Source organism: Danio rerio, chromosome 15, assembly GCF_052040795.2.
Source record: "Danio rerio strain M-AB ecotype USA chromosome 15, GRCz13ab, whole genome shotgun sequence".
Lineage (NCBI taxonomy): Eukaryota > Metazoa > Chordata > Actinopteri > Cypriniformes > Danionidae > Danio > Danio rerio.
In genome coordinates this window covers 17,767,272-17,892,500 of record NC_141035.1, presented here as the reverse complement: position 1 = coordinate 17,892,500, position 125,229 = coordinate 17,767,272, and the positions used below count along the sequence as shown (strand labels likewise).

Genomic DNA, 125,229 nt, shown 5'->3' with positions numbered 1-125,229 from the left:
TGTTATCAGTTTCAAGTCAGCGAAAAGCTTTGTTCGTCCCTGGGTGGGCTCGAACCACCAACCTTTCGGTTAACAGCCGAACGCGCTAACCGATTGCGCCATTTCCATCTCCGTGACAATATTCCGCTAAGTCCTGATGTCACCTCCTACCGCTGGACAGAACGTGGGCCAGGATCTATGCCCGGTGCACGTGTTATCAGATTCAACACAGGTCCCCAGGTGGGCTCGAACCACCAACCCTTAGATTAAGAGTCTCATCCACTATGCTAAAACCTGATGTCATCTTGTAATGCTGGACAGAATGTTCTATGCCTAATTCTTAATTAAAGTTAATAATGTGCATTTTAAAAGGCTAAAGTTAATGAACAAATGATGAAGTACAGCATTTAAACTGGACATATATTAAGATGTGAAACCGTTGAAATGCTGAAAGTTGCCACATGCCTGAAACTCACTATATACTAGATTATATGCTACATTTTGATTTAAAGACATTAATTTACATGGTTTGTTTAACTATGGCTAAAATAATTTAACAATTTATGAAGGACAGCATTTAAACTGCCAGAACTGTTTTTGTGAACCAGTTGCTAAAACAAAAATGTTTGTTTTTTATATTGTTTTGTAATAACTTTATGGAAAAAACAGCCATTGACTTTTTTCAGTTTTGTAAAAGGAACATGCTCAGTACTGTGGCTTCAGTACTTTGTGGTCAGAGGGCTGCTGCAAATATGGTAGTACCACAAAAACATGTGCAATATTGGCGCGAAGAGTAAACAATAAGGGAACACCAATGGTATTTCTCAGTTCTGCTTTTTTTTGTCTTCTGTTTCAGAAACATTCCCGCTTTTATGAATAGCGATTAAAGAAAAGAACTTACCAAATGTGTCAACCTCAATGCTGACTCTTTTAGGCTCGGTAAACGCTGGATGCTCTACCACACAGGTAACTGTGCTCTCATTATTCATAATCAGGGGGAAGTGAAGTACGCTGACAGAACTGTTTGTGCCATTGGGATGAATTGCATTAGTGGTGTTCGTGGAGAAGATGTCATCTCTTGGAAGGGCACCAGCGATCTCCCATCTAATCACAGCCTCTGGCTTGGCACTGAAGGCTGAACAAGTGACAGCGTGGTAGACGGTCCTGTTCACAACTTCCTCCTTCACGGTTATGTCAATTTCAGGCCGAGCTTAGAAAAAACATACAATAAAGGTAAGTTTTGTATTACTGTATCACTTAAAAATTTAATCTGAGACTATTTTCTCACTGTTCATGTCATTTTACATCTGTTCAGGTTTTTTGTTGTTTTTGTTTTTTTTGTTGTTACATTAGAAGCAGGGCTTGACATTAACTTTTTTGATCACCAGCCACTGTGGCTATTAGTTTTCCCATGTTACCACTCACAATTTTCACTAGTCATAATTTCATTTTTGGGAAAATACATTTTATATGCCTAAATTTGACTGTCATGATAAAAAATACTTGATTTAAATTATGTGGTATGTCCACATGCCTCCTCATTTCACTTCATTGTGTGTTTTGACCTTGCTCAATGCGGATGAGCAAATGTGTTGGAGTTTCATATTATCACATTGCAATTAGTTTTATTTCACATGACTTTTTAGGGCTCAACACTAAGGATTTACTAATTTTCTCTCTAGTTACACCAAGTTACAACTCTCTAGTAATTTTTTCCTTGCCAAAAAGTTTAAATAATATGTATAGCAATCAACCCTAACATTAGTTTCAGACACAACCGCAATGTATTTTACTGGTGAATATGTCTTGTAAAAACACTTTACAAACACATTTTATGTATATTTTTTCATTAATTTAAACGGAAACCTATCTATCTAACTGAAACCATAGATAATCAAAAATGAGCGTCTGTGTCTGCACAGCGATCAAGTCTCTCATCGGAGAATGTGGATATTATGGTGTTTTTGAAGAAGATCTTTTACTAGTCTACACTGCAGTCATTTATTTAATTTTAGTTTACTTAGTTAAGATGGCTGCACTAAAGAGAATAATTTTTTTTCTGACTAGTCTATATTGGAGGTATTTATTTAATTTTAGTTGTTTACTCAGTTATCCTGACTGTACTAAAAATGTGATGACAAAGTTAATAAAGAAAAAGTAAAGATGTTCTTTTTATTAAGTGAATTGTCTCTTAGCATTGCTGTTAACATGTCATCAACCCTAACCCCACAGCAAACAGAAACCGAACCGTACCGAACCGAACCGTGGCTCCAAAACCGTGAACCGAACCGAACCGTGCCTTTGGTGTATCGTTACACCCCTAATATATATATATATATATACATATATATATATATATATATATATATATATATATATATATATATATATATATATATATATATACACTTTGTATTCAACAAAAAATTCTTAAAAATCTATTTACATTTTTTTTTAATTATTCTCATCTATCTAAAACACACTGGCCTGTCCTGGCAGAAGGTCCAAGAACAGCAGTTAACTACATAACTACTTACAATGTTATTGTAAAGGATGGTAATTAAACCATATTACAGTTTTTCACAATGGCCATGACAGTTTCTTCAACACATTTAACAAAGTTTCCTAAACTCTTAACAACATCCATCTTTGTGGCCTATACAATTAACACATTTCTTGCTGCTTTGACACAAAATACATCCAGTTAATACCAATTCAAAATGCTTAAAATTATTTTACAAACAAACACAACCAAAACCAAAACAATCTAATCCTACAATCAAATTTTCTAATGCTTTCACACAGTGTGTCAGAACAGATAACATCATGATCTAAACAGAACTTACATAGGCCAAAGTCAAAGTGAACAGCTGACCATATTGTGAATTAAAACAGAAATATATTACCTGTATTGTTTTCCATTGCTAATTGCAATTTATATATATATATATATATATATATATATATATATATATATATATATATATATATATATATATATATATATATATATATATATATATATATATACACACACACACACACACACACACACACAAACATACATACATATACATACATACATATATATATATGGGTTATTCTCACGAAACCAGTAAAACAACGTGGCACTTAAGATTTTAAATATAAAACTTAGTAATTTGTTAACAAAAAAACATTATAATAAAGACAACGCTGTTCTCTACGAAGCACAATGTGGAATTTCAACATAATTTATTTATTTTTAATCATTTTACTGCATTTTCTACTGAAATTCTCATTACGAAACGTGTCCATGCATGTTTGAATGTGTGTTATGTTGTAATTTAAACAAATTAGCATAAAATTTTTTGAATAAGAACAAATGAGTTGTTTTAATAGATTATCTTACATGACAAAACAAATAGTTTACAGAATATTCATGTATAATGACAATTAGAAAAAAATGAAAAATTAGGTGTCCGTGACAGATGTTCTCATCCTCCGCAACCATTTTAAAGTGCTGTTTAAACACACATAAAGAGTTTAAATAAAGTTTAATTTGGTATAAAGAAGCACATGGGGCAGTTGTTTTAATATGACTGCCAGGAAAGAAAATCTTTTATATTTCTCCAGTTTAATGTAAAATTTTCTTCTGTCAAAATGGTTACACGACTTTTTGATTATCATTACCGAATCAGGTAGTTTTCTATATTAACATAATACAATTATATGCACTGAGAATTTTTTTTAAATCATCATAGCTTCCCTATTATTTGCAAAACATATTGAGGCACCTCATTCTCCGCAATTTTTTTTCTCATATACCGCAACTATTTAGGGACAGTTGCGGTAGAGAGAACAGGTGTTTTGGGAATGAGAATTTAAGTAAAATTGCATACTAAATTCAAATAACTCTTTTAAATTTAATGTTAATTTTAAATTTAATGTTAATTTTAAATGTACTAACTGTTTATATTTTGTTTTGATTTGTTTCATTTTAAACAGTCAGCAATGAAAAAAATAAAATCTTTAGCAAAAGCCAGGTTGGAAAAAATTGTACAGCAACCCAGAACTACTTGAGGAGTATAGAAGGAAAGAAAGAGAGAGGTTAGATTTGGAGATGGCATAGCAGGTGTAATTACTAAAAGAAACACTCTACAGTGTTAGGAAATCTAATCATTTAAGTTAATAATTTAGTTTTGATCTGCACACACGCAGTGTACAAATGCGCATACATGCACACAAACAGACACACACAGAGGGGCCCTATTATTCACCTGGCGAAATGTGGGGAAAGGCATGACGCAATTGTTGTTTGCTAGTTTCAGCTTGGTGCAGGAGTCGTTTTGAGGTTTTGTGCCACGCTGTTTAAATAGCAAATGCATTTGCGCTCTTATGTGCGCCCTTAGGCGTTCTGCTCTAAAAAGCGCGTTCTGAAGAGCATTGCTGGCGCGGTGCTATTTTGAGAAACTATAATAGATTTTTCAATAGACCAGAACAAAGTAAAATGTAAAAAATTACAAAACATTATTTTCTAGCCTACATAAATATAAAAAAACTACTTTCATGCCTTCTTCATCTCGGGAGGCTTTTTCAGTTCATTCATAATAATTTTCTTTTGTATAATGTTATCATTAGCAGTATTAATTATTATCTACATATTTATATTTGTTTTATTAAAAACAAGCTTAGATTTGCCCACCTGTCAGGTTTTAGACCATATGGGGCACATCATGTGTATTAGGATATAACTTGGGTTTTTGACCACACTTCATTATTATTGTTCATTTATTCGTTTGCTGGAAATTAGAACTGAATTTAGAAATAGTTTTGAAAAGAATCTTTGCGCTTAACAAACAAAATTAATTATTTACAGGCTAATTGACGTCATATAAAAGGTTTCCCTATTAGATCATGCATTACGACGCAAATCGGATTTTTCCATCCTTAAATTAGCAAAAGTGGATTCTGACACGCCCTGAATGCGTCTGCGCCCTGCGCTTTGCATTTTGTGCATGGATCGTCAAAATAGAGCCCAGAGTGAGAAAGAGAAAATAACCAAATATGTCAATTATGAACAATTTTAAAATATTTTGTTTGCAAAAATCCTAAATCACCATGATTTTGGAAAAAGATGCTAAGTGGGAAAAACAAACACACTGCATCATACAAAATGTTAAGCTTTTGTGTAGTCTCTTTATTGCCATATGTAGTTTTTACGGTAATCAAAATACAAAACTTTACACCTCAAATCACTTTGTCAAACAACAAATATCGAAACCTTGTCAGAAAGAAGTATTTTAGCTTCTCTAGAAAGGAATTCCCAAGCAGCATTGTAGAGATAGTAATACTAGAACCTAGTGTTTGCACCGTGTCATTGCATGAAAAGAGGGTGCTAATCTTCTTTTTGAATTTGTTTTCAAATGGCAGTCTTCCATTTACCTGGAAATACCAAGTGTATCTGTCTGTGGACTGCAAGACAGGCGTAACATTAAGGTGCGTGACTTGTAGTAAGTTAGAGAGGCGCAATTTGCAGTAATGGAGATCCCATTGAACTATGTGAGATGTCACAACGAGATTTTGTTGGCAAGATGGTGGAAATACTTACAAGAGATCATTTTCACCAAATGGTAGGTATAGGCGTTAATCACTGTGATGGTTGGGTTTAGTTATGGAGTAGGTGTAGATGTTAATAACTGATGAGTTCATCGCCATCATGCCGACAACATAGAGTGACATGTGGGTCTCCATGACTTTAAATTCTGCCTCTACTACGAGTTATGACCCCTTCATGTTATGCCCCTGTCTTGCAGTCCGCCGACAGACCCTACTCGGAAATACAGCGCTAATTTAAACTTAATTAAAAATAAAAATTACAAAAATTCCATTGTTTTCAATAGGGGAAATGTATGTTAATTACTACATAAATATACATTTTTACCACAATCCCCCCAAACAAAATGCAAAATAATAAAAATATTACAGTGTTTCCTCTAGGTTTTTTTCCAGCTGTGGCGGCAGGCCTTTTACACAAATCTATCAACAACCTGTGGCGTTATTTCAATGACAAATGTCATAAGCGCAGCATTAGAAGTCAAGATCGCATTTATGTAATAGCCTACAGCATGGGGATCTCTTTGCTTGCATGCCGATTTCCTCTGCTCGTGCACATCCCCTTCTTCTTGCACACCCCCTCAACTATAAGCCGCTTCAAGAGCATGCAGATCTTCTTGTGCACTCTCAAATAAATGCTGCTGAAGTGCGATTTAGTGCGTTTATGTCTCCAGCATTTATTAGATTTTTTAGGAATATTTATGAATGTCTCTAATAGACCTACATAGCGATATTAATGTGTCCTGAAGTAAAGTGAAACAGCTATACGTCGTGTTTGCTGGCCTCACGCATCATGCACCTGTCATTCAGACAGTCAGCACATAACCTTAAGGGTAAATGAATGACGCACAGCACTACTACGGTTACAAAAAAGTTTGCACTGTTATAATTCACTTACCTTTTAGTATGTTTTTGTGCGAGTATCACCCGCTATTAAAACAATAAAATGTTTTGAATGAGAAGCTGTAATGTAGCTGTGGCGGGATGAATTTTGGCGTGGCGTCCCGCCATGGAAGAATGAATGTAGCGGACATCATTTTAGCTAAATATAATAAGCTAAAAAAAACTGTGGGTACTTTAGTTGTTCATCTCTTTTTAACTGGCTAAGCTCACAAATTTGATTCCCAAACAAGGGACACCAGAGGGTTAAAGCTGTACTAGAGACCACACTATCTAGTGAGGATGATGATTTATTTCAGCTCATCCAAGCAAGTGGACATTTTTCTTTGAAATTAAAGTTATGTTTTAAAGCACTAATATTCTACAATAAATGTTTAACAAAATCTAATTATATACTTAAAATCAATGTTGAAATGATTAACCTAAATTCTGCAACCTATTTCTCATTACCGCAACCAATGTTCCTTAAGTGATATTTTATTAATATTTTGTAATCGTTTGCTTTTCAATGCATGTGCATAATCTACAAATTATGTCCTTTCAGGTTAGCCACATTATTTTGAAAACACATCAGGTTTTATCAAAATAAATAAAAAAAAAGTGTTGTAAAAAATGTACGGTGTTTCGGTAATGAGAAAAAACAATAAAAATAAAAAACCCTGTTAATTTAAAAATAAATGTTATTGCAGAATCTCAAGTAACTCCACATCACTGTTAATAATCCCTTTTTAAAAAAATGTCTAAATGAATTTGCTTTTTTGTAAGAATCAATTTAGTAGACTGTTGCGGTAATGAGATTTTTTATTACTTGTTTAGGAAATTATGCTCAAAAAGGTACTACATGATGTGTATATATTTTTAAATTAATGTTGACAAATGCTCCAGACTTTGTTTCAATTATCTGCAAAACCAAAATTTAATTTAAACATTTTTTAAAAATTCATGTTTGAAAATTTTTAAACTACGTATTCGTGAGAATCACCCATATATATATATATATATATATATATATATATATATATATATATATATATATATATATATATATATATATATATATAGATAGATATATATCTCACAACTGATTCCCATCTAGAAACCACACTGATGATCATGTGATCGGAAAAACATACGTTCTAAAAGAGGACACTGAAAGGAACAGTGAGCGAATCAAAGAACTCTGTCACCAATACATCCAGATGAGGTTATGCAATACAGTCATTACTGTCTGTACTATACACAGTGTGTTTTGCAGTAAACTACTCTATAAACCTGGAGTTCATTAGCACAAACAGTAGATATACAGTACAGCATTTGCATACACTGTGTTTAATTACTTTCAGAGAGTCATGAAGTTGGAGGCCAATCAAGTACCACATGGAATTATCTATGTTGACGAGGCTGGGGATGTCGCTATAGAAGAAACATAATAGGCTAAACGGCCACAGTTACCGTGCCGGGCCACAGAAGTCAAATGCAGAAGAACGGGCAGAACTTAGTTTTTTTTTTTATTATTATAATTGCGGTGCTTTTCTTTTTGTATATCTTTCAGTGTTATCCTTTGCAAACAAAGTCTGTACTGTAGTCTGTATTTTTTTTTTTACATAAACTACATTTTATGATGCAAAATCAAATATAAGGGTAGACCTGAAACATAAAATAATGCAGTTTCTGTCATTTTAGCTGATGATAGTATTTTATTGTCAGTATGTTATGATTGACTAAACGTTTCTGATGGAAGAGAGCATGTTTTAGTGTTTTAATTCATTATTTCATTTTGAAACATGTTTGCTGTGTTTTGTTAGACATGGTGTATTGTGTTAGTATAATATTGTATTTTGAAAAGTAGTTTAGAGGTTTAGTCTACAATGTGTGATTTTGAGCATTAAATGTATTGAAAAACTGTCATGGCCATTGTAAAAAACTGTAATAAAAATAACTAAGCAAAAGATGTGTAAAACATACTGTGTGTGATAGTGAAAGGATAACTGCACACATACAATTAAGGCTAGGCCCATGAATAAATCTGTTCAAAGAATGATTAAAGAGAAAGCGGAAGAGAAAATCTTAAGCTCTTGAAAGCAGCAGGACTGGGGGTGCACAAGCACAGTTTTTTCCAGTCTATTTCAAAGAGGAACCAGTTGCGTTTTCAGGCATAGTTGTTTTGCACAAGGAAACGAGACAAGGGAGCTTTGAAGCACTCATGCACTTCACATCATCTGTGCGAGTGACACAAAGCCCTCATCAGTGCGTCAGGATCGCCTGTGTCTGATTGTGTGCCTGATCATCCTCTCATTTGGTATTCACCAGCTTAATTTTGCTTGCGCAAACAATCAGTCGTGCTCCTTCTTGATTCTAAGCTCACATTTGCACGCATGTTGACAAAGCCAGCGCTGGCAATTTATAAACGATTTTCAACCAGCCAAAGTGGCTAGTGGATGTGGCTGTCTAACCTGCCAGAGCGGAAATTTACCCGCATTAGGCAGGTGTTAATGTCAAGCCCGGATTAAAAGTCATTTTGAAAGGAACAGTACAACTTCCTGAAATGCATCACATCTAAATTCACTGAAAATCTGACCAAATAGCAAAAAAATTATAATAATAATTAATCATGGAACAATGTTAATAAAACAGATTGTAAACTTCCTGAAATAAAGTAGCTGAAAATCTGACAAAAATCGCAAAAAAAAAGTCGATCATAGAACATTGTTATTAAAACTGATTGTGAACTTCCTGAAATGTGTCACGTCTAAATTTACTCAAAATCAGCCAAAAATCACAAAAAAAATAAATAAAATTGATCATGGAACAATGTTAATAAAACATATTATAAACTTTCTAAAATGAGTCATATCTTAATTCGCTGAAAATCTGACAAAAAAATAAATAAACTTAAAATAGCAAAAAATCAATCATGCAACAATGTTATTAAAACAGATTGTAAACTTCCTGAAATACATCACATCCAAATTTGCTAAATATCTAACAAAAATCACACATGGAAGAATGTTAATAAAACAGATTGTAAACTTTTTGAAACATGTCACATCTATATTGATAAAAAAAAAAAAAATTCGGCTAAAGTTTATTTATTTTTGCTGCAAATTGCATATGTTTTTTCTTTTGTCCTGTTTTCTTCTGTTCTTTTCTGTTATCCCATAGGCTCCTATTTTAATGTGGCCTAGGCTATGATTGGCTGCTGGTGGTGGAGAGCTATAAAACAGAAGTTCAGGCAGAGTTCAGGGAGCTCATTTTTGGTGCGACAGTTGCTCGGAGTGGAGAGCTCCTGGATTTCCCTACCCCACTGGCCAACGACCAAACTTTGTTCTTGTCAAATTTTGTTGTATGCTTTTAGAGAGTTTGAGCTTGTAGGGGTGACCTGCCTATTAGGTGGATTACTTTTGATTATATTTAATAATTGCTAAAAAAATCGATCATGGAACAATGTTAATAAAACTGACATAACATAATATTTACCTTAGGAATGCTATTTAGCGTCAAAAATATGGCATTGCATGAAGGAAAATAATATAGAGAGGAACATTTAATATAAATGTACATTAGCGCTGCACAATGTCATTTTAGCATCGATATCGCAATGTGCAATAATCACACCACAGGATTGTGATTAAACAAAAAACTAAGTTCAAAACTAATTGAACCCTAAAAAGTGAAATATTTTTTAGGGTCTGCGAGTATGATTTCAAGAGAATTGGCCATTAGAAATTATAAAGGAAATTGTAAACAAAGAATTAATAAATATTAATTGTATTTAATTATTTCTATATTTAAGACTATAGTAGTCAACATTTGAGGCTAATCAAAAATGTAAATTTTCCAATTTCATGTATGTATATATATTCAGTCTCTATTCATACTCACCAATAACACTGAGAGTCATTGCTCCCTTGGTTTCATCTTCTTCAGAGTTAAAAACACAGGTGTATTCTCCTTCTTGATCAAGACTTGCCACGTCTATCCTCACAGTGAGGTTAGTAGCTGATGTTGGAATGTCGAAGTTTTCTCGTTTAAAACCTTTCATGTAGTTGTAGCCTGCCATTTTCTTTGCTTTCATTGTTGAATCCAGACGGTTCCAGGAGGAGAACAGGATTTGACTTTGTCCGGTGTATAAACAATGCAGGTAGACCTCCTCTCCCAATATCCCTATAACCGTTTGTTTGAGAACCAAGTCTCTGGGCTCCTCATCTATAAAAACAAAATAATGTATATTACACAAATATTTAAAGAGTGCCATCTGATATTTTCTCTCAACCTATGTTTATATTTAGTAATTTCATGTTAAAGGCAATTACAGTTTTTTTTTACAATTGTTTTGCCACAAATTTGAGAACTCTGGGTTCAATTTTCTATACTCTAGCCACCAAATTCACAACCTTTGCCAAAATTCTAAATTTTTCCAAAACTCTTAACTCTTTCTTTTTTTTTTTCAAATGCTTGGATACAAGCATTTACACACAAGTCAAAGGTTCTTTGTTCATTGAACTAAGATCACCTTTTCAATAAAACAAAATTAAACATCAAATTAATCCCATTTCAAAATGCTTCTTAAACATTACATTTGAAATAAGTTGAGTATTCATTTACTTAACATGATGTTATTATCAACTGATACAAGCACTCAAAATGACAACTGTTGCATTGCTCTTGATGCATGGAAACTGATGTACAATAAAACATGTTTAGATGAAAAAAGTGTCATGATAGATCAAATGACATCAGTTACCACAGATGATGACCCAACTGGACTGTTATCTATAGATTTCATCTTTGTTCATCCTTATTCCACATTTACGGTTTCCTTGTTCCATGTACCACTATTATCTATTTAGTCATATATTTTACCCCTACAAATACATTTCCTATAATTTATTTAAATATAATTTAGGTGTCCATATGGCTGTATATAAACACACACACACACACACACACACACACACGCACGCACGCACGCACGCACGCACGCACACACACACACACACACACACACACACACACACACACACGTGGTTGAAAATTTTTTTGCACTATTTTGACAAATTATAGACTATTATGACATTTTATATACAGTATGTGGAATCCAGTTGTAATTTGCATATGTTGCCATATATCATGTCATATATCAGCTTTCTATATGGGTACGTGCAGTGAGAAAAAGATTACAGTAAACCTACATTATGATGGAATAAGTTAAACTAGTTTGGTGGATCCACTGTTTGTACTGTTCCCTTTACACTTATGTATAAACCATAATGTAACCTGTAACAACAATACTTAATGATTGTTAAAGAATGTTTATTGAAACGATGTGCATCTTGTGTGCTGGTGATATAAAGTTGTGTTCCAGTAGTACCTGTATGATAAAAAAATATGTGAACCAATAATCTAGCAAATGCAAGAGTTCCTTAAGGAAATGAACGCAGCATGCAGAGTTTTGAATACAGGAGAGCCCGTGTTAAAAGTAGTGTATTATTTGCAGTGTAAAGTGTGTATAGCAGTGTAAATTTATTGTCCTCTCAAAATAACTACATATACAGCCAATAATAGCTGAACCCCTGGCAACAAAAGTGAGTACACCCCTAAGTGAAAATTTCAAAATTGAGCACAATTAGTCATTTTTCTTCCTGTGTCATGTAATTCATAAGTGTTACACTTTCTCGGGTATCCACAGATAGCAGGTAAGTTAAATTTGTTATAAAAGCTTTTCCACTCTCTCAACCAGGCCACTGAAAGTTGCATGTCAAAAAACATGTCACCTCAAGGCAAACAACTCTTAGAAGACCTGAAAAACAAATTGTTGCCTTACATAAAGACGGCCTAGGCTATGAGAAGATAGGCAACACTCTGAAACTGTGCTGCAGCTCCGTGGCCCAGACCATTCAGCGCTTTAAGAGGACAGGTTCTTCTCAGAAGAGGCCTCGCTATGGCCGGTCAAAGAAGCGGAGTGCACGTTCTCAGCGTCACATCCAAAGATTGTCTTTGAAAAACAGACGGATGAATACTTCCAGCATTGCTGCAGAGATTGAAGATATGGGAGGTCAACCTGTCAGTGCTCAGACCATATGCCACACACTGCATCAAATTAGTTTGCATGGTTGTGGTCATAGAAGGAAACCTCTTCTAAAGACGATGCAAGAAAGCTTGCAAACAATTTGCTGCAGACATGCAAACTAAGGACCAGGATTACTGGAACCATGTCCTGTGGTCTAAGACCAAGATAAACCCATTTGGTTCAGATGGTTTCATGTGTGTGTGGAAGCAACCAGGTGGGGATTACAAAGAGTGTCTTGCCTACCATTAAACATGGTGGTGGGAGTGTCATGTTCTGGGGCTGCATGAGTGCTGCTGGCATTGGGGAGCTACATTTCATTGAGGGAAACATGAATTCTAACATGTACTTTGACATACTGAAGCAGTTCTCTCAGGAAACTGGACTGCAGAGCAGTGTTCCAGTATGATAATGACCCCAAACACACCTCCAGGATGACCACTGACTTGCTAAAGAGGCTGAGGGTAAAGGTGATGGACTGGCCAAGCATGTATCCAGACATAAACCCCATAGAACACCTCTGGGGCAACCTGAAAAGGAAGGTGGAGGAGCACAAGGTGTCAAATGTCCACCACCTCCACAATGTTGTGATGGAGGAGTGGAAGAGAATTTCAGTGGCAACTTGTGAAGCTCTGGTCAACTCCATGCCCAAAAGAGTACTCACTTTTGTTGCCAGGGGTTCAGCTATTATTGGCTGTATTTGTAGTTATTTTGAGAGGACAATAAATTTACACTGCTATGCACACTTTACACTGACTACTTTTCATTCTGTCAAATAATCATTTCTGCAGTGTTGTCCTATGAAAAGTTATAAATAAAAATTTGCAGAAGTAGGATGGGTGTACTCACTTTTGTGACATACTGTGTGTGTGTGCGTATATATATATATATATTCTTCTTTGGCTCTCGGCGAAGGCGGTCGCTCTTTTTCCCTCTCCGTCCCATATCTCTCCTTGCTAGCACGTCTTGTCTCGTCTTATTCTATCTCTGAGGCTCTCCTTGTCCTGCTTTCCAAACGAAAAAGGAATTATGGATTTGATCAACTGGTCTCTGAATGCAATTGACACCATCTTCTCAACGAGATCGCTGGGCTCCGGGGAACCCAGCTGTCCTGCGGGGACGCTCGCAGCTGGATATGTGATGGACGGGTGGGAGAAGTGGAGAGTCCTCTGTCTAGCTGCTCTGTCTCTGGAGGATATTGAAGATATCTACCTATTCGGAACTTTGATAACAGGGTTTCTGCTGATGGGCTTATGCGGGGCCCTGGGATATCGGAAACTGATAAAAGCGGTCAGCGCAGCTCAAAACCCCACTAGGCTGGCCGGCTTGATTGAAACACTGATGGGTAGGGTCGCGAATCAGACTATGGTCCTTGACCGCAAACTGGAAACCATCGAGGTGAAGCTAGCGGCTCTGCAACAAATTTTGGCCAGATCGGGAGACGAGTGATGGACATTAAATATCTGTGAAATTGGCAGATATTGACCTAAAGTGGAAGTATCTTACTGTCTTTTTTTCGGCTCTCCTCTTACTCCTGCCAGACGGCCTCGGCTGGAAGTAAACAACTCCCTGGGATAAGCAAGATAAGCAGACGCTCTGAAATTCCTGCCCCTGTCAAGGACACCTGCGGGACTCTGGACTATGCAGGCTCACACACACACAAACATATCTACAGATAAACATTCACCACCGATCCCCATCCAAACGCCTTCGTGTGCTTTTACCCACGTGGGGCGTGGGCGGGGCTGTGACATGCGCCGGAAATGGCTGCTGGGCCAGTTGGCTGCCCGCACTCAACGGATTGTTTTCCATTACCCCTGTTCCCATCCCCTCTGTCTATGTTGTGTCTTGCCGGTGTGCTTATGCTAAGATAGGGCTGTTTTTCTCCCTTTTCTCACTTTGTCCTAATCAAGGGCAAGCTGAGGGGGTGTTTTTTAGCCTAACTGTCCAAATGTATCTTTCTTCGTTTCTAAATGCTACCTCCTAAGATCTGTCTCCCCTGAAAAGTTGTTTGTGATGTTTTGTGTATGGTCTGGGGGGTCCAATTTTCGCTATACGAAAGTGTAGTGACAAATAAAGGCTTGATTGATTGATTGATTGATATATATATATATATATACATATACATATATATATATATATATATATATATATATATATATATATACATATACATACATATATATATATATATATATATATATATATATATATATATATATATATATATATACATACATATATATATATATATATATATATATATATATATATATATATATATATATATATATATATATATATATAAAGGGTGTAACCATACGCGTATTCATATTGAATCGTTCAGTACGAAACTTTTGGTTCGGTTCGCATTGCAAACCGAACGATTCAATTTAGACTAACATCTAAAAAGATAAAAGCGTATAAGTACAAAATATAATGTTTTCGGTGCAACATCGCTCAATATGGCATCCCAAATGACGTGGCATAGGTCGGTGTCAACCTAGCTGCTCGTGCTGGCTCCGCCCCCGTTACCCTGGCAACCCTGGACCCCTGACACAAAAGAGCCAACCAACACTACTCCAGGCACGCACTACACTAGCTCCCAAAATGGCTAGTAACATTAATGCAATCCCAGACATCCTTTGGGAGACAAGACAAGCGTCTGGAGACTCCTGGATGCCCGCAAATGAATGATAATCTTCTTCTGGAACCCCCCCATCTTCAGATACGTCATGCACCATCACCGCTAGCAAGAGAGTGTTGAAAAAAAAAAACATCTGAGAGATCTTAATCAGTTGTGAAAATGTCGGGTTTTAAGAAAATGTTAAATGTAAGAGCCACGTTACATTATTCCTTCATAAGCTTATGTCAGTCAGATAATTCATGCTTTTAGTTCCATTGAAATGACAGGTTAAAGTCAAATCAAGCAGATCTGTGATGTCTAAGGAAAAGGTGGACACTCATCTTTCTGAAAAAAAACAAAAAACTTAAAACTGATTGAAACCGAGTTCCATATAAAAACTAAATTGTTCTTTTATTTTTATTTGTTTAACTGCTACAATATTATATTCATTTTTTCATAAGCAGCTTTTTGGTTTTAAGTATAAAGAAGGATTTGTTTTATTTGCTGCTAAGCAGAAACCCCGGAAGTATAGCTCTATCACTGTTTAAAGTAAAAGAAAAAAACAAGATCATACTTTTATGATGTTAGTTTAAATACATTTAAAAAATTAAAATCAGAGAAATCCTCTGGCTTTTTTTCTTTTTTTGCGGTATTGAAAACGTACTGAAACGTGACACCACTGTATCGTATCGAACCGAACCGTGATTTTTGTGAACAGGTCGAAAAAAGCTGACATTTTATAAAACAGTCGTAAATTGCTTGTTATGGTATATTATCACTAAATATTACATTCAATCTTTTTGTAAACTTGTTTGTTTTTCAGTCAGGCCAGAGTTCTGTTTGAAACTGACTGCTCATAGCATACCTGCCAACACTTCTGTTTTTCCCGGGAGTCTCCTATATTTCAGACCCATCTCCCATTTTGTCATTTCTCCTGGGATTTCACCCCCTTCCCCCAGTCCTCATGTGTTTATTACATATAACACCCCTGGAACGCTGAAGTAGGTGAGTAGAACAGACCAGGCACAGCATACTGGACACAGATACATCCTCCAACTGGACACAGATACATTCCCCCCCAACCCCATCTCCCAGATTTTCAGAGACCAATGTTGGCAGGTATAGTTCATAGGCCTGATCGTACAGTAATATGCCAGTAGGCCTCGTTGATTTGAACTTTTAAATCATAAAGAACAGTTCATCTGCAAAAATTTTAATATTTTACTCACCCTAATAACATTTTAAACCTGAATTACCTTATTTCTTTTACAAGGTAAAATTAGATATTTTAAAGAATGTCCTGGCTGCCCTTTTCCATATTATAAAAGATTGGGCCGGTCAAGCTCCAAAATAACCAAAGCACCTTTAAATGTCAGACATTTATGTGATAAACTGTAAGTCATACTGTAAGAGGTGGGTAAAATTTATGTCATATTGTCTTCATAGGGCATTTCTTTTTTGCATCCTGTACCCACTCATTGTTATGGAAAACAGCAATCAGAACATAATACAAAGATTTGATTGAAATGACAAGAAGTTAACAAGTGAAGACATTATTTTATGGGGACCATTCAAAACTTATCAATGTTAAAACAAATCTAAAACTGCCTTAAAATGCTTTGTATACATTTAGTACATCTTAAAAATGTTGATTGAATCTGCACAAAGCAACAAAAGTGACATCACACACAGGCTGCACAGAGTCTGTGGTGGAAATTGAGTTGCTTCGCACGAGAGGAAGCAGATGTTTTGGGTTTTCAATCATGTGACAAGACTTTCCTACACAGGCCTTCTACACACATGTTGCGTGCTGCTGTAAACCACACACATACCACAGTACCTGATTCATAGTCATTTAACTGATTACATGCAAAAACAACTCCATGTTTAAAAATCACAGCTGCTGAAAGCGTCATCGCTGCACTGATTGGGTACGCTTTCGAAACAAGACTGGTACACACATCACAAAAACATATCTATAAATAAGTAACAATTCATGTATGCAAATATATGTAAATGAATTGCATATACAATAAATTACCTTAACATATATATCATATATTGATACATAACCATTATAATATAATACACACACACACACACACAAATATATATATATATATATATATATATATATATATATATATATATATATATATATATATATATATATGTGTGTGTGTGTGTGTGTGTGTGTGTGTGTGTGTGTGTGTGCGTGTGTGTGTGTGTGTGTGTGTGTGTGTGCATGCAAACATATATGTAAATAAATAACAAAGAATAATACATCTTAATAATAATAATTTGCATTTCTACTGTATTTCTATATTTTTCTTTCTAAGGGTTAAAATGTCTTTTACAAAATCGTTTCTAGGGATCAATATTTTTCAGTACTAACAAACAAATACAGAAATAAAGAATTTATAATTTCCATGTCTCAGCATTTCATTGGTTTCAGAATAAAAAGGATACGTGGTTTAATGTTTCTCTACAAAAAAGGATGTCTGCTCAAACGAAAGTGGAAATGCCTACAGCTGAATTTGTGAAGAATGTTCATTGTATGCAGCTTTTCTCAATAAGCAATATGATAACCTTCACAAACTCAAAACTGTTTCACAATAACAACTACAGCTATTCAAAAAACTGTCCTTCCCTCCCCCAGTATAAGCATTTTGACACTACCCCAAAAATAATGCACAGCTTGTGTCACCCATGTGCTTATAATTTACATTACTCCTCCAGAATGTGTCTGTTTACACACCAAGCTAACCAGAAAACATGAAAGCCATTAAAAAAGGGCAGAAAACACAAATCAGCATCATCTGACACAAGCTGCTCAAATTAAGCCCAAGCTGATTAAACCTGAGATGAACCTACCTTGCATTTTCATGCTGAGAGCAAGATTTGAAGCCATTCCTAAAATAAAAAATATTGGCAGACCCATGCTGAAGTCATTAAAGGAGGCAAGTGGAGCAAAAAACTACTTGAATGTATCTGCCAGTGTGTGTGTGTGTGTGTGGTTGAAGCTGTTAGACTGTGGGTCATACTCAGCTGCTCTGTGTGTGTGTGTGTGTGTGTGTGTGTGTGTACTTTGTGTTCCTTAACCCAAACCCCAAAATAGTCAAGCTTTGAATAACCCACAAGCATCTTGCCTCGACCATGTTTAAATCATTACTTAAAAATTAATCTCACACCCATTTATTATGGTCACAGATGATATCCTTTCCTCTGTTCGTTTAGCTGTGGCAATGTGTGTTTTAAATGATCAAATGTAAATATTGCAAATGTTTAAATCAAAGTTTTAGCATCATACATTGCACTGGTCATACATTTTAAAGACGCATCTTTTTGGACAAGCTTTTAATTAACTGTATGGTGAGTTGGTTTTACATTTGGTGTTATTTTTAGGCTTCTTGGATTTTAACCTGTTTTAATATATGTTTTCTTTTACAGCAAATCACTTTGTGACTATTGATCTGTATAAGGTGCTATACAAATACATTTTTACTTGACTTTACTTACACTGTAGTGGTTTACAAGTGTTTAAAATTATTACATTTAAATAGATTTGCCAAATGCAAAAAACGTTAGAACCAAAGTTTAAAAATAATACAATGTATTGGTCACATTAACATCAATAAAATGTTATTAAACTAGATTAAAAGTAACAGTTTGATTAAATGAAAAACCAACAGCACTTTCAGCTCCATCACTAAAACCAACCTCCCACATCTGTCAGCTTGACAGTTACCATACTTAGTCATACTATGAAAAAACTGCTAGATTAAAAAGGAAAGTTCACTCTAAAATTACAGTCGTTTTATCATTTACTCTCCCTCATGTGGTTTTAAATCAGAGTCTGTTGAACACAAAATATATTTTTAAAAGGAAATGTTGGTTGATGGCACCTACTGACTTCCATAGTAAAGAAAAAATGAAGTCAATAAGAACCATTAACTAGCATTCTTCAAAATATCCTATTTCGTGTTCAACAGAAGAAAGAAAGGAAGAGTAAATGGTGACATTTCATTTCGGGGTTAACTATGCCTTTAAGTAGTTCAGTTGGATTCACATGCTAATTCTCATTGTAAACTAGCAACCAAAACATTTTAGCCTCGTCACTACATCTAACTGCTACATCTAAACTGAAATTTGCTTACAACTGTCAGTTTGTCGGTTATCATATTTAGTCATAAAGAAACGGTACAGAATGGAGGTCACCGTGTAGGAAGCTACGCTAAACTGTCGACTCATCATCATGCTGAGGTTTCAACGACTACTCATTCACGAAACAATGAGAAAGAAGTTTCAGTCCACGCTTGAGGTTTCTCAGTTTCCTACTTTAAATAATGCTAGCACTTCAAAGCGTTTGCCGTTTCTTTAGTGGAGATCTTTAAACCATGCACTTGTTATGAGTGTGAACAAACTGTCTCAGACGGGCACAGACTTGATGCGTGTTCACTGATAGACAAACATGTTCACACGTTTACACCACAGAATGACAGTTATCAAGGTAAACAGGAAGACTATGAGGCGAATAGCAACCTCAGTGCTCCGTTAAACTCCTTTAAAGGCAGTCTGTTAAACACATTCGCTTTGTGGTGTTCTTGTATATTAGTTGATGGCTAAATAACAATTGAAATGTCATTTTGGCTGATTATTGTGCCAATATTACACACCAATTTTGAGAGATAATTGCAATTGTCAGAATCAAAGTGAATTTAATTTACTGTAATAAGCTTTTGAGGATAAATTGTTCATCAATACAGAAACTGTTTGCACGTCTTGTTTTGTAATAGAGTTGGGTGATGAAATAAAAAAAAGCTTGCAAACCCCGCACATGAAAACAAAACTACAGTAAATCAAATGTGTAGTAAATACTTTAGTGTTTTTTCAAATTTATTATTCATTAATTTTCTTTTCAGCTTAGTCCCTTTATTAATCTGGGGTCGCCACAGCAGAATGAACTGCCAACTTTATTATAGTAAAGTGTATTAAAATGTAGTTTACTGAAGTGAACTGAATTAGTTTTTACTACACTAAAAGGGTAATTGTATTATAATATACGCTATATTGGTAGAAAACTATTTTAATTCATGCAATTACTATTTTACTATGATTCAAAAACACTACAGTACACTCACTGACCACTTTATTAGGTACACCAGTCCAACTGCTCGTTTACGCAAATTTCTAGTCAGCCGATCACATGGCAGCAGCTCAATGCGTTTAGGCATGGACGAGACGATCTGCTTTATTTGACTTTGAATGTAGAATGGTTACCGGTCTGAGTATTTCAGAAACTGCTGACCTACTGGGATTTTCACGCTCAACCATCTCTAGGGAAATTTTACAGAGAATGGTCTGAAAAAGAGAAAATATCGAGTAAGCGGCAGTTCTTTGGGTGCAAATGCCTTGTGGCCAGACCTTCTTCGAGCTCTGAATGCACAACATGTTGAACCTGAGGCAGATGGGCTACAGCAACAGAAGACCACACCGGGTGCCACTCCTGTCAGCTAAGAACAGGAAACTGAGGCTACAATTCGTACAGGCTCAACAAAATAGGACAATAGAAGATTGGAAAAATATTGTCTGGTCTGATGAGTCTCGATTTCTGCTGTAACATTTAGATGGTAGGGTCAGAATTTGTCCATCCAGTGTACCCATCTTCTGATGGCTACTTCGAGCAGGATATTGCACCATGTCAAAGCGTGAATCATCTCAGACTTTTTTTTTTTATTGAACATCACAGTGTACTTAAATGGCCTTCACAGTCACCAGAACTCAATCCAATAGAGTAGGGATTCTCAACCGGTGGGCCGTGGCCCAATAGTGGGCCTAAGTGATCCTGCAGGTTGGCTGCGAGATAGCTAAAAATTTAACTCTTAATATTAAAGGTGTCTCGAGATCTCGCGAGATTAAATTGCGACGAGATATCTCGTCAAAATAAAAAGTTAATTAAACTATTAATTACCATCCTGTAGGACTTCTAGCCGCATTTTGCGACAGGACAGTCCACGTAGCTGTTTGACACTATACTCTCTGCACCTACACATATCTCTAAGCGCGCAAACATACTGACTTGCATGACACTCAACACACCCACCTTCATCATGACCAAACACATTTTTGCTGTACAGAAAAGCAGACGTTTTCTTTTAAGGGTTCAAGTGACCAAACAAGAACTAAAAACGCTTTTATATTGTCATGTGGCACAAGTATTTAAGCATATATTTAAGCATGTTCACGAGAGAGAAAGAGCGCAACATCCACTATGTAACCAATATCATTTGTGCATCATACATCACATGCACAAATCAAGCCATGGACATTACGTTAAGATGCCTACTTGATTAAAATGGCCTAGATATATGATAGATGTCCATATATAGACATATGGTCAAATGAGAGCTTTTCTGTCATAAACTATAGGAAAACAACTTGTCAAAAAGAAAATTAAAAAATGAAACCCTGCTAACAGAATAAATACAGGAATGGAGAATAGAGCACTTTTTTAAATATAAGCTGTCAAGTCAGCGCCCGCCTTTTTTCCCTGGTCATTGCGCTTTTTTGCCGTGTGCAAAGTCAATGCAGACAAACAGATACCAGGCACCTTTAAATGATGATAAATGTAAGCAGGTAATCTAAAAAATTGGATACTGTCACAAAACCCGAAACAACCATCAAAATCTCTAATTTAAATACTGTGAAATTCTGTAGGGCAGTGGTTCTCAAACTGTGGTACGTGTACCACTAGTGGTACGAAAGCTTTCCTTCTAGTGCTACGCGGAGGAATCAAATAAGTCATTTGCACATGCTATATATATATTTCAAAATTTATCAAAAATGATTTTTATATAAATATGATGACATATAGCGTATATTATTGAGGTCCAGGCAACATTCAGGTGTTGATGAATAGACTACTATATGTTAGTACTTTACATTTAAGTACAGCAATTTTCTTTTTACTTTTTAAAAACCGTAACCTACCATTTTTACTTTTAAAAGCACATTTTAATTACAATGTTCATGTTTTTAGTTTGTTTGCTGGTTTGTTTACATACAAGCACAATACAGTCCTAACGTTCAGACTATTTATATTGTTTAAAGTGTCTGACATTAATAAATATTCTTAATAATAGTAATTAATCTGTCATGTTTTTGAACTGCAAAGCTGTAGCTTAAACTTGTCTACTGTGCTACTGTATTTCAATACTGCTCATTATTTTTCAGAGGTGGTACTTGTTGAAAAAAAGTTTAAGAACCACTGCTTTAGAACATTGAAAGTAATTGTACTGGGTGATTTATCAATAAATGTATAATGCAAATGATCAGTTAATAATCACATGAAAAAAAGACCATGTAAAGTTTTGGAGGTTATAATTGCACCTATGTTGCCTTTTGCATAATACAAGTATATTAACAGCATTAACACATATTTGCTAGAATATCCACAATACACTGAACAAACAAACAAAGCAAACGCTGAAATAATGGGATGTGTATGAGAGCTGCTGTTTGAAGAGGATGAAATGGATATAGCCAAATGCAGAAAATAGTTTTGTATAAATGCATCAAAATGGTCTAGTTACAGGACAAAGTCCATACTATACTTTACTTGTATTTGAGAACTTTTACCAGTTTCTTTTAACACAGGAGTGACTGAATTAAAGGGATTTGTGACTGACTCCTGAAATACTTTGTATTTGCCATATTAAAACTCTATAATGGAGTCAATACGGTCCAAACTGTTATCAAACTTGTCATCTTCAATGACATCCTCCACTGCGAAGATGCTCTCTGAATATTTTTTATAATTTTCAAATGATTGGTTGAGACACATTTTTTCTTGGATCACAAATTGTCATTTAAATCGCATCAAATACACTACCTCTGAGTCCAAAGAGAGTTCTGTGCATGTGAAGACTCAAATCGCCAGTCAGAGGGGATGTAACTGGCCGTTACTAATAAGAAATCAGTTTTGTTGATGCAAGACAGATTCATATAAGGCTATCAATCGGCTTACCGCTGTAGTGACATTATGAAGAATTGATGGTTATGAAAGGGGAAATCCTGAACTTTACATAGAAACCAAACCTGTTTCAGGACATTTTACAGTTGGAAAATAAAAAAATCTCTTTATGCAGTATGAACTTTATTTAACACACTAATGAATTTTGGCATAATATAAAAATCTATAATTTTTAATATACCCTTTTGACTTGCAACTGGTTTTATGGTCCAGGGTTACATATTACAACATTGCTCTATATTTTGATCTGGGGCTCCAACATGAGTATATTACTTATTTATTATGTCATCAAATGGTTCTTGTAAATATGCTTGACAAGATTTTTCTGAAATACACACTGTTGTTACACTTGATGACATTTTAGTGAGTCTTTGGTAAATCATTGTAAAAACTAGGGGTGTAACGATTTATCGTTGTACGATTTATTGCGATGCAAAAATGTCACAATATGCATCATGGCATTACGACAATTTTATTACGATATGATGTCCGTTTTCTCTTATTAGTTGAGCTGTTTGCACGTGAGCTACGTTCCACCTGCTGTCGCACGTGAGTTCAGATTGCAGCAGCAGTAATGTTAGCAGACCAAGATGAGTGGAGTTGAAATAGAGGATGGCCCATCCTCTCAAAATCAGACGTCTGGCAACATTTCGGTTGTACAGTCATTGCTTTAGACTAGTCCGCTTTTTGACACGCATACTGGGTCAAACATAGCCTAAGTTTTAAAGTCTTAACAGTGATTTACATACTTTGCACAGCGACATGGATACCTCCTAATGGTGTTGAAAGAGTCACATACTGTATTTATAAGGTACAATTCACCCTAAAATATCATTCTGTCTTCATATAATGATGTATTGGCGGCCGCAAAATTACACATGACGTGAGCTGACCGTGAGCTGTTACTACAGAGGGCGGACTATGATAGACGCGTCTGCTTCAGTGAACAGAACCTGCAGGTTGTGACTAACAGGTAATAAAGTAGTAAACAACATTCAGTTTGTGGAACAGAGTGATCGTTCAGGAGCCGCGTGGGAAGTATGAACAGCAGTGGAAATGAAACCGAAAGCGTGCAGATTATTTAAATAATCATATTGCATTTTAGAGTTATGATTGCGACGAGCATGAACTCTTTTGAGTACAGAGGTACACAAAAATGCACGTCAACATGATATACTTGATAGCGCCGACATCAGCAATGCCGAAGAAATAGTAAACCTGCCTAAACTGCTGAAAAGAGCCACGACTGTCCTGTGTAATGAAAAGACGGCCACCCTGTCACTCGTCATGCCCAACATGAAGACAGCCATCCATAAAAACCTCTCAGACAGATACACATTAGTTCAGGATTATTTTATAGAACTGCTGATTACCTGGAAATGCAGATTGCACACACAAAAAACGCAAGTGACCAAGCAAAGCCTTAAGCTCTTACTGTTAAATTCAATTGAATTTAATTTCAATAATATTTTATAAGAAGTTTTTAAATTGTTTTATTTTCCAGAGACAGTCCTGTTTAATTTATTTTCTTAAAGAAGGTTCAGTTTAACAAGCTGAAACAAAAGAAATACATAAAAAATAGTTTACTTGGTAATTGAATTTTTAAAAAAATAAAATTTGCATTTCAGTTTAATTTTCAATTTTTATTCCAAATATCGTGATAAATATCGAACATTATATCGTGAACATTATATTGTGATACACATTATATCGTGAGCTGAGTGTATTGTTACACCCCTAGTAAAAACTAACAATTTTTACTCCAGAAAACAAAAATATTGCACATTACACTTTCTAAAACATTAAATATAATGTATAAAACAAACAAAACAATACTGTTACTGCACTTAAATAGTTGTATACTAGCCATAGTTTAAATTTAACCAAGTTATTAAGCCTTAATCAGTCCTCTCATATTCTAAGCAATAATACATATTTTTAAAAGTGTTTATAAAAATAACTACTATTAATATAAATTAATTTATTTTTATGTCAACAGTAAACCAAGTAAAAACTGAGAAATTAATGACATTTCAAGAGTTCACACTTAGATATTGCTTGACAACTGTTAGCAGGTTTGGCATGCTGTCCCGGGAGAGAACACTGAGCTCGGAGATAGTTGAGACCAGGGCTCCCGCCAGGTCCATAGAGCATGTGAGGGGAGTACGAGATCAGGTGGTTCTCGAGAGCTCCCCTTTTTGTAAAAGAGGAAAGGAGGAGAAAGGGGGTGGATGGGGGGTTTCTTCGGTAAACGAAGATAAGGGAGTAATATCTAGCTAGGCTACTTATAGTAAGTTAGGATAGATCTGATTGGCTAACTAATGAGTGTAGATAGGTGGCCAGCTGCAGTCAATTATATCAAGTGCTCCTCTCGAAATTAGTTTAAAAACTTAACTTTAAGAATTCACACTTAGATATTGCTTGACAACTGTTAGCAGGTTTGGCATGCTGTCCCGGGAGAGAACCCTGAGGTCGGAGAAAGTCAAGCCCAGGACTTCCACCAGGTCCATAGAGCATGTGAGGGGAGTACTTGATAAGGTGGTTCTCGAGAGCTCCCACAATGCATGACGCTCGGGACAGTAGCCGTGTATTCGAAGAAACTCCCCAAAAGGCTTGAAATGCTATATCCGGCTGCTGGATATATTTATTTGAAAAGGAAATGTAAAGGGGCTCCTTTTGGAGCAAAGGGTGAAACAAGTTCCTGCGGGAACCCGAGCAGAGTTAACGTGGGCTGTGAATACTCCCAAGGGAGTAGAGACTCGGGGAGACCCCTGCGGGGGTCAGAGCCATGGGGTGGACGGGAATCCTGCTGGAGTCACTATAAGGGAAGAGGAAGGAAGGACTCCGGCTGAAAAGGGGGGTGAAGGGGGGCAGGGGGGGGCGGGGACTCCGAAGGAGTAATTTGCTCAAGGAACACTCCTTGCGAAGATAGAGCTGGGAGGCGGCAGCACTATATATAATTATATATTTATATGAAACATATAGATATATAAATATATAATGGGTTAACCTAGGGCCTTGGAGGGGCGTTTTTATTGACTCTTGCGAGAGTCGAAGCTCTTGGCACTCCTGCGGGAGAGAGAGCCGTATGTGCTATCTCCAGCTGGAGTGGGGAAAAGGAAGGGTTGGTGAAGCCCCAACTGGAGGGTGTATGGCAGTTGGGCGATGACCCCTGCGGGGGTCCGATGCTCGGGATTAACTCCGCTGGAGTTAGAGCTTGAAGGTGACAGCACTATATATAAGTATATTTATATGCGTGGGTATATATATATATATATATATATATATATATATATATATATTAAGGGTGGAGCCGAACCCGAATACGGTATTCGGAAAGGCACAAATAGCGTGTTTTTACGAATACTTGATTCGAACAAATACTTGAAAAATTATTTGTATTTGGGAGCAAGAAAAACACTATATCAAAAAGCAGCATTTCCTCATGAGACCACAGTGCATGCCCGCGTGAGTGAGTGAGTGAGTGAGAGAGAGAGAGAGAGAGAGAGAGAGAGAGAGAGAGAGAGAGAGTGAGAGAGACGATCAGTGCAAAACGCGCCAAAGCCCGAAACTGAAAGCCGAGACGTGACTTTTAAGGGGTTGTTTCATATGGATTTATTAATCATTCTTACTGTTCAGTGATCGCAAACTGCCGTAGTTCATTAAAGACGCAAACCTCTCACTGCACGTCAGCTGCGCGCCTTCAGCAGACCTCCTCATTCCTGCAGCACGAGAGCTTTATGATTGTTTATGAGCGCCAGAAGTGGTGGATCTGTCCGGTAAAATATCTGACTGCGTGTCACCGCATCCCTAAGGACTGTTTGGCTAAATATTTGACTGCATGTCACTGCATAACAAACGACTGAAAGGATATAACTAGAGAACTCTCCACTGTGCTACTGGGTGAGAGCGTATGGCAAGCCGTTTTAGCATTTAAACCTTGTTCAGACTATCCATAAATATATTTAGAGATATCTCTAATTATATTTTGACTTGTCATAATTATAATTTGACTAGTCAGATTGGAAATATCTGCAAATATATTATGACTGACTAGTCGTATTCCTCCATTGACTTCCATTGAAAAATATTTGCAGATATCTCTAAATAAGTTGACTAGTCACAATTGTAATTAGAGATATCTCTAAATGAATTTTGACTAGTCAAAAATCCAATTCAAGATATCTACAACTGTAATTAGACTTTTAGTAAATTAATTAGAGATATCTTCAAATATATTTGTAAATATCTCTAAATATGATGAATTAAAGATATCTCTAAATGTATTATGACTAGTAAAAACTCAGAGATATCAATTACAATTGTTACTAGTCAAAATTCATCTGATTTCGTACTAGTACAATTGTAATTGCAGATATGTCTAATTGTCATTCTGAGTAGTGGAATTATAATTATGAATAGTCAAAATATAATTAGAGATATCTCTAATATATTTATGGAGTCAGAACAAAGATTTAAATGCTAAAAAGGCTTGCCATAGAGAGCGCTTCTCACTGAACAGAGCAGCAGCGATGATATGATGATATAACCCGATATGGTGTGAGCGCGGGCCGTCAAGGGAGACGGGATGGGGGAAAAGCGTGCTTTGGCCCGGTTCGAGGCAACTGTACCTAGTGTGAGTACGGCCTCAGTCAGTAGTTGGAGGGCGGGGCGGAGATAAAAGGTGTCTGGCACAAGCTTCTCCACAGCAACAGACAGAAGGCTCGGCTGAGCGAAAAAAATACTTCACTGCATCACTATTTTTGTTAAATAGATTTTTGTACCTTAATTGGGTTCCAAAGGCAGTTTATAAACTTGTAGCGGAGTTGAAGCGGAGTTTGATCGGGATATTCTATTACGCTGCATTATTGACGTCTGCAACCGGGTGCTCTGTTTACGCAATGTTAGCTCTGTTAGTAATTTAGACAATAGACTGTTGACAGAGTAACGTTAACGTTCGTTTATAAAGGTTAAAACGATGCTTTTACAGTTGTGTCGAATAGTATCCACTTATGGGAGTTATATGGTACGTCTAAATAACTGTCTTTTGCAGACAGCAAGATATATGCTATAGGCTAGTTAACCTTAACATAGCTTCCCCTTACTTTTTATTAACTTGAAACTCCTCAAATACATTTGGGCACCCAGAAAAAGAGTGAGAGTGCTGCTGAGCCATTTCTTGGTCCTCCACCAGTCAAAAGAAAAAAAAAACCTTCAGGTTCTGTGTGGAAGCATTTTACAGTCAGTGGTGCTGCAGATAAAACAAAGTGATACTGTAAAATGTGTGCAAAAGTGAAATCAGCAGAGGCAGAGATATTAAACATCTGTCAACATCTTCTATCCATAATCATTCATTCATTTCTTTTCGGCTAAATCCCTTTATCAATCTGGGGTTGCCACAGTGGAATGAACCACCAATTTATCCAGCATATGTTTTACGCAGTGGCTGCCCTTCCAGCTGCTACCCAGCACTGGGAAACATCCATACACTCTCTTTCACACACATATAATAGGGACAATTTAGCTTACCCAATTCACCTGTATTGCATGTGTTTGGACTGTGGTGGAAACCGGAGCACCCGAAGGAAACCCACGCCAACATTGGGAGAACCCAGTCGGGGCTCGAAGCAGCAACCTTCTTGCTGTCAGGCGACAGTGCTACTCACTGTGACACCGCGCAACCTTCTATGTAATGTATTATCACATGCACTAAAAGCATCCTCTCCTGATACTGTCTGTGAACACCCCACAATCATCAATCCCCTCAATCAGCACAGCTATGTTCTGCTAAATCCTCCACAAACACCAAACCATCAACACAGCCACATTCTGCCCCAGCAAGTCAGTTTCAAACATAAAACAAACAAACAAACAAATAAACAAACTTTGAGTCTTTTTTGTGGCTGGCAGATGACAATAGCAGGCCTGTATCATTTAGTATTATATAGAATACTTTTGTTCTGCCAGATCTCCCAGGCAGGGTTTTATATAGATTTATTTAGTTAATATTAGTTTTTGGAATTCTGTCCATTGGAAAGAAGTTCTTTCAGAAGCAGAACAGTTTTTTGAAGTATTATTTGTTTTTATTCTGTCTATTCAGTGTCCTTCAACATGAACAGTGGTGGTGGGGTTCATAATATTCACAATGGTATTTTATTAGTTGTTGGTTTAACCATTGATGAGATAATGGCTTCTATGTTATTTTCATTTCAATGACATTTCTTATCACATGTTCAAAAACAACAGCCAATATTGCATATCTATAATTTATATAATGGGTATAATTAAACAATACTTTCACTATAACATAAATTAGAAGTGTAATAGAAAAAAATATATATTTTTGCGCCATTTTGAATTTTACTCGAATACAAATACTTTTCACCCCTCAACAAATACAAATACCGGCTGCTCCGCACATCCCTAATATATATATATATATATATATATATATATATATATATATATATCACTTAAAAAATAAAAGATAAGTGAGAGAAATAAACAAAAAATAAACAAATATAAGCTAGGGCCGGGGAGGTTTGGTGACGTGACTCGTGTCACAGCTCGGGGTTGGGTGAGCTTTTTGGCTGGCTCCGGTAGGAGTCGGGAGAGATGAGGGGGAGGTGAAGACTCCTACTGGAGGGTGACGGGCGATATAGGTGCTCTGGGGGTGTTCCTGCAGGAACAGAGCATCAGGGTGACAGCACTATATATAAATGAATATTTAAATGGGTACATATAGATATAAATTTATATAAATAAAATCAAACAGAGAGAAAAATAAATAGTGCTATACTACTTGTCATTATGGAAATGACATAATATAAAAAGCTAAGGCCAGGGCAGTGAGATGATTCCTGTGGGAATCGAAGCTCGGGGTAACGCCCCTGCGGCAACAATTTGGGGTGACAGGGGGGCCTGGGCAGGGAAAAAACTCCTGCTGGAGTTAGGTGAGTGAAAAGGGGGAGAAGGCTGAGTACAAATCAGCTGGCAGGAAGAAAAGAAGTTAGATGGCTGGGTCATGCCCGTGCCCTTGAGAGACTGGGTAATTCCTCTGCCCTCTGGAAGCTGGTATAGCTGGGTCGTGTTCTTTCCTTGGACTAAGCACGTGCCTTTGACCACTGGGATTACTGTGTCTGCTGGTGAGGGTCCTCTGGGCTTCCCTGAGATGGCTGTGGCTGAGTCGGATGTAGGATTTGAAGGCGTCAGAAGACCACCTTCCTAGTGTTTGTATGTGTTGTTGTGATAGCCCTTTGTGTGCTGCTGTAGTGGCGGCTCCAATTCTAAATGATTGACTGGAGTATGATTCTGGTGGGAAGCCTGAATTGATTAGGACATCTTTTTAGGTGTTTTTGGAACCAAAAACGTGTCACTGGGTGGTGCGTGTCGTCTATGAAAAGGGGGGCTAGGGGACTTGCGCTTAGTGATTTCCTGTAGTGTATGTAAACTAGGAGTGTGTGGAATGGGCTTTTGGGGGAGGGAATATTGAATATGTAGATGCAATGTCCCTTTCTGGATTGATCTGTTTTACTTTGCTTAATGAGGAAAGACATTGTTTCCTCATCAATCAAGGTCAGATCTGCTATAGTAGGGTGGATCAAAATTAGATGTAACTGTAAATTCAGAACATCTTAGAAATCCAAAAAAGGCGAGAATAAACATTGCATCTAGGGTGTGATTTGTATGGAATGAAAAATAGCCTTTCCTGAGTGTGGAAATACATTTAGCGAGTATGTTGTGTGTGATGGGTAACCTTGTGTCTGGGAGGGGGGGTCTTCTGAATGCCTTTAATAAGAAGGTTAGTTTGTGAGTTAGTAATGGATTCAGAAATGAAGCCGTACATGAGTTTGTAAAAAAACTGAATAACACTTAAATAGCTCTTAATAGAGTTTGCCTGGACATGTTTGTGAGAATAAAGGTAAGTGATAAGTGATGTAATTGTAATTAGAGAGAAATTGGGGAATGTAGTGTTGTATAGGGAATGGAAGTGTTTGAATGTTTTCCATGCAGTGAGATAAGCTTGTATGGTTCTTGGAGCCACAGCCTGCAGAATGAGAGATATGGATGTTTGGTGCAGATCATGCATAGGATGATTTATTGGACTATCATCTCTGAATAAGGAGGGATGGGCGTCGGATGCTGCTCTGCCTCCGGCGCTAGTTTTCTGAATCTCTGATAGGATAAAATTCTTGACGGCTTTGGAGATCTGAGGTGGTTCCAGGACTGGAGCATTATGCGAAATGGGAAGGGGTGTGGCTGTGGCTAGGGTGAATGGGGCTCGTGCGGAAGAAGTGTTAGTACAGAAGGTATTTTGTTGGGGAGGGTTAGTAATGGAAGTGGGTGCTTGGTGGAGGGATGTAGAGGGGAAATTAGTAGGCAGAGGGAGAGCGTTAGGGCTTGTAGGAAGGGAAGGAGTAGGAATACATTGAGTTGAAGAATGAGTGAGATTAGAAGAGAGAGAGAAATGAGGAGGGTTGAGATTCGGGGGAATTGCTGGAATAGTCGGACTGGAGTTTTCGCTGGAGTGTGGGGCTGGAGGCCAAGGGAGGGGGTGGGAAGTCCTGGAGTGGCATAATTGTCTGGTGGATTCACTGTATATTGGTTGGTAGAGGGTGCGGTCTGTCCTGTAGCTTGAGGTTGCTTTTTATTAGTTTTCTTGGTTGCTTTCTTGGGTGGTCCGGGGGGGTTTCTTGTGTGCTGTGTTAAGGAAGGTTGAGGATAAGGGGTGTGGCAGGAGCGAGTTGGTCTACTGTCTTGAGGAGGCGGAGTTGGTGACAGGATGGCTTCATACAGTTTCAGAAGTTCGGATTTATTGCAGCGGCTGGGGATGGAAATTCTGGCGTTTGTGAGTGACTGGCGGTGTTCTGAAACAGTCATTTTATTGGAAGTGTTGAATAAGGATCTTGCTGAAGCATAGGAGGAAGCTGGAGACGGTAAGTTGCAGTTTGGAGATGGGGATTGCGTGCTGCGATGGGTCCTTGTGACTGTGGAGCGGATGGGTCTTCGGCCTCTGATGGGAGCCTCTGTGTTTATTTGAGCTTGTTGCTGTGTTTGGGCTGGTGTTTCCGGGAGAGCGGGTGTGTTGATTCCTTCCATGTTGCTTTATGGTTGTGATGTTGAATTGGTCTGTTGGGTTTGTGGATTCTTTCTGTTGTTGTCGTTGTAGTTGTTGTTGTACTTGTTGTCGTCGTTGTTGTTGTAATGTGGTCGGTGGTTTGGATTGTAAGGAGAGGGGTTTGTCCTTGTTCTTCGGAAAACGAAGATAAGGGAGTAATATCTAGCTAGGCTACTTATATTAAGTTAGGATAGATCTGATTGGCTAACTAATGAGTGTAGATAGGCGGCCAGCTGCAGTCAATTATATCACATGCTCCTCTCGAAATTAGTTTAAAAACTTCACTTAAACGTGGTGAAAGGGGCTAATGGGACACAATGGAATTGGTTACCATAGAAACCAAAATCCACAGAATGCCCGCTTCTATTTGCGAGTTCTATATGTGACATCATACTGAATGTTACTGCAACTCTTGTTGGTTTGTTCATTCTGTCGCTCTGACAATTCGAATATGGGTCAGCTCAGTTCATGTTGTAAACCATCAAGAAATGATTGTGGCAGTGTGGACAATTATTATCATTGTACACCACCACAATCTTCCACAAACAAAGTGGAAAACAATTTACATCTAGAGAGAGATGTGGATAGTCAAAAAGGAAGAGGAAAGGAGCATTCATCTAAAAAGAAAAGAAAATTTTGGAGGGGGACCTTTTCCCATCTAAGAGGTGGCAAAAAATACAACAAGGCCTCGCCTGACTACAGTTCTGAGGTCTCTCCTGCTGCCTGTTTGGCTCCTGACAACATTGCTGCCCTGTCTCTTACAGCTGCCTGTTTGAGTCCTGACAGCAGTACGGAGGTCTCTCCTGCTGCCTGTTTTACTCCCAACTGCTCTACGGAGGTCTTTTCTGGTGTTGCTGTTACGGCTCCTGACTGGAGTACTGAGGTCTTCATGGCTGCTACCTGTTTGGCTCATGACAGGAATATAGAGGTCTCTCCAGGTGCTGCCTGTTTGAGTCCCGACTGTTGTACTGAGGACTTTCCTGCTGTTTGTCTGAGTCTCAACTGCTGTACTGAGGACTCTCCTGATGTGTGTCTGAGTCTCGACTGCTGTACTGAAGACTCTCCTGTTGTGTGTCTTAGTCTCGACTTCTGTACTGAAGACTCTCCTGCTGCTGACAGTTTGAGTCCCGACTGCTGTACTGAGGATTCTCCTGCTGCTGCCAGTTTGAGTCCCGACTGCTGTACTGAGGACTCTCTTGATTCTGAAGTTTGAGTCCCGACAGTTGTACTGAGGACTTTTCTGCTGCGTGTCTGAGTCTCCACTGCTGTACTGAGGATTCTCCTGCTGCTGACAGTTTGAGTTCCGACTGCGGTACTGAGGACTCTCTTGATTCTGCCAGTTTGAGTCCCGACAGCTGTACTGAGGACTCTCTTGATTCTGCAAGTTTAAGTCCCGACAGCTGTACTGAGGACTCTCCCGCTGTTGCCTTTTTGGCTCCTGACTGGATTACAGAGGTCTCTCCTTCTGCCTGTTTTAGTCCTGACAGCTTGGCTGACAGGTGTCGTTGGGGCTGTGTTTCTTGATTTCAGGAAGGCCTTTGATACTGTAAATTAGAGCTGGGCGATATGGCAAAAAAATTATCACGATAATCTTTTTTCATATCAGTTGATATCGATATTTATCACATTAAACGTAAAATCTTTATATCTATCAATTTGATTTGATTTTCAGCCTACCAATCGCTTTGTGCAGCTAATTTAACACATTTACTGATATGTTTAGCTGTCTGACAATATAAATAATAAACAAAAGAACAATCTTAATTCAGCATTTACTGTTCAAGTTTTCAACAACCAAAGACATTACCAACAAGTTATTGGACATTATTGTACCAGAAAAAAAAAAATAAACCCGGTTTGGTACAAAGTAAAAGGTGAGTTAAAGGTCACAGCATTTTCAGTTTTGGATGAACTCTCCTTTAATGGTGAGTATGGTGAGTATTGTGTATTTTAGGGTGAAATACGATTTAATATATTTTATTTAGGGATGCTAATGATTATTTGATCTATTGTTTGTCAATAACCCTTTAATCAATAGACTTTATCGATGAATGATTAAGCATGTAAAGGTTTAGTTATGCTTTACGCTGTGAGACGCGTCCACGCATTGCATTATCAAGTGTGTGCAGTTTACCTTACTTATGCTGTCACCCTCTTGACATCGCATATTGCGGGTCGCATAAACTCTGTAATGCGCAGATCACAGTAATATCCACAGATGTTTTAACCAAATTTGTCTGACAGACTAGCATGAATAGGCCTATGCAGACTCTCATTTTACAAATCATCACAACGAAAACAGGCGGGAGCCTCTCTACACAACGACCTTCTGAACTCTCATTTGAGTTTATTCTTCCGAGGTAACCCAAGAAATCTATCAGTGCTGCGAAAAGACTATCCAGCTCATGCTGGTCAGACTGCGCTTAGTTAATGAATTAAAATGAAACAGTGAAAATAGTTTGATGGACTGTTTTGGCGCTAAAGCATATTACCTATAGCGGACTTGCTTTAAAGCGCTTCACCTCAGATGTTGTTTAGTTCTTGATGTTTATGCTGTAGATAACTGACTAACAAAATATATATATAAAATTAAGTTACACATATATATATATATATATATATATATATATATATATATATATATATATATATATATATATATATTTTTTTTTTTTTAGATCGTGCCTGCCTTAAACAACTGCAGGTGGATGATGCTTCGCTCCAGGGGGAAAAAAGGATTTAATGATCCACTGTTGTTGTCAATGTCTGTCATATATTTGATCCATTTTTAATATGTCATTATTTTAAAGATTATGTCTTGAGCATCTGATTTCTCCTTATGTCCTTCAAATATACAAAGGCTGGTTGTTTTACCGTCGGTGAGGGACAATAGTGGTATTACAGATGTCAAAGAAAATATCATAATATTAAAGAGGAAACATAAGCTTGTCAACAAAAGATCATATTAATGTCGTAACAAATACCCTTAAACAATGCAGCCCGTAGTTTACAGCAAGCATCAAGTGTTCATTGAGTTGTGTTTGAGACTGTGTTGTCTGTCATATCTTTCGTCTGTCTTTGAGTTTTTTTTTTTCTCGTAAGGCACGGTTTCGAAAATTATGAGACTGCTAGGTAGTAGGCTTGGGCGGTATCCAAATTTTTATACTGTCAAACCTCCTCCCTATTTTACCCCGGTATTCGGTATTACCGTGCGTTATAAAAAAATTATGACTGTGGCTCAGACAGCGTCACCAAACTGTTGGCTTGAGCCTAAACCATTCAGAAACTGAATACCTTATATGCGACCTTAGGCTCGCGGTCACCTGTTTACGGTCACGTACAGCACCGCTCTCTCTCTCTCTCACTCACACACACACTCACACTCACACTCACACACACACACACATACACACACACACACACACACACACACACACACCTCCTGCGATTTATTCAGAAATTTACTCCTAAACTGTAAGAAATCTGGCCGGCTCACGCAGTACAGCAGCGGGAATGCAGAGAGCTGTAATTGGGCCATAAAAATTATACCCGATGGGGCCAGAGACAGACAGGTACATTTTGATTGACAGCTTTTTAAAGCTTGAACCTGTTTACAGCCCGACATTATACAAATGTGCTCATGCACACAGCTCTATTGCATTTTAATGCCAGTCATTTATATGTTTTAACATAATTTATTCGTAACAAACTTAGACTATATGCCACTTGGAAGTTCATCATTTGTTTCACCTTTGCAGGGATTTGGTATTTTTCGGGTCCTGCCGGGTTCGGGCAAAGATCTTCTGCTCTAATATAGACCTCTAGTATATATTTTTTGTCGGATTGCAAAAAACGAAGTAGCTCCAGACTACTGAAGTCTAGTGACGTTTCTTGTCAGCTATGTCTATGACTCTGACGTTTTTTACCTTATTTTTTTTCTTACTCCTTCAAGTGCAACTAACACTGTATGACTGTAAACTTGTATACTGTGTGCGACATCCGGAAGGGCAGGCTGCAAAATGCCTGCGCAGCGTTACGCAATAGTGTGTAAATATTATCGAGCAATTATCAAACTGTCATTATCATTTTATTAAAAAATTATTTATTGTGACAATTATCGATATCGAATTATCGCCCAGCCCTATATAAGGAACACCCTTGCTCTATTTTTTGATGAAAAGCTCATTGGGCTCAACACAAGATCAATATTTTCCACATTATCGCTGCAATAGGAATTATTGCTTGTACCTTTTGCGTGGCACGGCGCCGTGCATTTCGGAGTTCTGGGCGTGGGTTTCTGTCGGGGTGCACGCTGCGAAGCTTCGGGTCAGCGACTCGGCATAGCTTGAGTTTCTGTCGGGGTGCTCTTCTACGATTGGGGACACTTCATGTTTCTGCCGCGTCACTGAGTGTGTCTGGTGTGCCGTGTCACGGCGCATTCGGTGCCTCAGTCAAAGTTAATTCAGTGTGTGTGGTTATTAGTCTCTGAGAGACTGTACAAAGGCACAAATGATTTAGTACTTTCTGCTTGGTCTGTGTCCGACTTATACATGTACTGCTGAATGCTCATCCTAGCTTAGCTTAGCTTCTCTTTCTCTGTCTGTCAGCGTGTCTGTTGCAAACACAGAGCGTGGGAGCTCTTGGCTCCGCCCCCTTGTTACGTTGGGCGGGAAGCCGAAACTGTGAAGCAACACGCCCCAAAAATAGCAAACTGTGTAAACGCCCCCAACATGACACTTTTTAACCATTAAAATAAAAACATCTAAACTGCGAGTTGAACTGAACCTAAACTTGCACACTCAGAAGAACCATTATAATAATGTTAAATCATAAAAAAGGGGTAAACTATGTGTCCTTTAAAAAGAATAATAGCATACCTGTCTGGTCGCACACAGCGTGTTAATATACAGAATTAAAAATCTGCCCCTTTTGCAAATGCTGAATATTTAACAATTAAAATAATACAAAAATCTTACAATTATGACATCCACATAGTAAAAAAACATAGAAAATAATAATAAAAAAATCAAAGAGTATAGGCTACAATAATATTTGCAATAGAAAGAGTTGTTTGAGTATATTCATAGTTCTGGTTGCTTTTCATCTTGAATGTCCTTTAAGGGTTCTATCAAACTATTATATTTGTGTATGTAATTACCCAATCAAATTAAAAGTTTAACATAAAATAGTTCTTATATATTTTATATAGTCTATTTATATCGACTAAGGTTGAGAACCCCTGCAATAGAGCACCTTTGGGATGTGGTGAAACAGGAGATTTGGATCATGGATGTGCAGGCAACAAATCTGCAGCAACTGCGTGATGCTATCCTGTCAATATGGACCAAAATCTCTGAGGAATAATTCCAGTACCTTATTGCTTCTGTGCCACGAAGGACTAAGACAGTTCTGAAGGCAAATAAGGGACCCGGTACTAGTACTAAGGTGTACCTAAAAAAGTGGCCGGTGTATATACTATATAACTGTATATACTATAAATTACTATAGTAATATGTCATCTCGGACATTAAAAAACACAAACATTATGAATGATATTTTAAATGAAGTAGGACTTTATTTACAGTAGTCTTGCTGTGCAGTAATATTTTCTGTACGTAAAGAATTAGACCATTGTAATTTATATAAATATATTGTGACAGTTCTGGTGAGGCCCATTCAATCAAACTTTAATCAAAATCATATTGATAAAGTATTTTTTACCTAAATTTGTTATGCACACTGGGATTTACATTATGATACTGATCACTGAATCACAGTTCCTATAATAGCTACTCATCTATATTTATGTATTAATGTATGCGTTTGTGTCCAAAAACACTTTAATCTTCTCATCGTTTCTCATCGTTTACAGTGTCTGAAGCAGTAGGTTTAATAATCTGATCTCCCTAATAATCTGGGGCCTCATGCATCAACGCTGCTTACACACAAAAACTTTGCGTACACCAGGTTTCACGCTCTTGTTTGGGTTTACTAATGATGAAATGAACGTGAGAATGTGCGTTGGTCCACGCCAACTTCATGTCTGGTGTATGTGCATTTCTTGTATGTTTGTTTTATTTCCATTGGCGACTCCTAGAGGCAATTGTGTTAAATTGCACACTACAAAGTATCTTTGAGCAGTGCAATGACAACTGTATGGCACGGGATCATCCGCATGTCTAGCAGGTATACAAGGTTTCCATACCATACAGTTGACCAGCCAAACATTAAAGCGCAACTTGCAGCGATCGCCGGTTTTCCTAATGTAATCAGAGCGATTGACTGTACGCACATTGCTATAAAGGCGCCATCTAAAGACGAATTTGCACACGTGAATCAGAAACATTTATATTCAATAAATGTTCAAATATTATGTGATGCTCAAATGCGCTTAACAAAATACACACACTTATTAATGATTCCTACTTGTGTTCCTCGTGATGAAGAGTAGGCAAAATCTGATATGTAGTGGGGGAAAAAGAAGAATCAGTTTATCAGACACTGGATTCGAACCAGGTTCATGAATGAGTGTCAAAACATATTGCCATGCGCGTTACGAAATACACCACATGCACTGCTGATGTCCATCCTTTTTGGCTTTGTTGTCTATGTCGATCAAACGGGCGGAAATCAACGAATTAGCTTATTCCAACGACAAACTTGCAAATAACACCATTTTTCAGCGGTCTACCTCCGATAGGAGCACCTCCAATTCAAATTCTGTTCAAAGTTTTTTTGGCTTGCTTTTGCCATTGCTTTTTTGTTTGGTTTTGCCAAAACAAAGAAAATATGCGTGGGATTTGGCGTACGCAGTGTTTCATACATCTGAATATTTTACTGTGTACGCACATTTACAGCTTTGTACATATACAATGATTTAGTATGATTTCAATGCAAGTCTTCGTACATGAAACCCCCGGTCTTTCTGAGATTCTACTCTGATCTGATTGATCAGATAACCCAGTCGACCACTTCCACCACTCAATACCATATCTAAATTTAGTACTACAGTAATGATGGTGGTGGTTAAATCATATCAATTCAAGTGTGAGTCCTCATCCTCATCCGGCCCAGTTGCAGGTCAATCAGAGGTCACGTTAACCAAATATTTTCCGTCATTGATAGATTTTTTTCAGCAGTGATGGAAAAATCTGAAGGTGATCCGTCATTTTGACGGATTATGCTGACTGTGATCTATTGTAATTTGTAGCTAACTGTAATTCCCACTCTTGTCCAGCTGATGGCAATTGTCCTTGTTTTGACTGCTCTGTCACCGCTGCGTAGTTGCAAAAATATCATAGCAGCTTAGTGTGAGAAGTTTCTTTAAACAGCCAAATAGTTGTGATATTAATAACAAAGGTGAAAAAAGAGGAAGTGATGCAGTGGACGATTAAAGAACAAACAAACAAAAAAAAATTCTTAGTCGCCGAGAGCTGTTGCAGGGTATCTGCACATTTTTTAACATGAAATTTAATACCTTTTAAGACCTTTTTAAGTCCTCTAAAATGAAAATTTAAGACTTTCAGATTACTTGGTTGACTTGGTTTACTTGTTATCTCTAACGCTATCGGCTACTCTGCCTTTCCGGAAGTTAGCCGGGATTGGACGCAGGTTAAAAGATCACGCCGTTAAATAATCTTTCTAGGAAATATTGTCTTCAGAAGAGTTTATTTGCTTTTTAGATCTTTCCATACAATGCATACTTTATGTGCAGTGCAGCTTTGTATATTATTATAATTGTTAACATTGTTTGTAATATAGATCCTACGGTGGCCGGGAAGTGCAAAACAACATTACAAAGTTTCAAACACTTTAACAAAGCTCGAGACAAATTTACATTTTGAAAAACATTTTTACCAATCATCAGACACAATTACATAGGAAAAACAATTTTACCAAGGACGAAACAAATATCATCAGACACAATTACATAGGAAAAACAATTTTACAAAGAACGAAACAAATTTACATTTTAGAAAACAAATTAACAAGACGCAAAACACTTTTACAAATACCAAAACAAATTTACAATTTGGAAAGGGAATGTACCACACCCTGGAAGTGACGTATAATGTACCACACACCGGTAGTGACGCGGGGGAAAGTTGTTGTTGCTGGTGAGCACTGTAAATTCGCGCTGTGGAGTACATGGCGTAAACAAAGTTTATGGTGACCAAACATGAACTGCGGTCGAGGGTTGTTTTGCCCGTTTTGTGGCAAACACATGAGCAGCTTAACACGGTTTTACTTTGCGTGTGGTCGGTGTTTAGAGCTTATAAAGGACGTGGACCAGACGGAAACGCCAGACCTTGCGCCAGACATGCTGCATCAATGTGTTCAATATTTTAACGAGATCCACTCGTACGCTGTAATCATGAACATGATGTCAAGTCTACACGGTGTAAACCTCTGCTTGAGGACTCTTAACAGTAAACTGAAGGAAGCCTGTGTTATGGTTTAACTGGTGTCTGTGTTAACTGAGGCTCTTTTCAAATGTGCATGCCCATACCGATTAAAGATTCTTATTCACTTGGTGTCAGTGTATCATTGTTGATTTAATATTTGTGTGGCAGAACAGCATAAACCAAAATTAATCTAAAGAAATTATTATAATTGACATGTCATCAACGGGATTTGAACCCAAGTCAATAGGTTCTGCACAAACATCAACCGACTCATCCACCTGAGCTACTCCAGTATACTGGCTGAGATCGGTTTTGGTATCTTTAACAGTCAACATGTGCCGTGCTTTAATTGTTTCCATGTACTTGCATTTACATGTTTTTATGCACTCTCACGCTGATATTTTCTCAGGATAGCTCTAATTTATTTTATCGCAGTTAGTCAAACCATGATTTTTATAGTTGTAGACTTGTGGAAACCTGTCTACAAAGTCACACACGAGCTGGATATTATTGATATTTTCCAGTGTGTGTGTTACATTCCGGGTCACTACCAGTGTGTGGTACGCTCTACGTCACTTCCAGGGTGTGGTACATTCCCTTTCCGTAGGGAATCTGTAATTGTAAATTTGTTTCGGGATTTGTAAAAGTGTTTTGCTTCTTGTTAATTTGTTTTCTAAAATGTAAATTTGTTTCGTCCTTTGTAAAATTGTTTTTCCTATGTAATTGTGTCTAATGATAAGTAAAAATGTTTTTCAAAATGTAAATTTGTCTCGAGCTTTGTAAAAGTGTTTCAAACTTTGTAATGTTGTTTTTCACTTCCCGGCCACCGTATAGATCAGTGGAAAATATATATATCTATATATTATATATATTTTTCAATCTCATTTTTAGTTAATGATTGAATAACCTGCATATAAAGACTTCAATCAAAAATCATTAGCCCAATCAAACATAAAAAATACAGTGACAGACATTCAGATGGGTGTTTATCGCCACCTATTGAGCAACAATTTAATTTCTATAATATTTTTCTATATGGCTTTACTCACTGCATGTATCCATTACATTATTCCACTTCAGAGGCATACAAATACCACTTTCTATACAACATGCCCACATCTTAAAGGTCACATATGCAGTTGAAATCAAAATTATTAGCCCACTTTTTTCTTGTTTTATTTTGGCAAGAATAAAAGCAGTTTTTAATTTTTTTAAAACCCATTTTAAGGTCCATATTATTACCCTCTTTAAGCTATTTTTATTTTTTAGAAAGTCTACAGAACAAACCATCGTTATACAATAACTTGCCCAATTACCCTAACCTGCCTAGTTAACCTAGTGAAGCCTTAAAATGTCACTTTAAGCTGTATAGAAGTGTCTTGAAGAATATCTAGTCAAATATTATTCACTGTCATCATGACAAAGATAAAATAAATCAGTTATTAGAAATGAGTTAATAAAACTATAATGTTTGTGTTGAAAAAAAATCTTCTCTCCGTTAAATAAAAATTAGGATAAAAATAAATAGGGGGGTAATAATTCAGGCGAGCTAATAATTCTGACTTTAACTGTATAGTGGAATAACAGACTAATGGCAATATATTTACTATAAACCTTTGTACTTTATGCACTGCATGCATTTATAGCCTATTTTGTATACTATTGTCCATCCAATTTATTCTGACTTGTTCTTCATATAAAATGAGTCAAGGACAATGAGTCTAAGAAAAAAAAAGATTTTTATAAATTAACACGTTTGGCTTGAGTTCATTAAACATTTAAAGTCTGAATTATTCGTCCTGAATTATTAGCCCTAGTATATTTTCCCCAATTTCTGTTTAATGGAGAGATCTTTTGCCACATGTTATAACTCTCTCTTTTTCTCCCAAGTAATAAAGTTTGTTACAAGAATATATCTCATTATTATGTGACTTGGTCATGATGGTAAGCATAGGCATTATTATGAGATTAGTTATTAAAAGAAATATCTCATTATTGAAAGTAAGTCGTCACCTATTATTACTGAGAAAGTAAGTCTATTAGTTTCACACTGTGACATTATGATAAGTAATCCTATATATTTTTATTTAACGGGGAAACTAGCTTTCCTGCGTCCAATCCCGGCTAACTTCCGAAAAGGTAGAGTAGCCAATAGCGTTAGAGATAACAAGTAAACCAAGTCCCGCCCTAGGACTGACAAAAATCCAAAATGTTTCGCGCGAGCAGAGAGAAGAACCAGCGAGCGAGCGGAGAGAACTGATCGCGCGTTCGCGCTGTAGGCATGACCTCGCTCGCGAGAGTGTACATCGTGCGCACAGATGATGATGTGCGCACGCGGGACTTGTTTTCTCGCGCTTTATCAGTTGAGTGCACGCGTGAAGATCCCCTGTGTACTCGCGAGCTGTAGTTTTCTCGCGTGTAGACCTGTAATCTGCTCACGGTTCACTTCTCCTCGCACGCAAACATCACCGCTGCGCTCGATTTATATTGGCATTGATTTGCCGCCATAAGACGAGCCAGACATGAAATTTAAGATCCCACATGAAATTTAAGACCTCCTTATGGAAAATTACAGAATTCAAGACATTTTCAGACCTTAAAAATTGAAAATTTTATTTAAGACATTTTAAGACTTTAAGGACCCGCGGGGACCCTGTGTTGTTACGTGCCAACCAAGAGGCAACAAGGAGGTCAGGTGGTTTGGATTGTGTTGTGAGCACCATGCACTACCGAATGCAGAGGGGTAAAGCCGCGCCCCTGGTGCAGAAGGACCGCGTGCTGCAGTGTTTTTTCCCCGGTGAAACGAGTGCTTGCAAGACCGGGAAATCCCACATTCAGGAAATCCAGCAAACTTCTGATCACTTGCTTCGGAGAAATGTTTCCTAACTACAAAACGCTGGCTGAAGTGGCGCTACCCAGATAGCAGGTAGTAATTGGCCCAAGCTCGGCTGCTCATCAGCACCTCTGGCTTCGACTCGGCATTGGCGAGTGTTATCCGGGCTGAGTATGGCCCACAGCTCGCTCCAGCACATGCGTTTCTAATGCGGCTGTAAAGCACTGCCCCGATTCCTGTTAACCATATCTGGCCCAAGTCTGTCTGTAGAGTCCAGGCCGCTTCTGGCAAGGACACTCCATGTGGCAACAGAACACGGCTTCAGCCTCCAGAACAAATTTAAAACTGTCACAAGAAGTCGACTTTCCGAGACAAAGACACAGAATTTAATGACAACTGCCTCTGCATCAGTTCCTCTTGATCATTTTGATAACGCAGCACAGGCAAGCACCCAGTTCAGGTCGACGCAGGAGGATGAAATGAGTTAAGGCAGATAGGAGTTTTTGTTCATTTGTCAAATTAATAAATGAATAATTTTGCCTATATACTCGTCGTGCAAGTTCATTATTAAAATATGAATGAAAAAAGCGATTAGAAAATATGATAAAATCATAAAAGTCTTCATGCCATATGTAGTCGAAGGTTTGCTGAAGGTGGCAGCTCACATGCAGCCATGGGTTTGCATCTTTATTAAACTATGACGGTTCGTGTTCACTGAAAAGTAATATCAAGTAACAATTCCTCAAAAGTGACGTAGCGCAGTGGCGTAGTGGACGGGTAGCGGAATGCGTCCCAGCAGTGGTCCACCCCAACTCCACCCCCCAACCAACCCCCGCTAGTGCTAACCACTAAGCCACAATGCCACCCTGAGTCAAATTATTTTGTTGTCTCCACCCCAGTCCATGACAAAAAAAAAATGTATACAAACAGCAGTTAATGCTTCAAATAAGATTGAAGTGCCTTAGACGACATGTCAACAACACAAACCAAACTCTTTCATGCCTACAACAGCTAGTGTTTGAGTAGACCATGTTCAAAAGGCTAATAGAGACCATGGACTGCCGTTAATCAAATGTGTATTCTATGTATCTACACTACCTGACAAAAAACTTGTCGTCGATCCCAGTTGTAAGAGCAACAAATAATATTTTGTCTTCTTAATTATTTGGTCTTCTTTGAATTCTTTGATCATCAGGTGATCATTTGGAAATGTGTCAGAAGATAGATTTTTCCAACAGCCTGAAGTATCAAGACATTTGTGCTGCCCATTACATTACAAACCACAGGAGAGAGCAAGTTCTTCAGCAGGACAGCGCTCCTTCTTATGCTTCAGCCTCCACATCAAAGTTCCTGAGAGCAAAGAAGGATAAGGTGCTAGCCAGGATTGGCTAGCCCAGTCACCAGACATGAACATTATTGAGCATGTTAGGGGTAAGATGAAGGAGAAGGCATTAAAGATGAATCCAAAGAATCTTGATGAACTCTGGGAGTCCTGCAAGACTATGAATAAGTTACTTGAGTCATTGCACGCATAGATGCAGTCCTCTAAGCTCATAGGAGTCATACACAATATTAATTAATTTTCCGCTGCAATATTACTTTATTATTTTTGTTAAGCGATAAGACAGGACTAAGCAAGGTCAGACCTTACTGTCCTAATTAAATAATTAAAAATCAAGGCATGATCATATTTTATTTTGGTAAAATAAAAGTAAATTAGAGGCATCTGCCTTTCATACAGTACAAGCCATAGGGGTGTCAAAATTAACTGCTTCTTCAGTGCATCGCCATGCAGACGCGGACGATTCAATATTGGTTCAGCAATAATCATAACCGGTTATTGTGTACTGACGTCATTTATCTCAAATGCGCTACGGCGAGGGAGAAGAGCGCGAGTATTTACAACTCTCCAACTACTTAAAACTCAGAAACTGCACAATTTCACTGCATGCGTGTTTGCTGGCATGACTTTTCCTCTCCTTTCTGGATACAGACACGAGCATGTGCCTGCAGATTTTTCTCTACGTGTCTATCATGGATCAGCTGTGATCACCGCTGCTGCCTGCCGCTTATCAGTGTTATTCATCTGTGAAGAGCGCAGTGCGCAAGAGCCAATTGCAGCCTTTTTTGTTGCTGGTGTGACCAATCAAAGGAGTGTAAGAGAACTAGACAATCAGAAAGCGAGCAGGATATTTATATTTGTTTATATTAATTGCTATAAATGATCGTGTTTATATATCTGACTGTCTGTATTAAATGACAAAATTATATTACAAATAGTATATAAATATATTTATACATTTTAGTACAAGAATTACTGCTGTGAAGAAAATGTAAAACTGTGTATGGAAAGCACCGTCAATGCACCGAGATATCGAACTGAACCGATGGCATGATCATCGTAACCGAACCCAACCATGAGACCAGTGTAGGTTCACAGCTCTAATAAGCCACTTCTGATACCAAGTCATCAACTAGAAGTCATGTTATTGGTTGTTGTAAATTGGATAGGCAACAAGACATTTTCAGGTAGCGTACACAGCCTTGTGCAAGAAATATGTAATTACTGACAAGACGGCTATTTTCAGGGAGTTTAGAATCACTTCTGTCTTTGAGACATCAACTCTATTTATTGTGCGCTTTGACCATTGACCAAATTTGGCAGACCCTGTACATTCACAAACAGCTATTTTATACACTCCATGAAAGATAATATCTGAAAAATCATAATAAGTCACAATAAGTTTACCACCTGTGATTTTATGATAGCCATTAACCGAACAATGGTAGTGGAAACATCAAACTGACACTAAAGGAAAGGATGATGTTTACATAGAAACAGCTAATACTGATGACACTGATAACAGATGGCAGATGATTTGGTTTCTGAGAGGAAGCCAAACATTCGCCCACCACTCCTGGCAAGTCGTCCAACGCTCACCATCACTGTGTAAAACTAGCAATCTAGCTAGTCATTTTCATGCCAACATGCACTGATGTCCTAACATTGGGGAGTCCATATTTCATCCGTCCAGAGGATGATGTCAGCCACACAATCTTGCAAATGGCAGAATTTTTGATCTAATGATAATTCCTATAAATTTGTATGCAATTGTTTTACAGTCCCTCCAAGAAAATGCCACATCACTTAAAGGAGCTTGTGATTTGAAAGCAACTGGGATTAAAAGATCTGTTTAGCTCTCTGAGATCATCAATCATCATCAAATGTGATCAAGAATAAGTTTCACAAGTTTAAAATGTTTTTAAAACAGAGCATGTTTGTAATAAAGACAGTACAGGGTATATACAGAACTTCTTGAGTTGAATTTAATACATTTAACTACCTTTTTTAATACCTTCAAAAAAATTTACTACCAGCACGACTTGCACAAGCTGCAACTGTAGTGGCATAAATGTAATATATTTTCAAATGGAATAACATATTGCAGATAACATTTGCATTCAAGTAAAGCAGAAGGACTAATCTAGGTGTCAAAGTGAGCCTTTGTCCATAGTTTTTAATCAATGTCATAAATGTCAATAGGTTCTCTTCTAAGAACAGTTCGGTACGATTATGATTGTTTCTCCACTGAGCCTGGAACAGCGCGACACGATTACAAACTTTTCTCAGCCCGGAATTCTTAGCACAGTTAGACAACCGTGCTGAACTGTGCTGATAAATTCCGTGAGTAAGGGCTCGAAATGAACTTTTTTTACTTGGTACCACCAGTGCACCCAACTTTAAATATTTGGGAGCACCAGAAAAAATTTTGAAGCACCCACCATAAATGAAGAGCACCACTGCAAATTGTATATTAAGGGGTTTATTGCATTTGAAAACAACATTAAATACGAGTTATTCTCATTTTGAGCCGCAGCTTCTTTGGCTATGATGTGTGGAGTGTTTGATATACATTTATAGCAGACATTTGCGCTGAACACGCAGTGAATAACGCAACGAGATTCGGGCACCTTCTCCGAAATCACTCGATTGGACTAGCTGGCGGATCAACATACAACACATAATCGATGTCATCGGTACTTTCACTCTTCCCCTGTTTGCATTTCCCGCATTTCCCACACAAGCTCCCGGTCATCTGGCAGCGGAAAGCCTTCAGTGATTGACAGCTGATATGAACTAATCTAGCGCCCATATAATGGTCTTCTTGCAGACGTGGCTATAAGCCTCGCGGCTGTTGCCAACTACAGGCATAGGCCAGTCTTTAAATCTTCCAGCCTGAGGTACAAAAACTTGCATTTCCCCACGTTTTAATTTAATTACTGAATCAAAGGCGAGTTTGCCAATATGGTTGGAAGCAAGCCAGCCGGATACCTACAGGTTTGTTTCAGCATGCCCGCAAACTTCACTTCAAACTTCACACTTAGGTCTTACTCTCAACATATAAATAAAACCATGCAAAATTTTGAATTAAGGCCTACACTTGACACAAATTGACAAAGTATCTAAAAAACTGGGCTGGAAAATTTAATACTTCATCAGATGACGTTTATTACTTTTTAATTACCTCAATTAGGGCTAACTTCATTTACTACATTTTAAAACCCTGTGGACACAAAGTAGTAAAATCACTGTAATTCATCACCACAGCAGCATGTCAGTACAATCATAAAAGAAGACGCTTCAATCCCGGATTGTGGAAGTTAAATCAAGTTTAGTTTGTACATTAAGATAACAGATATTCATAAAGCAGTGGATATTACTGTGTGTGTATCCTGTCACAAAACAGTGCAAAGTTAAACGCACACTGTCTGTGTGTGTGTTGGTGTGCATGTGAACTTTGTAATGACATTGTGTGTGACTCATCGAAAGGCTTGAGTAAACTCCACAACAAATACATCAAATAATTATTGGGAAAGTTCTTACTCCAATATTTCTTACAAAAGTTATGTGAGATCTGCTTCCTTCATGTCCGTCACTTTGCTATTTATCTGACGCAGTAGAGGCAGAGATTTAGACACACTCTGACAGGCACGTGGGAACAGTGGATGGAGAGAACTAGCATTAAAGGCACAGGCCACCAAAACATCTACATCGTGTTTAAAGCAGAAAATTCAAATATTCTTAAAGGTATATTATTAAACTGATTGGTATTTAGAGATAAAACTTTACAGACACATTCTGGAGACACAAAAAAGGGTAAAATAGGTGCCCTTTAAGAGTGAGACACAAGCTCTCTCTTAAGCCCAGCTCACATTGTGCAGTTCCTAATAATCCTTGACAAATGTAGCTTGTTAGACTATAAGATCGTGATCCCCATGTCACACTGTAAGATCTCACTTATAATGTCCGACTGAATGACAATCAAGACACACCAAACACAGACACACACAAGACTAATCTAGAGTATGACATCCACATCCATCCATAATACGTTCACTAATGAAATGATTCATCACAGAAAACAATCTGTAGCATTTCAACATTTCCCAGAGGCAAATTGAATTTGTCTTGCTGATTGCATCATCTGGTTCAATGTTCCCATTGGCTCTAGCTTTGAAGCTTGTTGTAAGAGAGGTCACACTGCAGAGAGGAAAAGATTCATTACATCGCGTGCTGTTGCTTTTATTTAGAACATGGTTTAATCAGCTTTTAGGCTCGACAGTCTCGCTGTTGGTCATCAATCTGGCAACCTGCGCTTGTTTTGATCCAGGAATGCAATACCTAGTTCAACCACTGGGTGTCAAACTTACAAAATTAACCTTTTAGCGGCTGTTGGTAACCATGCCAAATCAAGGATTATAGGCCACAGATTTTAGACCACACACATTTGTACCAGGGCTGTACAATTAATCGAAAGTCCGATTTCGGCTTCTAACGATTATGAAAAACCATTAATCGAGATAAACGATTATTCCATCATATACTTTTCCAGTTATACACACTTGTTACTCTTTTAAGCGCGAAAGAAGGTCAGCATTCGGTCTCATTCAAGCAGAGCGCACACACCAAAAGTCATTTTAACGTAAACGCTTTAATGGTCAAATAGGTGTCAAAATGCGGTGTTTCGTGATTATTCATATTAACCCTCATTTGTGTAATAAACAAACAAGTTGAGGATTAAAAGACACATGAAAGAGAAACCTATAAAGTGACACCCTCCAATATTCCTGCTGCCGCCTGTTTTTATCTTTATTAATCAAACAACAAAAGGAGAAAATCCCTCACTGCTCTTGACTGAAGGACTTTGGCAGCTAAAGTTTTATTCTTACAGTGGAGATTTTTAAAGCACAGTTTGTGTAATATTTTTATTATATTGTATTTATTTGCAGGTAGGAAAATATCTGCATATATGAAGTTGAAGTCAGAATTATTAGCCTTCCTGAATTATTAGCAACCCTTTTCCCCCAATTTCTGTTTAATGGAAAGAAGTTTTTTTTTCAACCCATTTCTAAACATAATAGAATTGATTACTTGTTTCTAATAACTGATTTCTTTAATCTTTGATGACAGTACATAATATTTTACTAGATATTTTTCAAACTACAAGCATTCAAAGTGCGATTCAAAGGCTTAATTAGGGTAATTAGGGTAAAGTTAGGGTAATTAGGCAAGTCATTGTATAACAGTAGCTTCTTCTGCAGACAATCAAAAATATATTGCTTAAGGGGGCTAATAATATTGACCTAAAATAGGTTTCAAAATATTTAAACCTGTTTTTATTCTAGCTAAAATAAAATAAGACTTTCTCCAGAAGAAAAAAAAATATATTATAGGAAATACTGTTAAAATTCCTTGCTCTGTTAAACATCATTCAGGAAATATTTATATAAAAAACATTCTCAGAAGCGCTAATAATTTTGACTTCAACTGATAATCTTTTTTAATAATCATGATTACAATTATGACCAAAATAATCGCAATTATGATTTTTCCCAAAATCGAGCAGCCCTACATAGGGCCCTATCATACACCCGTGCAATGTGGTGCAAGGCGTGACGCAATTGTTATTTGCTAGTTTCAGCTCAGCGCAAGAGTCGTTTTGACATTTTGTGCCAAGCTGTTTAAATACCAAATGCATTTGCGCTCCTATGTCTGCCCATAGGCGTTCTGGTCTAAAAAAGCAGGCGTGTTTTGGCGCGTTGCTATTTTGAGAAAATGTAATAGTCTGTCTTTTAGACCAGAACGAATTCGGTCTTTAGTCCGGTGCAGAGTGCGCCTTGCTTACACACTGCTTAATACACACAAGACGTAGAGCAATACGCAAATATCTTTACATATAAAAATAAATTAAAATATTAAGGATATATATAGGATATAAATATAAAGAATTTAAATATTACAAAACATTACTTTCTAGCCTACATGAATTTAAAAACCACTGCCTTGAATTCTTCTTTATCTCGGGAGGCTTTTTCAGTTCATTCAATTTGCTTTTGTATAATGTTATTATTGTTAGCAGTATTATTTATTATATGCATATTTATATTTGTTTAATTAAAAACAAGCTTAGATTTGTCCACCTGTCAGGTTTTAGACCATATGGGGCATAACAGGTGTATTTGGAAATAACTCAGTATTTTGACCACACTTCGTTATTATTGTTCATTTATTCATTTGCTGGAAATAAGAACTGAATTTAGAAACAGTTTTGAAACAAATCTTTGCGCTTAACAAACAAAATTAATTGTTTATAGGCTAATTGATGTCTGTGCGTACAAGATTTCCCTATTCACGAGAGCAAAAGCGAAAGTGAATTATGAGATGATGCCTTATCTCTCATTCTTGCACTGCAGATGCTCTGTTTAACTGTTTTCTTGCAAGTGAAATGCTCAGTTTTTCCATTTACACTTACTTTACGTCATGTAAATAGCAAATGTGCTTATGGCGCGACGCAGCTGGCTCTTGAAGGGAATGGGAGATGAGACTTTGGTTTATTCTCAAAACACACCTATAACTCATTAAGAAAATAAACTCAACCCTTTTAAACCATGCGCCATGGCGCAAAGCGGATTTTTCCATTTATATATTAGCAAATATGGATTCATACACGCCCTGAATGCGGTTGCGCCTTGCGCTTTCCGTTTTGCGCATGGACCGTCAAAATACAGCCCATAATCTTTAAAATAATGACTTGCATTAAAAATGTAGCAAATATATGACAGAGGTTGGTGATACAACAATTACGTGGAGCATTAATTAAATGCTTATTTTCCATAGAGTGAAACAAATCATCCAAGTGCACAGCTGTGTAGCACACCAGCACGAACAAAAATATAGTTATGTTACACTTCATATAGAACTATAGCCAATTTTTGTTGGAAAATTTCTCTTTTCGGAACAGATTTTGTTTGGTTTAATTTGTAATCTTAATTTTAATGCATTTTTGTTGGCCAATTATCTACAAAATAAACAAGAAAAACGAATTACATCTGAGGTGAAGTGCGTCAATACAAGATCTGCTATGATTCCGCAGCCAGAAGATAAACCGGTGTGTTAAATAAAATAATAACGTATATAAAATTAAAAGGTAATTTTTTTTTCCGTCATTTAATGAGCAGAAGGTAATTTGGACATGCCCTATGTGCACTTGCTCCTTGCGCTTAGATAGGTTCCCTAAGCTCACACTGTCAATTGCCGCGTTTCCACAATCGCACCTAAAGGGTCTGATCTGGCCAAATCGGGTCTTCTTTAGGGCCACCGGCCAGCCTTGTTTGGCCCACCGAATACCTTATGCCAAAGAGGGCCACCTGGGGCTTTGGGGTGAAGTGAATGGAGAGGCAGACTTTGCCCGACTATACTTTGCCCGGGCAAAAAAGATCTCGCTTGACAGCTCTGTTAATGCAGTAAGCGGCTGGGTTTCTATCTTTTGGAGATAATACAAAATATAAATACAACAGAAAGACATAAAACCTAACAAATGACGTGTCCACTTTTGGAGACTCAACACAATAGTTTATTCAACACAATATCTAGATAAAATAGCCTAAGCTATATTGAAATCTTTTAAAGAATTACAAATATCGGATATAATAAAATCACATTAAATAAATAAAAATAAATTAATTAATAAACCAATATAAAACAAACAAAAAGCTAGCTATAACAATGTAGGTATATACAATACAAATAATTTAAATCGTTTCAAGTCACTTTAACTTTCATTTTACAAAGGCCTATCTGACAAAAAGATTTTATATATTTTCTAAAAACAATAAACACCGGAGGAGGTTTGAAATATATTTATAAAGTATTTGGATACGATTATATTAATCAAATCGTGCAAACAGAACATTTTTGGGTGAGTGAAACTAGAAACAACCTTCTTTTCTGTCATCCAGTCCTGAGCAGTGCTGCTTTCCAAAAGGATTGGGAAAAACTGCACGTAAAAAAAAAACTTTCCTTTTTTTTTTTTTACTTTATCTTAAAACTTTACTTAAGATAACCGAATAATATGCAGCATCCTTAATATGTTATCTTAAATAAAGAGGAATGAACTATTAAGTGTCATAGCCTAAAGAAAAATGTATATGTTTTAGGTCTTTCTGTAGCGGTTGGGCTAAATGTTTGACGGTGTCTATCTAAACGAGGATGTTATAACATACATTTCATACCGAGTTATTAGCGGAGAATTTCTGTGTTTTATATATTATGAGTTGTGCAGTAGGTCATTCCTCCGTTAGTGGCGAAACCACTCGATGTACAATGCCAACAGTCGGTCGGCGAGTAAACAAATATAATGAATAAAAACACACATGCCTGTGCATATAGACCTATAATGTAATGCTTTACATGACATGTCATTTGTTTGTTTTGGTTGTCTCCATTTTAATGTTTTCGTCATGATGTGAGGGTGTGCTTTATCTGTCTGATTCCCGCTGAAGTGGGCGAGTTGTGTGACGTTTGATTCCGGGGACGTTCTGGGGGTGGGGTTTGCGTGACACGCTGCGAGCTACTAGTCTGACAGTGAAAACGTGACATGTTTTCAGCCTCACTGCTCAACCTTCCAGACGATTGGCCTGACCTGGCCCAATAAAAGTCCTGGCTCGCACTGGCCTGACATTGAAATGCAGCTATTGCCATATACTTAAATGATAGTTCGGCAAAAATAAAAATAAAAATTTAAAAATAGTCAATGGTCATAGGTTTTCAATATTCTTAAACATATCTTCTTTTGTGTTCAACAGAAAAAAATACAAACAGATTTCAAACAAGTGAAGGGAGTGTAAATAATTGGAAGAATGTCTTCAGTTTTGGTGAGCTATCCCTAGTGTCTAAGCTTTGATAAATGGAGCTGATGTGTTAAAATGCTTATAGCATGGATAACAAATGAGACAGTTAACGAACAATCTCAGCAATACAACTGGAAATCTACACTAAAATGTAGTCTTTAGACAAAATGATCAGCACACACACACACACTAGTGAGAAACTTACAAATACACTCTTAGTCCTCCTTAGCTCTGGGTTATCACGGGCTCTTGGTGATAAAGAACTGGGTTATTCTAGGATTACAGTGTCTGCGTCACTATCCATGTCCTGGACAAAAAGATTAATATGTCCGTTTTTTAATAACAATAATAATAATACAATTAATATTTGACATGAAAAAATGACTTGTAAAACTTAAAAAATATCTTAATGTCATAAAATGAACAACTTACGATGTGAACAATTTAACTGCAATATTATACAAACTAATGTATTTAAGACTTTTTATTATTAAATCTTTAGACGAACATAGAGAAAGAAACAAATAACCAATCATAGAAACATGTTAATCAACTAGGAAGTCCAAATAGCAGCATCCACACACACACAAAAATAAAATAAAATAAAAAAGCAATAATAATAATTAAATAAAAACAAGTAAATATAAATAAATATTGCAATATAATACACAGGGTTTATCATCAAAAATGCCTTTAACACATTAAAGTTTAAGGACTTTATGTCTCAGAAGCTTTAAAAAATTGAAGAAGACCATTAAATCTTTGTGAAAAGTGGGTGGGGGGTAGGGCTGTGCAATTATTTTAAAAATCCGATTTCGATTATGGGTTCTAATAGGGATGTAACAATATTGTAAATACCGTCATACCGCAATAGTAAAAAAAGGAAAATGAAGCGAATGGGAGGTAGCGGGAACTACAATTCCCATCAGCCCAGGCGTGGCCATCATCCTTTGAGGTATGTTGTCACTACAGATCCAGTAATGTGAAAATGGAGTGTGCTGCTAGTAGCTGGGAAGAAAAAGAGCTGGAAATGATCGAGCAAAGCGGGTTTTAAATCGGATGCGTGGAAGCATTTTGTTTCTTTTTAAAAAGATACGAAAAAGGGGAAAAAGTGACAGACAAAGAAAAAACCGGTATGCAGGCACTGCCAGAATGTGGTGAAATATAAGTCGGGGAATACGACTAAAGACAGTAATGGGGACTGCTGAACACAGCACACTTGTTAGATTGATGTAGACATTGACTTGTACCGCAAAGAGACCTCTATCTCACTCATGGCTTGTCCTCTCAAGTGGAGGAAAGACAATGCACAACGTTACCCACTGCTGTCAACCTTGGCAAAATCATATCTCTCTGTCCCAGAAACCTCAGTCCCAAATGAGAGGGTTTTTTTTTCTGTTGCGTCGGACATGCCCAGAGATCCCAGCTTTTACCAGATTATATTTATATGATAATTTTCCTTTAAAAACCCTATCTAAGTGAGTGAGTGATTAAATGTTGAATGTGATGAGTTTTCAATAATACTAAATTGAAACTTTATTTTTTTTACATGGTTTAATAGTTTTTTGTTATTAAAATTGAAAAATTAAAGTTCCTGTTTCAAAACTTACAGATACATGGCTAATTTGTATGTCATTGATATGTTCAGTGCTAAGGTAAATAAACACTTTTGGCACTTTTTTCAAAGTCTTTTCATTAGTTTTGTTTTTCCTGTAAATTATTTAATAAATACCGTACCGTGCCATTCATACCGAGGTATTACCATACCGTGAAATTCTGATACCGTTATGTCCCTAGCTTCTAACGATTATGAAAATGCATTAATCGAGATAAACGATTATTTCATTATTTACTGCCCCCTTTCCAGTTGTCCTCACTTGTTGCTCTTAAAAGCGCGAAAGACCGCATGCTTATGCGCGTGTGTGTGCGGCACGCAGAAACAGTCAGCACTTGGTCTCATTAGCACATTGTGACGAGCAGAGAGCACACACATCTAAAATCATTAACGTGAGCGATTTAATGTTCAAATAGGTGTCAAAACGCAGTGTTTAGTGATTATTCATATAAGCCCTCAATTTGTAATAAACAAACGAGTTAAGAATCAAAAGACACGTGAAAGCGAAACCATTAAAGTGACAGAGCACAATAGCTGCCGCCTGTTTTATCATGATTAATAAAACAACGAGAAAATCCCTCTTTGCGCTTGACTGAGGACTTGTGTAGCTAAAGTGTTTTTTTATACAGTGAAGATGCTTAAAGCACAGTTTGTTCAAAATTTTTATTCTATTGTATTTATTTCTCTTTCCTTTGCAGGGAGGAAAATAACTGTATGCTACGGTGGCTGGGAAGTGCAAAACAACATTACAAAGTGTGAAACACTTTTAAAAAGCTCGAGACAAATTTACATTTTGGAAAACATTTTTACTTATCATTAGACACATTTACATAGGAAAAACAATTTTACCAAGGACGAAACAAATTTACATTTTTGAAAAAAAATTTACAAGACGCAAAACACTTTTACAAATCCCGAAACAAATTTACAATTACAGATTCACTACGGAAAGGGAATATACCACCTACCGGAAGTGACGCGGAATGTACCACACACCGGAAGTGACGAGTGAAGCGTAGTGGTCGTTGATGGTGAGAGCGGTTAATTCGTGTTGTGGAGCAATTGAAGTTTATGGTGGCCGAATAAAAACTGCGGTCGAGGGATGTTTTGCCCGTTTTGTGGCAAACACATGAGTACTCTAACGCGGTTTTGTTTTACGTTCGGTAGATGTTTCGAGTTTTTAAAGGACGCAGACCAGACGGAAACACCTGGGATGTCTCGACCGCCGGACCGTGCCAAGCAAGGTAAGTTGTTATTTGTTATTTTTAGTGTAGCAAAAGGCTAGCTATTTGAAGCCATGTGAATAAAACCATTAGTGCTAATAATGATTTTTTGCGGTTTACATCTTTCTACTTTGAAACGGAACTCTGTCCTTTTCAGCAGAACAACCATGCCCATCATACAAACGTTTCATGGAGTACAGAAACCTAAAGTCAAATGAACGGCAATCTTGTAACTATGGGCCAAAAGGAAGATACAAGCCTAAAGAAAGAAAACAAGTCCAGGTAAGTTGTACTGACCATCCTATACAATGCTCTCTATATGTGTGTATGTGTATATTTATTTTACCCGTGTATAACGTTACATTAATAAAAATCTTTGTTATTTTACTAGATAAATGTAGGAGTGATGGTGCCACATGGAAGTGATTTAAAACCTCTAAGGGGGAAAACACTTCCCTTATTTACAGACCCCGACGTAGCAGCACCTGATTTGCTAAAACATGCTGTAGAGAAAATAAGAACATTTAACAAGGACATGCCAGAAGGACCTTACGTACTTTTGTATCCAGACTGCTCAGAGGTGGACTATGTGCCTGGATCAGACAGGCCATTCAAATTGTCAGAATATAAAAAGGAAATAGGAAAGGCATATGCCAGGATCACTTTTTTCATTTGTCTAGAAAAACACTATAAAAGAGGTTGGTGGATCTCATGAATCAATATTTTTTTTGCATATTTACTGCTGGAGTATAGATAATGTTTGATTTATTTTTTTCAGTGGATGATACCTCAGACTCAGACTTCGACTCTGAAATCGTCATCACAACAAGGAGCACAGCTGAATTCAATCAAGCTGACTCTTTGGTACATCAGTTATTTATTTTTTTTAATTTATGTTTGTTTGTAGTTGTTTATTAGATTTACATTGTATTTTATACATAAAATATTTGCCTTGGTCAACAATTTATTGGAAAAAATGTTAGTTTTGATTATTTTGCAGTAACTATTATACAGTATTACAGGAAACCATCCAGCTTTAATATATGCTGTATGTGGTAATGGAACAGTAATGGAGCTGTTGAAAATTGTTAATAATTTTACCCGTTTACTTTTAGGTTTTTGAACCACAAAATCAAAGTACTCCCAAACTCAAACTGGAAGATGAAAGGTAGGAACTTTCAGCATGTATGGGTTGAAAATATTTTTCTTTACTTCTTTTCTGGAAATAATACTAATAACTCATTTCTTTTTGGGCTACAGGGCTTTCACTACCAGGCAAAGGGCAATTTAATTTTTTTTCATTTAACTCGCAAAATTGTGATAAAAGTACTAGCAGATATTTCACTACTTTTTTCACATACACATTTTACGTTTATATTGCTGTTTTAGAGATGTTTTACCACTTTTGTTTTGCTGGAAATACAGCAAGACTGCACATAAGCTCCATGTTGCTACATGCTGCAGACTGTTTCTGTAACTGGCTGAGGTGCCCCCTCACACCCTACCTAAAGGACCCACAACTGCTTTACTTAATTTACCTGCTAGACCTTATTGGTGTGTCCTAAAAACAGAACAACAAGCTCTTGCAAGGGAATAAACACAAGTAAAAAAATAATCAAAACAATAAAAAAAAAAACATGTGAGAATAAAGTGGGGGATGTAATGAGAGATTTTTTTTTTCTAGTGTTAGTCAACCAATAGGAATCTTGGGTGTGTCTTACATGATGTTTACATGATTTGACTGTAGGTTTTAAGATATTCAAAACACCCACTCTAGCCCAGAACACCTTGGCCACTAGAAAAGACCCATTGCCTCTCATTACAGTTGAGGTCTGGTTGTTAGAGAGTTGGGCTTGTAAGCAGAAGTTTGCTGGTTCGATTCTCTGTGCCAGCAACCCATGACCTAAGTGCACTTGAGCAAGGCACCTTACCCCATTCACTCTACAGTTACATCTGTCCACTGCATACTATTTGTAAGTCACTTTGGATAAAAGCATCTGCCAAATTAATAAATGTAAATTTTATCGGTTAGAATCATAGATGAACCCTAGATGCCAAATTGCATGATGAACTTTGCTCTGATGAACTTGAAACAGAAAATACCATTTGTGTAATGTCATGTATAACACAATTTTTTTTTCGTCTTTTAATTTTTTTTACATTAACTATTACATTTTACTCAAAACTACATTATAGCCTTCATCATAGAGCTAATCATTTTGATAATGTTTCAGAGATGCTCCAAGACATTCATCAACAATTCAGCCAGGACAGGTAATAAGGCAGACTGGCATCATGACATTTTTTGCTTTCAGTGTTTCAGTCTTTCATTTGTTTCAGACATTTTAATCTTTTTTTTTCAGATAACGATATCTGATGATGAGGATCTGGATCCACCTGAAACGGGTCCAGAAAATACTTCTTGCTACAGGTAAAAAAAAATCATAATGGCTGACAGAATTGAAATTTATATTACTGATTATATGAGGAGGACATTTTGGTTTATAAGATGTTTTAACATGAAAATAATAAATCCCCAACAGTAAATACACAGACCTGTATTCACCAAATGTTGAGCAAGAAAACGAAGAGCCAATTGCTGTCAATGTGAATAATTTCCAACACACAGCAATGTAATATGACAGATTTTTACTATAGCACTCCTGTTTTTTCACTGTACAATAGTTCTGGTATATCTGGAATATACACAAATTAAGTCACTTTTTGTCATTACAGGGAGGAGACGGACATTACATTACCTGACATTGTAGCAAACCTGTCACTTCCTATTGATCATAAAATGGTCAGCCGGTTCAACATCTCAAGGGCTAATGTTTGGGATGGGGCTGTCAGAGGTTTCAAGCGTACAACATATTCTGAAACCTGTGACATGCTGGTCAAATTTACGGATGATACTGGTGTTCTGGAGGAGGGACTTGACACTGGAGGTCCAAGACGAGAGTTTTTAACTCTATTAATGAAACACCTAAAAGACCGGCCCATTTTTGATGGACCATAAGGACATCGATTCTTGGCCTACAATGCAAACGGTATGCAAATGGGTTAGATGTGTACTGTAGGCTACTTAATGGTTGGTTAATGGTCATTGACCATATATATCACATGACAAATGCGTTTATATAACAGTATATAATCCATTGTTTGTTTTGCAATATGACTTTATTTACAGCTGTTAGGGAGGATGAATACTACCTGGCAGGAAAGATGATTGCTGTGTCAGTTGTGCATGGAGGTCCAGGACCCCATTTCCTATCAAAAGATCTTGTACATCATCTTGCAGGCCAGCCTTTATTCAAAGCACCGATTAATGTAATAACTGATGCAGAAATAAGTAAAGCTTTGCAAGAGGTGAGAATAGCGTAAGGCTACAGTATGGTAGGGCAGATTTTCTTATAGTTTCTGCAGTGATTTGAGACAGTGTTTACTTGCTATATCCACTATATACACTATGCTGTGTATGTATCTCATTAAAAAATAGGCAAAAAGTTACAGTGCTTAGTTATTGACTGGGGTGTTTATGGCCCTTTTCATTTGTTTCAGATTGAGAATGCTGCTTCATTGGATTCTCTGCACGAATGTATGATGAGACACAGCACAATGTTACAGACAGCAGGTTGTCTGAGACATGTGAAGTTTATTCATAAACTAATTTCGAGAGGAGCACGTGATTATGATTGAACACGGCTGGTTCTGCATTAGCATGCTTGATCCACCAATCAGGCCATTCCTAACCACTATAAAGAGCCAGGGTTTTCTTACTACAGTCATCTTCGATTTGAAGAATACACTGCTCTGCATCAGCTGCTACAGCAACTTCTCCAGCTACATCAACTTCTCCAACAACAACTTCTCCAGCTACATCAACTTCTCCAACAACAACAACAACAACAACTTCTCCAGCTACATCAACTTCTACAACAACAACTTCAACAACTTATCCAACTACAACTTCTCAACCTTCTACTTCAAATTGCCTCACACAATGCAATCTCTGTGTCTTCAACCCAATTCTCCAACAAGATCACAGTAAAAACTCGATCACCATCCATGAACTTTGCCTAAACTCTCGATGCCTGCGATCCAAGCTGAACTCTCTTCTAGGGGTGCACCAGCGGTAACATGCATGACACTTTTTAAGGGGAAGTCTCACAAACTACAACTAAGATTAAACATCCATCTTTAAAGGATGATTCTAGCGTGAATAGAATGACTCACCTCTCAATCAAGGTTCTAGACAATCCAATCCTTAAAACATCAGTCCACAACTTATGCATACATTGATAAACATCCATGTTAATCCTCCAAACTAGTCGCTGTGGTGCATTTAATAGAGTAGCGTCTCCAATCATAACACTAGTTCTCTGGCAAACAAAATGGCCGCCAGCCTTTTTCTGCAACTTTGATTGACACTCCTACGAGCCAATAGCTGAAAGGAGAAGCGTCACCATCCAATGAACTCTCAAAAAATTTGAGATGGTCCCACCCTCTCTCATGACAAGCTCATGAATGATTATCATTACATTTACACAATTACTACTAAATGGTGACATTAATTTTAAGTTCAGGGTTTGATGTTGGCAGATGATAAATAAATAAATACATAAATTAATAAATAAATAAATAATAAAGTAAATAAATAATTATATAATGTATAAATCAAGGGAAAAAAAACTGCCACATCTGATAGCAGTTTAACTTCTAAAAAGTTTACTCTGCTACTGAAAAACATTCAACGCATTAGGCATAGAAGTCCAATCGTAATATGCCCCAGTGACTCATGTCCATACACTTATAAGCCATAAGCTTATAATGGCAAGTTGGTTAGATGTGAAAACGGCAAAGAAACAAACTTCCCGCTTCCACGAATTAAAGGACATTTCTGACATGTCTGATGTTTCATAAATTGACTCTGCTTTAGATACAAACCAAGGGGTTTAAACTCCACTATAATTCCACCTACCCTGTCTTCAAGAGGTACATCAGGACCACTAGACGAGCAGATTTCCCATTTAATCTGCCATCCTTAGGAGGGACAAATGCCTACCCCTTCTATCTTTGCTCGTTGCGACAATGAGGCTTCATACCATGCATTAACAAAGGCACTTCCACACTTAGTTGCCCATGCTCTTATTAAGACGCCCCGCATGGTTATCAGCTAAAATAATTCATTGTGTTTGTCATACATGTACCATGTTGTAATGTCATTTCTGATTCTCTCTTGTTTTTCTCATTTCAGAGATCATGTCAGCTGGTTGCAGAAGCTGACCCTCATCCAACCTATTACACTCCACATCCATTTCTAAATACATTTACACTCTTTGCAAATGACACTTTTCCACTCACATAGCCCACACCCTCGATGCCATATTCACACTAGCCTTTTTAATTTAAGTCTTCTGAACTAAGTATGACATTTCAATCCAACAATACACCTAACCATATCTGATCTATCTTCGCAGGATGAAAGGATGCAGGATGATATCCGTTCCCCCACACACCCGTTCTAAACAGGCCCGGATTGGCTAATCGGGAGGACTGGGAGAATTCCCGGTGGGCCGGTCCGGTTTTTTTTGGCCGCGAGGGCCGGTGTCCCTAGCTCCAGAATCTGTTGCTCTCAGCAGTGACACTTTTTTAATTTATTTACTTGACCACAGCCTTTTTATTCATTATTTTACCGCAACTTTTCTCTTTTGTTGTTGTTGTGGTCGAGTGGTTAGCACATTAGGTTAAGACGCCGCGGACCCGGATTCGATCCTTGCTAGAGTAATTTAGTGTTTTCATTTTTATTGATAAGACATATAATACTGTTAGGGTTGTAGAACATTTGAAGTTCTAAAGCAGCTGTTTTCTCAAAAAAAAAAAAAAAAAAAAAAGACATGATAGTGCCATTAGAAACTGATTTGGAAATATTTATTTATTTTAATATAGTCAGTCGTGAACTGAGGTGGGCTGGTCTGAGGCTTGAAACTCCAGAGCTGAAAAGGTGTCCCACTCCGGCCCTGGTTCTAAACCTCTTAGCATTTTTACACCACAGAAGAGCAATACCACCTCGGGGAAGCCCAGCCGATCCTCTCCAGCCAACTTCCACCATCATGCATTATTGGGTATGAAGTATGACTCTGTCATTTCCTTCCTATTTCCCTTCCTATTTAACATAGGAGCTCCTTCACTATCCTTCTCTGTTTTTCTAGCTTTAACTTTTTCTCTCCAAATTTAAACTATCCTATACTTCTATTCACTTTCATTCACCACAGCTCCGACCAATTCAGGGGTTGTCTTGAGTTTCAGTTGCTGCAACAGGAACGTTCTAAATGAGCTTGCATACACTTACAAATTTTCTAAATACCACTATCGTTGCACTCCCCGCACTAATACAGCAGTAAATGCTTCTGCGGGAGCACAAGTTGCCTCCATACTGGCCCACTACACCACTGCAGCCGCAGAAATGCTCCGCAGAGTTGCACACCCAAAGCACCACTGCTACCGCAGTGACCCTCTAGCATATGCCTTATTCACCTTCATCTTTACATATCACTAAAGGCAGTATTTAACGTCCCTGTGGGAGCACTCAAAACTTACTAATATCGACTGTTTAGGTGCTCCACTTAACTATACACCCCATTAACATCACTGCAACTGCAGTGACGCTCTAGCTGAGCCCCTTTTTCACTTTCATCTCTAAATATCACTGCTAATAGTACTTAGTATTTCCGTGTGAGGCTCTAATACTGAGTACCACTGCACCTCTGCTACTGCACAGAGGCTTTGCCGAGCCTTATTCTCCCTCTGCACCACTGCTGCAACAGTTAAGCTTTGCCTGAGCTGCAACTGCAGAGACGGCTGTTTAGCCTTAATTCTATGAACCACTGATTTTATTGCACTTCTGTAACTGCAGAGAAGCTCTGCTGAGATTATTTTTTCCCCTGCACCAATCCTGCAGCAGTGACGCCCTGCCTGAACAGTCTTCCAATAACAGATATAAACTCTGTCATTGGTCCTCTAACACCTTTAAATCCTCAATTTGCCTCAGCCAATATTTCCTCAGAGAAGCCCAGCTGATTCTCGGTTGCAGACTTCAACCTAGTTTCCAAGCAGCACGACTCTGTCTGTTCTTCCTACTTTCTGTCTTAGTTGCATAAGACTCATTTTTACTAAACTTTCCTTTTTATTTTATTAAACTTCTCTTCCTCTTCATAATTTTTCAATTTCACTTACACTCATTCTCCGCAGCTTGGACTCCCACAGGGGTAGCCCCAAGCTCCCACTGCCACAGCAGTGAAGCTCTTTAAGAGCTCACATGTACACTTTTTTTCAAAAATTTAACCACTATCACACTCCGCCGCAATAATACAGCCGTAAAGGCGTAGCGGGAACTCGTATTGCTTCCATACTGACTACAATTACACCTCTACAGCAGCTCCACTTAATTACATTGCATTGTAGCATCAATTTATTCTCCATCACCACACTCCCCGCAACGATACAGCCATAAAGGCTTAGCGGGAACTCGTATTGCTTACATACTGACCACCATCACACTTTTACAGCAGCTCCACTTAATTACATTGCATTGTAGTATCAATTTATTTTCCATCACCACACTCCCCGCTATAATACAGCTGTAAAGGCTTAGCGGGAACATGTATTGCTTTCACACATATAATGCACCAGACTCTGAATACCTATGCACCCCTGCAGCCACAGAGTCGCTCTACTGTGCCTGATTCCTATCTGCTACACAGCTGTTAATCAGCTCTCCAAAGCGCACTTCCCTTTAGATACTGACTTCCACCGCACCTCTGCAGCTGCAGAGAAGCTCAGCCGTGCATCACTCCCCTCTACATCACTGCCGCAGCAGTGACGCTTAGCGGGCGCATATACACTTCCACTTAGCAATCCACTACTGATACACTCTCCAGCACTGCCAAAGCAGTTAAACGTCTCTGCGGAGGCGTATTTACCTTCCAGATACTGACTTCCATTGCACCTCTGCAGCAGCAGAGACGCTCAGCTGAGCATCATTTACATCCCCTGCACCACGGCTGCAGCAGTGACGCTCTGCTGGAGCTCATGCACACTTCCATAACATTTATACCACTTCTGTCACTCCCAGCACTGCTAAAGCAGTTAAAACGCTCAGCCGAGCTTCATCCCCCCTGCACCACTGCTGCAGCAGTGTCGCTCCACCGGAGCTCACGCACACTACCATTTATCCATACCACTACTGACACACCCCCCATTGGACTGCCAAAGCGGTTAATCAGTTAACCGCTTCTCATCTGCAGCTACAGCTCCGCAGAACCTTACAGCTTCATTTTCCATCACTACTATACTAAACCTTTATGAGACTCACCACATATGTTTTAAACCTTTACACTTACCCCACTCACTCTCCCGCTGGTCCTTACAATTAACCGGCCCCGGGAGCACACATAGTCATACATAAGCACTTTCAGTTAATTTTTACACCCACACCAGTCTCTGTTGCTCCTCCAAGCTATTTCTGTATCACTTTTCAGCAGCCGGATATGGCATTAATCTCATGTGCGTTTTGGGGGGGTTCTTCAAATATGCGGCTGCTGTCCCGAGCGGAGCATTTTGGGGAGTTGTCGAGATCTACCTGAGTTCGAGGCTCCCCTCTCTACCTCCAAACGGGAGGGAGCCCAGGGCTCAAGAACCTTCGAGCTCTGGGCTCTCTCCCGGGACAGCATGCCAAACTTGCTTATAATCAATCATCAGCTAAGTGTGAACTCTTGAAGTGAAGTTTATTCATAAACTAATTTCGAGAGGAGCATGTGATTATGATTGAACACGGCTGGTTCTGCATTAGCATGCTTGATCCACCAATCAGGCCATTCCTAACCACTATAAAGAGCCAGGGTTTTCTCACTACAGTCATCTTCGATTTGAAGAATCCCCCCTTCCACCCCTACCTTTTCACCTTTCCCTCCATAGGGCAGCACGGTGGCTCAGTGACTAGCACTGTCGCCTCACAGCAAGAACGTCACCGGTTCTAGTTCCTTAACAGGCCGGTGGTCGTTTCTGTGTGTAGTTTGCATGTTTTTCCCGTGCTTGCGTGGGTTTTCCCCGGGTTCTCCAGTTTCCTCCCACATTCCAAAAACATGCACAACAAGTTAATCGTTAAATCTAAATTTCAATACAGGTAATCTAACAATGCAGCATATCTTTTAATAGCCTTCAATCTTAATCTTTAGCTATTATAAAAAGGGGAGTTGTCGAGATCTACCTGAGCTCGAGGCTCCCCTCTCTACCTCCAAACGGGAGGGAGCCCAGGGCTCTAGAACCTTCGAGCTCAGGGCTCTCTCCCGGGACAGCATGCCAAACTTGCTTATAATCAATCATCAGCTAAGTGTGAACTCTTGAAGTGGCTACTGTGGAGGAAAAGAGAGAAATAGTTTCAGACTACCTAAAATGGTATGTTATTGACCGCAACGCATCTGTAATTGACAGGTAAGATGATATTTGTAGTGATGAGATTGTCTTTATCACATTATTTTATTATTATTATTATTATTATATTTGTTAGAATTTCTTAACTTTCTTCTTGTCATTGACATATTGTGTGTATATACTGATGAGGGAAAAGTTTGAAGTTATATTTTAAATTAAATTTATAACAACAAAGTTTTGAAAGTGCATTTGTCAGTTTATTTTACCCCAGTATTTTCAATGGAATTTCTGCGCCAGCCTGTTGCTACTGACGGCATTAGTGGTTATAACGGTCTTTTACCTCTTTTTACGCTTGAACTAAATAAATGCTGAAGTCTATATAACTGAATGTATTGTAGTTACATTACAACATCAATGCTGTAAAACAACCTTGTGAAATTGAAAATAGTCACATTTAAGCATTTACTGAAAGTTTATCATTGGGTTTAAAACTCTTGCTGTGCATAGAGCTCATTGTCACTATACAGCAGTGAAGCAATGTTGTGTTCACTCTCTAGATTCAGGCAGGGTCTTTGAACTCTGGAGTTTTAGACTGCACTACAGCAACACCCTACTTTGTTGGCCCCTGTCTTGTGCCACTCTGAAAAGCCCCTTGCTGCTTTTGACCTTAAGATACTCTTCAAACCCGACCTCAGTCCTCCGGGGAGTAATCGAAGACTTAAAGAAAGTCAAACCATGGGCTAATGGGCAGACTATCTCCTTGATTGTGAAGTTTTGTTATTTACCCCCTGATAAATGTGAAATTTAACTGCCATGTGTTTTCTTGACTAGTTATAAAAAACACACATTGCAGTTAAATTTCACATTTATCAGGGTTCAAGCATATCTGGCCTTTAGGTGAATAAGCATCAAAAGACTATGTTTTATTTAGCAATCATGTAACTACCTAAATCACAGAAGGAAAAAAAGACCAATACTAATTGTGCTTAAACCCCTAATTATGTGTCTGAATTGTTCTTGTTTTTTTTTGCAGAAGGCCAGGATGCTGTGTCTGTGGAAGGTGTTTTGATGTTCGCTACTGGGCTGTCTTCACTTCCCCCATCTGGCTTGGAACCACCGCCAAAAATACAGTTCCTGGATAACTCTGCATTGCCAATGGCAAATACATGTGCAAACACCTTGAAATTACCACTGCTTAACTCATACAATTTGTTTAAGTCACAAATGGACTTTGGAATTCAAAATAGTCCAGGATTTGGCTGTTTTTAAGCTAAATGATGGAAGACCCTAGAGTTAAGACTGAATGTTGTTTTAATGTTCACTTTAAAGTGCAGTTGCAAAAATAGTCTTTTATAAAGTAAAAGTAGGTGAGGAAAATTTTCTCATGTCAATTTATGGAAAATGTTCTAGATTTGTGACTCCTAAACTGGAATACCTTTATAAAGCACAGAAGGAAAAAAGATTAAAAAAAAAAAGTAGTTCAAGAAGTTTTGTTTCATATACTACAGAAAATTAATAAATTATTGTTACTATTTTTTGGTTTATTTACTTCACTTTAAAAAAACAATTAAGCTGTGGGTGACATACATAATCATTGCGTTTAGACAGACAGCAGTATTCCACCACCACAATACCCCTCCTTTTTTGATAATTTCATAGCTGAGCCATTTCTTTTAGTTTCATGTACAGTTCTGATGCAGATTCCCAGTTCTCTGGCTTCTGTAACTGATTGTGTTCCATAGCAAAGTCCAAGTACTCCTGCATGTTTGGGTCCCCACAAGGAGTCATTGACAGGCTAGCCTCAGGAAGGACATCCAGTTCAGCTGGTTCGATCTGAAATCCACAGTCTCTGGAGCCAAACCTATGTTAAATAGAAAACTTAAGGATTTTTTTTTCGTTTAAGCTAAAACATTAGAATATTGCTTTTATCTGTTTAACACTAATGTATCACCTTTGTGGTAAGTAGTAGAGTTCATTGGGCACTCCTCCTGGACATGCTGCTGTTCTGGAACGACGAATCCTGTGACTGTTCCACAACCTCGCACACTCATCCAAGTCCTTCTGAATAACATCCCCAAAGCAATATCTCAATAGGCACTGATGCTCATGACTCCTGTTGAAGTATCCAGCTTCTCTAAGGTCTGCAAATAACTCCATCCAGAACTGACACCTATAGAAATTTAAACAAATTGAAGTTACATTTTAAGCATATATGTTTAAATAATAAATTCAATTAAAGCTGCAAGCAGCGATGATAGGGACCTCGCACCCGGGATCACCGCCGCCCGGTGGCCTCAGGATGACAGAGAACAGCGAACAGTAATAATTTAAGCCGATATATTTAAAAAATCTGAGAAAATCACAGATTTATGCCAAACTTCCTCCTCTCAGCAGGTGGCGCTATGACTGTGACTCAAGATTGGCATGTAGATGTCACCAGGAGAGGAATCTTATCAACCATGTGAAGCTTCAGGCAGATCGAACATTGTTTAGCTGAGTTATAAGCCAAACTGCCTTTTGTCAGCAGGTGGCGCTATGACAGACTCAATGTTGTTATGTAGATGTGTTCAGGAGAGGACTTTTATCAACCATGTGAACTTTCAGGCAGATCGGACTTTGTGTGGTTGAGTTATAATGCAAACTACCATCTGCCAGCAGGTGGCGCTATAACTGTGACTTAAGATTGGCATGTACATGCCTTCAGTAATGGAATTTAATCAACCATGTGAAGTTTCAGTTAGATCGGATGTTGTTTGGCTGAGTTATAAGCCTATCTACCTTCTGCCAGCAGATGGCGTTATGACTGACTCATTACTGTTTTGGGGATGTGTTCAGGAGAGGACTTTTATCAACCATGTGAAGTTTCAGGCTGATCTGACTTTGTGTGGTTGAGATATAAGGACTTCCTGTTCCACGGCGAAGCGTTGAGGTTTGTCATGCCGCCACGGACACGCCCCTCTGCAAAAACTCTAGATCTTCACAATATATCATCACTTAAGCTTTCAGATAACAACCCACCAAATTTGGTGCTGATACGAAAAAATTTGTGGGATGAGTTTATTACTTTGTGAATCATGTCATTTCCTGTGGCCAGCAGGTGGTGCTATAACTGTATCTGGATATCGGCATGTAAACGTGTTCAGGTCTGGACTCTTATTAAACATGTGAATTTTGAGGCAGATCGGATAATGCATGCCTAAGTTATAATGACTTCCGGTTTTGTGGCGAATCGTCAAAGTTTGCGGGGCCGCCACGGACCCGCCCATCGACAAAAACTATAAAGCTCAGCAATTTAACATCGTCAAGGCCTTTAGATGACAAAACCCAATTTTGGTGTCGATAGCATAAAATGCCTAGGAGGAGTTCGTTAAGATACAACTCCTGGAAATGGCAAAAATGCCACTTATTTGCAGCAGGAAGTTAAAAATATCAGACTTCCTGTTGGGTTTGAGATATGGCTCCAAGAGACTTTTTCGTATGTTTTGGCGTGTTTGAGGTGTGTGCCAATTTTCGCGCATGTGCGTGATTCGTAGATCAGGGGCTCGTCCGTTTAATTTTTCTAGGTGGCGCTGTCGAGTCATTTTGCCACGCCCACTTCAATATTGTTATGTGGATGTGTTCAGGGGAGGACTTTTATCAACCATATGAAGTTTCAGGCTAATCAGACTTTGTGTGGTTGAGTTATGAGGACTTCCTGTTCCATGGCGAAGCGTTGAGGTTTGTCATGCCGCCACGGACACGCCCCTCTCCGAAAACTCTAGATCTTCACAATATATCACCGATAGAGCTTTCAGATGACGCCACTCAAATTTGGTGCTGATACGAAAAAATTTGTGGGAGGAGTTTGTTACAGTGTAAAACATGTCATTTCCTGTGGCCAGCAGGTGGCGCTATAACTATATCTGGATATCGGCATGTAAACGTGTTCAGGTCAGGACTCTTATTAAACGTGTGAAATTTAAGGCAGATCGGATAATGCATGCCTGAGTTATAACGACTTCCTGTTTTGTGGCGAATCGTCAAAGTTTGCGAGACCGCCACGGACACGCCCATCGACGAAAACTCTAAAGCTTCGCAATTTAACATCGCCAAGGCCTTTAGATGACAAAACCCAATTTTGGTGTCGATCGGATAAAATCCCTAGGAGGAGTTTGTTAAAATACAACGCCTGGAAATGGCAAAAACGCCACTTTTTCGCCACAGGAAGTACAAAATATCCGACTTCCTGTTGGGTTTGAGATATGGCTCCAAGAGACTTTTTCGTATGTTTTGGCATGTTTGAGGTGTGTGCCAATTTTCGTGCATGTGCGTGATTTGTGGATCGGGGGCTTGTCCGTTTAATTTTTCTAGTTGGCGCTGTCGAGTCATTTTGCCACGCCCACTTCCGAAGCCCATAACAAACGTAAATTTTCGCCACTTCTGAGGCGTGTGCAAAGTTGCGTGAGTTTTCGGGCATGTTTAGCCCCTCAAAACAGCGATTCATTCCGCGGAAGAAGAAGAATAATTAAAGCTGCAAGCAGCGATGATAGGGACCTCGCACCCGGGCTCACCGCCACCCTGTGGCCTCAGGATGGCAAAGAACAGCGAACAATAATATTTTAAGCCTATATATATATATAAAGAAGCAGAGAAAATCATAGATTCATGCCAAACTTCCTCCTGTCAGCAGGTGGCGCTATGACTGTGACTCAAGATTGGTATGTAGATGTCTTCAGGGGTCCGTTCTTCGTACGTGGATTACTCAGTTAGCTGGATTTGGATATTGACGATTTGACACGATCCAGGATCGTTTCGTTCTTCAAAGCTGATCCGAGAGTTGTTGTCATGGCAACAGTTCTGCTAGGTCAAACCTGATCGGGAGCAGGTTCAATTCATATAAACAGGATTAGATCGGCTCAGTTCAAGCAAAGATAATACAGAAAGTATGTTCCGAATTCTGATATTTTCTTACAGTAGTAGTTATATACACTTGGGAAAATGGTACATATTTTTTAACTATATATATAAAGTTATAGTCATTAATAAAATAAATTAAGTTATACGTTTTAATAAAACGTATGCAATCTGCACCCTCGAAATGAAAGTACAAAGACTGCCACCTGGTGCAAAGAGAAAACGTATTGATATGAACTTTTTAGATCGCTTTAGTACAAATTGTGTATGATAGAAATGCACAATATGTGACTTTTTTAAAGCAATAATACATTTCAGCAATCATAAACATGTTTTGATAGTTAATATGCCAGTGATTTGATGCTTCACAAAAGTTGCAGACGCCTTTACCAATATGAAAACGCTTTTGTAAACAACCAGTTATTCTTTACACCGATTAAAAAACAGCTACTATAATAAAGAAAACCTTTTCTAAATGTAGAAATAAATACATTGATTTGCAATGAAATACATGATGAATACACTTGACACATGAAAGTGGAAAGCCTGCAGCTCACAACAAATGTGAAAAAGTTCTTGCGTGTCATATTTAACAAGCCGTTTACTGCTAATTTGATGTAATTTTGCTCACATGGATAATTGAATATTAATCAGATGATGTCATTACGCTGCTGTGCCGTCAGCCAATCGTTGCATTGCTGATCATGATTTCGAGGATCTATAGATCTGTCCTTCACAACACACGCAGCGATCTCAGATCAGTTTATCCAGACATTCTAATCTGATTCGCGAACTCGTTTGAAGAACCAAATTAGACAGAGATCAGTTATCAAGATTAAAAGATCCGGGATCTGCCAAATAATCTTAGATCATTTAAGCGAGGTACGAAGAACGGACCCCAGGAGAGGAATCTTATCAACCATGTGAATTTTCAGGCAGATCAGTCATTTTGTGGCTGAGTTATAAGCCAAACTACCTTCTGCCAGCAGGTGGCGCTTTGACTGTCTTAATGTTGGTATGTTGATGTCTTTAGAAGAGGAATTTAATCAACCATGTGAAGTTTCAGGCAGATTAGACATTGTGGGGCTGAGTTATAAGCAAAACTACCTTCTGCAAGCAGATGGCGCTATGACAGACTCAATATTGTTATGTAGATGTGTTCAGAAGAGGACTTTTATCCACCATGTTAAGTTTCACGCTGATCGGACATTGTGTGGTTGAGTTTTAAGGACTTCCTGTTCCATGGCGAAGCGTTGAGGTTTGTCATGCCGCGACAGACACCCCCCCCTGGGAAAACTCTAGATCTTCACAATATATCATTGCTAGAGCTTTCAGATAACACCACTCAAATTTGGTGCTGATATGATAAAATTTGTGGGAGGAGTTTGTTACACTGTAAATCATGTCATTTCCTGTGGCCAGCAGGTGGCGCTATAACTATATCTGGATATTGGCATGTAAACATGTTCAGGTCAGGACTCTTATCAAACGTGTGAATTTTAAGGCAGATCGGATAATGCATGCCTAAGTTATAACGACTTCCTGTTTTGTGGCGAATCATCAAAGTTTGCGAGGCCGCCACGGACACGCCCATCGACAAAGCTCAAAATCTTCGCAATTTAACATCGCTAAGGCCTTTAGATGACAAAACCCAATTTTGGTGTTGATCAGATAAAATCCCTAGGAGGAGTTCGTTAAAATACAACGCCTGGAAATGGCAAAACTGCCACTTATTCGCCGCAGGAAGTTAAAAATATCCAACTTCCTGTTGGGTTTGAGGTATGGCTCCAAGAGACTTTTTCGTATGTTTTGGCGTGTTTGAGGTGTGTGCCAATTTTCGTGCATGTGCGTGATTCATAGATCGGGGGCTCGTCCTTTTAATTTTTATAGGTGGCGCTGTCGAGCCATATTGCCACACCCACTTCAATATTGTTATGGGGATGTTTTCAGGAGAGGACTTTTATCAACCATGTGAAGTTTCAGGCAGATCGGACATTGTGTGGTTGAGTTATAAGGACTTCCTGTTCCATGGCGAAGCGTTGAGGTTTGTCATGCCGCCACGGACACGCCCCTCTGCAAAAAGTCTAGATCTTCACAATATATCATTGCTAGAGCTTTTAGATAACACAACCCAAATTTAGTGCTGATACAAAAAAATTTGTGGGAGGAGTTTGTTACGATGTAAAACATGTCATTTCCTGTGGCCAGCAGGTGGCGCTATAACTATATCTGGATATCGGCATGTAAACGTGTTCAGGTCAGGACTCTTATCAAACGTGTGAAATTTGAAGCTGATCGGATAATGCATGCCTGAGTTATAACGACTTCCTGTTTTGTGGCGAATCGTCAAAGTTTGCGAGGCAGCCACGGACACGCCCATCGACGAAAACTCTAAAGCTTCGCAATTTAACATCGCCAAGGCCTTTAGATGACAAAACCCAATTTTAGTGTCGAACGGATAAAATCCCTAGGAGGAGTTTGTTAAAGTACAACGCCTGAAAATGGCAAAAACGCCACTTTTTCGCCGCAGGAAGTCAAAAATATCCGACTTCCTGTTGGGTTTGAGATATGGCTCCAAGAGACTTTTTCGTATGTTTTGGCATGTTTGAGGTGTGTGCCAATTTTCGTGCATGTGCGTGATTCGTAGATCGGGGGCTCGTCCGTTTAATTTTTCTAGGTGGCGCTGTCGAGTCATTTTGCCACACCCACTTCCGAGATCCATAATAAACGTAAATTTTCGCCACTTCTGAGGCGTGTGCAAAGTTGCGTGAGTTTTCGGGCATGTTTAGCCCCTCTAAATCGGGATTCATTGGAGAGAAGAATAATAATAATAATTAAAGCTGCAAGCAGCGATGATAGGGACCTCGCACCCAGGCTCACCGCCGCCCGATGGCCTCAGGATGACAGAGAACAGCGAACAACATTAATTTAAGCCGATATATATAAAGAACCTGAGAAAATCACAGATTTATGTCGATTTTCCTCCTGTCAACAGGTGGCGCTTTAACTGTGACTCAAGATTGTTATGTAGATGCCTTCAGTAGAAGAGTCTTATCAACCATGTGAATTTTCAGGCAGATCGGAAGTTGTTTGGCTGAGTTATAAGCCAAACTACCTTCTGGCAGCAGGTGGCGCTACGACAGACTCAATATTCTTATGTAGATGTCTTCAGGAGAGGATTTTAATTAACCATGTGATGTTTCAGGCAGATCAGAGATTGTGTGGTTGACTTACAAGCTAAACCACTTTCTGCCAGCAGGTGGCGCTATGACAGACTCAATATTATTATGTGTTCAGGAGTAGACTTTTATCTACAATGTGAAGTTTCAGGCAGGTCAGACATTGTGTGGCTGAGTTATAAGCCAAAATTCCTTTTGTCAACAGGTGGCGCTATGACAGACTCAATATTGTTATGTAGATGTGTTCAGGAGAGGACTTTTATCAACCATGTGAAGTTTCAGGCAGATCTGAAATTGTGTGGTTGAGTTATAAGGACTTCCTGTTTCATGGCGAAGCGTTGAGGTTTGTCATGCCGCCACGGACACGCCCCTCTGCAAAAACTCTAGATCTTCACAATATATCACCGATAGAGCTTTCAGATGACACCACTCAAATTTGGTGCTGATACGATAAATTTTGTGGGAGGAGTTTGTCACGATGTAAAACATGTCATTTCCTGTGGCCAGCAGGTGGCGCTATAACTCTATCTGGATATCGGCATGTAAATGTATTCAGGTCAGGACTCTTATCAAGCGTGTGAATTGAGGCAGATCGGATAATGCATGGCTGAGTTATAACGACTTCCTGTTTTGTGGCGAATCGTCAAAGTTTGTGAGGCCGCCACGGACACGCCCATCGACAAAAACTCTAAAGCTTCGCATTTTAACATCGCCAAGGCCTTTAGATGACAAAACCCAATTTTGGTGTCGATCGGATAAAATCCCTAGGAGGAGTTCGTAAAAATACAATGCCTGGAAATGGCAAAAAAGACACTTTTTTGCAGCAGGAAGTTAAAAATATCCGACTTCCTGTTGGGTTTGAGATATGGCTCCAAGAGACTTTTTCGTATATTTTGGCATGTTTGAGGTGTGTGCCAATTTTCGTGCATGTGCGTGATTCGTATATCAGGGGCTCGTCCGATTAATTTTCATAGGTGGCGCTGTTGAGTCAATTTGCCACGCCCACTTCAATATTGTCATGTGGATGTGTTCAGGAGAGGACTTTTATCAACCATGTGAAGTTTCAGGCAGCTCGGACATTGTGTGGTTGAGTTATAAGGACTTCCTGTTCCATGGCGAAGCGTTGAGGTTTGTCATGGCGCCACGGACACGCCCCTCTGCGAAAACTCTAGATCTTCACAATATATCATCGCTAGGGCTTTCAGATAACACTACCCAAATTTGGTGCTGATACTAAAAAATTTGTGGGAGGAGTTTGTTACACTGTAAAACATGTCATTTCCTGTGGCCAGCAGGTGGCGCTATATCTGTATCTAGATATTGCTATGTAAACGTGTTCAGGTCAGGACTCTTATCAAGCGTGTGAATTTTGAGGCAGATCTGATAATGCATGCCTGAGTTATAACGACTTCCTGTTTTGTGGCGAAATGTCAAAGTTTGCGAGGCCGCCACGGACACGCCCATCGACGAAAACTCTACAGCTTCGCAATTTAACATCGCCAAGGTCTTTAGATGACAAAACCCAATTTTGGTGTCGATCGGATAAAATCCCTAGGAGGAGTTCGTTAAAATACAACGCTTGGAAATGGCAAAAACGCCACTTTTTCGCCGCAGGAAGTCAAAAATATCTGACTTCCTGTTGGGTTTGAGATATGGCTCCAAGAGACTTTTTCGTATGTTTTGGCGTGTTTAAGGTCTGTGCCAATTTTCGTGCATGTGTGTGATTCGTGGATCGGGGGCTTGTCCGTTTAATTTTTCTAGGTGGCGCTGTCGAGTCATTTTGCCACGCCCACTTCCGAGACCCATATCAACCTGCTATTTACACCGGGTTTGGTGTGTGTGCAAATTTTCATGAGTTTTCGGGCATGTTTAGACCCTCAAAAATGCCCCGGTAGGGGGCGGAATAATAATAATAATAATAATTAAAGCTGCAAGCAGCGATGATAGGGACCTCGCACCCGGGCTCACCGCCGCCCGTTGGCCTCAGGATGACAGAGAACAGCGAACAATAATAATTTAAGCCGATTTATATAAAGAACCTGAGAAAATAACACACTCATGCCAAACTTCCTCTTGTCAGCAGGTGGCGCTATGACTGTGACTCAAGATTTGCATGTAGATGCCTTCAGTAAAGGAATCCTATCAACCATGTGAATTTTCAGCCAGATTGGACATTGTTTGGCTGAGTTATATGTAATTTCCTGTTGCCAGCAGGTGGCGCTATGACTGTGACTCTAAATTGGCATGTAGATGTCTTTAGGAGAAGATTTTAATCAACCATGTAAATTTTCAGGCTGGTCAGACTTTGTGTGGCTGAGTTATAAGCCAAACTATCTTCTGCCAGCAGGTGGCGCTATGACTTTGACTCAATATTGCAATGTAGATGTGCTTAGGAGAGGACTTTCATCAACCATGTGAAGTTTCAGGCAGATCGGACATTGTGTGGCCGAGTTACAAGCCAAACTACCTTCTGCCAGCAGGTGGCGCTATGACAGACTCAATATTGTTATGTGGATGTGTTCAGGAGAGGAATATGATCAACCTTGTGAAGTTTCAGGCAGATCGGACATTGTGTGCTTGAACTATAAGCATTTCCTGTTCCATGGCGAAGCGTTGAGGTTTTTCATGCCACCACGAACACGCCCTTCTGCAAAATCTCTAGATCTTTACAACATATCATCGCGAGAGCTTTCAAATAACATCACTCAAATTTGGTGCTGATATATTAAAGTTTGCGGAAGGAGTATATTACAATGTAAAACATGTCGTTTCCTGTAGCCAGCAGGTGGCGCTATAACTCTATCTGGATATCAGCATATAAACGTATTCAGGTCAGGACTGTTATCAAATGTGTGAACTTTGAGGCAGATCTGATAATGCATGCCTGAGTTATAACGACTTCCTGTTTTGTGGCGAATCGTCAAAGTTTGCGAGGCCGCCACGGACACGCCCATCAACGAAAACTCTAAAGCTTCGCAATTTATTATCACCAAGGCCTTTAGATGACAAAACACAATTTTTATTGTCAATCAGATAAAATCCCTAGGAGGAGTTCGTTAAAATATAACGCCTAGAAATGGCAAAAGAGCCACTTTTTCGCCACAGGAAGTTAAAAATATACGACTTCCTGTTGAGTTTGAGATATGGCTCCAAGAGACTTTTTCGTATGTTTTGGCATGTTTGAGGTGTGTGCCAATTTTCGTGCATGTGCGTGATTTGTAGATCGGGGGCTCGTCCGTTTAATTTTTATAGGTGGCGCTGTCGAGTCGTTTTGCCACGCCCACTTCAATATTGTTATGTGGATGTGTTCAAAAGATGACGTTTATCAACCATGTGAAGCTTCAGGCTGATTGGACATTTTGTGGTTGAGTTACAAGGACTTCCTGTTCCATGGCGAAGCGTTGAGGTTTGTCATGCCGCCACGGACACGCCCCTCTGCGAAAACTCTAGATCTTCACAATATATCATCACCAGAGCTTTCAGATAACACCACCCAATTTTGGTGCTGATACGATAAAATTTGTGGATGGAGTTTGTTACTCCGTAAATCATGTCATTTCCTGTGGCCAGCAGGTGGAGCCGTAACTGTCTCTGGATATTGGCATGTAAACGTGTTCAGGTCAGGACGCTTATCAAACGTGTGAATTTTGAGGCAGATCGGATAATGCATGCCTGAGTTATAACGGCTTCCTGTTTCGTGGCGAATCGTCAAAGTTTGCGAGGCCGCCACGGACACGCCCATCGACGAAAACTCTAAAGCTTCGCAATTTAACATCATCAAGGCCTTTAGATGACAAAACCCAAATTTGGTGTCGATCGGATAAAATCCCTAGGAGGAGTTCGTTAAAATACGACGCCTGGAAATGGCAAAAACGCCACTTTTTCGCCGCAGGAAGTTAAAAATATCCGACTTCCTGTTGGGTTTGAGATATGGCTCCAAGAGACTTTTTCGTATGTTTTGGTGTGTTTGAGGTGTGTGCCAATTTTCGTGCGTGTGTGTGATTCATGGATCGGGGGCTCGTCCGTTTAATTTTTCTAGGTGGCGCTGTCGAGTCATTTTGCCACGCCCACTTCCGAAGCCCATAACAAACGTAAATTTTCGCCACTTCTGAGGCGTGTGCAAAGTTTCGTGAGTTTTCGGGCATGTTTAGCCCCTCTAAATCGCGATTCATTCCGCGGAAGAAGAAGAAGAAGAAGAAGAAGAAGAATAATTAAAGCTGCAAGCAGCGATGATAGGGACCTCGCACCCGGGCTCACCGCCGCCCGGTGGCCACAGGATGACAGAGAACAGCGAACAGTAATAATTTAAGCCGATATATAAAAAAAAATCTGAGAAAATCACAGATTTATGCCAAATTTCCTCCTGTCAGCAGGTGGCGCTATAACTGTGACTCATGATTGGCATGTAGATGTGTTCAGGAGAGGATTTTTATCAACCTTGTGAAGTTTCAGCCAGATCAGACATTGTGTGGTTGAGTTATAATAACTTCCTGTTCCATGGCGAAGCGTTGAGGTTTGTCAGGCCACCACAGACACGCCCCTCTGCAAAAACTCTAGATCTTCACAATATATCACTGAAAGAGCTTTCAGATGACACCACTCTATTTTGGTGCTGATACGGGAAAGTTTGTTTAAGGAGTTTGTTACAGTGTCAAACATGTCATTCCCTGTGGCCAGCAGGTGGCGCTATAACTGTAACTAGATATCGGCACGTAAACCTGTTCAGGTCAGGACTGTTATTAAATGTGTGAATTTTGAGGCAGATCGAATATTGCATGCCTGAGTTATAACGACTTCCTGGTTTGTGGCGAATCATCAACGTTTGCGAGCCCGCCACGGACACGCCCATCGATGAAAACTCTAAAGCTTCGCAATTTAACATCACCAAGGCTTTAAGATGACAAAATCCAATTTTGGTGTCAATCAGATAAAATCCCTAGGAGGAGTTCGTTAAAATACAACGCCTGGAAATGGCAAAAACGCCACTTTTTCGCCGCAGGAAGTTAAAAATATCCGACTTCCTGTTGGGTTTGAGATATGGCTCCAAGAGACTTTTTCGTATGTTTTGGCGTGTTTGAGTTGTGTGCCAATTTTCGTGCATGTGCGTGATTCGTAGATCGGGGGCTCGTCCGTTTAAGTTTTCTAGGTGGCGCTGTCGAGTCATTTTGCCACACCCACTTCAATAATTTCATGGGCATGTGTTCAGGAGAGAACTTTTATCAACCATGTGAAGTTTCAGGCAGAGCTGACATTGTGTGGTTGAGTTATAAGGACTTCCTGTTCCATGGCGAAGCGTTGAGCCTTGTCATGCCGCCACGGACACGCCCCTCTGCGAAAACTCTAGATCTTCACAATATATCATCGCTACAGCTTTCAGATAACACCACTCAAATTTGGTGCTGATACGATAAAATTTGTGGGAGTTAGTTTGGTTCAGTGTAAAACATGTCATTTCCTGTGGCCAGCAGGTGGCGCTATAACTGTATCTGGATATTGGCATGTAAATGTGTTCAGGTCAGGACTGTTATCAAGCGTGTGAATTTTGAGGCAGATTGGATAATGCATGCCTGAGATATAATGACTTCCGGTTTTGTGGCGAATCATCAAAGTTTGCGGGGCCGCCACGGACACGCCCATCGACAAAAACTCTAAAGCTTCGCAATTTAACATCGCCAAGGCCTTTTGATGACAAAACCTAATTTTGGTGTCGATCGGATAAAATCCCTCGGAGGAGTTCGTTAAGATACAACGCCTGGAAATGGCAAAAATGCCACTTATTTGCCGCAGGAAGTTAAAAATATCCGACTTCCTGTTGGGTTTGAGTTATGGCTCCAAGAGACTTTTTTGTATGTTTTGGCGTGTTTGAGGTGTGTGCCAATTTTCGTGCATGTGCGTGATTCGTAGATCAGGGGCTCGTCCGTTTAATTATTATAGGTGGCGCTGTCGAGTCATTTTGCCACGCCCACTTCAATATTGTTATGGGGATGTGTTCAGGAGAGGACTTTTATCAACCATGTGAAGTTTCAGGCAGATCGGACTTTGTGTGGTTGAGTTATAAGGACATCCTGTTCCATGGCGAAGCGTTGAGGTTTGTCATGCCGCCACGGACACGCCCCTCTCCAAAAACTCTAGATCTTCACAATATATCATCGCTAGAGCTTTCAGATAACACCACCCAAATTTGGTGCTGATACGAAAAAATTTGTAGGAGGAGTTTGTTACACTGTAAAACATGTCATTTCCTGTGGCCAGCAGGTGGCGCTATAACTGTATCTGGATATTGGCATGTAAACGTGTTCAGGTCAGGACTCTTATCAAACGTGTGAATTTTGAGGCAGATTGGATAATGCATGCCTGAGTTATAACGACTTCCTGTTTTGTGGCGAATCGTCAAAGTTTGCGAGGGCGCTACGGACACGCCCATCGACGAAAACTCTAAAGCTTCGCAATTTAACATCGCCAAGGCCTTTAGATGACAAAACCCAATTTTGGTGTCGATCGGATAAAATCCCTAGGAGGAGTTCGTTAAAATACAACGACTGGAAATGGCAAAAACCCCACTTTTTCGCCGCAGGAAGTTAAAAATATCCGACTTCCTGTTGGGTTTGAGATATGGCTCCAAGAGACTTTTTCGTATGTTTTGGCATGTTTGAGGTGTGTGCCCATTTTCTTGCATGTGCGTGATTTGTGGATTGGGGGCTTGTCCGTTTAATTTTTCTAGGTGGCGCTGTCGAGTCATTTTGCCACGCCCATTTCCAAAACCCGTAACAAACGTAAATTTTCGCCACTTCTGAGGTGTGTGCAAAGTTTCGTGAGTTTTCGGGCATGGTAAGGCCCTCAAAATCGCGATTCATTCCGGAAAAGAATAATAATAATTAAAGCTGCAAGCAGCGATGATAGGGACCTCGCACCCGGGCTCACCGCCGCCAGGTGGCCTCAGGATGACAGAGAACAGCGAACAACAATAATTTAAGCCGATATATATAAAGAACCTGAGAAAATCACAGATTTATGTCGAACTTCCTCCTGTCAGCAGGTGGCGCTTTAACTGTGACTCAAGATTGTTATGTAGATGCCTTCAGTAGAAGAGTCTTATCAACCATGTGAATTTTCAGGCAGATAGGACGTTGTTTGGCTGAGTTATAAGCCAAACTACCTTCTGGCAGCAGGTGGCGCTATGACAGACTCAATATTTTTACGTAGATGTCTTAAGGAGAGGATTTTAATCAACCATGTGATGTTTCAGGCAGATCAGAGATTGTGTGGCCGACTTACAAGCTAAACCACTTTCTGCCAGCAGGTGGCGCTATGACAGACTCAATATTATTATGTGTTCAGGAGTAGACTTTTATCCACAATGTGAAGTTTCAGGCAGGTCAGACATTGTGTGGCCGAGTTATAAGCCAAAATTCCTTTTGTCAGCAGGTGGCGCTATGACAGACTCAATTTGTTATGTAGATGTGTTCAGAAGAGGACTTTTATCAACCATGTGAAGTTTCAGGCAGATCTGAAATTGTGTGGTTGAGTTATAAGGACTTCCTGTTCCATGGCGAAGTGTTGAGGTTTGTCATGCCGCCACGGACACGCCCCTCTGTGAAAACTCTAGATCTTCACAATATATCACCGATAGAGCTTTTAGATGACACCACTCAAATTTGGTGCAGATAAGGTAAAGTTTGTGGGAGGAGTTTGTTACTCTGTAAATCATGTCATTTCCTGTGGCCAGCAGGTGGCGCTATAACTCTATCTGGATATCGGCATGTAAATGTGTTCAGGTCAGGACTCTTATCAAGCGTGTGAATTTTAAGGCAGAACGGATAATGCATGCTTGAGTTATAATGGCTTCCTGTTTTGTGGCGAATCGTCAAAGTTTGCGAGGCTGCTACGGACACACCCATCGATGAAAATTTAAAAGCTTCGCATTTTAACATCGCCAAGGCCTTTAGATGACAAAACCCAATTTTGGTGTTGATCGGATAAAATCCCTAGGAGGAGTTCGTTAAAATACAACGCCTGGAAATGGCAAAAAAGACACTTTTTCGCCGCAGGAAGTCAAAAATATCAGACTTCCTGTTGGGTTTGAGATATGGCTCCAAGAGACTTTTTCGTATGTTTTGCCATGTTTGAGGTGTGTGCCAATTTGCCAATTTAGATCAGGGGCTCGTCCGATTAATTTTTGCAGGTGGCGCTGTTGAGTCAATTTGCCACGCCCACTTCAATATTGTCATGTGGATGTGTTCAGGAGAGGACTTTTATCAACCATGTGAAGTTTCAGGTAGATCGGACATTGTGTGGTTGAGTTATAAGGACTTCCTGTTCCATGGCGAAGTGTTGAGGTTTGTCATACCGCCACGGACACACCCCTCTGCAAAAACTCTAGATCTTCACAATATATCATCGCTAGAGCTTTCAGATAACACCACTCAATTTTGGTGTTGATACGATAAAATTTGTGGGAGGAGTTTATAACTCCGTAAATCATGTCATTTCCTGTGGCCAGCAGGTGGCGCTGTAACTGTATCTGGATAGTGGCATGTAAACGTGTTCAGGTCAGGACGCTTATCAAGCGTGTGAATTTTGAGGCAGATCTGATAATGCATGCCTGAGTTATAACGACTTCCTCTTTTGTGGCGAATCGTCAAAGTTTGCGAGGCCGCCACGGACACGCCCATCGATGAAAACTCTAAAGCTTCGCAATTTAACATCGCCCATGCCTTTAGATGATAAAAACCAATTTTGGTTTTGATCGGATAAAATCCCTAGGAGGAGTTCGTTAAAATACAACGCCTGGAAATGGCAAAAACGCCATTTTTTCGCCGCAGGAAGTTAAAAATATCCGACTTCCTGTTGGGTTTGAGATATGGCTCCAAGAGACTTTTTCGTATGTTTTGGCATGTTTGAGGTGTGTGCCAATTTTCGTGCATGTGCGTGATTCGTGGATCGGGGGCTCGTCCGTTTAATTTTTCTAGGTGGCGCTGTCGAGTCATTTTGCCACGCCCACTTCCGAAGCCCATAATAAACGTAAATTTTCGCCACTTCTGAGGCGTGTGCAAAGTTGCGTGAGTTTTCGGGCATGTTTAGCCCCTCAAAACCGCGATTCATTCCGGAGGAGAATAATAATAATAATAATAATAATAATAATAATAATAAACGGAGCAATTCCAATAGGGCCTACGCACCGTTTCGGTGCTCGGTCCCTAATTAAAGCTGCAAGCAGCGATGATAGGGACCTCGCACCCGGGCTCACCGCCGCCCGGTGGCCTCAGGATGACAGAAATCAGTGAACAATAATATCTTAAGCTGATATATATAAAAAACTTGAGAAAATCACAGATTTATGCCAAACTTCCTTCTGTCAGTAGGTGGCGCTAGGACTGTGACTCAATATTGCAATGTAGATTTGTTCAGGAGATAAATTTAATCAACCATGTGAAGTTTCAGGCTGATTGGACATTGTGTGGTTAAGTTATAAGGACTTCCTGTTTCATGGCGAAGCGTTGAGGTTTGTCATGCCACCACATACACGCCCCTCTGCGAAAACTCTAGATCTTCACATTATATCATCGCTTGAGCTTTCAGATACACAACCAACCAAATTTGGTGCTGATATGAAAACATTTGTGGGATGAGTTTATTACTTTGTAAATCATGACATTTTCTGTGGCCAGCAGGTGGCGCTGTAACTGTATCTGGATATCGGCATGTAAACTTGTTCTGGTCTGGACTTATATTAAACATGTGAATTTTGAGGCAGATCGGATAATGCATGCCTGAGTTATAATGACTTCCGGTTTTGTGGCGAATCGTTAAAGTTTGCGAGGCCGCCACGGACACGCCCATCGACAAAACCTCTAAAGCTTCGCAATTTAACATCGCCAAGGCCTTTAGATGACAAAACCCAATTTTGTTGTCGATAGCATAAAATCCCTAGGAGGAGTTTGTTAAGATACAAAGCCTGGAAATGGCAAAAATGCCACTTATTTGCCGCAGGAAGTTAAAAATATCCGACTTCCTGTTGGGTTTGAGTTATGTCTCCAAGAGACTTTTTCGTATGTTTTGGCATGTTTAAGGTGTGTGCCAATTTTCGTGCATGTGCATGATTCGTAGATCAGGGGCTCGTCCGTTTAATTTTTATAGGTGGCGCTGTCGAGTCATTTTGCCATGCCCACTTCATTATTGTTATGAGGATGTGTTCAAGAGATGACGTTTATCAACCATGTGAAGTTTCAGGCAGAGCTGACATTGTGTGCTTGAGTTATAAGGACTTCCTGTTCCATGGCGAAGCTTTGAGGTTTGTCATGCCGCCACGGACACGCCCCTTTGCGAAAACTCTAGATCTTCACAATATATCATCGCTAGGGCTTTCAGATAAAACAACCCAAATTTGGTGCTGATACGAAAAAATTTGTGGGAGGAGTTTGTTATGATGTAAAACATGTCATTTCCTGTGGCCAGCAGGTGGCGCTATAACTGTATCTGGATATCGGCATGTAAACGTTTTCAGGTCAGGGCTCTTATCAAACGTGTGAATTTTGAGGCAGATCGGATAATGCATGCCTGAGTTATAACGACTTCCTGTTTTGTGGCGAATCGTCAAAGTTTGCGAGGCCGCCACGGACACGCCCATCGACGAAAACTCTAAAGCTTCGCAATTTAACATCGCCAAGGCCTTTAGATGACAAAACCCAATTTTGGTGTCGATCGGATAAAATCCCTAGGAGGAGTTCGTTAAAATACAACGCCTGGAAATGGCAAAAATGCCACTTTTTCGTCGCAGGAAGTCAAAAATATCCAACTTCCTGTTGGGTTTGAGATATGGCTCCAAGAGACTTTTTTGTATGTTTTGGCATGTTTGAGGTGTGGGCCAATTTTCGTGCATGTGCGTGATTCGTGGATCGGGGGCTTGTCCGTTTAATTTTTCTAGGTGGCGCTGTCGAGTCATTTTGCCACGCCCACTTCCGAAGACCATAAAAAACGTAAATTTTCGCCACTTCTGAGGTGTGTGCAAAGTTGCGTGAGTTTTCGGGCATGTTTAGCCCCTCAAAATCGCGATTCATTGGAGAGAAGAATAATAATAATAATAAACGGAGCAATTCCAATAGGGCCTTGCACCGTTCGGTGCTCGGTCCCTAAGTAAAGCTGCAAGCAGCGATGATAGGGACCTCGCACCCGGGCTCACCGCCGCCCGGTGGCCTCAGGATGACAGAGAACAGCAAAAAGTAATAATTTAAGCCGATATATTTAAAAAATCTGAGAAAATCACCGATTTATGCCAAACCTCCTCCTCTCAGCAGGTGGCGCTATGACTGTGACTCAAGATTGGCATGTAGATGTCACCAGGAGAGGAATCTTATCAACCATGTGAAGTTTCAGGCAGATCGAACATTGTTTGGCTGAGTTATAAGCCAAACTGCCTTTTGTCAGCAGGTGGCGCTACGACAGACTCAATGTTGTTATGTAGATGTGTTCAGGAGAGGACTTTTATCAACCATGTGAACTTTCAGGCAGATCGGACTTTGTGTGGTTGAGTTATAATGCAAACTACCATCTGCCAGCAGGTGGCGCTATAACTGTGACTTAAGATTGGCATGTAGATGCCTTCAGTAATGGAATTTAATCAACCATGGAAAGTTTCAGGCAGATCGGATGTTGTTTGGCTGAGTTATAAGCCTATCTACCTTCTGCCAGCAGGTGGCGCAATGACTGACTCATTATTGTTTTGGGGATGTGTTCAGAAGAGGACTTTTATGAGCCATGTGAAGTTTCAGGCTGATATGACTTTGTGTGGTTGAGATATAAGGACTTCCTGTTCCACGGCGAAGCGTTGAGGTTTGTCATGCCGCCACAGACACGCCCCTCTGCAAAAACTGTAGATCTTCACATTATATCATCGCTTGAGCTTTCAGATAACACAACCCAAATTTGGTGCTGATACAAAAAAATTTGTGGGAGGAGTTTATTACTCTGTAAATCATGACATTTCCCGTGGCCAGCAGGTGGTGCTATAACTGTATCTGGATATCGGCATGTAAACGTGTTCTGGTCTGGACTTATATTAAACATGTGAATTTTGAGGCAGATCGGATAATGCATGCCTGAGTTATAATCACGTCCGGTTTTGTGGCGAATCGTCAAAGTTTGCGAGGCCGCCACGGACACGCCCATCGACAAAACCTCTAAAGCTTCGCAATTTAACATCGCCAAGGCCTTTAGATGACAAAACCCAATTTTGGTGTCGATCGGATAAAATCCCTAGGAGGAGTTCGTTAAGATACAAAGCCTGGAAATGGCAAAAATGCCACTTATTTGCCGCAGGAAGTTAAAAATATCCGACTTCCTGTTGTGTTTGAGATATGGCTCCAAGAGACTTTTTCGTATGTTTTGACGTGTTTGAGGTGTGTGCCAATTTTCGTGCATGTGCGTGATTCGTAGATCAGGGGCTCGTCCGTTTAATTTTTATAGGTGGCGCTGTCGAGTCATTTTGCCACACCCACTTCATTATTGTTATGAGGATGTGTTCAGGAGAGGACTTTTATCAACCATGTGAAGTTTCAGGCTGATCGGACATTGTGTGGTTGAGTTATAAGGACTTCCTGTTCCATGGCGAAGCGTTGAGGTTTGTCATGCCGCCACGGACACGCCCCTCTGCAAAAACTCTAGATCTTCACAATATATCATTGCTAGGGCTTTCAGATGACACCAATCAAATTTGGTGCGGATACGAAAAAATTTGTGGGAGGAGTTTGTTACGATGTAAAACATGTCATTTCCTGTAGCCAGCAGGTGGCGCTATAACTGTATCTGGATATCGGCATGTACACGTGTTCAGGTCAGGACTCTTATCAAACGTGTGATTTTTGAGGCAGATCGGATAATGCATGCCTGAGTTATAATGACTTCCTGTTTTGTGGCGAATCGTCAAAGTTTGCGAGGCCGCCACGGAGACGCCCATCGACAAAAACTCTAAAGCTTCACAATTTAACATCGCCAAGGCCTTTAGATGACAAAACCCAATTTTGGTGTTTATCAGATAAAATCCCTAGGAGGAGTTCGTTAAAATACAACGCCTGGAAATGGCAAAAACGCCACTTTTTCGCCGCAGGAAGTCAAAAATATCCGACTTCCTGTTGGGTTTAAGATATGGCTCCAAGAGACTTTTTCGTATGTTTTGGCATGTTTGAGGTGTGTGCCAATTTTCGTGCATGTGCATGATTCGTGGATCGGGGGCTCGTCCGTTTAATTTTTCTAGGTGGCGCTGTCGAGTCATTTTGCCACACCCACTTCCGAAGCCCATAAAAAACGTAAATTTTCGCCACTTCTGAGGCGTGTGCAAAGTTGCGTGAGTTTTCGGGCATGTTTAGCCCCTCAAAATCGCGATTCATTGGAGAGAAGAATAATAATAATAATTAAAGCTGCAAGCAGCGATGATAGGGACCTCGCACCCGGACTCACCGCCGCCCGGTGGCCTCAGGATGACAGAGAACAGCGAACAATATTAATTTAAGCCAATTTATATAAAGAACCTGAAAATCACACATTCATGCCAAACTTCCTCTTGTCAGCAGGTGGCGCTATGACTCTGACTCAAGATTTGCATGTAGATGCCTTCAGTAGAGGAATCTTATCAACCATGTTTTTTTTCAGCCAGATCGGACATTGTTTGGCTGAGTTATATGTAATTTCCTGTTGTCAGCAGGTGGCGCTATGACTGTGACTCGATATTGGCATGTAGATGTCTTCAGGGGAGGATTTTAATCAACCATGTAAATTTTCAGGCTGGTCAGACTTTGTGTGCCTGAGTTATAAGCCAAACTATCTTCTGCCAGCTGGTGGCGCTATGACTGTGACTCAATATTGCAATGTTGATGTCTTCAGGAGAGGACTTTTATCAACCATGTGAAGTTTCAGGCAGATCAGTGATCGTGTGGCTGAGTTATAAGCCAAACTACCTTCTGCCAGCAGGTGGCGCTATGACAGACTCAATATAATTATGTAGATGTGTTCAGGAGAGGACTTTTATCAATCATGTGAAGTTTCAGGCAGATCGGACATTGTGTGGTAGAGTTATAAGCATTTCCTGTTCCATGGCGAAGCGTTGAGGTTTGTCGTGCCGCCACGGACACGCCCCTCTGCAAAATCTCTAGATCTTTACAATATATCATCGCTAGAGCTTTCAAATAACATCACTCAAATTTAGTGCTGATATAATAAAGTTTGCGGAAGGAGTACATTACAATGTAAAACATGTCATTTCCTGTGGCCAGCAGGTGGCGCTATAACTCTATCTGGATATCAGCATATAAACGTGTTCAGGTCAGGACTGTTATCAAATGTGTGAATTTTTAGACAGATCGGATAATGCATGTCTGAGTTATAATGACTTCCTGTTTCGTGGCAAATCGTCAAAGTTTGTGAGGCCGCCACGGACACGCCCATCGACGAAAACTCTAAAGCTTCGCAATTTAACATCGCCAAGGCCTTTAGATGACAAAACCCAATTTTGGTGTCGATTGGAAAAAATCCCTAGGAGGAGTTCGTTAAAATACAACACCTAGAAATGGCAAAAATGCCACTTTTTCGCCGCAGGAAGTTAAAAATTACCGACTTCCTGTTGGGTTTGAGTTATGGCTCCAAGAGACTTTTTCGTATGTTTTGGCATGTTTGAGGTGTGAGCCAATTTTCGTGCATGTGTGTCATTCGTAGATCAGGGGCTCGTCCGTTTAATTTTTCTAGGTGGCGCTATCGAGTCGTTTTGCACGCCCACTTCAATATTGTTATGTGGATGTGTTCAGGAGAGGAATTTGATTAACCATGTGAAGTTTCAGGCATATTGGACATTGTGTGGTTGAGTTATAAGGACTTCCTGTTCCATGGCGAAGCGTTGAGGTTTGTCATGCCGCCACGGATACACCCCTCTGCGAAAACTCTAGATCTTTACAATATATCATCGCTAGACCTTTCAGATAACACCACCCAATTTTGGTGGTGATACGATAAAATTTGTGGGAGGAGTTTGTTACTCCGTAAATCATGTCATTTCCTGCGGCCAGCAGGTGGCGCTGTAACTGTATCTGGATATCGGCATGTAAACGTGTTCAGGTCAGGACTCTTATCAAACCTGTGAATTTTGAGGCAGATCTGATAATGCATGCCTGAGTTATAACGACTTCCTGTTTTGTGGCGAATCGTCAAAGTTTGCGAGGCCGCCACGGACACGCCCATCGATGAAAACTCTAAAGCTTCGCAATTTAACATCGCCAAGGCCTTTAGATGATAAAACCCAATTTTGGTGTCGATCGGATAAAATCCCTAGGAGGAGTTCGTTAAAATACAACACCTGGAAATGGCAAAAATGCCACTTTTTCGCCGCAGGAAGGTAAAAATATCTGACTTCCTGTTTGGTTTGAGATATGGCTCCAAGAGACTTTTTCGTATGTTTTGGCATGTTTGAGGTGTGTGCCGATTTCCGTGCATGTGCGTGATTCATATATCGGGGGCTCGTCCGTTTAATTTTTCTAGGTGGCGCTGTCGAGTCATTTTGCCACGCCCACTGCCGAGACCCATATCAACAAGCCATTTACACCGCGTTTGGTGTGTGTGCAAATTTTCATGAGTTTTCGGGCATGTTTAGACCCTCAAAAGTGCCCTGATAGGGGGCGGAATAATAATAATAAAAAACGGAGCAATTCCAATAGGGCCTTGCACCGTTCGGTGCTCGGTCCCTAATTAAAGCTGCAAGCAGCGATGATAGGGACCTCGCACCCGGGCTCACCGCCGCCCGGTGGCCTCAGGATGACAGAGAACAGCGAACAACATTAATTTAAGCCGATATATATAAATAACCAGAGAAAATCACAGATTTATGCCGAACTTCCTACTGTCAGCAGGTGGCGTTATAATTGTGACTAAAGATTGTTATGTAGATGCCTTCAGTAGAAGAGTCTTATCAACCGTGTGATTTTTCAGGCAGATCGGACATTGTTTGGCTGAGTTATAAGCCAAACTACCTTCTGCCAGCAGGTGGCGCTATGACTGACTCAATTATGTTATGTGGATGTGTTCGGGAGAGGAATTTAAATAACCATTTGAAGTTTCAGGCAGATCAGAGATTGTGTGGTTAAGTTATAAGGTAAAATTCCTTCTGTCAGCAGGTGGCGCTATGACTGTGACTCAATATAGGTATGGGGATATGTTCAAGAGGGGAATTTAATTAACCATGTGAAGTTTCAGTCTGATCGGACATTGTGTGGTTGAGGTATAAGGACTTCCTGTTTCATGGCGAAGCGTTGAGGTTTGTCATGCCACCACATACACGCCCCTCCGCAAAAACTCTAAATCTTCACAATATATATCATTGCTTGAGCTTTCAGATAACAACCAACCAAATTTAGTGCTGATACGAAAAAAATTTGTGGGAGGAGTTTATTACTCTGTAAATCATGTAATTTCCTGTGGCCAGCAGGTGGCGCTATAACTGTATCTGGATTTTGGCATGTAAATGTGTTCTGGTCAGGACTCTTATCAAACGTGTGAATTTTGAGGCAGATCGGATAATGCATGCCTGAGTTATAACGACTTCCTGTTTTGTGGCGAGTCATCAAAGTTTGCGAGGCCGCCACGGACACGCCCATCGACAAAAACTCTAGATTTTCGCAATTTCACATCGACAAGGCCTTTAGATGACAAAACATCATTTTGGTGTTAATCGGATAAAATCCCTAGGAGGAGTTCATTAAAATACAATGCCTGAAAATACCAAAAACGCCACTCTTTTGCAGCAGGAAATTAAAAATATCTGACTTCCTGTTGGGTTTGAGATATGGCTTCAAGAGACTTTTTCGTATGTTTTGCCGTGTTTGAGGTGTGTGCCAATTTCCGTGCATGTGCGTCATTTGTGGATCGGGGGCTCGTCTGTTTAATTTTTCTAGGTGGCGCTATCGAGTCAGTTTGCCACGCCCACTTCAATATTGTTATTGGGATAGGTTCAGGAGAGGAATTTGATTAACCATGTGAAGTTTCAGGCAGATCGGACATTGTGTGGTTGAGTTATAAGGACTTTCTGTTCCATGGCGAAGCGTTGAGGTTTGTCATGCCGCCACGGACACGCCCCTCTGCAAAAACTCTAGATCTTCACAAAATATCATCGCTAGAGCGTTCTGATAACGCCACCCAATTTTGGTGTTGATACGATACAATTTGTGGGAGGAGTTTGTTACTCCGTAAATCATGTCATTTCCTGTGGCCAGCAGGTGGCGCTATAACTGTGTCTGGATATTGGCATGTAAACGTGTTCAGGTCAGGACGCTTATCAAGCGTGTGAATTTTGAGGCAGATCTGATAATGCATGCTCGAGTTATAACGACTTCCTGTTTTGTGGCGAATCGTCAAAGTTTGTGAGGCCGCCACGGACATGCCCATCGACGAAAACTCTAAAGCTTCGCAATTTAACATCGCCAAGGCCTTTAGAAGACAAAACTCAATTTTGGTGCCGATCGGATAAAATCCCTAGGAGGAGTTCGTTAAAATACAACGCCTGGAAATGGCAAAAACGCCACTTTTTCGCCGCAGGAAGTTAAAAATATCAGACTTCCTGTTGGGTTTGCGATATGGCTCCAAGAGACTTTTTCGTATGTTTTGGCATGTTTGAGGTGTGTGCCGATTTTCGTGCATGTGCGTGATTCGTAGATCGGGGGCTCGTCCGTTTAATTTTTCTAGGTGGCGCTGTCGAGTCATTTTGCCACGCCCACTTCCGTGACCCATAACAAACGTAAATTTTCGCCACTTCTGAGGCGTGTGCAAAGTTGCGTGAGTTTTCGGGCATGTTAAGCCCCTCAAAACCGCGATTCATTCCGCGGAAGAATAAGAAGAATAATAATAAACGGAGCAATTCCAATAGGGCCTTGCACCGTTCGGTGCTCGGTCCCTAATAAACGGAGCAATTCCAATAGGGCCTTGCACCGTTCGGTGCTCGGTCCCTAATAAACGGAGCAATTCCAATAGGGCCTTGCACCGTTCGGTGCTCGGTCCCTAATTAAAGCTGCAAGCAGCGATGATAGGGACCTCGCACCCGGGCTCACCGCCGCCCGGTGGCCTCAGGATGACAGAGAACAGCGAACAATAATAATTTAAGCCATTAAAGCTGCAAGCAGCGATGATAGGGACCTCGCACCCGGGCTCACCGCCGCCCGGTGACCTTACGATGACAGAGAACAGCGAACAATAATAATATAAGCCGATATATATATAAAAACCTGAGAAAAATACAGATTTATGCCAAACTTCCTCCTGTCAGCAGGTGGCGCTATACCTGTGACTCAAGATTGGCATGTAGATGTCTTCAGGAGAGGAATTTAATCAACCATGTAAAGTTTCAGGCACATGGGACATTTTGTGGCTGAGTTATAAGCCAAACTACCTTTTGCCAGCAGGTGGCGTTATGACTGACTCAATAATGTTATGGGGATGTTCTCAGGAGTGGACTTTTATCAAACATGTGAAGTTTCAGGCAGATCAGAGATTGTGTGGAGATTGTGTTATAAGACAATTTACATTCCGCCAGCAGGTGGCGCTATGAAAGACTCAATATTATTATGTAGATGTGCTCAGGAGAGGACTTTCATCAACCATGTGACATTTTAGACAGATCGGACATTGTGTGGCCGAGTTACAAGTCAAACTACCTTCTGCCAGCAGATGGCGCTATTACTGACTCAATATTGTTATGTAGATGTGTTCAGGAGAGGACTTTTATCAATCATGTGAAGTTTCAGGCAGATCAGACATTGTGTGGTGCAGTTATAAGGACTTCCTGTTCCATGGCGAAGCGTTGAGGTTTGTCATGCCACCACAGACACGCCCCTCTGCGAAAACTCTAGATCTTCACAATATATCATCGCTAGAGCTTTCAGATGACACCACTTTATTTTGGTGCTGATACGGGAAAGTTTGTGGTAGGAGTTTGTTATAATGTCAAACATGTCATTTCCTGTGGCCAGCAGGTGGCGCTATAACTGTAACTGGATATCGGCACGTAAACCTGTTCAGGTCAGGACTGTTATTAAATGTGTGAATTTTGAAGCAGATCTGATAATGCATGCCTGAGTTATAACGACTTCCTGTTTTGTGGCGAATCATCAAAGTTTGCAAGGCCGCCACGGACACTCCCATCGACAAAAACTCTAAAGCTTCGCAATTTAACATCGCCAAGGCCTTTAGATGATAAAACCCAATTTTGGTGTTGATCGGATAAAATCCCTAGGAGGAGTTTGTTAAAATACAACGCCTGGAAATTGCAAAAATGCCACTTTTTCGCCGCAGGAAGTTAATAATATCTGACTTCCTGTTGAGTTTGAGATATAGCTCCGAGAGACTTTTTCGTATGTTTTGGCGTGTTTGAGGTGTGTGCCCATTTTCGTGCATGTGCGTGATTCGTAGCTCGGGGGCTCGTCCGTTTAATTTTTCTAGGTGGCGCTGTCGAGTCATTTTGCCACGCCCACTTCAATATTGTTATGTGGATGTGTTCAAGAGATGACGTTTATCAACCATGGGAAGTTTCAGGCAGATCGGACATTGTGTGGTTGAGTTATAAGGACTTCCTGTTCCATGGCGAAGCGTTGAGGTTTGTCATACCGCCACGGACACGCCCCTCTGCGAAAACTCTAGCTCTTCACAATATATCATCGCTAGAGCTTTCAAATAACACCACCCAATTTTGGTGCTGATACGAAAAAATTTGTGGGAGGAGTTTATTACTCCGTAAATCATGTCATTTCCTGTGGCCAGCAGGTGGCGCTATAACTATATCTGGATATTGGCATGTAAACGTGTTCAGGTCAGGAAGCTTATCAAGCGTGTGAATTTTGAGGCAGATCTGATAATGCATGCCTGAGTTATAACGACTTCCTGTTTTGTGGCGAATCATCAAAGTTTGCGAGGGCGCCACGGACACGCCCATCGACGAAAACTCTAAAGCTTCGCAATTTAACATCGCCAAGGCCTTTAGATGACAAAACCTAATTTTGGTGTCGATCGGATAAAATCCCTAGGAGGAGTTCGTTAAAATACAACGCCTGGAAATGGCAAAAACGCCACTTTTTCGCCGCAGGAAGTCAAAAATATCCAACTTCCTGTTGGGTTTGAGATATGGCTCCAAGAGACTTTTTCGTATGTTTTGGCATGTTTGAGGTGTGTGCCAATTTTCGTGCATGTGCGTGATTCGTGGATCGGGGGCTCGTCCGCTTAATTTTTCTAGGTGGCGCTGTCGAGTCATTTTGCCACGCCTACTTCCGAGACCCATATCACCCTGCTATTTACACCGCTTTTGGTGTGTGTGCAAATTTTCATGAGTTTTCGGGCATGTTTAGACCCTCAAAAGTACCCCGATAGGGGGCGGAATATTAATAATAATAATAATAATAATAATAATAAAAAACGGAGCAATTCCAATAGGGCCTACGCACCGTTTCGGTGCTCGGTCCCTAAATATATATTTAAAAAACCTGAGAAAAATCACAGATTTATGCCAAACTTCCTCCTGTCAGCAAGTTGCGCTTAGACTGTGTGTCAATATTGGCATGTAGATGTCTTTAGGAGATAAATTTTTTTTCACCATGTAATTTTTCAGGCAGATCGAACATTGTTTGGCTGAGTTATAAGTAACTTCCTATTGCCAGCAGGTGGCGCTATGACTGTGACTCATTATTGGCTTGTAGATGTCTTCAGGAGCGGATTTTAATAAACCATGTGAATTTTCAGGCAGGTCAAACATTGTGTGGCTGAGTTATAAGCCAAACTTCCGGTTGCCAGCAGGTGGCGCTATGACTGACTCAATATTGTTATGTGGATGTGTTTAGGAGAGGACTTTTATCAACCATGTGAAGTTTCAGGCAGATCGGACATTGTGTGATTGAGTTATAAGGAATTCCTGGTCAATGGCAAAGCGTTGAGGTTTGTCATGCCGCCACGGACACGCCCCTCTCCGAAAACTCTAGATCTTCGCAATTTAACATCGCCAAGGCCTTTAGATGACAAAACCAAATTTTGGTGTTGATCGGATAAAATCCCTAGGAGGAGTTCGTTAAAATACAACGCCTGGAAATGGCAAAATCGCCACTTTTTTACAGCAGGAAGTTAAAAATATCTGACTTCCTGTTGAGTTTGAGATATGGCTCCAAGAGACTTTTTCGTAAGTTTTGGCATGTTTGAGGTGTGTGACAATTTTCGTTCATGTGTGTGATACGTATATCAGAGGCTCGTCCGATTAATTTTGGTAGGTGGCGCTGTCGAGTCTATTTGCCACGCCCACTTCAATATTGTTATGTGGATGTGTTCAGGAGAAGACTTTTAACAACCATGTGAAGTTTCAGGCAGATCGGACATTGTGTGGTTGAGTTATAAAGCCTTCCTGGTCAATGGCGAAGCGTTGAGGTTTGTCATGCAGCCACGGACACGCCCCTCTCCGAAAACTCTAGATCTTCACAATATATCATCGCTGGAGCTTTTAGATAACACTACCCAATTTTGGTGCTGATGCGATAAAATTTGTGGGAGGAGTTTGTTACTCTGTAAAACATGTCATTTCCTGTGGCCAGCAGGTGGCGCTGTAACTGTATCTGGATATTGGCATGTAAACGTGTTCAGGTCAGGACTGTTATCAAACGTGTGAATTTTGAGGCAGATCGGATAATGCATGCCTGAGTTATAACGACTTCCTGTTTTGTGGCGAATTGTCAAATTTTGCGAAGCCGCCACGGACACACCCATTGACGAAAACTCTAAAGCTTCGCAATTTAACATCGCCAAGGCCTTTAGATGACAAAAGCCAATTTTGGTGTCGATCGGATAAAATCCCTAGGAGGAGTTCGTTAAAGTACAACGCCTGGAAATGGCAAAAACGCCACTTTTTCGCCGCAGGAAGTCAAAAATATCCGACTTCCTGTTGGGTTTGAGATATGGCTCCAAGAGACTTTTTCGTATGGTTTGGCATGTTTGAGGTGTGTGCCAATTTTCGTGCATGTGCGTGATTCGTGGATCGGGGGCTCGTCCGTTTAATTTTTCTAGGTGGCGCTGTCGAGTCATTTTGCCACGCCCACTTCCGAAACCCCTAAAACCCAGCCATTTACACCGCGTTTGGTGTGTGTGCAAATTTTCGTGAGTTTTCGGGCATGTTTAGACCCTCAAAAGTGCCCCGATTGGGGGCGGAATAATAATAATAATAATAATTAAAGCTGCAAGCAGCGATGATAGGGACCTCGCACCCGGGCTCACCGCCGCCCGGTGGCCTCAGGATGACAGAGAACAGTGAACAATAACAATTTAAGCCGATATATATAAAAAACTTTAAAAATCCACAGATTTATGCCAAACTTCCTCCTATCAGCAGGTGGCGCTATGACTGTGACTCAGTATTGTCATGTAGATGTCTTTAGGAGAATAATTTTATCAACCATGTGAAGTTTCAAGCAGTTCTGACATTGTTTGGCTGAGTTATAATACAAACTACCTTCTGCCAGCAGGTGGCGCTATAACTGACTCAATATTGTTATGTAGATATGTTCAGGAGAAGACTTTTATCAACCATGTGAACTTTCAGGCAGATCGGACATTGTGTGGCTGAGTTATGAGCCAAACTACCTTCTGCCAGCAGGTGGCGCTATGACTGTGACTCAATATTGGCATGTAGATGTCTTCAGGAGTGGACTTTTATCAATCCTGTGAAGTTTCAGGCATATCAGACATTGTGTGGTTGAGTTATAAGGACTTCCTTTTTCATGGCGAAGCGTTGAGGTTTGTCATGCCACCACAGACACGCCCCTCTGCGAAAACTCTAGATCTTCACAATATATCATCGCTTGAGCTTTCAGATACACAACCACCCAAATTTGGCGCTGATATGAAAAAATTTGTGGGATGAGTTTTTTACTTTGTAAATCATGACATTTTCTGTGGCCAGCGGGTGGCGCTATAACTGTATCTGGATATCGGCATGTAAACTTGTTCTGGTCTGGACTTATATTAAACATGTGAATTTTGAGGCAGATCGGATAATGCATGCCTGAGTTATAATGACTTCCGGTTTTGTGGCAAATCGTCAAAGTTTGCGAGGCCGCCACGGACACGCCCATCAACGAAAACTCTAAAGCTTCGCAATTTAACATCGCCAAGGCCTTTAGATGACAAAACCCAATTTTGGTGTCGATAGGATAAAATCCCTAGGAGGAGTTCGTTAAGATACAAAGCCTGGAAATGGCAAAAATGCAACTTATTTGCCGCAGGAAGTTAAAAATATCCGACTTCCTGTTTGGTTTGAGATATGGCTCCAAGAGACTTTTTCGTATGTTTTGGCGTGTTTAAGGTGTGTGCCAATTTTCATGCATGTGCGTGATTCGTAGATCAGGGGCTCGTCCGTTTAATTTTTATAGGTGGCGCTGTCGAGTCATTTTGCCACACCCATTTCATTATTGTTATGAGGATGTGTTCAGGAGAGGACTTTTATCAACCATGTGAAGTTTCAGGCAGATCGGACATTGTGTGCTTGAGATATAAGGACTTCCTGTTCCATGGCGAAGCGTTGAGGTTTGTCATGCCGCCACGGACACGCCCCTCTCCGAAAACTCTAGATCTTCACAATATATCATCGCTAGAGCTTTCAGATAACACAACCCAAATTTGGTGCTGATACGAAAAAATTTGTGGGAGGAGTTTGTTACGATGTAAAACATGTCATTTCCTGTGGCCAGCAGGTGGCACTATAACTGTATCTGGATATCGGCATGTAAACTTGTTCAGGTCTGGACTCTTATCAAACGTGTGAATTTTGAGGCAGATCGGATAATGCATGCCTGAGTTATAACGACTTCCTGTTTTGTGGCGAATCGTCAAAGTTTGCGAGGCCGCCACGGACACGCCCATCGACAAAAACTCTAAAGCTTCGCAATTTAACATCGCCAAGGCCTTTAGATGACAAAACCCAATTTTGGTGTCAATCGGATAAAATCTCTAGGAGGAGTTCGTTAAAATACAACGGCTAGAAATGGCAAAAATGCCACTTATTTGCAGCAGGAAGTTAAAAATATCCGACTTCCTGTTGGGTTTGAGATATGGCTCCAAGAGACTTTTTCGTATGTTTTGGCGTGTTTGAGGTGTGTGCCAATTTTCACGCATGTGCGTGATTCGTAGATCAGGGGCTCGTCCGTTATATTTTTCTAGGTGGCGCTGTCGAGTCATTTTGCCACGCCCACTTCAATATTGTTATGTGGATGTGTTCAAGAGATGACGTATATCAACCATATGAAGTTTCAGGCTGATCAGACTTTGTGTGGTTGAGTTATGAGGACTTCCCGTTCCTTGGCGAAGCGTTGAGGTTTGTCATGCCGCCACGGACACGCCCCTCTGCAAAAACTCTAAATCTTTACAAAATATCACCGATAGAGCTTTCAGATGACACCACTCAATTTTGGTGCTGATACCATAAAATTTGTGGGAGGAGTTTGTTACAGTGTAAAACATGTCATTTCCTGTGGCCAGTAGGTGGCGCTATTTCTGTATCTGGATATTGGCATGTAATCGTGTTCAGGTCAGGACTCTTATCAAACGTGTGAATTTTGACGCAGATCGGATAATGCATGCCTGAGTTATAACGACTTCCTGTTTTGTGGCGAATCGTCAAAGTTTGCGAGGCCGCCACGGACACGCCCATCGACGAAAACTCTAAAGCTTCGCAATTTAACATCGCCAAGGCCTTTAGATGACAAAACCCAATTTTGGTGTCGATCGGATAAAATCCCTAGGAGGAGTTCGTTAAAACACAACGCCTGGAAATGGCAAAAACGCCACTTTTTCGCCGCAGGAAGTCAAAAATATCCGACTTCCTGTTGGGTTTGAGATATGGCTCCAAGAGACTTTTTCGTATGTTTTGGCATGTTTGAGGTGTGTGCCAATTTTCGTGCATGTGTGTGATTCGTGGATCGGGGGCTCGTCCGTTTAATTTTTCTAGGTGGCGCTGTCGAGTCATTTTGCCACGCCCACTTCCGAGACCCATATCAACCTGCTATTTACACCGGGTTTGGTGTGTGTGCAAATTTTCATGAGTTTTCGGGCATGTTTAGACCCTCAAAAGTGCCCCGATAGGGGGCGGAATAATAATAATAATAATAATAATAATAATAAAAAACGGAGCAATTCCAATAGGGCCTACGCACCGTTTCGGTGCTCGGTCCCTAATTAAAGCTGCAAGCAGCGATGATAGGGACCTCGCACCCGGGCTCACCGCCGCCCGGTGGCCTTACGATTGACAGAGAACAGCGAACAATAATAATTTAAGCCAATATATTTTTAAAAATCTAAGAAAATCACACATTTATGCCAAACTTCCTCCTGTCAGCAGGTGTCGCTATAACTGTGACTCACAATTGGCATGTAGATGTCTTCCGGAGAGGAATCTTATCAACCATGTGAAGTTTCAGGCACATGGGACATTGTGTGGCTGAGTTATAAGCCAAACTACCTTCTGCCAGCAGGTGGCGTTATGACTGACTCAATATTGTTTTGTAGATGTGTTCAGGAGTGGACTTTTATCAACCATGTGAAGTTTCAGGCTGATCAGAGATTGTGTGGCCGAGTTACAAGCCAAACTTCCTTCTGCCAGCAGGTGGCGCTATGACTCTGACTCAATATTATTATGTAGTTGTGCTCAGGAGAGGACTTTCATCAACCATGTGAAGTTTCAGGCAGATCGGACATTGTGTGGCCGAGATACAAGCCAAACTACCTTCTGCCAGCAGGTGGCGCTATGACTGACTTAATATTGTTATGTAGATGTCTTCAGGAGAGGAATTTTATCAATCATGTGAAGTTTCAGGCAGATCAGACATTGTGTGGTTCAGTTATAATAACCTCCTGTTCCATGGCGAAGCGTTGAGGTTTGTCATGCCACCACAGACACGGCCCTCTGCAAAAACTCTAGATCTTCACAATATATCATCGCTAGAGCTTTTAGATGACACCACTCTGTTTTGGTGCTGATACGGGAAAGTTTGTGGAAGGAGTTTGTTACAGTGTCAAACATGTCATTTCCTGTGGCCAGCAGGTGGCGCTATAACTTTAACTGGATATCAGCACATAAACCTGTTCAGGTCAGGACTGTTATTAAATGTGTGAATTTTGAGGCAGATCGAATATTGCATGCCTGAGTTATAACGACTTCCTGTTTTGTGGCGAATCATCAAAGTTTGCGAGGCCGCCACGGACACGCCCATCTATGAAAACTCTAAAGCTTCACAATTTATCATCACCAAGGCTTTAAGATGACAAAACCCAATTTTGGTGTTGATTGGATAAAATCCCTAGGAGGAGTTCGTTAAAATACAACGCCTGGAAATGGCAAAAATGCCACTTTTTCGCCGCAGGAAGTTAATAATATCTGACTTCCTGTTGGGTTGGAGATATGGCTCCAAGAGACTTTTTCGTATGTTTTGGCATGTTTAAGGTGTGTGCCAATTTTCATGCATGTGCGTGATTCGTAGCTCGGGGGCTCGTCCGTTTAATGTTTCTAGGTGGCGCTGTCGAGTCGTTTTGTCACGCCCACTACAATATTGTTATGGGGATGTGTTCAAGAGATGACGTTTATCAACCATGTGAAGTTTCAGGCAGATCGGACATTGTGTGGTTGAGTTATAAGGACTTCCTGTTCCATGGCGAAGCATTTAGGTTTGTCATACCGCCACGGACACGCCCCTCTGCGAAAACTCTAGATCTTCACAATATATCATTGCTAGAGCTTTCAGATAACACCACCCAATTTTGAAGCTGATACAAAAAAATTTGTGGGAGGAGTTTATTACTCCGTAAATCATGTCATTTCCTGTGGCCAGCAGGTGGCGCTATAACTGTATCTGGATATTGGCATATAAACGTGTTCAGGTCAGGACGCTTATCAAGCGTGTGAATTTTGAGGCAGAACTAATAATGCATGCCTGAGTTATAACGACTTCCTCTTTTGTGGCGAATCGTCAAAGTTTGCGAGGCCGCCACGGACACGCCCATCGATGAAAACTCTAAAGCTTCGCAATTTAACATCGCCAAGGCCTTTAGATGACAAAACCCAATTTTGGTGTCGATCGGATAAAATCCCTAGGAGGAGTTCGTTAAAATACAACGCCTGGAAATGGCAAAAACGCCACTTTTTCACCACAGGAAGTTAAAAATATCTGACTTCCTGTTGGGTTTGAGATATGGCTGCAAGAGACTTTTTCGTATGTTTTGGCATGTTTGAGGTGTGTGTCAATTTTCGTGCATGTGCGTGATACGTGGATCGGGGGCTCGTCCGTTTAATTTTTCTAGGTGGCGCTGTCGAGTCATTTTGCCACGCCCACTTCCGAAGCCCATAATAAACGTAAATTTTCACCACTTCTGAGGCGTGTGCAAAGTTGCGTGAGTTTTCGGGCATGTTTAGCCCCTCAAAACCGCGATTCATTCCGGACGAGAATAATAATAATAATAATTAAAGCTGCAAGCAGCGATGAAAGGGACCTCGCACCCGGGCTCACCGCCGCCCGGTGACGTTACGATGACAGAGAACAGCGAACAATAATAATTTAAGCCGATATATAAAAAAAAATCTAAGAAAATCACAGATTTATGCCAAACTTCCTCCTGTCAGCAGGTGGCGCTATAACTGTGACTTAAGATTGGCATGTAGATGTCTTAAGGAGAGGAATCTTATCAACCACGTGAAGTTTCAGGCACATGGGACATTGTGTGGCTGACTTATAAGCCAAACTACCTTCTGCCAGCAGGTGGCGTTATGACTGACTTAATATTGTTATGTGGATGTGTTCAGGAGCGGACTTTTATCAACCATGTGAAGTTTCAGGCAGATCAGAGATTGTGTGGAGATTGTGTTTTAAGACAAACTACATTCTGCCAGCAGGTGGCGCTATGACTGACTCAGTATTGTTATGTAGATGTGTTCAGGAGAGGACTTTTATCAACCATGTGAAGTTTCAGGCAGATCAGAGATTGTGTGGAGATTGTGTTTTAAGACAAACTACATTCTGCCAGCAGGTGGCGCTATGACTGACTCAGTATTGTTATGTAGATGTGTTCAGGAGAGGACTTTTATCAATCATGTGAAGTTTCAGGCAGATCAGACATTGTGTGGTTGAGTTATAAGAAATTCCTGTTCCATGGCGAAGCGTTGAGGTTTGTCATGCCACCACAGACACGCCCCTCTGCAAAAACTCTAGATCTTCACAATATATCATCGCTAGAGCTTTCAGATGACACCACTCTATTTTGGTGCTGATATTGGAAAGTTTGTGGGAGGAGTTTGTTACAGTGTCAAACATGTAATTTCCTGTGGCCAGCAGGTGGCGCTATAACTGTAACTGGATATCGGCACGTAAACCTGATCAGGTCAGGACTATTATTAAATGTGTGAATTTTGAGGCAGATCGAATATTGCATGCCAGAGTTATAAAGACTTTCTGTTTTGTGGCGAATCATCAAAGTTTGCGAGGCCGCCACAGACACGCCCATCGAAGAAAACTCTAAAGCTTCGCAATTCAACATCACCAAGGCTTTAAGTTGACAAAACCCAATTTTGGTGTTTATCAGATAAAATCCCTAGGAGGAGTTCGTTAAAATACAACGCCTGAAAATGGCAAAAGCGACACTTTTTCGCCACAGGAAGATAAAAATATCTGACTTCCTATTGGGTTTGAGATATGGCTCCAAGAGACTTTTTCGTATGTTTTGGCATGTTTGAGGTGTGTGCCATATTTTGTGCATGTGCGTGATTCGTAGATCGGGGGCTCGTCCGTTTAATTTTTCTAGGTGGCGCTGTCGAGTCATTTTGCCACGCCCACTTCAATATTGTAATGTGGATGTGTTCAAGAGATGACGTTTATCAACCACGTGAAGTTTCAGGCAGATCGGACATTGTGTGGTTGTGTTATAAGGACTTCCTGTTCCATGGCGAAGCATTGAGGTTTGTCAAACCGCCACAGACACACCCCTCTGCGAAAACTCTAGATCTTCACAATATATCATCGCTAGAGCTTTCAGAGGACACCACTCAATTTTGGTGTTGATATGATAAAATTTGTGGGAGGAGTTTATAACTCTGTAAATCATGTCATTTCCTGTGGCCAGCAGGTGGCGCTATAACTGTATCTGGATATTGGCATGTAAACGTGTTCAGGTCAGGACTCTTATCAAACGTGTGAATTTTGAGGCAGATCAGATAATGCATGCCTGAGTTATAACGACTTCCTCTTTTGTGGCGAATCATCAAAGTTTGCGAGGCCGCCATGGACACGCCCATCGATGAAAACTCTAAAGCTTCGCAATTTAACATCGCCAAGGCCTTTAGATGACAAAACCTAATTTTGGTGTCGATCGGATAAAATCCCTAGGAGGAGTTCGTTAAAATACAACGCCTGGAAATGGCAAAAACGCCACTTTTTCGCCGCAGGAAGTTAAGAATATCCGACTTCCTGTTGGGTTTGAGATATGGCTCCTTGAGACTTTTTTGTATGTTTTGGTGTGTTTGAGGTGTGTGCCAATTTTCATGCATGTGCGTGATTCGTGGATCGGGGGCTCGTCGATTTAATTTTTCTAGGTGGCGCTGTCGAGTCATTTTGCCACGCCCACTTCCGAAGCCCATTACAAACTTAAATTTTCGCCACTTCTGAGGTGTGTGCAAAGTTTCGTGAGTTTTCGGGCATGTTTAGCCCCTCAAAACTGCGATTCATTCCGCGGAAGAAGTCGGAAGAATAATAATAATTAAAGCTGCAAGCAGCGATGATAGGGACCTCGCACCCGGGCTCACCGCCGCCCGGTGACCTTACGATGACAGAGAACAGCGAACAATAATAATTTAAGCCAATATATAAAAAAGATCTAAGAAAATCACAGATTTATGCCAAACTTCCTCCTGTCAGCAGGTGGCGCTATAACTGTGACTTAAGATTGGCATGTAGATGTGTTCCGGAGAGGAAACTTATCAACCATGTGAAGTTTCAGGCACATGGGACATTGTGTGGCTGAGTTATAAGCCAAACTACCTTCTGCCAGCAGGTGGCATTATGACTGACTCAATATTGTTATGTGGATGTGTTCAGGAGTGGACTTTTATCAACCATGTGAAGTTTCAGGCAGATCAGAGATTGTGTGGAGATTGTGTTTTAAGACAAACTACATTCTGCCAGCAGGTGGCGCTATGAAAGACTCAATATTATTATGTAGATGTGTTTAGGAGAGGACTTTCATCAACCATGTGACATTTTATGCAGATCTGACATTGTGTGACCGAGTTACAAGCCAAAATGTCTTCTACCAGCAGGTGGCGCTATGACTCTGTCTCAATAATATTATGTAAATGTGCTCAAGAGAGGACTTTCATCAACCATGTGAAGTTTCAGGCAGATCGGACATTGTGTGGCCGAGTTACAAGCAAAACTACCTTCTGCCAGCAGGTGGCGCTATGACTATGACTCAATATTATAATGTAGATGTGCTCAGAAGAGGACTTTTATCAATCATGTGAAGTTTCAGGCAGATCAGACATTGTGTGGTTGAGTTATAAGAAATTCCTGTTCCATGGCGAAGCGTTGAGGTTTGTCATGCCACCACAGACACGCCCCTTTGCAAAAACTCTAGATCTTCACAATATATCATCACTAGAGCTTTCAGATGACACCACTCTATTTTGGTGCTGATACGGGAAAGTTTGTGGAAGGAGTTTGTTACAGTGTCAAACATGTCATTTCCTGTGGCCAGCAGGTGGCGCTATAACTGTAACTGGATATCGGCACGTAAACCTGTTCAAGTCAGGACTGTTATTAAATGTGTGAATTTTAAGGCAGATCGAATATTGCATGCCAGAGTTATAAAGACTTCCTGTTTTGTGGCGAATCAAAGTTTGCGAGGCCGCCACGGACACGCCCATCGATGAAAACTCTAAAGCTTCGCAATTTAACATCACCAAGGCTTTAAGATGACAAAACCCAATTTTGGTGTTTATCAGATAAAATCCCTAGGAGGAGTTCGTTAAAATACAACACCTGAAAATGGCAAAAGCGCCACTTTTTCGCCATAGGAAGTTAAAAATATCCGACTTCCTGTTGGGTTTGAGATATGGCTCCAAGAGACTTTTTCGTATGTTTTGCCATGTTTGAGGTGTGTGCCAATTTTTGTGCATGTGCGTGATTCGTAGATCGAGGGCTCGTCCGTTTAATTTTTCTAGGTGGCGCTGTCGAGTCATTTTGCCACGCCCACTTCAATATTGTTATGTGGATGTGTTCAAGAGATGACGTTTATCAACCATGTGAAGTTTCAGGCAGATCGGACATTGTGTGGTTGAGTTATAAGGACTTCCTGTTCCATGGCGAAGCGTTGAGGTTTGTCATACCGCCACGGACACGCCCCTCCGCAAAAACTCTAGATCTCTACAATATATCATCGCTAGAGCTTTCAGATGACACCACTCAATTTTGGTGTTGATACGATAAAATTTGTGGGAGGAGTTTGTTACTCCGTAAATCATGTCATTTCCTGTGGCCAGCAGGTGGCGCTGTAACTGTATCTGGATATTGGCATGTAAACGTGTTCAGGTCAGGACGCTTATCAAGCGTGTGGATTTTGAGGCAGATCGGGTAATGCATGCCTGAGTTATAACGACTTCCTCTTTTGTGGCGAATCGTCAAAGTTTGCGAGGCCGCCACGGACACGCCCATCGATGAAAACTCTAAAGCTTCGCAATTTAACATCGCCAAGGCCTTTAGATGACAAAACCCAATTTTGGTGTCGATCGGATAAAATCCCTAGGAGGAGTTCGTTAAAATACAACGCCTGGAAATGGCAAAAACGCCACTTTTTCGCCGCAGGAAGTTAAAAATATCCGACTTCCTGTTGGGTTTGCGATATGGCTCCAAGAGACTTTTTCGTATGTTTTGGCATGTTTGAGGTGTGTGCCGATTTTCGTGCATGTGCGTGATTCATATATCGGGGGCTCGTCCGTTTAATTTTTCTAGGTGGCGCTGTCGAGTCATTTTGCCACGCCCACTTCCGTGACCCATGATAAACGTAAATTTTCGCCACTTCTGAGGCGTGTGCAAAGTTGCGTGAGTTTTCGGGCATGTTTAGCCCCTCAAAACCGCGATTCATTCCGCGGAAGAAGAAGAAGAATAATAATAAACGGAGCAATTCCAATAGGGCCTTGCACCGTTCGGTGCTCGGTCCCTAATAAACGGAGCAATTCCAATAGGGCCTTGCACCGTTCGGTGCTCGGTCCCTAATAAACGGAGCAATTCCAATAGGGCCTTGCACCGTTTCGGTGCTCGGTCCCTAATAATAAAAAACGGAGCAATTCCAATAGGGCCTACGCACCGTTTCGGTGCTCGGTCCCTAATAAGAAACGGAGCAATTCCAATAGGGCCTTGCACCGTTCGGTGCTCGGTCCCTAATGATTAGTAATAATGTATGGTCTGCATTTTTTGGTCATTCGATTTTCTTTTCAGGAACAACTGCTTTTCCTGAGGGGCTGTATTTGTTTTACATGTTGTACTGTATTGAAACTTATTGTACTCGTTTTTTTTGTTTTTGTTTTTCACAACTCGTTCCTAAGAAGAAAATGTTATGACCAAAAAATACAATGACCCTTTAAGAACATTGAAGACCACTCACCTTCCCTTTCTAAATATAGACCACCAGGACTCAATACGTTGGTTATTTATTGACGAGCCGTACATGTGGCTGGAAGCGTCAGCATAGTATTCACTGTGATGGTGGCGTAGCGTACATTGAATTGCAGCCATTATACCGTTCTCAGTGCCGCAATCAGTGCTCAGTCTCATGGGGATGACACCGAGCTTTCGCACACATGACATGAAATAGCGAGCAATCACTGTTGGGTTATTATTTGTTGGTCCACATTCAAGCCACAGTACTTTACGTGAAAATCCATCTATGCACCCCAATATGGCCATACGGAACGGCTTAAGTTTATCATAACCATCTGCGTGCCACATATAGTTAGGTCCCATTGAATGGTAGGTTCTTCTTATAAACCTTCTGTGTGTTCTGCTCTCAACCCCTCGGGGATTGAGCTCCCGGAGCAAATTCATCACATCATCTCTCTTCACTCGAATTTTGTACTTTTGTTTAAGTACCTGCCACATCGTGCGGTAGCCAAATAGTTGTCCAGGTCCACGAAGTTCCAATCTGATTTCGTTACTCACGCAGTTTGGAAAAGAATAATCCTTTATGTGGTACAAACCGGCTTCGTTTAGTTTACTTTTAAGAGTCCTTAAGCAGATGTTCACACCGTGTAGACTTAACATCATGTCCACAATTACAGCGTACGAGTGGCCCTCATTGAAATATTGAACACATTGATGCACTGTGTCCAGTGTTATACAGTAGTATGCAGCTGGAAGTCAGAATTATTAGCCCTCCTAAATATTAGCAACCCTTTTCCTCCCCAATTTCTGTTTAATGGAAAGAAGTTTTTTTTCAACACATTTCTAAACATAATAGTTTTAATCACTCATTTCTAATAACTGAATACAAGCATTCAAATTTAAAGTCTGATTCAAAGGCTTAATTAGAATAATTAGGCAAGTCATTATATAACAGTATTTTCTTCTGCAGACAATCAAATATATATATTGCCTAAAGGGGCTAATAACATTGACCTTAAAAGAGGTTTCAAAATATTTAAATCTGCTTTTATTCTAGCCAAAACAAAACAAATAAACCTTTCTCTAGAAGAACAATATTAGTTAATGAATTAAATTCCTTGCTCTGTTAAACATAATTTGGGAAACATTTATTGATGTGATTACAATTATGACCAAAATAATCGTGATTATGATTTTTCCCAAAATCGAGCAACCCTAGTAGGGAGTATTAATAAATCTGCATTTATGAATAAAATAATTTGCCATCGTCACAATATTGTTAAGCAAAAACTACAGATCAAAAGTCTGACGAAAAGATAAATATTTTATAGTTATAAAATCAAAATCAGGTATTACATATTTTAATCTTAACCAAACAGAAATGTCATCACATAACTTTTTTGAAAATTTGCATAAATAAAACGTTCGAGGTTACTAAAGTAACCCTTCGTTCCCCGAGGAGGGGAACGGAAGCACTATAAGTGGATTTGATGTTCTAAATCCACGTATGGGAGGATTCGGTTCAGAAGCCGCTCGTCTGAAAGAGTATTGAACGGGCCAACGAAAGCAATGAATTGGCAGCGTAAGCTTGCGCAGGTGTGCTGCATCGCCAATTAACTGAGCATATAAGCACACCTGGCGCCAGCAAACGCTATCCTTTTTAAGCTGAAAAGACTTTTAACAGCAAGGGACAGTCATTATGGCGACGGAGTATAGTGCTTCTGTTCCCCTCCTCGAGGAACGATGGGTTACTTTAGTAATCTCGAACGTTCCCCTTCGGGGGGAACTTCAGCACTATAAGTGGTTTTGATGTTCTAAATCCACGTATGGGAGCCCATTGAAAGCACCACAATGACTGCACCTTACCAACACCCACCATGAGAGGGCAGTCAGGCAAGCGTGACGCACCAAAATCATGGGAGGCGCGGTCCTCCAACGTGCCCTTAGCCCTAACCTATCCCCACTTCAAAAGAAGCTTTACGGAATAGGTATATTTTTTTGGGAGTCGCTAGCGTCTAGATAATTCTAGGAATATACGACAGTACGTTGGGAAGCGTGCCATCCCAGTAGGGAGGACGCTGCGGAGACCATCAGCACCCAATAGGAAGACAAATGGAATTACATATGGACTAACCCTGAGAAGGGGGAGTGCGCATAAGAAGGTGGTTAGCGGATAGGGAAGGCACGGGTCCACCCATGGGGGGGAACTTAACCATGGCGGAAAAAGCATATGGGGATCACCAGCGGGGATCGGCCATAGCAGGCACCTGTACCCAAAAACGCGGGCTGACCAGCGGGCAGACCTAATGTAGTGGGCCAGCGAGTGACTCCTCCGCTGAGTCAGTGCTGGGGGCCTCGGAGGAATCTGCAGGGCTCACCGAATGGGGAACTTTACTGACAGACAGGAGGGTGCACATCTCTCCGTGTTAGGGAAAAAGGCACCGCAAGCGTGCTACAACACCCACCGAGTTGTTTCCTCAATCACCAAAGGTCCCTAACACCCTTGAGGAAACCGGCTCCCCTCGCAGATTGTAAAACCTTGCAAATGTGTTGGGTGTCGCCCAGCCCGCAGCTTTACAAATGTCTGTTAAAGAAGCGCCGCGCGCACACGTCCAAGAGGATGCAACGCTCCGAGTGGAGTGCGCACGCACTCCCGGGGGACGCGGCTGACCTCTGCTCAAATAAGCACATGAAATGGCCTCCACAATCCTGTGGTAATCGTTGTTTAGACACGGCACTTCCCTGCAGCCGTCCGCCATAACAGACAAGAGCTGCTCAGAAGATCTAAGTACTGAGTACGGTCCACATAACGAGCAGGGCGCGAACTGGACAAAGTAAAGAAAGGGCTGGGTCTGCCTCCTCCGGGGGCAGCGCTTGCAGGGTTAATACCTGATCTCTAAAGGGAGTGGTAGGAACTTTGGGCACATAACCCGGGCGGGGTCTCAGGATGACGTGAGAATAATCCGGCCCGAATTCCAGGCATGAGTCACTAACTGAAAATGCCTCCAGGTCCCCGACCCTCTTAATGGAGGCCAACGCGACCAGCAGAGCTGTCTTCAGGGACAGAAATCTTAAGGATACTGAATCGAATGGCTCGAAGGGATCAAATCGCAGGCTCGTGGGATTGAGGGCGAGATCCTAAGAGGGCGTGAGAGGGGGGGCGAGTTGGATTAATTTGCCTAGCGCCTCTGAGGAACCGGATGATGAGGTTATGCTTTCCCACGGTGCCGCCAGCCACCGCGTCATGGTGAGCGGAGATGGTGGCAGCGTAAACCTTGAGAGTGGAGGGCGATAGCCTGCTATCCAGCTTCTCTGAAGGAAAGAGAGCACAACACTGATCTGGCAATATCGGAGTTCTTCTCTGCGAGAGACACACCATTCAGTGAATAGACTCCACTTCAGGGCGTAGGCGCGCCTCGTGGAGGGGGCTCTAGCCTGAGTGATGGTATCAACCACCGCGGGCGGCAGGTTACCTAAGTCTTCCTCGCGTCTATGGACCACACGTGGAGGTTCCAGAGATCGGGGCAAGGGTGCCAGATGGTGCCTTGTCCCTGAGAAAGTAGGTCCTCTCTCAAAGGGATCTGCCATGGGAGGGCCATCACGAGGAGGGAGAGCTCTGATATCCAGGTCCGGTTGGGCCAGAGGGGCGCAACTAAAAGAACCTGCTCCTCATCCTCCCTGACCTTGCACAGTAACTGCGCGATCAGGCTCACTGGGGGAAACGCATACTTGCGTATGCCCCGAGGCCAGCTGTGGGCCAGTGCATCCGTGCCATGAGAGCCCTCGGTCAGGGAATAAAACAACTGGCAATGAGCGTTCTCGGGGGAAGCAAACAGATCGATCTGGGCTTCCCCGAATCGCGCCCATATCAGCTGGACAGACTCGGGGTGGAGTCTCCATTCTCCAGAGTGAATCTGCTGCCGTGAGAGCACATCGGTTGCACGGTTGAGCATACCTGGGATGTGAATGGCGCGCAGCGACTTCAGCCGCGGGTGACTCCAGAGGAGCAGACGACGGGCGAGCTGAGACATGCGTTGAGAGCGCATACCCCCCATGCGGTTGATATACGTTGCCGCCGCCGTACTGTCCGTCCTGACCAGCACGTGTTGCTGCTCCAGCACCGGAGAAAAACGGCGGAGAGCAAGGAACACTGCCAACAGCTCTAGGTGATTGATATGCCAATACAGCTGGGCACCTATCCACAGGCCCGCAGCTGCATACCCGCGACACACGGCTCCCCAGCCTGTGCTGGAAGCATCTGTTGAGACAACAACATGACTGGACGCCTGTCCCAGAGGCACACCGGCCTGCAGGAACGAGGGGTCGTTCCAGGGGCTGAGGGTGCAGCGACACAGCGCAGTAACAGAGACTCGGTGTGTGCCCGCATGCCATGCGCGTCTTGGAACTCGATCTTGAAGCCAGTGCTGAAGGGGTCTCATATGGAGCAGTCCGAGCAGCATGACAGCCGCAGCAGAAGCCATATGCCCCAGGAGCCACTGAACATATTTCAGGGGGACCACTATATTGCTGTTGAGCTCCCTCAGACAGTTCAGCAGCAGGCGAGCGCGCTCTCCGGAGAGGCGCGCTACCATGGTGACCGAGTCCAGCTCCATTCCGAGAAAAGAGATCTTCTGCACCGAGTTTGCTCTTTTCCCAGTTGACCTGCAACCCCAATCGGCAAAGATGCCGGAGCACCTCGTCTATGTGCGCAGTCAATTACTCCCGAGAGTGGGCTAAAATCAGCCAATCGTCAAGATAATTGAGTATGCGGATGCCCGCGAGCCGAAGGGGCGCTAGGGCACCCTCTGCGAGTTTGGTGAAGACCCGCAGAGACAAAGAGACCCCGAAGGGGAGGACCTTGTACTGCCATGCTCGACCTTCGAACGCAAACCGCAGAAACTGACGGTGGCATGGAAGAATGGAGACATGAAAATACGCGTCCTTCAGGTCTATGGCTGCAAACCAATCCTGAGGGCAGACGCATCGGAGGATGCGCTTCGCGTAAGCATTCTGAACGACAGCTTGTGAAGGCAGCGGTTCAAAACGCGCAGATCTAGGATTGGCCGTGACCCACCGCTCTTTTTGGGTACGATGAAGTACGGGCTGTAAAACCCGCTCTCCATCTCGGCTGGAGGTACCGGCTCGATTGCACCCTTCGCCAGAAGGGCAGCAATCTCCTCTCGCAAGACAGGGATGGACAGGGGATCCCCTGGTCAAATACACGCCCGTGAACTTGGGAGACCATTTCGAGAACCGAAGTTCGTAGCCGAGTCTGATCGTGCGTATGAGCCACTGCGAGGGGCTGGCCCGCGCTAACCAGGCAGGCAGAGCCCTCGCTAATGACGTCATCGCAGCAATCGCTGACGTACCCGCGGAGGGGCAGCGCGGAGCAGGTGTGCTGATCCGGGGAGCGCGAGGGTCCCACAGAAGAGCAGGAGGAGAGCGATTTGCTCTGGCTCCGCACCCTGACTCCGAAAAAAGGGCTTGGGGGCTGGGAGAAGGGAGACCGTCCCCCCAGCACCCGTGAGCCGCTGGCGGAGCATGTAGACCCTGCGAGCTGAGAGGCGGCACGTCCCAGACTAGCAGGGCTTGCAGTGCTCGTGAGCCACTGGCGGAGCGCACCGAACCTGCGAGCTCGAGAGCACAGTGTCTCAGACTGGCAGATTTCTGGCTGTCACATCCGGGGAAGTGGAAAAGTGCCCTTTTATTTCATGGAAGTAGGGAAGAGCAAGTTCCCTCTTCTCCAGATGACCTGTCCCAGGGACGCTTCGGTCCGTTGCCGGACTTGGCGGCGTTCTGGGCAGGGGGAGCTGCTCGACGCGCTCGCTTCGCCAGAGGCGTGTGCGGGGGCGGTGTAGCTCTCGTAAGCGGGCGCCTTCGGCGAGGAGCAGGTATGGCTGGCACGGCGGGCGGAGCTGGCTTACGGATCCGCCAGTAAGACATCACTCATCAGACTGCTCTCTCACTGCCTCGAATTCCTGGGTGAATTCGCAGACAGTGTCGCCGACTAGCTTGGGATATGGGCGGGTCAAGAAAGCGGACTTGTCGACTTTGCGCATACCAGCCAAGTTTTAGTCAGGGGTGGCGCTCCTGGATCACTAGTGTGGACATCGTCCTCCCCAAAGCACACGCAGCGGACTCAGTAGTCCGAAGAGCTAAGTTGGCGGCGGTGCGGAGCTCGTAAGCCTGGGTTAGACCCACCCTCGTGCAGCTCGGCCAGCGCCTGCGCTTGGTAGCGCTGGTAGGTGGCTATCGCATGCAAGGCGGATGCAGCCTGGTCCGTAGCTTTGCAAGCTCTAGCTCCGAGGGAGCCGAAAACTCACAGGCTTTGGATAGGAGACGGGGCAGACCCCACCAAGAAGAGGCGCCGCGCAGATTAGCGCACTCAACCTAAGGAATCGCCACATACACCCCTGGCCGCTCCACCACCAAGAGTGGTGAGGGTGGAGGGACACGCAGCACGAGCACAAAAAAGGTGCTCTTTAAGACCACGTTAGCCTACTGTGCGTCGCCGGGAAGAAGGGAACGCCCCTCTAGTCAGTCCGGCCGCGGAGCTGGGGGATAAACCATCTCCAACCCACGGCCGAAGCAGCCCGGGAAAGCACGGCTAACACGTCTGTTTCAGTATCCGTTTTGACAGCGCTCACCTGCCCAAAGGGGGCGAGCGGGTCCGGATCATCGTCGGACAATGAAAGCCCACCCTCCGATGCCGCGGGGGACATCTCATCTCCGGTGTCAGCAAGCGTGAGAGCTACCATCTGATTAGACGGATCACTCCCAGTACCCGAAGCTTGGATGGAGTGCTTGGAGGAGCGAGATGTCCGCGAGCCCTTAGGCGGCGGATTATCTCTCGCTGGAACCCTCAGGTCTGCCCGAGTGCCCGCTGCAGAGCAGGAGGCGACTGGGGTGGCTCGCTCTCTTACGAAAGTAAGTCCGCGATCTCAACTGCGTGACGGTCATGGCATCGCAGTGACGACATGAACCGCCCTCGAGCACTACATTAACATGCTGGACCCCCAAACATGTAATGCAGTGATCGTGCCCATCATCCGGAGCCAGGAAACCCCCGCAACCAGAAACGCACAGTCGGAGCGCCATCCTGAAAAGGACGTGCTGCACGACTGTGTTGCTCTTTTAGGATGCTTTGCAACAATACGCACCGCTCTGGAGGACCGGACCCAAAGGGACGCCAGGCAAGGGAGAAACCCAGCTCGACCGTCTGCCGCTGCGTGGACTCGCTCTGGACCGGGAGACACTCGTTCGCTCGATGTGGCTGTAGCTCAGCAAGAGGAACCCTCATGAACTCGATCAGAAAAGTCTCTGAAGCGAAAAGGATAGCGTTTGCTGGCGCCAGGGGTGCTTATATGCTCAGTTAATTGGCGATGCAGCACACCTGCGCAAGCTTACGCTGCCAATTCATTGCTTTCATTGGCCCGTTCAATACTCTTTCAGACGAGCGGCTTCTGAACCGAATCCTCCCATACGTGGATTTAGAACATCAAATCCACTTAGTGCTGAAGTTCCCCCCGAAGGGGAACATATGTTCCAATGTCTGCTTCAGAAAAGGTCCAAACGTTACAGTCCATATTAAATCTATGTCTTAGGATATCATTACAAGGGTAAATATCGTTAATAATTTTAAACTGGACTTCTTTTGACTTTGGTTGAAGTGGAAGAGAAAGAAATCTTGTTCAAATTTGAACCACCTTGTCTTTGGGAAAATCTAAAACAAGAGGTCTTTTCTTAACTTTAGAAGGGAAAAGCTGTGTATTGACTAACATTCTTAAAGTCTCATTATTACAGCTCTGCCCAATAAAATCAATACCAGCAATAATAAGATTGCCCAATCTTGGTATCACAGAAGGATACCCCCATTCCTCTTTGATCAGCTGAACCAAACCAACAGGAATAGCTTTCAACAAAGACATTTTCTATTTTCTGAGTACAAATAATAATGGCTTTTTTTTTTTTTTTTTTTTTTTTACAAAAATCAACATAACTGAGAAAATTTCCAAAAATGAAATTAATAACAAATACATTATAAACAAATAGGAATTACCTTCCTTATAGCTGAATGTCTCTCTTCGTTTAGGCTGTATAGAAGCAAAGTAAAAGTAACGTTAATATCATTAAATGTACACATACTGAACTCAGCATTAGGTCACTTGGGATATACAACTAGAAGAGGCTAGTATTAATTAAGTAACGTTAACTTAACGTTACTCTTACGTTAACAAAACATGCTTATACTGTCTTTTGGAGCACGAATCCCACTAAAGAAATAATCAGTTAACGTTAATATCACGCCGACTCTAACGAAGGCGTGAACTTGGGGCAGGGACTGGGACTAAGAATCAGCCCTGGCACTGTAGCCACACCAGCCCACATTACCACAGCGACACAGCCCCATCCACGGACACGCACATTCCCTACTTATATTGGTGTACAGATGGTAAAATTATATAAGCAGTAACATATTTAAGAGATATTTAAACATTTAATGTGTGTGACTAAAACAAAAACAACCCATTTATATATGCAATCATGTCATTCTTTTTTTTTGTTTTTCGGCTTAGTCCCTATATTAATCTTAGAACCACCATCTTATCCAGCATATGTTTTACACAGCGGCTGCCCTCAAAGCTGCAACCCATTACTGGGTTACCCAATTCCCAATCGGCCTACCCATTTCACCTATTGCATGTGTTTGGACTTGTGAAGGAAACCAGAAGGAAACCCATGCGAACATGCAAACTCCACACAGAAACACCAACTGACCTAGCTGAGGGAACCAGCGAACTTATTGCTGTGAGGCGACAGCGCTACTCACTGCGCCACTGCACTGCCCCCTTTCGAGACTAGTTCAGTTAATTTGATGTATTTGGCATTGTCTGACTTGACTGCCTTTCTCTTTTTATGGTCCATCTCTATCAATTTGTCGCACTTACTGTGTGTTTGACATCCTTGCCAGATTTTGATTACGTTTGCATAACCTCTGATTGGGTCGGCCCATCTCGAAACCAGCCGGTCGTTGCCGATTGGGCCAATGCTTAACATTGATTAATAATCTTACTATTATCATAATCGTCATCATAATATTCACATCTTGCAAGAGATAAAAGCTGCTTACATGTAAAAAAACAATACATATGAAAAAAAAATAAAAAAAATAGCTGACCGGCCCACATTTAAAAGATGGTCTGGCCCTTCTGGCATTTGCCAGAATTGCCAGATGGCCAGTCCGCCCCTGACTTGGGGTCAGCATTACTAACCTTTAAGTTTATACTTTGAATTATTAATATGAGATTGGTAAATACAACACAGGTGCCTTCAGGTTAAAGCCTTCAAATAGTTCTCAGTTAACGTACTGAAAGTTAATTACGACACAAACCATATAGACCAATTACCAACCTACGTCACACATGACGTCACACGGGTCCCCGGTTGCAGAAAACAGACAGGCTGCAATGGGAAATATGTCGTGTTTTGCGGTAGGATGCCGAATGAGTCCAAAAATAGAAAACTTAACTTTTACCATACACCACACACTGCTTTAATACCGACTGCAGACGTCTTTGGCTAAATGGGAGCTGAATGAAGTGAGGAGCTAATTAGAAATGCTGGACTCTGCAGTTGTCATGTCATATCAGGTAAGCTCACGCTATGCTGAATCATACACATCACTTGTTTTTGATTGCAGAAATGATTTCAGCAAAAACAGTTACATATGGTTAATTAAACTGCTGACACTGAATGCTAAGATTGAAACGTGAAGGTCACGTTTATTAAGGCAAACTTAGTTTTATATTTACACATTCATTCAGTGACAACTTGTGACAAACTCCCTATATTGTTTACCACGACACTTTGAATATTTAGTCTGAAATAACCTGCAAGTGTGACTTGAAAACAACATTAACACTGTTTATTTGACTGTGAACAATGTTGTGCTTTGATAGTCATTGGCTGCTAATATGATTTCGCTATTTAGAGTTTGCAAATAATATTTTTATGAAATTATATTAAGGAGAAAGTCTGAATGTGCGAATATAAAACCAACTTTACCTCTATGTGTAGGTTCACATACCCTGCCGTACAGGTGAAGTTCACTGTCAGAATGCAGTTGTTTTGCTTTTTGGTGATTAATTACCCAGGCCTTGTATAACGTTAGCTCCGTCTTGTTTCCTTGTCTTTGGCTAGGCGGAATCTCGGTGTTTAGCTCTTGAATCTGGTCATCAAGGAACAATATTTATTGCACAAGACCTCAAAGAACAACATTTTTGGCATCCAAAGACTTGTAACCCTTTAACTTCTCTCTTGTAAAATCACTCGGAGCTTCATTGAGATTTTATATTTCGGGCTGGTTGCTCGGTCATTTCGTCTTATCCAATATTCATTGGGAGTATGCTATCGCAAATGGAGCTGTCAGATGAACGCCGCTCACTTTAACGTTAATTTTGCTGAATCACTGTGCTTGTCACTGGGTGACGAGCTGTTATAATATGCTGTAAGCATGATGTAAATAATATATATAATATGTAAGTAGTAGATCTTATTTCTAAGATAACAACAAACTCTGCACCGCATCTGATGTCATTCCCTCGCTGTAAATGCTGGGGCTCCCGGTTGCTTTCTGCCACCTCTGCGCGCGCATCCTGAATGTTTACAAACATGGTAATTGGTCTATATGCTTGTTAACATTAACTTAGTTAACAACTAACGTTAGCCTTGCTATTTACCCAAAAGTAATCTTAACAGCATGCTTAATCTGTTAAAGTGGTCAGTCTATAAACAGAATTCAAAATTTACCATCATATTTATATAACAAGTCTTACCTTTTTTCCTCCATCATACGTCCATCACTCGATGAAATCTCTGATAAGGTGTCGTGTTGCGCTCGTGTTGGTGTGTTCTTCGTCACCTGCAGCGCTCCAATCAGAAATTAAAATGGTGGCCGCGCGCTCCGCGATTTCATCAGTGGGCGAGGGGTGGTCGCGAAGGGGACTTCTTGAATTAGGCCAACACATTGTTCGCGATTGTTTTATTGTACTCATTAAGACTTCTGTTCTGACCATCTATTGTCAGTGTTTTGTTTAGACCCTTACATTAAGTTGATTGGAAAACACAGAAATTAATGTTCATTTGTGTCCATGATTCCTTTTTAACTACGGAATTAAAAACAAATACTAATTATTTTGTATACAAATTTGTTTATGAGGCTTTATTTTAATATTGACTTTTGGATTGACATAAACCAAAATTATAAATAAACAGAGCAACTCTCCCACACCTTTTAGAGTCTTTATTCTGAACCCATGATAGAACATGACGATTTTAAAACTGAAACAGGCATTGCAGAGCATGGCATTCCATTAATCTTATCACTAGCTTTGATGGCTTATGAAGTTGCATTGTTATTACAGAGTAATTTAGTGTATGCTGAGTTTGGGTCTAAATACTTAAAGCACATTTTCACATTAAGTGATCTTAAGAGTGTTTCACATCACTGCAGGCATGTTGTCATGTAGTCTGACAGTCCAACTGGGAGAGCATTTCGCTAATTATTTTACTTTTTAACAGAAAAAAGCTGACACTCTAACTAATATGTTGGTTTAGGTAAATTATTAGTTTAGTTTAAGGGTGAATAAAACTTGGTGTAATTTTAATTTCAAAGTGAACAAATCATTTAATTTCTATGTTTTGCTAAAATAATATTTTGCTCTGTATTATTCTGTTTTTATTGTGAATAAAACAGTTTAGACAAGCAGATTAGGCCTAATTAGAACCTGTCATGCTTAACGCTTAATTTGGCTTAATGCAGTTAAACAAAGATATAAATTTTTAAAAATGATGTTAGGATTTGTTGGGAAATTTGTTAGGAAATGTTGTCAATTTAGGCATCAAGAGCTTTCACCTTCCCTGATGCTTTGTTCTACTTTGATACTATTTTTGTTGAAAAATACAGCATAGCAGAAGACAATCAGAATATTTTGGCTAATAATTGTCAATAAAATATATAGCCTACTAAAGTGTTGTATAAATTAAGTTAAAGAATACCACATAAATTATTTTCTACTGCTGTGGGCCTGGGCATGGAGCGGAGCTGGAGCGTGCCTGGGCGTGGAGCGGAGCTGAGGCAGGCCTAGGTGTGGAGGGGAGCTGAAGCGAGCCTGGGCGTGGAGCTGAGAAGAGTCTGGGCATGGGACTGAGCTGAGGCGGGTGTGGGCATTGCCCTGAGGTGGGCCTGGGCATAAAGCTGAGCTGAGGTGGTCCTGGGTGCTTGGTGGTCATGCTTCAAATGTGAATTAAGCTTCCAAAATGACGCTCTATAAATATAATCCTGCGTAAGAGACAGATTAATATATATGGCTTTATGATTGGTAAGAGGGGTCACTGTTATATTTAAGGATGAATTATCAACAAACTGTTTGGAAACCAACCAAAAATCAATACGTGACTGATAAGCACCTAATTTTGGGGCTGACTCGATCATCATAGCAGCGTAAGCCAATAAAGTTAGTCCACAATCGGCTACTGTCTGAGCTGGGATATTTGCATAAAGCGATCTGATTGGCTGACGCTTCCGTTTGGCGCTTGAAAAGTTGAGAATTTCCCAAGTTCTGCAGCGAGCAATGCCACTGAAGCGGTGCCGACGGGTAAACAATGTAATTCGGCAATGCCTGACGATACCAATTTAAAGTGAATAGGAAGCATTGACGCTGATGCCCTAAGTGAAATCTCACTATTTTCTATACATTATAATATACAGTAATAGCACTGTAAAAGCTCTGCCAACAATGCTCAACAAACAAATACACGATAGTTGAAGTATGTTTCAGCATGATTATCTTTTAATGAAATTATTTATTTATATAAATTACAGAACCAAATGAGCAGTAAAAAACACAAGTAATGCAGAAATTATTATTGCCAATTTGGTAAAAGTTGCCATCATCGTCATTTCAGGCGGCATAGCTAACAAACTATAATACATCACAAAATTCTACAGGGACTGGTTTTAGTTTCTCTCTGGTCATGCATCACAAACTTCAATACAAATTACAAATGCGATACTTTTATCTTTAATAAATGCACACGTTTCACTCCAGATAGATCAAACCAAGTCAGTCTTGCATTACACAAAACTAAAACGGATTTCATTCTCATGCTGAGTTTAATTATAAACAAAAATCATATATATAGGCTGTAAAAACAAGTGGTTTCTGATGAAAGTCCCATTCTAACGAAGGGATCGCGTGAGCAATTGAAGAATGAGAACAGCATGCTATTAATGAAGTGGCAGGTAATTACAATGACGTCTCCTTGCATGCAAGCGTTTCTTATTATTTCTTCAAGCTGACCCAACAGAAAATCTTCATGCAAACTGTGAATGAGAGGGCAAAGTGTGTGTTGAGGCAGAAAAGAATCAATACGTTTCTTTAAGATTCATACATAAACACTCACTTATTGTAAGTGTGCTGTATTTTGAGCCCTGGGGAGGGAACTTTAAACATAGTCAGCACTCTCCAACTAGATGTCATGTATTTTTTTGAGGCCATTAGGACTTTGTGTTTTCATTGTTTTCAGCTATAGATCTAATCATTTGCAAAGTGTCTTTTATGGCGAGCGCTTTATCAAACTGGTGTCGTGATGTTTCATCTGAAGAGAAAATAGAGGAAGTGTTGAAAGAAACATCTATAAAACAAGTCATCGGTCATGCAGAGTGCCAACACAACCCTTGGGTGCCATCTAAAGGTTAAAAACTTAAAGGGATGCATATTAGAGAGATTTCAGACACAGCAATTGGTTAACTTTTTGATACGTACACTATATTTCAGAATATATTTTAGAAATAATTTTAACTGTATAGCTAAACTAAACATATGAATGATATTATTGTCAGGTCTGTCTGTTTAAATAAAAAACATAAGCAAATGACTTAAATAAATGATAAAAAAGTAAAATACAATGATAATATTTCTTCTTAGTTAAAAATACATATAATCTAAAAGTAGCCTAAAAGCTAAAGGACAAATTGTACATCAACAACATTCAATTCACTACTATGCAGCTAAATTTTATTAAAACTTTATTAAAACTATTTAAATATGATTAATTATGTTAAATCTACACTGTAAAACCCAAAAAGTTAAAGTAACTTAATTTTTTTGAGGAAACTGATTGCAACAAACCATTTAAGTTTAAAAACTAACCCTAATGAGTACTGCAAACGTAATCCATTTGAGTAAACGAAACAATCTAAGCACAGTAAATCCCAATAAATTAAGAGAACTCAAACCAGTTGAGTACTATAAAACCCAAAAATTTAAGGTAACTCAAACCATTTAAGGAAACCGTTTGCTACAAACCATTTAAGTTCAAAAACGAATCCTAATGGAGACTGTGAACTGAATTCGTTTGAGTAAACGAAACAACTTGTGCACAATAAAACCCAATAAATGAAGAGAACTCAAATTATTTGAGTACTGTAAATCCCGATAAGTTAAGGTTACTCAAATCATTTGAGGAAACCAATTGCTACAAACAATTTAAGTTCAAAAACAAACCCAAAATTCTGTGAACTTAATTTGAGTATGCGAAACAATCTGAGCACAGTAAAACCCAATATAAAAGGAGAACTCAAACAAACTGAGTACTGTAAAACCCAATAAGTTAAGGGAACTCAAACCATTTGAGGAAACCGATTGTTACAAAGTTAAAAACTAATCTATCTTAGTACTGTGAAATTAATCAATTTCTGTTAAAGTAATGATATAAAGTGATTAAGTAAGTGTTGATTGAGCATTAAAAATAAACACCTACTGTTAACAAACAGAATTACTAAAAACTACAGCTGACTTCAGTCACAGCCAAAGAAATAAAAATCTCTCAACATTTGAGCAGAAGAACATTAAAAAACCAAAGACCATAGAATACATTTCATTTGATAAATTTCACTATTGGATTTTACAGTGTAGCAACAATTTAGAAGCTGATGACAAAATGAATTGATTAAATAATAATAAGATTACACACAAATAATTAAGTGAATAAATACATGAGGTAAAATATAAAAAATGTATAATTAAATTCAAGTATATCTTATTATATATAATTTTGGTGTGTGTGTGTGTGTGTGTGTGTGTGTGTGTGTATGTATATATATATATATATATATATATATATATATATATATATATATATATATATATATATATATATATATATATATATATATATAAATATATATATAAAAATATAAATATATATATATATATATATATATATATAAAAAAAAAAATATATATATATATATATATATATATATATATATATATATATATATATATATATATATATATATATATATATATATATATTACATTTTAATTGCATATTTAATTTTCAATAACTAAATAAGATATAGTATATTAACATTTAAATATTAAAAATTTCACATTTAAAATACATGAATAATTTATCTCACATTTTTTGTGACATTTTCATTTTATGTCACAGAGGACTAAAAACTGTACTTTACTCTGAGTACATATGACTTAAAAAAATTATATATATATATATATATATATATATATATATATATATATATATATATATATATATATATATATATATATATATATATAGAATTTATAATATTATTTATATTATTGATAATAAAGAAACTATATTTTAGTTAGGGGCAGCAAGGTTCAAGCCTCGGCTGGGTCAGTTGGCGTTTTTGTGTGGAGTTTGCATGTTCTCCCCATGTTTGCTTGGGTTTCAAGTCCCAAGACATGTGCTGTATAGTAGGTGAATTGGGTAAGCTAAATTGACGTAGTGTATGTGTGTGAATGAGTGTGTATGGATGTTTACCAGTGATGGTTTGCAGCTGAAAGGGTATCCGCTGTGTAAAACATATGTTGGATAAGTTGGTGGTTCATTTCGCTGTGGCGACCCCAGATTAATAAAGGGACTAAGCCAAAAAAAGAAAGTGAATGAATGAATAATATTTCATTTATTTTAATGTTAGAGATATTAATAATGAGTGTTTACCAAGCAGCAACCTCCCGCTCTCCCTCATAAAGCAAATATGGAAGAAGTAAAACTGCAATTCATCAAAATTCCGTTAATTCTGGCTCCATAATATAGCAGATTTCTATTGACCCCAATGTTAAAATGGCCAGAAATGAGTTCTTCGGAAACCCATTGGTGATGCCACTGATACTACATCCATATCTTTCACAGTCTATGCTGGCTGTGGACAATTAGATTATTTTTACAGTACTGGGTTGCAGCTGGAAAGGTGTCCGCTGTGTAATTCTGCTGTGGTGACCGCAGATTAATAAAGGGGCTAAGCTGAAAGAAAATGAATGAATGATTAGATTATTTGATCAATGAAAATAAACAAGCCAATAGGCCTTTTTCACACTTCCTGATTCCGGTAAGCGAAGCAGTGTACCACAACATCCGGTTTCAATGCGACGGAGCAAGAAAGAATGGCAGGGTCATCTCATCGCTGTGATTGCCGCGTTCCCAGCTGCTTTAACTCAAAACGACACTCTTACTTTAATGACCAAGATCTCCCGAAAGACGAAGGACAGAGAAAATCATGGATGACAATATTAGAGGTTGAATGCCGTTTCAAGTTATATGGGGGAGTACGCTCGTATGCTGTATGCACTTCAAAGCGGAGATTATCATGTTTTATTAAAGACTGGTGGTCTATGGTTTATTTTGATGAGTAATTATAATATAGACAAAACTCCAGTTAAGCTATCTGCCTTCCACAAACAAGTGCTCATCATGGTCACTAATCAATAAGCATGATTTATCCCTACATTGTTGTTATTTTGGAATAATAGACAGTTCATACAAATGCAAATCTTTTTTTTAAATTGGTTTGACAGCAAAATTATTTGTTTAGTCATTTTTATAATAAAGATGGTATACTTTTCTTACAATGAAGTCCTTTCTTATTACAAAATCTCAAAAACCCAGCAAGTTTTCAACTGTTATTGGTTCAATTCCAGCCGAGACATATTATTCATTCATGTTATTTAGAGGTATTAATAAGACCATCCTTCTGATGCATCGTCTTTTGATATTACTAAATCTTATGTCTGCAAATTTTGTTTTACTAAATAGCAAGAGTAATGATAGAGCTATTCATACTCTTTTCCAAAAAGAAATCATTACTGTACCTTATATTCAATTTTATTGGATGTCTTTATTAAAGGGTGAATTGAAGAAAAGTGCGTCTGTTGCAGAGAAATATCATGTTAGAAATAGAATTAAAGATTTATCCTATAAACTCATCCACAGGTTTTATCCAGCAAAACATTGTTTGCAAAAATTTAAAAGTGGGATTAATGTAAATTGTATTTTTGTAATGAATATGAGGAGACAGTTTTACACTTATTTTGGCATTGTACATAGTCAGCTTATGGGGTGAGTTGCAAAATGTATTAACAACGATTCTTTTGTGTTCAAAACCTCTTTCATCATGGATAAATTTACATTTGGGCTTTACTTGATTATCCTAATCTAGAGGAAAATAGTTTTATTTATTGAATTTGCTTATGTTGTTAACAAAATTGTACATTCATAAATGTAAATGTACTAATATGAAACCAGATTTTAAGGGATTGATGACTGAAATATACTCTCTAAACAACTCTCTAAACAAGAAAGCCCGACCCACTTTAAAATGTGTGAACTCTACAATGTATTTCATTATTACATATGTTATATTACATTTTGTATATTTGTATTTTATTTATCCTGCTGGATGTTAAATAGCCAGGTTAATCTAGTTTACGAATGGCTTGAATGAGCAGATTTTATGTTGTTGGCTGTGCACCTTACTGTAACCTGATGTTGCAAACGCTGCGTGTAAGACATGTTTTCTGCACAAATTCTGCAAATCGGTATCATCTTTTAAATGCGGTTTTATTAAGGCAGTTTTACACATTCACCGAACAACATCTTCCTGTCCAAATTATGGCAAAGTTGACCGTGAGAAAGTCATCCCCTGTCCTGAGGCTGTCATGTCTCTGCGACTCCTAGCGAACCCGGAAATATCGATACACTGCTTCGAAGGGCGCTTCCGGTGTTCAATTCCGCTGTGAAAAAGGTCTATACAGGACTGCAGTTAAAAAGTTGCCAATTTGGCCTAATCTGACACATTTTACAGACCCACACCCCCCACATACATAAAGAGTGTAAAAATCATGTAAAACAAATGAATTAAAAAGTAAACATTAATCTTGAAAAACGTCCCTAATTTAAAACCGCATACTTATGATTCTGTGTATAGACGGTAAAATTTAGATAGGATACATCATGTGGATGGCAGTGGCGCAGTAGGTAGTCCGGTCGCTTCACAGCAAGAAGGTCACTGGGTTGCTTGTTCCATTCTTGGCTCAGTTGGTGTTTCTGTGTGGAGTTTGCATGTGCT

At 40.1% G+C, this 125,229-nt stretch overlaps 3 protein-coding genes across 32 annotated transcripts in view; 1 reads left to right on the top strand and 2 right to left on the bottom strand.

The window, feature by feature from the left end:
* si:ch211-149e23.4 overlaps positions 1-18,202 on the bottom strand; it is a 57,006-nt gene extending 38,804 nt beyond the window's left edge. Inside the window, exons 1-3 of the mRNA XM_087283829.1 lie at positions 18,042-18,202; positions 10,357-10,680; positions 881-1,189 (exon numbers count right to left, since the gene is read on the bottom strand). Of these exons, the coding sequence (XP_087139955.1) occupies positions 881-1,189; positions 10,357-10,680; positions 18,042-18,108 (700 nt within the window). The 5' untranslated portion in view covers positions 18,109-18,202. The remainder of the gene's footprint in view (positions 1-880; positions 1,190-10,356; positions 10,681-18,041) is intronic.
* Positions 18,203-56,353: 38,151 nt separating this feature from the next.
* Positions 56,354-67,548, top strand: LOC103908824 (uncharacterized). 29 transcript variants are annotated; one of them, XM_087283859.1, is made up of 14 exons: positions 56,354-56,392; positions 56,529-56,605; positions 56,745-56,866; positions 56,976-57,282; positions 57,363-57,448; positions 57,700-57,752; positions 58,819-58,858; positions 58,948-59,015; positions 59,128-59,217; positions 59,321-59,748; positions 60,262-60,719; positions 61,842-62,163; positions 62,534-62,709; positions 67,050-67,548. In XM_087283859.1, exons 2-10 carry the CDS (start codon positions 56,575-56,577, stop codon positions 59,601-59,603), a joined length of 1,080 nt encoding a protein of 359 aa, XP_087139985.1. In that variant the 5' UTR covers positions 56,354-56,392; positions 56,529-56,574; the 3' UTR covers positions 59,604-59,748; positions 60,262-60,719; positions 61,842-62,163; positions 62,534-62,709; positions 67,050-67,548. The 29 variants fall into 29 exon arrangements, with proteins under 29 accessions (XP_087139985.1, XP_087139980.1, XP_087139979.1 ...); XM_087283854.1 differs by having other exon boundaries at positions 56,742-56,866; positions 62,065-62,163; XM_087283853.1 differs by having other exon boundaries at positions 56,742-56,866.
* Positions 67,493-117,706, bottom strand: LOC101883163 (uncharacterized). Of its 2 annotated transcripts, XM_087283877.1 has the most exons (5): positions 117,605-117,706; positions 114,829-114,862; positions 106,774-107,576; positions 67,968-68,186; positions 67,493-67,877 (listed from the first exon to the last, which is right to left on the bottom strand). In XM_087283877.1, exons 3-5 carry the CDS (start codon positions 107,430-107,432, stop codon positions 67,670-67,672), a joined length of 1,086 nt encoding a protein of 361 aa, XP_087140003.1. In that variant the 5' UTR covers positions 107,433-107,576; positions 114,829-114,862; positions 117,605-117,706; the 3' UTR covers positions 67,493-67,669. The 2 variants fall into 2 exon arrangements, with proteins under 2 accessions (XP_087140003.1, XP_087140002.1); XM_087283876.1 differs by lacking the exons at positions 114,829-114,862; positions 117,605-117,706 and having other exon boundaries at positions 106,774-108,205.
* Between the last annotated feature and the right edge of the window lie 7,523 nt (positions 117,707-125,229).

Bases quoted from the DNA above. Each gene is read 5' to 3' on its own strand.
- LOC101883163 (XM_087283877.1), bottom strand. From the start codon at position 107,432: ATGATGTTAAGTCTACACGGTGTGAACATCTGCTTAAGGACTCTTAAA. The intron at 68,187-106,773 runs GTGAGTGGTCTT...AAATTTCTATAG, and splicing joins TCTATATTTAGAAAGGGAAG to GTGTCAGTTCTGGATGGAGT. The intron at 67,878-67,967 runs GTGATACATTAG...TATTTAACATAG, and splicing joins CTCTACTACTTACCACAAAG to GTTTGGCTCCAGAGACTGTG.
- LOC103908824 (XM_087283844.1), top strand. From the start codon at position 56,464: ATGTTTTGCCCGTTTTGTGGCAAACACATGAGTACTCTAACGCGGTTT. The intron at 56,867-56,975 runs GTAAGTTGTACT...TTATTTTACTAG, and splicing joins AAGAAAGAAAACAAGTCCAG to ATAAATGTAGGAGTGATGGT. The intron at 57,753-58,818 runs GTAGGAACTTTC...ATAATGTTTCAG, and splicing joins CTCAAACTGGAAGATGAAAG to AGATGCTCCAAGACATTCAT.